Raw genomic sequence first — 106,373 nt, 5'->3', positions numbered from 1 at the left:
CTCGCTCTTTCAGCGGTGGGTGCGTTATAATGTGACAGTCAATCCCACTATTCGTTGGTAAAAGAGTATCCCAAGAGTTGGCGGTGGGTAGTGATGACTAGCTGCCTTTCCTCTCGTCTTACATTGCTAAATTAGGGGCGGCTAGCGCAGAGAGCTCTCGTACAGCTTTGCGCAAAATTCAAAACAAACTTAAAAATTACCAAACATTTTTAAACGATAAAATGCTACACTTATACCACGAGATAGTATTAAATATATAAATACATAGAATATGCCTATTTTGGTAATAAAAAGTTAAAGTATACTGTTTCTTTCAAAGATATGTCAAAACGCAAATTAAATAACTTTTGGTATCGCAAAATCTAACTCCAAAACAAAATGTTTATGAAAGTAATTTGAAACTGTAGAGAAAATGAAATTACTTACGTTTTTTAAGTTCTATCAGTTCAGTTTGATAGACTTAAACTGTAAAGAAAGTAAATGCCTAAAGTTTTATCAGCTTGTAACCGGATTATGATATCTAGGAAAGGGTCTATGTTAGACTGTTTATATCCCCAGAAGCTAATACGGTTTTGTTTCTGTTTAAGCTTCTTGCACAGCTTACAAAATATACAATAAAAGTAAGAAAAACTGCGTGCAATTTCATGGTTTCTAAAACGTGTATAATCTCAATAAAAGAGTATACGCAGCTTCCAACACGTGTAGAGATAGTTATTAAGGCCACGCATGTCTGCAAACATCGTAAAATCTTCTTCTTTTAATCTACTTAGAGAAGGATTGGAATATTGGAACCGACTGGAAACTTTCTCCCGTATTACTAGTATAATGGTAGTAAAAAGATGGTAAATATTATAACACAGAACTTTCTTTTTGCACGCATAAACAAAGGAAATACTTCCGTTCCGCGTAATATTTGCTGTATATATATGCTTTTAAAATATTTCGTCTAAGTATAAAGCAATAAAACCTATTCAGTCTTTTAAGTTCCTCTTCGTCTACTGTAATGCACTTATAGTCAAATATCAACTATAGATAGGCTCTGTATGGTATTCAATTTTATTGAAACTGCGCGTAAGCGTCTACTGTCAGTCTCTGTGTGATAATTGTAAATACTTAGTTCAAGTGTTTGTGCGAGAATAAAATCTGCCCAAAAACAAAAGTGATGTTCAAGCAAAACCTAAAACAGTATGAAATGGAAAATAGTAATATGTGCATGTAATGGAAAACAGTAATATGTGCATGTAATGTAAAACAATAATATGTGCATGTAATGTAAAACAATAATATGTGCATGTAATGGAAAGTATTAAAGCCTGTATGTAATAGAAAACGTGCTATAATGTTACATAAGGATATTAATCAATTTAATTTATTTGTAGTTAATCGCAAAACAACACAATGAACTACCTGTGTTGTGTCCACCACAGATATCTAAACCCAGTTTTAACGTTATAAGTCTTCAGGTTCGACACTGTGCCACGGGGAGGTAAGCATCCTGCTTGAATATTAAATTTTTGATTATAATATATCTCTTATTAGTGTATATTATCGTATTTAGTTATTGTACATTCGCGTATATTTCCATTCTACTGTGTTCAGTCGAGCTGAATTAGTGTAAATTGCCGAGATCAGTTATGCTGAGTTAGCATCTATTATTATGTTACCATATTCAGTCATTTTTAATTAGCGTATATTATCATGCTAGGATGTTCAGTCGTGCTGAATTAGCGTGTTTAGTTCTGCTGTTTTTAATAACTTTAATGACTCGTCTAGCGTTTTGAAAGTAAAATATGTATACTTGCCACTGAACATTTATTCATTATTTAACCCACTGTCTCACTAACATGTACGGCCCGGCATGGCCTAGCGCGTAAGGCGTGCGACTCGTAATCCGAGGGTCGCGGGTTCGCGCCCGCGTCGCGCTAAACATGCTCGCCCTTTCACCCATGTGGAAGCTATAATGTGACGGTCAATCCCACTATTCGTTGGTAAAGAGTAGCCCAAGAGTTGGCGGTGGGTGGTGATGACTAGCTGCCTTCCCTCTAGTCTTACACTGCTAAATTAGGGACGGCTAGCACAGATAGCCCTCGAGTAGCTTTGTGCGAAATTTCCAAAACAAACAAACACTAACATGTTGGCGAGTTTTTGTTGGTTTGTGTTTCATCATTGTTTGTTGCCAATGTATGTTACACACGTGTTTTTAATTTACAATTTTTTACTTTAAATATTCTTAGCTGATAATTTATTAAAGTTATAACAATTTTATTTCTTGTCTACCAGCAAAAATCTCATTTAAATCAAAACTCATAATGCAGATATTCTAATATAAATAATAAAAACATTAATTGTGTTTGAAAATAAATCCTTTGTTGGCCATTTCTCGAGTTTTGTACAACTTATCTAGATTAAAACTTTTTGTGGATAATTTTAAAATAAATGTTTGATAACATACCTTTACGTTTCTTATTTTTTAATTATATATCATTACAATCTTGGTAACAATATCTATTCTCGTTGTTTGTACTAAACAACAATATTAAGTGTACACATAGTTGAAGTCATCTGTGAATTCATATTTGTTTAAAATGGGTCCTAAACTTTTAATTAAATTTTTGCAACGCTTTATCACGCTAAACAAGATTCACAGTAATAAGTTCCACAAATATTATAACAGGGATGCTGTTTTCATATTAATGTTTATAACTACCATTATCATTTCTCATCTCTACACAAGTAATTAATTTAATACTAACAAGTCTGATTACATCTTATTTATTGTATTTTAACATCACTTACTTTCTAGTTGTAGACATGTAAAAAGTTGTGGCAAATTTTCTGAATTGCTTTTAAGACACCATTCTAGTATGTATTAATTTAAATTCCATATTCTTAAGAAAGCTCAATGCAAAAGATAATTTTAATATTATTTTATTTTAAATATTAATGTGAAAGTTAAAGAATAAAATTAATTAGTAATTTTAAATTTATTGTTGATTAACTGAAGTATTAATTGTCAATTCATCCTTCTTAATTTAATCAATTGTAATTTGATCTCAAGACTTCTCTTTCTGGTTTTATAGAGATTGCATTTATAGTAATTTGTTTTTCTGTTAAGTTATTATAAACAATGTTTAAAATATTCAGTTTATTCAATGTTTTTAGAAAACACATTTTAATCTTTTTAAAAAGCATGAGTTTCATTGTGAAGAATTATAATACTTTTTAATTATCAATTTTTATGTTAAACAAATAAGTAAGTTTTGCTTCTACTTTACATCATACTGAATTATTCATCTAACCTAATTTTCCTTAGTTATATTAATAATAAATTAGATAACAGCGATTGGCAGCTCACAACTGACTTTTATTGCTCTTATCTGTGAATTAAAATATATTTAAAATGTGCTGGAATAAAACAATTTTGGAAATTTCATTGGTTGTGCAAAACAATTAATTTATAATATGTGAAAAAAATTAACGTGCATGTTTATCCAGTGTTTCATAGACAAATTATTTTATTAATATTCTGAGTTAATCTTGTTTCTTAATTATTGTGGTTCACGATTTGAAATATTTCCTTCTTTCTTATGCGTGCGTATCTTCTATTTCGTACCCCTATACTTTCTACAATATTTATAATTATGTACAATTTATTTGAAAATTGAAAACGATCCTGATAGAAATATATATATATAAATAAATTAAGTGATATGGGTTTGTTATTGATCTATTGAAATATTAATTCAGTAACTGAATAAAATACTGTTTTTTTAACAAACAAGCTTATAAGAAAAGCTTTTCGGAACGTTGTGCATTTGTAATTGTTTCTTTTACTATCCATTCAAGCCATCTACAAAATTGACTTATCACAAAATAAAAAAGGTTTCCTGCCCTCGATTACAAATTGTTATTTACAACAACTGATCTGTTTTCAGTTCCAGGTTGAGCACGTGAAGAATGATTTATTTTGTATCACTGACACTTGTAATTGTATGTTTTGTGATTAAAATATGCTGTTTCTGAGCCGCATAATCACTTAAAAAAGAAATGCTACTTGATGGCCTTAATGTTATACATTTTAGTTAGCTTTTTATAACAGATAGAAGCCCATTTATAAACACTAAAGTATTTTTCCTGCCTTTATTCAATTAATGCGGTTCACTAAGTTTATTGATTCTATTCATGCGCTTTAATATTGTCATCAGTAATTGTGGTAAATATGGCATTGTTCTGTTTAAGATTTGTATACAAATAAAAGCTAACTAAGGAATAACTTTTATATACAGCTGCAGATATTTTCTATTAATCCCTCTTAGTTTTTCATGTGTTTTGATCCAGAAAACTAAAACTCAGGACTACTTAGCTATATTAAACAAACAAATAAACAAAGAAGTTGTATTATTTTAAAGTCTGAACACAATACCAGCGCACCAAGTGGCTTTAAATTTGTTAGGCCATTTAGATAATTTTTTTTTAAAAAACTTAATAAAAGTTGAAATTATATATAATTGCATATCGATGATATTATAGCATGATAGACTGATATAAAAAAAAAACTTAAATTGCAAGTAATCTTTTAGATTGAAATTTTGAAGTTTTAAGAGATTCAGAAGACATGGTATTAAGAGTAACAGTCAATAAGTTTTATTTAAAACTCTAAATACAACAGCGTATATGAATATTACTTTTAATTCTGGATGGCATGGCCAGGTGATTAAGGCAATCGACTTGTAATCCGAGGGTCGCGGGTTCGAATCCCCGTCGCACCAAACATGCTCGCCCTTTCAGCCATGGGGGTGTTTTAATGTGACTGTCAATCCCACTATTCGTTGTTAAAAGAATAGTGGAATAGTTGGCGGTGGATAGTGATGACTAGCTGCCTTCCCTCTAGTCTTACACTGCTAAATTAGGGACGGCTATCGCAGATAGCCTTCGCGTAGCTTTGTGTGAAATTCATAAACAAACAAACAGCCGTAGTAAGTGGTGCAACAAATGTATCGGAATAAACTATAAATAAGTTAGTGGAGTGCACTCGAAGCTTAGCATGTTTTGGTATTCATGATGTCAGACTCTTGATGGATATGCTTAGTTGCATTACAGGATCTAAGACTGATTATTGTCACTAACAATAATCCTTTGCAGAACGTCCCACATATTTTGTTCATGGGAAGTTATTATGTTTCGTCAATCACATATTTAAATATGTAGTAATAAATACTACAGTGCAAAGTTATTTTGATCTATAGCCAATCACGCATACAAATCATTAAACAGAGTTTTCGTTTTACAAAATACCCCTCGAGGGACTCAGCAGATAGCCCGATGTGGCTTTGCCATAAGGAAACACACACAAAATACTGAAGTATTAGCTAATATATTGCAGTGGTATTTGGTAATTTAAATTATATATATATGTTCGTATACCTTAGATAACTTGTAGTGTATAAGATGACGACAGCCTTTTTAAGAGCTCGTTCACCCTAAATCCCCCCCATCCCTAGTGATAGGCAGAGCACAGTTAGTCTATTGTGTAGCTTTGTGCTTAATTATAAACAAACAAAATTATGTTAACAATCACTTTGTAACCAAACTGAAGATGAAACCCACTTTTACTTTCTAATACTAATTTAACAATTTTATAATCTTAAATGCGTAAAAAATTAACCCATCAATGACTGCACACTTGATACAAAACCGCAGATAAACATTGTTATCCATTTTATTTGAAATCAAAACACCTTTTAATCCTTTTAAAGAGTAAGAGTTCCAATGTCGTATTATTATCATCTACGTGAGTTAAACGGTAACTTACTGTAAGCACTAACGTAGCTTAATATAATCATTGTGAATTATTTGATACAGCTAGTTGATATTCGATCAAAACCATCCATTAATATATAAAAATGTCAGTCGTGTGGCTCATAATATAGTATGAACAAATAAACTTCAAAGTTAATTCTTCACTTTTTTAAAAAAATAATTTTCATAATGTGATATTTTGTACTTAAATCACTTCTGCTTCTGGTGGTCTGATTAGGAACTAACTCAGTTCATGTTAAAAGTTGTTGTTTTTTTCCCTAACAGCAAGTTACACCTATCAATTTGTGAAATCTCTCCGTGATTAGCTGAGTTTAAAATGAAAGATGTTGAAAACACTTCACTTCTATGGAATTTATAATGCCCGTCGAATATTATGTTCTATGCCGTACAAAGATGTTTCAGTGACAACATAACTACGTTTCTGCTCGTGGTAGTTGCTATATAAAACATCGTTAATCTGAGGTAACTTATTCCTAAATACATAACACAACAATAACAACTAAAAAGGAAAGACACATAAGTATTTTGCCATAAAATGATGCACATTTTCTTCTGTAACTGGATATGATCAGAAGGAAGAGGAAAACTATTATATCTGTCAAGTTGATATGCTATGCCTCGTTTAACCTCAATAAATAATGAACTTTTAAAAATAACTTCAGGCATGAACAAAAAATTACAAATTCATAACTGATTGTCGGATATCATAACACACATGTTTGATAAATGGAAAGAGTATATGGAAGATTCCTAAAGAGTAACAAAACTTAAGCTGTCAGAAAGATACGGATGAAAACACAACAGAGAACTCTGACATGAATAACATCTTGAATGATGATATCGAAAGGTCCAAAACTGAATGTTGGTGTGGCAGGTGTAGCATGTCAGGCTTAATTCTTATGTTTGTCAACGAACTGGTTCTGTCAACACTGTTATAAGACATTGGACAGTGTTGAAACCCACAGCAAGACAGATGCCACAGCCAACAACATGAACACGCCAAAATTAGTCAACCAAGTAGAAAACCAAAGAGACGTGTTTTACACGTTTTTCTCATTCAGACCGTTCTGTTCTAAAACAGCTTACGCCTAACTTCATAGTATAGAGAGAAGCTATTTTTTTTTTATCTGTAGTACGTAGAATCAAACTTTCATGTTAACTTAAAGTTTTTCTCTTTCTTGTTAACACAAAGCTGTAAAATGGACTAATTACGTCGTGCATATCTTAGAGATCGATCCTGAATTTTAGCACTATAAGTCGTTATGTTTATCGTCAAGAATAATTTTTCAAATTGTCGTGAAACACGCGCACGTGCACACACACACACTTTGTACGGATTGAATAACTTTAATCGCACAGATAATTACAATGACAAACTAGCGGCACCTATCTGAAAGTTATTAATGTTGTTGTTTGAATTAAGCACAAAGCTCCACAATGGGCTATCTGTGCTCTGCCCACCACGGGTATCGAAACCCGGTTTTTAGCATTGTAAGTCAGCAGACATACCGATGAGCCACTGGGGGACAAGTTATTAATATAATAGATTTAAGAAAACAAGATGTAGAAAATACCCTTATAATGAAACCCAATATTACTCGCTACACCTGTTGTTCTATGCATTGTTTCTAATATCGTCATTGTTTTATAGAATAAGATAATCAGTCGTACTTGAGTTTCTATGAAAGGGTAAAGTTTAAGAGAACGAGTCATGCATTTATCCTATTTAGGAGAAGTGTTTAAAAAACATGTCTGATTTATTATAAATAGTTTATTTGTTCAATTTAAAGTAAAGTAACATTGTGCTGTCTCCTTTATCTACGGTGGGTATCCAGCCCTGGAATTTGGCGATGTAAGTATATAAACTTATAGATGGCCGGATTATTATAAACATATATAACTTTGGAATATACGGCGTTTACGTACTGCCAAAAAAATAAACAAAGAGGTTTTGTTTTTTTTGGAATTTCGCACAAAGCTACTCGAGGGCTATCTGTGCTAGCCGCCCCTAATTTAGCAGTGTAAGACTAGAGGGAAGGCAGCTAGTCATCACCACCCACCGCCAACTCTTGGGATACTCTTTTACCAACGAATAGTGGGATTGACCGTCACATTATACGCTCCCACGGCTGGGAGGGCGAGCATGTTTAGCGCGACGCGGGCGCGAACCCGCGACCCTCGGATTACGAGTCGCACGCCTTACGCGCTTGGCCATGCCAGGCCAAACAAAAATGAAACAGAGGTTTGTTGTTTGTTACTAAGCAAAGCTTCTGAAAGGGCTATCTGTGCTCTGCCCACCACAGGTATCAAAACCCGGTTTTTTAGCCATCTAAGTTCGCAGACATACCACTGTGCTACAAGGGGACAGAGGTTTGTTTGAACCACTCAGTCACCTTGCAATTATCCTTTCGTTTAATTGATTATTTAGACGAATTCGCGTAATACAAATATATGTGTTTGATGAGAAAAAAGTATCGAGTCAAAAATTTTTAAATATTTTAATTACCTTTTTTTACACAATGCGTTTAATGTTAGGTTTAGCTAAGATTAGAATGAATGAGTTTACTGTTAGGCTTAATTTTATATTCTAATAAACAATAGTAGAGAACGAATAAAATTTGTCCTCTGATGGAACAGTAGTAAGGCTACTGACTTACAACACTAAAATCCGGGGTTCGATTCTCCGCTTTGGTTAAAGCAGATAGTCCAATGTGGGTTTTCTCTGAACTAGACAGACGAATAGAACTTTTGGTTTTAACATTCTATTAGCATTCATTTTGCTTTCATTAAAACAGAGATTGGCATGCTTAATTTAAAGTAGTCGAAATGACATACTATCAGTGTTTGAAGACAAAAAATCTGTCGAATAGAACTGTGTTATGAAATAAGGGTTGAAGCAAATATGTAAAACCCATGAACAGACTAAAATGAAACAGGAAGAGCGCCATCTAATTATACACAATTGGTATTTCTTAGTCGAGTTTGTTTTTGAAAAATAAAGTGCACAATAATGTGGATTTAACATCATACCAAAGATCTATGATGAATACACGATATACTCAACACTGAAGAGGAATAAACTTTAGATTTACTGCTGGTCTTCTTTGTGAGAGTTTAAGCAATAGGATTTAGAGCAAGACATATGTAAAATTTAATATTTTCTGTAGATACATAATTCAAAAAGATATTGTTAGTACTAGATGTACTTCTATGGAATGCAACATACTTTTTCGGAGAGTTTGATTAGGTTGAATTTTACAAAACGCTACATGAGACTTATCTGCGCTAGTTGTTTCTATCAGGTAATCCCTTAAGTAATGTTCGATTTAAGGTTCAGAAAAAAAAAAAGGATTTTAAACGTCTTTAATGTTATTTAATCAATAATGTATGTTTCATTATTATTAATTACTTCCTGCCAACGATTCACAAGCTTTAGAATGCCACTTCTACAAAATTCTTGGGGTTTGGAGGAAAAGAACTAACTCATGAGTCTTTCACCAACGAAGATTGGAATTTATTGTCACATAATAACGTCTCTACAGATGAAAATGTGAGTATATCCGATGAGTGGAATTTGAACCCACGACCCGTAAATTATGGGTCCAGCGTTATAGCTAACAGGCCATGCATGGAAAGAATTGAAACACTCGATTGTCAGGTAATACGTTTTCAGAGTTTATTTCTCTAAGGTATCTTATTATACTACAATGGAACTCTTGCTTACATGATACTGGAAAACAAATTGTATTATGAGATGTGCAACCCCAGCTTCGCGAAATTTTTATCCTGCGTGTATGTGTATTAACAATAGGGAGCACAATTTCTCTGTTTCCCGTCAAAGAGAACTTTATTTTTCTCCATTCTCAGGATGCATATAAAACGTCATGAATACTTCACACGCGGATCTAATGCACTCGCTCCATCTATACAAATATAATACTACTGTTTGCTGTATGTCCATGTAAATACTTCGCAGGGTGGAAATGAAACTTCACCAAAAATTGATATGGAGGTTCATTAGGCTCACGGGCAAATACACACAACTTTTCAATTTTGCGTTGTGCGATTTTTATGCGTGTTTTTGCTGGGTTTTTTTACCCCAACTTCGCTCACGTTGATGAATATTCACCAAATTTGGTATGGTAGATGGATCTGTGAGGAGATACATGCAAATTTACGGTTTAATATTTTGTGTTTTACTGTTTTTATGGGAGTTTTGAACTTTTAAAAAATTATATATAAAGGAAACAACTTTTCATGTCCTGAGATAACCTTTCTTAGATTCTTAGAATTTCGCTTGATAAATTGGACAGAGCTACTCACACAATAATTTTAAACAAATAGCCACTTATAAAAACGAAACGTTGTTTGAGCTTTAGACACGATGTTGACATTAAGCTAGTTGTCTTAAACTGGTTTGTATTGCACGTGATATTTAGGTTATTTTTCACATTTTTTTCGATTACCAGTTTCTGAGTCAGAAATAACTAGAAGTATGATTTACGTGCTTGGTCAATATAACTGCAAGTTATAAGACAAACTAACTTATGACAGGGCAAGTACTACCATTCCCACCCCATAATATATCCTAATCTTACATTTTATAGCCAATTGAAATAAATAAGTCTTGTAAAATCAAGCTTAACCAACATAGAAAGAGGAAAGTGCAGTTGAGACAGTCAGATGTTTGCAAATTTCTTTGTGAGTCAATCGAAATTATGACAATTTAAAAACGAATTCGTGGTGTGTTTATAGAATAATTATTGGTAAAAACCAGTTAGACTAACAATTTTTAATATATAGAAAAGCGTTTTGGTAACCCTACGTTGTTTGTTTTTTTATAGATTGTTTAGGAACTAACAACCATTTGCCTACAATCAACCTATTTCCAAAACAACTAGAAATTCTACTAACAAACAGATGGTCTAGCCATGGAATCACCACTCTCTCAAATCCTAGCATTCATGTTCATGAAAGACTTTGAAGAAAGAGCCCTTTCATCCACACCTATAAAACCAAGTTTCTCAGACGTTATGTCGACGAAACCTTCGTTACTTGGCCCCACGGTCATGAAAACTTACCAGCCTTCTTAAAACATTTCAGTTCCGTAGACAAAAGAATCCACTTCACTATGGAAACAGAGGGACAAAACAGTCTATCGTTTCTTGACATATTCATCAGCAAACAAGCAAGACAAATAACCACAACTGTATACAGAAAACCCACCCACACAGACAGATACCTACACTTCCAGTCCTATCATCAACCTCGATAAAACGTGGTATAATCCAATGTCTAAACAAGAGAGCAGAAAATACTTGCGATAAGACATCCATCGAAGCATAATGCTAAAAGATCGTAGAGAGTTTTAAACAGAATGGTTACACCTCCTCCTTCATCAAAAACTCCTTGAAGAAAATCATGACAGAAAGGAAAGATCAGAAAGTCACCACCACTACCACCATTTACCTACCATACCTACAACATTTCAGTGAAAAACTCAAACGCATATCCAAAAAAATTAACATAGAAGTCCGGTGGAAATCCTACAATACCTTAAGGTCAATTCTGGCAAAAAAAAACGGCGACCTACCAAAGAGAATCTCAAAAACGTAATCTATGAAATTCCGTGTTCCTGCAACGACACATACATTGGAGAAACAGAAAGAAAACTCGCGACAAGAATAAAAAAACATGAAGATAGTACAAAACTCATGAAAACACAAAATTCAGCCATTGCAGAGCACGCCACATCAACTGGACACAGAATAAGCTGAGATAAAACTAGAATCATCGATACAAACAAATTCTGGAAGGCAAGAAAAACCAAGGAATCGTTTTATATTAATACTATTAAACCTTCATTAAACAAAGATACTTGCTTAGAGATGAGTAACTTGTATCTGCCATTGCTTGAATCTACAGAAAATCTCGTCTCCAATCAGAAACAGTGATACTCCAACCAATCAAGACACGCTCTCTACAATCCACCAAGACACTACAAGAGACCAACAACATGCTTTTTGGCTCCTGATCAACATACAGTGCGCTTGTACCAAAATTTCAAGTTGCCTATATTCGATATTTATCTAGAACGTTCATTTGTCTATAACTCCCGCTGAAATTCAACATTCTCTGGAAACAACAACCTCCATGAAACTCCATGCAGCTCACATAATTCATTCCAAGACCACAGGATTGCCAACTAACTTTGTTAAAGCATAAACAGGTAGCTGATTTTATACTTAACCATGGATATACCCTACAATATTTTCATTTTAGTGCCGAACATCCCCGACGTCGAGCAACTAATCTCCAAAATGTCAACTCTGTTAATCAGAGTATTCCTCGTCCAGTAAGCTTTTCATCTCCATGTATGCCAATTATCTCTGCTGCAAGCAGCAATACTTTAATTAATGCTAAGAAGAAAGACAAGGATACTCTGAGCAACGTTGACGTTACCCTTCAGCAGCGACCCAAACCAAAGAAGACAGCTTCATGTCAGACTTAACCAACGCTCGTTAAGACTACAGATGTATCAACCACTACAGATATCAACATCACGTTCAGCAAGAATACACAAACAAGATTCACAAGAAGACACCGAAATAGAACGACTCATTGAGACAGATAAAATCGATCACTCAGTCTTGTATCCACGAACTGCCTATCTTTATCCTCCTGGTGCCTTAGATCGATCTTTCAATCAGTCGCAGACTTAACACGTGTTTTATTGTTGTATATTCTTTGACTGTTTTTTTTTTTTTTGTTATAAGCTTTACTAGCCCTGATTTTCTTTTCAGTAACTTCCGGTTACGGTCAGGGTAGATTATTCGGCGCCCTGATCGTGAAAGTGGGTTTTGTCGGGGTACTCCCGTTTACCCCCACAGCAAATTCTGAGGTTTTTGGATATACAGATCCCTCTTCTTTTTTTTTTTTTTTTGTAGAGTCAATATTTAACCTCCTGAGGAGCACCATTGGATCTTTGCTACTCGATTGCATTACAAATTCGTTAACTTTAAATCTTGTCGGTTTAGCTATTAATAATCAATCACTAGCCCAGTTAAATTTTACTTCACAGGTAGGGCGGAGAGAAGGTCTCTTCTGAGCGCCCTGGATTGCTTTGCATCTCTTCTTGAGATGCAAAGTGTTAAATCGAAATACCTGCCACGAATTTTATTTTTTTTTTTGGCTTCTGCTGTTTCGAAAAATCAAGGATGACATGATGTAACACACATTGGTTTTATATAGGTTAAATTACGTAGAAATAAAAATACAAATACGAAGTATCTTTACATAAAATATAAAATGGAAAGAAACTTTCAACGATAAGAATCAAAATTAACTTGACAAAACATTGATTTTTTTTAATGTTAACATCATGTTCATATTTTCGAGCTTATTTTTACAAACCTTCTTAAAAGTAAAGTGGTATAATTTCTCCGGTTTTTAAAATTGTATTTTGTAGAAGTTCATAATTACAAAATTAAGGAAAGCAAAATCAACTGTACTTTTTTCACAAATTTTTAATATGATCATGGTTTCGACTTTATAACCTTAAACTGGGTCGTCGATAGAGTGCTAGAAATTAATGTCATTGGCTGTATTCTAATTGAACTAGGCCGCATATTTATATTTTGTACTGCAAGTTTGATTCAAATAAGCGCAACAGTTGAGAAATTTACAAATGTTTTCGATTTCCTCAATTTCTGTGTTCATTTTATCCTCTTAACAAAGTTCATTCCAGAAACTTAGTGATATGTAATTGGATATAAAAAATAAATAACGTTCAAGCGACACACTTATATAGAAAACTATAAATTGATAATTTGTTCTGAGCAACAGCTTGTATAGGTGATATATATATATTCGTATCTTAAGAAAGACTTTAACGTGTATCTTTAACGCTGTAATTATTAAGCATAGGAACCTTTCATAAGTTAAACAAATGCTCTTATTTTGTTCCACATATGTCAATACAAACTTATTTTCACAGTGAGAAACTTTCAACTCTTTCATATAAACTTACATGAAGTAATAACTTTGTTGATAATACTCTGATACGATAATCTTGTAAAACAGTGGAGAAATCAGTAAAGTACAGTAGGTTTATCATAAACACTGGTAGAATTTTATGTTATTATTTTTATTGATAATCGTTTCATGGAGAAATAAATTGTGAGATGAAGACAAAAAGACGGGTTATCTGTTAAATACAACTTCGTTGTCTCATCCCAGGCTATGAACACTAAAATTCAAGTTAACCGTACGAAATTTAAAAAGCCTAAGCAGTCATTAAAAATCTACGCAGCGACATCTACGATTAAATGTGGTTAATGAAAAAAAAACACAGTTCGTGAATAATAATGTTACTTTGGAATATTGACGTTAAGTGCTGCTAATCTACTAAGGGAGTAGATTTGGTGACAAACAATTCAGCCTTTAACTTAAGAAATCTTGTATATTCGTTAACTATCACAACAAAACGCACGAGGTCATACAAGACTGAGAGACACTGAAAAACGATTGATTAATAAAGAACTTGGTTATAATTGCTCGATTAATAGCGAAAATATAAATCACAATTGAAAACGATGATACAGGAAACCATTACACTTGTAATTAATGGTATTCAAAACCAGATGCACTGAGGTCGAAGGACAAGTTGCTGGAAATAAAACATTTTTCTTTGGTTAATATTAATGTACGAAGAGTGAGATTAATGGTAGATCCTAAGATATCTTATATTTAAGTGATTTTTAATCCTATATAAAATATTCAACATAAGTTTCATGCTTTGAAAATTTTGAGATAGTAAACAAGAAAAGTGATTTTTTCTGCAGAGAATCCTCTGGTGACAAAAGGATGTAACTAAGCATTCTACAAGTTCTTGGGCATTAACCTTCAGCAGCGCTGTTTCATAAAATATTTAGCCTGCGTTCAATCACGTTCAGCGTTGAGGAACATTTATAAACGCCTACTATTCTGTATTTTCTGCAATAAAAGGATGAAAATTAACAATGTTACAATAGATGTTTAGTGTAGCTTTACAAAATATCATGTTAATGTGTGATTGTTGGGTCCATGCGGAGATACAAGTAAACTAGTGGTTTAAAAGTTTGTATTTTGCAACTTTTTTGGGCATTTTGTGTTTTTCACCATTACTTCACCACTTACATAGCTATGAATGGAACTTAACTAAATCTGATATGACGCTTCCTTGGGTTCCAAATTAGGTCAGTTTGGTTCTATTAATAATATCTCACTGGATGTTCATCTAAACAAGCAGAAGGCAAAGAATTTTATTGACACTTTAAAATATACGCGACTGCTAGATTCAGTAGCTATTTAGGGAATATTGTTGTCATAAGAAAACGCTAGGTCTACGTTTTTGTTCTTTAGTGCGTCAGAGCAAATAAAGAGAATTGAAGTCACCAGAAAACTTAAGATGTAAATGTATTCATTTTGGCAATTTAATTTCCTGTTGTTGATTTTACTTATGTAAATGTGATAACTCTTCAACGTTTAATTCCCATACGACTTAATGCTTTCTAAATCAAATAATTTAGCATTGCTCTCTTAAGTACCTGAAAAATATATATACAGCTTTTACGCAAGTTAAACCGTAAAAAATAAAATACGATTATTTGGTGTTTTTTATATCATAAGTGTCCCCCGCTGAGACAACGGTAAGTCTTCGGATTTAAAACACTAAAATCAGGAGTTCGATTCTCATCGGTAGACACAGCAGATAGCCCGATATGACTTTGCTATAAGAAAACATAAACACGTATTTAATAAGCATCAAATTGTGTCGATAAAAGGCTAGGAATTCACGTCACTCGCTTTATTCTGTTTGACCTAAGCTTTATATTAAGAACTATAAGGCTCTTTCAATCATATATAACATGATTAAATGAAACTATAAAGGTTTTCTTAAGTATATTATTTTTCATGGAATTTCATTCTAATCACACAATGATCAGTAATTTCATTCGACATAAATCGTTGTTATGGACTATTTATAGTAAATAAATAATTTACACATTTTTGCTTATGCAATGCCCGGCATGGCCAGGTGGGTTAAGGCGTTCGACTCGTAATCTGAAGGGCGCGGGTTCGAATTCCGGTCGCACCAAACATGCTTGCCCTTTCAGGCGTGAGGCGTTATAATGTGACAGTCAATCCAAATATTCGTTGGTAAAAAAGCAGCTCAAGAGTTGGCGGTGGGTGGTGATGACTAGCTGCCTTTCCTCTTAAATAATGTAAGCCTAATCTTACACTGCTAAATTAGGGACGGCTAGCGCAGATAGCCCTTGAATAGCTTTGTACGAAATTAAAAAAAACACAAACAAAACAAACTTATACAATAAAAAGTGGTTGGATAATTAAATTAAAAGATAAAATGGGACTCAAGAGAATAGATTATAACAATACATTTCTCGCACTTTAATTAATCAACTTTTATGATGTAAAAAAACAACAGAAACTATATAATCTTTGCAACTGGATCGAATGTGGGCTGGGGGTTAGCATGCACAAACTGTAAGTCAACTGATTTAAGCTCGCTTCTTGAGAACTTTGAGACTGTAAAATTGCCATAATAGTTATACAGTTATAGTTGTTTGTTCAGACAAGCGTAGCCTATGAGTTACGGGTTGGTGCTAATCACAAGGTAGTTCCTGAACTTATATGTTCAACACCAGGAGCAGTTATACAACCTTTCTCTGGCTTTTGCTGGAAATTTTTAAACAAGCAAATGTTTACGGACGCAACTTGTAATAACAGGTTCAAATAACTGTTTAAAATTATACTCCAAACTATTCAAGTTAACCGTCTGTCTGATAACCTGGCTGTAAATGAATATCTTGCGTGTAACATAATGTGGGCCTATGGTCAAAAGGTTTGAAACAGATTCTACAACTAGAGTGTTAAAACTGTGCTCTTTAAATGAAATGATTTAAAACTGAACTCTGAGGTAATCAGTTTATTTATATTTAAAAACGTCATTTATATACATACTGATTACTTACTTTGAGCAAGATAACTAATTATATATTTTTATTTTCTATTAACGTTTGATATCAGGTAGAATAATTTGGAGAGTAGTCTTGACACCCGACTGAACTAAACATATAAAACACAAAATTTTGAGTAATTTATTTTAAAACGATTTTGAAAATGCAATTCAAAAAGTCTCGTAATAATCACAGCCGATGTAAAGTAGCAGTGGAAGTCAGCCATCGAAAAGTTATCGCTCATCAGAAATGCACGTAACAGCCTCAAAATGTTCACAAACTCTGCTCATGAAGTTGTGTTCAGACCAAAGTTTTATTTTCAGGTGTCTCAATGTCTATAACGCTCAAATTTTGACTTTGATACCTGTGTTGGAACAGAGCACAGGTAGCCCTTTGTTTTGCTTTGGGCTAAACAACAAACAAACGAACAAAATCAGAGATTTGAAAATTCCCAGAAAGGAATATTTCTTGTACTAAATAGTGTTAGACACAAATCTTTATCAACATGAGGTATCAGAACCATGTAAAAGAATACTCAGTCACGATAAACAAATTATAACCTCTTGTAACGGACAGAAGTTCATGAACACAATGGAAAAGCTCTTTATGTGGTCTGGATAACATAATAAAAGAAGTACTTCTATCTGGAAAATTGACACAAGTCATGTGTATAGAACTGCTAACGATGTATCCAAAAGACCAACTGCAGAAATTGTGTGAGTGGTATGTAGTATGGATTAGATGGCAGATCATAATGATACTCTACAAGGGAAATGTGCACGTTGATAACTCTACCATGTCTCTGCCATTTTCGACGAGACAAACAAGTGAAAGAGATTCATATGTGGCATGTCGCAAAATGTTTTCTAAGAGGTTCATGATCATCATTAAATACATCACCAGGGGGCAAGACAGAGCTCAGGATAGTGGATACAAAAATCAGTGTAAACCAAACTTACTATCAGACCATTGTTCTGGACTCTTTATGCAACACGGAAATATGTGTGGCTTACCAAGATTAGGCTTCTAGTCATATCAACTGTTCAGTTATCACGAATATAAAGCAACTGGAGAATGAATCGACCACTCATGTACTACCATACGGAAACGTACAGATCAAGTTGCCAGACTTGTCACCTTTAGATTTCTGTGTGATCAGACTGTTAAAACGTTCGCTGCGAAACCGTCATCCTGTATATAGATTACGAAATGCAACCATGAATAAATGATATGCTTTGAGTACGGTTATTTTTACAATGAAAAATAAGTTTGGGGCTATTGTCAAGATGCACGATCATCAAAAAGGACATTGCGACATAGACTGTGGTGACGTGGTGAGTTTCCAAAATTGTTTTAACATAACGTACTAAATCATCTGTACAGTGAAACATTAATGCAGTGAATTTATTAGACTTTGAAATATTTCACAAACTAAATTTGTTACATAAGCTTAGTTGTGACTTACAGTAAATACAAAATTTTTAACTTGGAATATAAAGATATGCTAAAGTGGAATAACATTCAACTGTCGGTTTTTCTGTAGTTGACTACATGAATGTTTAATTGATATCTAGTATCCTCATTAAAATAAAGAAAGAAAACGTAACATCAATATAGAAAATATCAAAGTTTAGTTTGGTCCACCAATAATCTTGGTCACGTGCAGCTTCTTTAACGAACAATGAAACTGCACCGTTAGGGGGCTACCTAATTTATATAAATGTCACTGTATACTTGGGCACGTACAATTTACTTTACAAACATCATGATTATGTCGATGGTTTATTGGCTTCGTTAAACTAGTTCTGGGCAGTCTGTGTGCTTAAGATCATTCTAGTCTTTCTCGTTCTTATTTGGTTTGTTATTTTTCTTTGTCTTCCTACACCAAGTCTTATGAACTTCAATCGAACGAGCAAGATATAAAGCAGAGGTGAACAATTAATTGCACTCCATAGCAGTAATTGCAGTTGATATCAAAAACTAACAAGCGAAAGAGCCTTTAAAATAAATACCTTTGAACGCTAATTATTCTATGTAAACAGCTGCTAATATTGTTTATTCATGTTTTGATAAAAGTCGTATAAAAAGGGTTCAATTATATGTTATGTTGTAAAACAAGTGATGTTTGGCCAATATACACAAATTTAAAATATATTTTTCTTGCTTCTCATGATGAATAAATTATGAATTTATTGGAGACTTACCACCAATGAAAAAAATACAATCAACAATAGCAACAAGCTCAAAGTTTGTTTTGTTTTTTTATGATAGTATAGAAATGAAAAATGGTTGTCTTTACTATTTTGTGTTGCCATCACTACCAACGGAAGCTCAGATCAAACCATAGTGCCCTATTTGCTGAGTAGTATACAGGAATATTGTTTTGGTCATAAACTGTGAAACTGTCTGAAACAAGCCTAATCTTATACCTGTTCTTTTTCACAATGTAACATTCCCTTCCGTTAACAGTCCATGTATATATTACCTTTTCACATTTAAACTGACTTACACTTTCCCTTTGCTGGAATTTTTACGAATATTTAATGTTCAAATCAATTTGTCTTCTTGCTTCATCTCCTGGGGCAATTTCCGAAATTGAAATACAGCATATTTTATAGAATAAATTAAATATTAATATTCCATAAAGAACTTCAGTGAAAAAGAAAAAGATACAGATGTGTCTTATAAATATTTTTCTGTATATGTGTGAAAATAAAATTTTAACCTGTGGATAAGTTTATATGACTGCCAAGTGACTTATAATAAATTTAATTGAACTTTGTACTAAAAGTTAATACATACATGTATATACTTTTTCACTTGTGGTCGTATGAAGATGTTCCAGATTCATAGGCTATATGCTGTTTTAACATATATATATATATGTTTATACCGCTCAAGGAAAACAAAACATTTATACCACGAGTCACTGAGTAGTATCACAGAAATTGTATTAACTTTCTCATACTTAAGTTTATAAAAACAACTAGGATGAATGTTACTAGGTAGAGCATCTGCACTAGAATGATGTTTTGTAAGCTCTGTGAAAACAGTTTTCTTATCATCGTGACTATTTTAATATGTAAACTAACAATATTGTTGAATAATAAAGTGATCTTCATAAATATTATATGTCTCTGGATAACCATTTATTGTTGTAAAATTTATTTCTAGTTTATTTCCTCAAAATTTGTTTACCACGTTCAAGAAAATTGTTCATTTTGTTTAAACCACCGCTATGAATCAATATCTGTATAATTTACATCTTCGCCGAATATACCAAAAAAGATGATATTTGAAATATCTTAAATGTAAAATAGGAAAACTTAAGATGAAGATTTTTTTTTTAAATTAGAAAGGGTTTTGTATAATGTACCAACCAGTAATATGAGGGAAAAATAAAGTGTATTTTAAAATCTGAACGTTGAAGTTCGATAAATAGTGATAATACAACGTATGATAATATGCAATTTTCAACTGCAGAGAATATATTAGTTCTAGATCAGATTTTATTTGTAATATGGTTAAAAACGTGTTTCTTATAAGATACGAAATATAATATTTTCAGAAGATAAAGAGAAACAAAACACAAAGAAAACAATGTTTATTTGTTGCTAAGGTTTTGCCACTGACATCTGTGTTCATTGGTTCTTGGCTGTTACAGAACTCTGCAGTTTGATTATCACGAATAAAGTACAGTTTGTTGAAAGTCTCTCTCTGGATGCTAGTGTTCCCCAATTTGATCTTTTTCCCCATTAGCTTCAGGAAATGTATATATTTTATGAATCATAAATGCTTCATTTGAACTCATCTTTATTAACTAACTATTTTGCGTTGGAAATGGTCGTTTCATTAATATCCTAAAAGTGATCAACTTTCGGTAGCAGCATACTATCTCTGAGATCTGAATGTTAAAATGTAATTGTATTAATTCATGATTTACACTTTCAAAATCGTTTAATTAAGTATGATGTAATTATCACATTTATATCAATATAAATATATTACAATATAAATATATTACTATATGAATATATTATAATACATATATATATCACTATATAAATATAAAAAAATTCTTATGAAATTAGAAAGGCTTTACACATGGTTGTTACCTAAATTTATTAAAATTGATCATTCTTCAGTTGCAGCACACTACCTAAATGTGATCATTCTTCAGTTGCAGCACACTACCTAAAGAACTAAACCGTGACAAGTTTCTTAACTCTTACTTTTCTGCGACATTTTTCATAACTTGAAACTGTAAAAGTGGTCTTGCTATTAAATGTTCGAAATCTGATTTTCTTTTGTTTGATTTCCGTTATCCAATGACAATAAATAATCTGAGAAGTTGGATACAACACACACATTTTACTTATCAATAAAATAATATTTTAAACTTAAATGAGCTATAATATCGTCATATTACGATGTTCATGATGTTAGGGAAACATGTAGGTTTAAGGCCATTTACTTCTAAAGAAGAAAGTCCACTTTTCGAAAGTGCTCGAGTTATAGGTGTTTTGTTCATTTCCATCATATTACGACGATCAGTAATGGTGAATGTTAGTATTTTTGGTAGTTCAGCTGGTAAAGCATTAGAATACTAATTACAATATAATTTATGACTGTTTAGGTTCATAGTTCTTTATATAAAGGTTCAACTTATTGATGAATATCACATTCTTTGCGGCTATCTGGACTCCATAGATTGGAAATCATACTGTCTGTGTACATATTTGGCTCAGAGTTTGTTGTTGTGTAATGTGATTACATATTTGGTTCATGGTTTGTTGCTGTGTGACGAGTGTGATTACATATTTGCCTCAGAATTTGTTACTATGTAACGTGATTACGTATTTGGCTCAGAGTTTGTTGTTATGTAACGGGATTACATATTGGGTTCAGAATTTGTTGTTGTCTAACGTGATTACATATTTGGTTCAGGGTTTGTTGCTATGTGACATGTGATTATATATTTGACTCAGGGTTTATTGATGTGTGATTACCTAGTCGGTTTAAGGATAATCGAAGTGAATGGTGACTTCGAGATGTGTGGCTATATACCTTTTTAATCTATTTGATTTACTGATTATGTTTAGTACAGTGATAAGCTGTATATATTGTAATGTTTTACTGGAAAAGATACCGAAGCGGTCATAATGAGGATTATCTTATAATAAAGATCAAAATCCTGGTGGTTCAGTTGATTAAGCATCAAAATGCAATACAGCTTTGTAAAATTGGATCTAAATAACATTAGCTGAATTTAAGACACGTGAAGAAACAGCCAGCTTTTAGTCAATCTCTAACACGTTAGAAAATGTTCGGAGTGAGCAACTCCGTTTGTTGATCAGCCAGTATGGATATTACGATACCACTTACTTACTGAAATAGGTGTGAAAGGCCAAAAAGAAAGTTTGGCGTAGAAATATAAAATACAGGGGTTCAAAGACTTGGAAACCTAACAGAGTGAACGAATATCCAAGAGAGGCGATGGAAGAGAGTCATATCCAGCGAGTAACATACTAAGCGTAAATCTAGATCTACGTGTTATTAATCATAATAACAACAGTAGTTTTTTATACTTGCATTATGAATCACCTCTTGACAGAAATGAGTAAAACGTAAATAAAGTGGATAACCATAATAAAAGAAAGCAAATGTAACACGATCATAACAAAAGATATCCTAGGTATACGTTATGAAATACAACAAAACCAATAACAAACAAATTTTAATTACACAAAGTTTGTAACGTTTTATACAAACTTGAGCATAAAAACAGCAGCAAAAGGAACAACAACAACTCTTCACTAGCTCAGCAACTTAGGGAATAACGAGTAAAAATGATTTTACTAAATAGTAGGATATATGTACTAAAATTATTTTACTGTTGAAACACTGTTTGAGAAGAAATGTATATTCTTGTTGACCCTGTGACCTGCGAAAACAAAATAAAACAAAAAACGCAGATCTAACTAGTTCCCCGTCATGTAAATTGTACCTGTATTAACTCAAAATTAATTCACTCATCGTGAGCCTTCGATAAAATATTCATTTCCAGATCAAATAGAACAACTTAATATTATTTGTAAGTTTGTAAAACGTTTGTATATAAACCATTAATTTGTATTTACCATTTCTAATAACTATTATTATAAATTGTATTATTGTTTGTATACTAAAATATATTTATTTTAAGAAAGAAAATTGTGTGTATCAATTTTGTTGGCAAATATCATAAGTTTGATACATATTGACAGTTAATTAACTTCTAAATTTAAATAACCATTTAACTTAGTTTTAGGCTATTTAAAATTGTAATACGTAACAAGATGCACAATGTTTCTAAGGCAGATAAAGTCTGAACCTAAATTGCTGCGCATTATACCATTACTATTTTTCTCTTTCAATTGTTTTCAATGTTAAGTATCTGCCTGAGATTTAGATCCTTTTCCGAAAGATATTCTGCACAATACATCAAAAGATATTGCAAGTGGATCAATACTACGCATCATAATTGAATTGCGGAAATAATAACAAGTGTTACGGTTAACCCAGCGTGAGAGAAATCTAAACCATAGTGCCTAACTAAAAGATTATTCATACTATTCAACCAGGGAAAAGTCCACACACCATAAATGTTTGTGTGTATCCATCCACCACCCACGGTTCTCTAGCTCGATTATCGTAATTTTTTTATATAGTTACTGAAAATTATCCACCAATGTACATCAGACCCTGAAAAAGTGCACGTTGTTACTTTTCGTAGACTACATTGTCTTGAATTTAAAGAACCGAGTATTTAATTAGCTAAATGAGTTCGTTATTACCTTCGCAAACCTCGATACTTAATTAGCACTTAATGAGATCATTAAGGATTAAATACCAAAGATACAAGGGAATTGAGCATGATATAATAGTATCTTCTGTATAATTTGTGTTTCCTTAACAGATACTCTTAGCTGGTGAGAGTAGAAATGTTAAGTTATTCTTAACCAGATAAAAGACTGTAATATTTCTAATTTCAAACAAAACTATCAGCGAAAGTGATTTTGTAAATCTTATGTTACTGTCCAACTTAATAGTAAAACTCTGATTAAAATATTTTGCTACTCTATCGCATGTCAATATAATTTAGGCTGTAAATGTGTAGCTGTAGTACAATCTTGATATAAAACTATACATCTGTATTACCACTCAAATTAGCAATAAATACAGAGATTATGAACCTGAAGCTTCCACTGAAATAACAATAAACACACAGATTATGAGCCTCAAGCTTCCACTAAAATGACAATAAATACACAGGTTATGAACCTGAAGCTTCCACTAAAATAACAACAGGCACACAGATTATGAGCCTCAAGCTTCCACTAAAATAGCAGTAAACACACAGATTATGAGCCTCAAGCTTCAACTAACGTAACAATAAAAACACAGATTATGAATATTTTAACGTAGCTTATTTTGAAAATAAATTCCTGACAAGTTCTATTTGGAGGTTTTATTAAATTTTGCAACAAAACATTGACAACAAGAATTTGTCTTAGTGTTGGATTATCTTCTGTGTTCAGCACAGGAATCGAATTACGGATTTTAGCAGTGTAAGTCCAGAGACTTATCACCGAGTCACCGGTAAGCTAAAACTCCGGTACCATCTCTATAGTTCTAGATTTAGATTTCTAATGGCCAATGTTTTTCTAATTAGCAATAAATAATTGTTCAATAGATACTGGATGGTTACTACAAACAAGCAGAATGTTTGATGCTTCCACATATCGCAGTAAACTAAGCTTAATTACTATAAAGTTGTAAAAAAACAAACTATAACAAATTAAATGTAAATGTAACCTAACTTTAATTTTTGAATAAATGTAAACTATATGAACTAATACCAAAATTCTTAAATCTCAAGATTTATATACCATTTCTGGACAATTTGATTATCAAGTCATTTTGATAATGTAGAACTCATAGTAATATAGAAGCGATTAAAAAGAGATAAATAGCGTTAAATGTCAAGTAAGAATGGCTTTAAAACACACGTGTTAAGTAGAGTGATTAAGGAGTATATCAATAAAGCTTCCAACACTAACGAAGAAGTATATAATGTACCAAAACAAATTCTTCAAGTCATTTTTAAACCCAACTTCTAGACCCGACATGGCCAGGTGTTTAAGGCACTCGATTCGTAATCCGAGGGTCACGGGTTCGAATCTCTATCGCACTAAACATGCTCGCCTTTTCAGCCGTGGCGGCGTTATAATATGACGGTCAATCCCACTATTTGTTAGTAAAAGAGTGGTTTAAGAGTTGGTGGTGAGTGGTAATGACTTGTCTTACACTGCTAAATTAGGGACGGCTAGCGCAGATAGCCCTTGTGAAGCTTTGCGCGAAATTCAAAATAAACTAATCCCATCTTCCAAATAAGCAACAGTTTTAGGTTTAAAGACAAGATTTGCAAACCAAACCGATCGAAGGTCATCTGCATGTATAAATAATTTGAGTGTTCTAGAGTAAATATAGAGTCAATTACAAGAAGATAGAGTAAAGAAGCGTCGTTATCAGTGACAGTACTGTAGCTATAGAGCGGTTTCAAATTATTGGAACCGCAGAAAATGATCATTTATTACGAACTAAAGAGAACAAAATAGCCATTAGAAATCTGAATCCGTAACTCAATAGTCTATAGCCTAATACTGAAGAACTGTTACTGAGAGTATAATTAAACCATTAATAAATATTTGTTGTATTATCCCCTTAAAGCCAACAGTTATGTCAAGTGGTTCATTCTGTCAATAAAACACAACTGGAACTGTATTAACATCTTCAAACAGGCAGTAAAAAAAAAAGTGTAAAACCTGGTGACGAGAAAACTGGACACATATTTACTGTATTATGTTTATATTGTTGTAAAGATTAGTTTGGCTGGAAACCTCTTGTCCTAAAATGTTTAATAAATCTCCTTTCTTGTTGAATGGGTGTGTTTTCTTATAGTACAGCCACATCGGGGTATCTGCTGAGTCCACCAAAGGTAACCGAACCCCTGATTATAACCCAGTAAATCCGGAGACATACCGCTGTACTAGCGGGGTACCCTTTCTTGTTGAATATAAAGGTGTAAAATAGAATATCTATGCCACAGGAATAGAACCTGGAATTATATCAGTTTAAGGCCTAGTGGTTATCTTTGGACCATTGGGTCGAATTTTCTATTAAATATATCGGCAGTATATTTAGTGCATGATTTCAATGCTAGACTTGCAGTCATAACAGAGCAACAAATTTATCTTATTATGTATTGAAACAGGTACTATATTTTCTTAGCAAAATTTCTTTTTATTATATATTTTTTACCTTCAAGAAGAACTTTGGGTTGAGAGACACGTTATCGGCAATTAACATATTTTAACGGTAAAACATATGAGCATATTAAATAAAATCACTATATAATGCCAATATTTTTATATCAGTCAACTCTCTCCCTGAATAATTATACCCTGATGTTTTTCAGGTCACATTTGCAATTGGAATGGATCGTATATCTATCTATCTGGCAGACTACGTTCAACAAATTAAGATGTGGTTAATTCACTATGAATGCTCCTGACATCTATTGGCAAAAGCGGTGACTATATTTTCTGTAATTTAATTTTATTCATTGAGAAACAAATGGACGATTTGTAACAATTATGATATGTATAGTGATATTACACTTATTTCTCTATTATTACGCACTATGATCCTGGAGCAGTGCATTGCTAGATTAACATCGTTAGATTAAAAATTAACAGCTTATAACAGGTATTGCAGAGGTTGTTATGTTATCTTCAAATACAATATATTTATCTCTATCACTACGATATGATTTGTACGTCTTTCTAGATGAAAATTTGGAAACTTTAGAGCTTGGAATTTATCATTAATTTTAGACAAGAAAGACTTTTTTATTATTTTTTCAGATAAGCATCCAGTAAATATATATTTTCCCAGGTTATACTGTCAGCACCATGAAAGAAATGGCATGAAACAATATTTTCTTATAAAGAGATTTAGAAATATTTTGAATTTCTAAATTTGACTGTTTTATTATACTATAAGTAAACCACTACTGTCTCGCTTAAGTCACAATTTTTATTCTGATCGAAACGTGATAAATATAACAAGACGTTATAAATAGTTTTCTTGGATAAATTTACAATGTAAAAAGTAAGTAAAAATATCAATTTAACTTCTAAAGTTAAAATTCTGCTCTAAAATCAGGCTAAAACAATTAATATTCTCAGACATAAGAAGAATTAGAAATATTTTTAGCAGTATTTATTAGTTATATCGAAAGGATTAATGTGCAATTTAAGAAAACAGAAAAAAAGAATAAAAACAGTTGTCCTAAATATTAACTTTGTAAAGATATATTATTTACAAGATACGAATAATATTACTGTTAATAATAATATTACTGTTATACTGAATATTCCATGTTAAACTTATTTGAAATCTTAATATCTAGCCAAAGATATATTTTCTTTTAAATGTTATTTCCTTAGTGCATAGCCACACAAAGGGTTATTTGCATGAACAATATAACCCTGAATGTTAGCTTGCTATGTCCATAAACTTGCCATTGACCTGTCAAGGGGCTTTCTTATTGATAAGTTGATGTTTAACTAAATTCATTTAGCCGTATTCGTTGCACATTTTTGCTTCAGGTTAAGCCATAATCACTCTTAACACAACTAGAGTTAATCAGAATTCAAGTTAATCTTAATATAAATCTAATGTATTCGGATGTCATGTTAAACTAAAACAAAACAAAACTGTATTCAGTTTAAAATTCAAAATGAAAACTGGGTCGCAGATGAAGCAGAAATAGTGCAAAGTAAACAAAATAAAACTTCTTAGCTCATCTTAATTTCTTTATTACTTAAAACTAAATAAGCTAAGAATTTTATAAAAATAACAACAACAAACCGCAACCCTCAGATTGCAAATTGAGCGCCCTAATGACCAGGCCATGTCAGTCTCCTTCAGTAAATCCATACATTTACCGCTGTCCCACAAGGAAATCTTTTTTTACACTTTCTATTATCTTGATATTTAATTTTGAGAATGAAACGTTTTCATAAAAGAGAAATGTTAAAACTAAAACTTTATTAATTATTATAAATTTTAATAATTATTTGTTTACTCACAACACTTATATATGATTCCTTTAACGTACTTGCCGCCAAGAAAAGATACAGCGAATATGACAAACTTCTTTGACATGTTACTGCTAAAGAATATCTTAATTTGTTAGCTAGAAAAACGCAGTATGATTTCATAAATATAATAATTATTTTGAAAATTCCATAACGGTCTTGTTCAAAATCATTGAAAAATTTCCTCTAATACAACATGATATCATTATGTATATTGATTCGTTTTAATTTTTTCCCACACATGTAATAATCTTGTCAAAATAGACAATATTAACTTTGATCTGACCTCTGACCCAAGATGGCGTCCTCCACTTGGTGAGTCAAATATCCAGGATACCTCATATCCAAGTATTCTTATTTAAATACTAGCTTACCATAACAAAAATAGTTTCTTAAATCTAGATTTCAGTATTATATTTTAATCGTTTAATTAATATCTTATCATAAGTAATGTATTTTGGTTGTTTTTATTACAGAACCTAACTAATAAATATTACGCCATCTGATTCTAGAACAATTCTTGATATATTTAGATATAACACTGACGTAAAATTCATTGAAAATATCTTGCTGGTTTTTTTCTGTTTTAATAACAATAAGCCACAAAAGATCTTCTCATAATGTTGTATGAATTTAGCATAAAGTCAAACAGTCACGAAAAGATGCCATTTTTTAATGTAGTCATTCTTCTTTTATTTTGTTGAATGGCAAGTTAACTTTTGGGTTGCTAATGATCCCCTAACTTTATTTAAAAAACAACACATGAACACACAATGTAATTAACCGGGCTTTCATACGCATTAAAGACAACAGGACCTAAAGTTGACTAGGTTTGCAGCGAAAATAGGAGAATTTAGAACAGCACACTTTTCTGCTGTATTTATATATTTTTAAATATTTATTTTACTTTGTATTAATGAGTTGAGAATGGTATACATTCATACTTGATTTGGTAGTTATTTTAGGAGTTACAGGGGAGTGTTTGTGTTTTCTTATTCTATGTGTTACTCAACAGTTCATCACCTTTAGTCAAATCTAATAACTAATTCAGCATATGTTTTCTCTTTTCCATAGTTACTAAATTATATCTCCACCTCCACACAATCATCTTCATCAATTAACTTCTTTTTGTCCGTATGTTGAATTTGTGAAAGAACGACATCTGAGTTGGTGATATAAATTTAAAATTTGTTAATGTTTTTTAAATCTTTCTTTACATTTTTAATACTAACCAATCACCTTAGATTACTGTGGTTCCTTTAAATATAAATTTATATTACTTCAAGTATAATCAGCTAGGCCCTACCTCTAAATATATGTAAAATAGGGAATTGTTTTTTATACCATCTTATTATCGGCTGTAGTAGCTCTTATATTATGCTTCGTATTTTGAGTGTGATTGATCACCTTCATGAAAGTTGTTTCATAGAAATCGTCATCTTTAAACAACAGTCATAATTCGAAACTTCTTTATTGGCTTTGTTTTGTTCAAATAATTAAGCTAGCCAAAAATATCGTTTTAGATGCAAATCTTTCTACTATCATTTTCAGCCTAAATGAAAGTTTGTTTTTATTCTTTTATTTCGCATATCATTTTTTTCATGTATTTTACAATTAGCTTTTCTAGAACATGCTTCATACATGTTCTACAGTTTGGTATGATTATTTCTCGCTTTGCTTGTTTTCGAATTTCGTGCAAAGCTACACGAGAGCTATTTGCGTTAGCCGTCCCTAATTCACCAATGTAAGACTAGAGGGAAGGAAGCTAGTCATCACCATCTACCGCCAACTCTTGGACTACTCATTACCAACGAAGTCACGTTATAATGTTCCCACGGCTGAAAGGGCGAGTATATTTTGTATGACAGGGATTCGAACCTGTGACCATCAGATTGCGAGACAAGCTCTCTAAGCACCTGATCATGCCGGGCCCCGTTTATTTAGAATAATGTCAAATGTCTGAACATAGCCATAAAAGTTGTTTTTATACTTTTAGCATTAAGTACAATGAGTTTGTGTTATTCAGGACTAGTACGACTTGTACTCAACATAATCATAAGCTACTCATAACCACGGTTAATTATTCATAAAACTTTGTTATTATTTATTTAATATTAACTCATAAGTAGTGCGTGAGAGTTGCATTCACATTTATCTTGTAGCTTTATGCAATATATGGTCATACCTTATACTGCTAAGTTTTTCGAAAGCAATTAGCTTTAACGTCTTTTTAGACTTTAACGTTTATTTTAGACTTTAAACACTTTACAAAGGAAACTTGGGTCTACTGTATGGAGTCAAAAATAACTTATTACCTTTTTTTATGCTGAGTTGTTCTGACAATCTACCAGTAGAAGATAATATAGCTCGGAGTCTAATAAAAATTAATGTTAAATTAGGTTCGTTAATGTAAAATATATAGTTTCTAATGTGTATGAAACAAACCTTTACTTTTCGTTTTGTTATTTTGTTGTGTTTTGTTTTTCAACTTGAATAGAAGTGACATTATCATGAAGTTAGCTAGACTTTGTTTACACATAACCTTTTTAAAACATCAGGTAAATATTTTATTTTTTCTTTGTCTTCTGCTTGGTGTTTTTAACAGTGTTACAAATTATATGCATTAACATACTTCACAACTATACACTCACAACTGGATGAACATTGAAAATATAAGAACATAAGAGCCATGTGTCTAACTGAGCCTACACATTAGCAGAAATATAAACAAAGTTTTACTGGGGGGAAATGAGAGAATATCCTAAAGTTATATTAGAAATGTTTTCAGTGTAAAAGCCCCATTTAATTATAAGAAATGAATTAATAAAATCACCAAAAACGAATAAAAATAATTATGATAAAATTTTGAGAATAGTTCCTAAATAACAGATAGTTTTCTTAGTTACAAACGCACAAAATAAAAAATGATCAAATGTGAAAGAAATCATAATTACAGGACACTGAATCAACTCTTTTCTTGATCACTAATACCCCTCATAGTTCAGCGATAAGTATGGGAGCTTATAAGACTGAAAACAGCATTTCGATACCCGCTGTGGGCAGAGCATAGCTAGCTTATTTTGTAGCTTTGCGTTTAATAGCAAAAGAAAAATCTAATTGAGATATAATTTTAACAACTAAAGAAATTCACTTTAGCTATCTATTCGTCAAATATTTAATGAGGCTTTATTTCAATTAAATATCAAATTTAGTATTATAAATAAAACAATAATTTCAGTGAGACATGTTATAAAAATAATGAATTTATTGACATAGAATGCACATCAAAAGCATGAAGAATACACGATATTTAATTGTCCAAGATCATACTTTAAAGAGACAAATAACATCCTCTGAAGGAAATTGTATTGATGTTGGTTTATTTCACGCATTTGCACACATACAAAAGTTCATTCAGATTTCTTCTCGTAGAAGGTGAAAAATTACACAGGAACCAATTATTTCCAAATAGTTCACTGTAAGCTAGTATCTGTAGAAGAAATACGCATAAAATTCTTGATTTTTTTTCAGTCTATATAATTAAATGGTGCATATTAACAAAATTAAATCTTATATTTAATTATTTATTTAATTCTTAATACAGATTATTTTTCAATGAACAATCCTGACAGTATATTTATTTGTTAAATATATGTAGATTACAAAAACCTCAGCCTTATTACTTTCAATTATCTTTATTCCATTCAAAACACAGAATCGGATAATTTCTAGTCCCATAATGAAAACAATATTATTTTTACTATATTTGCTAAATAAATGAAAAGAAAAATATGGAAGATAAGTATTTTTTGTAAGAAAAAAATATGATAACGTTCCTGTCAGAAATTTACACTTTTTGAAATCCGTATTGTTACAGTCAGCCTACTTAACAACGTGTTTTTTTCTACATTCTCATAATCATGCTAAAAGTAAAATAAAATACTCGAAACAATTTACTAACTAAACACTCAATATTAGATATTGTTTAATAAGAACAAATAATTTTGTTTGATGTCTGTTAACAAATGATGAAATAGTTCCTATATTTTTAGTTTTGATGTAATCATTTACAGTTCTTATCTTCATTTAATTTACCATATCTTTGGAATATTTTCAGATTATTGTTAGTTCATTCAAATTATATTTTCGGAAAAATATAAATATATAATAAACAAGTTGTGTGTTTAAGGTTGTTTGAGCTTGAATAATATCCATTTTCTTATATTTTGAAAATTTAAAACATTACAAGTAAATTATTCCATGTAAAGAAAAAAAATTCCGATAAATTTTTAGCATATTTACAAAGATTTGATCGCAAGAGAATAGTTAACTCAAGTTTTTTTTTCACATTTAAAGCGCTAACATTTTCAAACTATACACAAGGAATATTTTCTAAAACGTATAATATATTTCTTTGAAAATGTTAGAATATAATAACGAAACTTTAATATAAATATCTCACTGGAAAATGAATACAATCAGATAAATATCCCGTTTTGCTTATAAATCATGTGCCTTTCATAATTATAACTATAAACGCTAAAATGACAAGAGAAATTTGTAAAAGTAACATTTAATATTTTCATTCTATGTATTTTTCAGGATGGATATATTTTCACTATTTAAATAAAACATTACAGATCAGTAATAAGGGAATCTGATGCAAGACTCACTTTCGATAAAACAGCCACCCCTGAATATCATGAATTATGATGTGGCCCCTTTCACAAACACACTGGGGGATAAGAAGGATATCAATAGTCAAAGTGTGATGTCAGTTTTTTTGTGTTTGAAAAATGTTGATTTAAAGTCAGCACCTAAAAATTCTTTTGCTTACAAAGTAGCTATTTCAGAAAATATTACTTGTCGAGTTTATAAAAAGATGGGGATTTATGAACAGGCGAATATGCAAAAAGAAACACTTCTAGTAATTTAAAGTATTTTAAATTTGTGGGGAATTTATACCCCACACTTGTACATATGCTCTTCTGCTCCAACCCCATGTTAGGTGTCGGTTTTATCGGATCTTGCAAGCGAATACTGTCCCCCCAGACACAAAAAACTCATGTTTTCAATATCTAAGAATTATATATGCACAATCTTTGTTTTAACTATATATGTATATATTATTTACAATAAACGAGGGCTCATTTTAACACATTTCCTGTTTTCGTAATTTAATTTGTGAGTACAGCGTCCAATGTTAATATGGTCACCATACCCCATTTTTACCAAAGCTATCTTTCTTAAACTCATTTTTTTCTAACCCGCGTAATAAAACAGAGCCAAAAAAACATGAAAGACTAGGACAATACTCTATACGATCGTGGCCACCTGGTGAGTTTGATCTCCGCAACAGATGCATACAATAAATAACTCAATGTGCAGCGTGATTTGAAACAATTTTTAAAGTATTTTTATAAATTTCATTAATAGGAAATATTTCGCTTTGTTTTTATAATAAATTTTAGAAACTAATCAAAGAACAGGGGTAATTCAATAAATGAAAAATATTCCATAAAAATAATTTTATTTTGTTTCATCACCTTAATTTTTAAACTTTAAATGAAATGTGCATTATTGGATTTCGCAACAGATAAATGTTTAAGCCCTATTAATACTATGTTTTCTAGAATGTGTGTTTTTTATATATGCCACAAACAATTCTGATTAAGAATATTATTCCACATGTAATAAGCACATGGTTTTAGAAGTACAAAGAAACATTAATTAAACCTCCAGTAAATCACTACTTATCCTTTTTTAAAGCAAATTTCATTGAAATATTCAATAATACGAAAGAAAACGTATAACAGAAAAAAAACATTCGTTTGTGAAAAGCTAGTGAAAAATGAAGCGTTCCTATGATTGCAATTACAGTTACAATTTGAAAGTGTTTAAAGGATCATTGATTGATTTAACAAGAGTTTATAATTCTAAGAAAAATATTAAGAAAGTATTACAAAAGATATATAATTTAGCAAACTAAAAGATAAAACAAAATGACATATATATGTATGTATATATAACAATTATATTTGAGACTCTAATTTTACGTTCACAGATTCTGTTTAAGCTGGACTTTGGATCAACAATTAATATATTTGTTCATCACCACAAAATCGTAATTTGACAGTCACGATTCCTGCCCAAGATATACTCTAGACCAATACCTATCACACTCAGCATCAGAGAAATCGCATCTTTCATCTCCCGTATCTATTTTCTGTTGACTATTGTCACCAATTCTGCCATCTGAAAACCTGTGCATAAAAGCAACATGAAATAGAATTTTTAAAAATGACACTTAGAAGCGAAACATCATAAATTATTCAATATTATCCCAAATTAGTCACATAAAAATAAAGTAGCCTGTCTAGGATCTAGATTAGATCCTATAGCAACACTGTTAATCTGTTCATAGACCTTATCATTAAATATGAAATGTGAATCGTCGAAAGTTATTATATATAACTCTTCTGTTATATATAAACATAGTTAAAAAGAAAGCTGTCTAATTCTCTATTTAAAATTAAACTTTTGTACCATACTGGATATATGATGACACCTTTCTTGTTTTTAGGTATCCGAATAAAACTAAATTTTACCTTTAACTAGAAAGGTGGCCGAAGGCCGCCTGGAAGAGTCACTTGTTTTAACCACTCACACCACTATAATAGTGCGTTGTCTGTCAGGCAGTCAGTGGACACTAAACAAAGTCACATAAGGGATCCAAAGCGTTGCAGTTATACTATCGTGACGTCAGTAAGCATTTCTTACTCGTTATTGTGTTTTCATTCATCCTCTAAAACAGAACACTTACGAGGACCCTGCACAAATACATCTATTATTATAAATATATATATATTGCAGAACCAAATTCTTCGATCAACATATCGGTTTTCATGTTGAATGTTTTTATTAGAAGGACATGTAATAGATTGTATACTAAATTTTAAAGTTTATTCCTCCAATAAATTGCAACGTAATGCAATTGTTAACCTGTAGAACTTTTATTATGACAGCAACTCATCATTTTTTATATCAGAAGAACATTTTAACCTCAGACAAGTATTAGAAACAATTAATATTCTCTCGTCTAAACCAACTGTAATGTTCACAAGAAATATGATAAAATTTTCAACAAGAAGAAACGTTTAACTATTCCTGTAAGTAAAAATACAGTAAATGTGATTTGTCCATACTTCAATAATAAGCCGTTTGTAGAAAGTAAAAAAACATATTCGACTTTCAAGCAAATTCTTTATACAGATTACTCTTTGTGTTTTCAAACCTCTATTCGCACTTCATAATATTTTATTCTACGAAGGTATTTTTTGAATTAAGAACAAAACAGTGGGTTATCTGTCAAACACGAGTATCGAAACCCGGTTTTTAGGGGTGTGAGTCCACAGACATACCGCTGTACCATTGGGGGGTTTCTACAAAAAAAAAAAAATCCTCATGATGAGAAATTTAAATGTTTCTAACTATATATGTCTTTACTCTACCACCAGGTGTCTCTAATAAAAATGAGTATTTAATTTCACATGAAAATGACATGTCATTGCACAAGTTCAAAATCACTATGATTCTCCAGTTATTAAAGATTTTTGTCATCTTCACTGAGCAAAGCATAGGTAACAAAATGTTTACTGCAATCTAGAAATTGTGCTGTTAGTATGCACGAGTCTTCTCCTATCTACTTTTCATATCTTAAAATGTATTTGAACTTTTCTTCTAACCCCATTGACGTATTTTTGCGATCATGCGTACCTGATACGAGCTATTACACAACCTTGATTTCTTTTATTGGATATTCGCACAAAGCTACACAAGTCGTTCACAATGACATGCTCCGTCAACTCTTGGGATACTCCATTTGAACACTAGGATTTCACTGCCACTCTTGTAACACATCCATGGCTCCAAAGTGTGGAGCACATTTTTTGGTTCTTTTTTTCCCATCAACAGAGAGCGAACCATAAAGTATTTGATCCACATTCTGGAATGTTATACACTAAAATACACCCGCCCCCTGTAAAACAAAGTATTAGCATGTGTGTTCTTTTTTTTTTCCTTATAGCAAAGCCACATCAGGCTATCTACTGAGTTCACCGAGGTTAATCGAACCCCTGATTTTAGCGTTGTAAATCCGAAGACTTACCCCCGTCCTAGGTGGTGGACGAATTATTAGCACTAACCATGCAAGGGCAAATAATTAATACCATGAAATAACAATGAAAAAAATTTTTATTTGAATATTTTATAAATTGTAATTATAAGTACTCAAATTTGGATTTATGGGTTATGGTGGAGGTTATATTACTTATTGCAATGGAACTGTGTAGATGGCTACATTTCCTTCATCAGTAATAAAATTTTAACAGAAAAAGATATTAAAAAAGCACGCGAATAGGAACTCCAGAGGTTGCTACGGTAGCTACAAAATCAGTGCATTTTGTATATTACAAGGAGAAACGGTCCTACATGGTCAGGTGGTTAGGGTGCTCGACTCGTACTCTGACGGTCGCAGGTTCGAATCCCCGTCACACCAAACATGCTCGCCCTTTCAGCCTGTGGAACGTTATAACCTTATAATTTTTTTCTCAGATGAAAAAATTTCAGGTGATTTGATGTTCAAGCTAATTTCCAAAGAATATTTGCCTTCTCTTGTAACAAAGTGCGTTACTTGATCTTCAGCATGTAATGGAATTTTACCTTCATTTTCACTGAGGAATAAAATTTCATTACAAACTATAAAATCCAAAAAAAAGTGTTTATATACTACTATCTATTCGATATATTGCACATAAAATAACAGACCTTTATTTATCTGTTAGATCTGTTTCTTTATTAAAACGTGAATTGCAGAGACAAAATAATGAAATAGCAGCCTAACCTATTTTTTAGCTGGCTACATCCGCTATAAAGAACTACTTTCGCTGAAGTCACTGCCTAAAAATAATAAAGCAGATAAATAAGATAGTTCTTATACATCGATGGAATACCCACAGTTTGATATAGGTGTATAGTCCTTTCTTCATCATTAACACGTGATGTGTATCGGGTTATTATTGGTGAGTAAAGGACTATACACCTTAGACAAACAGATAAGAATTTTTATTTAATCTGGGCACCCCTTAGGAATCGTTTTGACAACACAAACTTCCTGTAAGTACAAAAATCACCTTTCTTTTGCCAAGCATTTTAACTAGCCTGACTATTCCATCAATACCAAGATTTTATTAGTTACCAAAACTGATTTGCATGCAAATCTAAAATAAATTGGAGATGGAGAGAAAAAAAAATAGGTAATTGCTAGATTCAATGCTATCAATTCTTATGGGTCACCATGAAGTCAGACATTAGTGTTTTTTTATCTTTAATAGCTTTTCTGTCATTAAGAAAGTTTATTCTGTATGTATTTAAAATCTGTCAGTTAACATTGGTTTAATATGTAGGAATTCATAGAATAGTCAAAAGAAAGAGAAGAACTGTAATATTAAAATACATGTTCAATGAATGTTCGGAACTATACAGATTCTAGCTCTGCATTCTAAAAGTGCACAAAACTCTTATAGTTTTGTACAAATATATGTCTAAAAATAACACAAAATTAGAATAACTATTACAGGTAGAATTATAGAATCCACCTTCCTAGCTCATTTGAACATGCTAAAGACGGAGTTTATGTAACTCCAAAACATTTATTCAAACTGTTTGTATTATTTTGATGTCGCTTGATCTGATTAATCAACCAGTCAGTTATTTACACTAATTTTATATGGTTTTATATATTATATAATTAGTTTTAATCACTAGGTAACTTTTACTATAAGATCTTTTACGTCACTTGTATAATTTTACTTTTAGGTGCTTCTTTAATTCAACACCCTTTTCTGGTTCTTCTATACCCACCCTTTTGCCGAGCATAGCCTAACAGTTAACATGCTCAAACTGTGAATGCGAGGGTTTATGGTTCGTGGCTCGTTGCCGTAAAAACACACTACATAATTTAGAACCATGGGCGTGTTATTAAAATTTGACGACCAAATCTCACTATTCAGTTAAAGTAGCCCAAGATCTGGCTATGGACGCTGTTGACTGGTTTCCTTCCCTGTTGTCTCTTGGTTCAATATTAAGGAGAGTTATTCATAAACAGCCCTTCGTATAGCTTTGCACAATAATTCTGAAAGAAAGAAAAACATTTTCTGTTTCCTTCTTTACACATTTCAGACACTAATCCCTTCTATTACGTCACGTCCCATCACAGTAACGACGTATCAACTATTATTAACTGTACTAAGTCTAAAACACAAGATGCAGTTAGGTAAGTAAGTCATTCGTGTCCCAAGAAGGTGTGTGTTACTCAAGTGTTTTTGTGTCTCTAACAAACTTAAAAGGGAGTTGTAATATCTCAGATACCTTTGTTTATGAGTACTTGAAAAACTGAAAACTAGCAAAAACAAACAAAGGACATCACATGTGAAAGGAGATGAGATTGAAAAATTTATTCGATTGACGATACGTCATAGGTTTAACACTTTGGTTAATAACCCCCTATTTAAACAGTTGAAAATAGTATAGACACAAATAATCAGTTTTAAGCGATAACTGAACTGTCATGTAATCGCATACACAATACAATCGGACAAAGTAAGTATTCACTTCTTTTGAAGACTTCTCGATAGATGGTGCCTTGGTCGTTTGATTTGATCGTAATATCTTTCTGTTCCAGAGCCAGTAGATACCGGCTCAGGCGGCGTGTAGCTCTCACGAGTTGCCAAATCATTGGTGAAATCAATTCCAACGTCCTTTGAAGAACGAGAAGCGATTCCTACTGTACAATTAGATATAAATAAAATTATTATTGACTATACTTAACTATAAATGAAAATTCAAACTAGCACAACAATAATATTAATAAAATTACCTCGGCATTTCTATTCGATTTACATTTTATAAGAAGCATCAGTATGTTGAAGAAATACCAACAAACTTATTATAAAAGAAATAATCATCAGAATTATTTATTTTTGTTTAATTTCTATACATGGAGTGAGGAATCTGGTTTAGGCGTATGAATACAAAATCCATACTTTTTATAAAAAAACTGTTTACGAAACGACTAATTCAGTTCTATACCATTTGGCAGTGAACAATGACGTCACATATTATTAATATTTTTACTTAATTATTAAGTAACTACTTTATCTACCAGGATTAAGGTATACATGTTGGCCTTTGTTCTTGGCTTTTGAGTGGTCTTGTTCTTCTTTAAAACTTTGGTTTTGAGAAACCTGTAGTGATATAAAAAATAATTTAATAACTCGAAGCCTTAACGTTTTTACGTTGATTTTATTTATAAAAAATATCTTAGTTGCCTTTGTCATAATTGTAAAAATTGTGGAGTATCCAGAGCCATAAAAAAATGGAACTTCAAACTTTTAGAAAACCTATTTTAAAAGAAATAAACTTGGGAAAAACATAATTTCGATTATAAAAACAAAACAAAAACATATATATATATATATGTATGTATTATAACCATAAATCTTTAAGCCATAAACAAAACACATTAACATTAAACAAAATACCGTGCATATTTTTAAAAAGGATCCTAGGGTACAAGTTACAACGTGGGATTATAAAATGTTTCATAGGTTTTGGAGGTAACTGAAGAAGTAGGACCCACATTGCAGTGGCGATACACCATCTATCAGTCTTAACCTCCAATTCGTTAGTCTTACAAAGAAAATTAGAAATTAGGAGAGCGAGATGTGGATACTCAAACCTTCAACGTCTCACACCTATATCACCCTTCACTGCCTGCAGACAGTTGTGGAAATGTGACTTTTCTCCCAAGTTAAAATAAGAATAAGAAAAAGATAAACATAAAAAGATTAAAATAAAAAATGTAATTAAAGTACTATCATTTGGTATATTTGTGTGTTTTTTTAAATTAGTATAACTAATAGGATGAAAATTATTTAGAACAGGACATGCAAGACATCTTTTCCTATTACATTTTATTACATTAGCAGCAATATAATTATCATAACCAGACAGCTAGGCAAAATTATAGTTTCAGTTTAGTATGCCATCTAGTTAAGACTGTTATACTTAACTTCATAAAAGTTTGAACAATGCAATGGAAGGTGCAACAGTCAGCGACCATTCACGTACATTGAATAAATTTTAGTGAAGTTAATTAATTACATCCAAATGAAGCTAAATGAAAAAACAAAATAATGAGGAAAGACTGTGCTAAAAACAGCATACATATATTTGTATGTATGTATATATATTAGCATTTTGTAGCAATTTTTACCAGATCTTGTACATAATCTCTGATCGACTGACTATTCAAATAGAAAATATAAGCAGATTTGTTGGACCACTTCTACTAATACTGTGTAATAAATTACAGTGGTTGACCTTGGAGTGATATTTTAAATATATTATTAAAAAAAAACTAAAAATAAGAAAGAAATTAAGTATATAATGGTAGAGTTTCTATAAGTTTCTATATGTATGTAATTATTTTTTAACAAAATCATCATCAGTGCTTGAAAAGACAGCTAAATGCTATATATATCTGTGTGTGTGTGTATATATATCACGTAACTTCCCAATTATAAGATCTTTAGTGATCAAGGATTTGAAAATACATAAAGAATACTGAATCAAATATGTTTAACCTTCTTGACTTCGAAAATCTACAAGAGGTGTAAGCCAGCAAAGATATAGGAAATTCATATAACTTGAGAAACATTGTGAATTTCAATAAGTGACAGTAAAAGATTTATGTGACGTCATGATTTATGTGAGGCAGTGTCAATTTTTAACTCTTAGATATCACAATAGGAGGCGACAATAAGACATTGTAGACGTGAAAAGGTTTCAGTTAAAACAAGTATAAGTTTCTACCACATTTTCTACAATAAACTTTCTATTTTTCTAAATGATGTAATCAGCAGAAACTGTGTGACGATAAGTATTTTTCTTTGTTTGTTTTGGTTAAAAGTAATATTTTTTGTACAAAATGGAAATAAAGATTACTCCCATCTATAAATCGTTATATTTTATGACAAACCATTTGAGTAAGTTTTTTTGAACTTATCATAAATGGATAATAAGCACTGGCAAAATTCACAATGTTTTCAAGCATAGTCTGAGGGGAATCAATTAATCTTCAGGTTATTGGCATAATTTAACTGAGACGAATTGTCATATAATTTTAGAACAAATTTAACTAGAATCGGAATAACTTCAGAGTTTAAGCACGATTTGAAAAAAATCGAATTTAATTTTAAAAAATGTGTGTATGCATTTTTCGTATAGCAAAGCCACATCGGGTTATCTACTGTGTCTACCGAGGGAAACCAAACCCTTGTTTTGGTGATGTAAATCCGTAGACTTACCGCTGTCCCAGCGGGGGACAATTGTAAGCAAACAAACTTTCATATACATATATCTTCACTGGTATGCTATTTCTAAGCTTCAATTTTTAGTGAGACTTTGAAATATAGAATTTTGGACTATTTCTGCCTGTTATTTTTTTTACTGTTTTTGCTTGTTTCTAGAATGAGACGATGTTATGGGTTCTATACTTTCTTAATGTGTTGTGGTGTGTTAGCAAGAAAATTTAGTAATCCACCATCCCAACAATAAAGAAAAGTGAAAGTCTTAGAAGAAAACACAACAAGAGCAATTTGAAAATAAATTCTGTGAAGCTTACCAGCTTACGTCGAATAGGAATATCGTACGTGTGAAATCCACTTTCAGATGTTAACTGACCCCATGAAAAATTAATACCCCTATCTGTTTGTAAATCATCGGAGTTTACAGAAGTCCCACTAGGGGCGTAGGTATTTGGATAAGGCAGTTGTTCTCGGCTGTGTCGCAGACGAGGGTCCGATTGGGAGTTCCAGGACGGAGTTCCTCCACCTTCCACATCACCTTCTCCAGAATAGACGGATAACCTACTTGTGGCATATGGCGACGGAAAGTAGAGCTGATCACGGCTGTGATGTAAGCGAAGATCTGATTGGTTGCGCTTATCCCAGACTGTCATTGGTACAGCTTCTCCTGTTTCCGTTTTCCCTGGATCAGAATCTCTCATGGCTATGATTTAAATATAACGTTTCTTATACAAGAAGGCGCTAATAAAGACATACAAACGAAAAGAGTTCAGTGTGTGAACTCGCAGTGTGAAAGCCATTAATTTTCAGTATCAAATATTAACATTTGACAAAAATTTACAGGAAATTTTTCGAATGTTTTTCTTCCAATTATCAGCAGTTAAAGCGTAAATATGAAAAAGAAGAAGAGAGAAAAGAGGCAGAGACTTGTATTTCTATTTTTTAACTAATATATTATCAAGCTTAAGTATTAGAAATGTACATATTATACACAAACATATCAATTTATGTTACCTGCATATAATATATTTAATTTCAATGGATATAGATTAATTATCACTGGTACCAAAACATAGAATAGACTCCTAACAAGAATGCCGGGTAACAATACATTATTTTTATATTTAAATACTGTACACTAGCCCCCCGCTAGTACAGCGGTAAGTCTAGGGATTTACAACACTAAAATCAAGCGTTCGATTCCCCTCGGTGGGCTCCGCAGATAGCCTGATGTAGCTTTACTATAAGAAAAACACACACACCCTACACAGTAGATCCGGATTATTACATTAAAATCTATGACGTATTCAAAGTGTATATAATTAAGTGTAAGTAACTAAATACGTGGTTTAGCCAACGGAACTTGTTTCTTAAATATACCTAGAGTTGTCGTCAATATATGTAAATGATGTCATTTATCGGACATATCTAGTTTTCATATCTTCTTATTTGCACAGACAATGTACAACGGTTTTTAAGCTGGAACTTTTGACGACTGTAAAAGTTTTACACGATATTAAATAACACGTCTAGGGTGCAACTGAATCTTCCGTCAAGGACTGCGTCAATGGTTTAATCTGAGAGATCCATGCAACTCCACACTTATTATTGAAATGTGCAAGATATACTTGATCAAACACGATGTATTGAAGGTACTCTTAATGCACTGTTCAAAAAATTGTGGAATAATCAGAGTATTATATGCTATTACTATTGTTACAAAATAATATCAACAACACTCCTGAATTACATTTTATACAAATCAAGTTCCTTGTGATCTAATATCCACATTTTAGGTGTATATGTTTGTTTGTTTGTTTAGAATTAAGCACAAAGCTACACAATGGGCTATCTGTGCTCTGCTCACAACGGGTATTGAAACCCGGTTTTTTAATGATGTGACATACCGCTGTGCGGCTGGGGAGCAGGTGTATATGAAAGTAAAGGAAATGCATCGGGTTCTCAATTAAACGTTTGACTAACAGCAAAATGTTTACAGGGATCCAGATTTGTTGTGAAACAAGCCAGGACCATGATGTTAAAGGCAATTGGTCAGCTAAAAGTTGGTTAAACATAAATCGTTGCAGAATAGTTACATGTCGTTCAGATTGTCACTAGCAAGACGTAAACTTGAATTCAGATCCTCAGTACAATTAGTTTGAGTCTTGGACAGGCGAACTCTTTGTCGACAATCCCAAAAAAAGGTCAAATATTTGGAATATGAGCACAAAGCAACTAATGAACTTTATCGCTCGAACTAAATATAATTCAGAACATAACATGAACTGCTAATAATCATGCAAACAGTCAGAAATCAGGTCATAAGAGTTGGTTTTAATGGTCGACAATCGATGTAATTTCTGTAACCTTTAACGGCAATATATCTCATTTATAATAGTGTCATTTCATACATGCTTATCAAATCATATGGTTGGTTATCTAACTCTTCTCATCCTTTACTTCTTATGTGCAGTGTATATGGCTTATGTCTGAGAAATGTATGATGTGACGTATACAGTATTCTCACTGTACACATTGTTAAATATGTGGAAATTACTTCTATTTACAACATTTTATTGCTACATATATGGCGTAGCTCAACTGAGCTACGAAACTATATAGAATGTTAACTAAAAGTTCGTAACAAACCTGTGAAATACAAATAAAGTCACAAAAGCTGTTTGATAAATATTTGTTTGTTAGATATATTATTTTCAAGATATTTTCTATATTATTACGTTTTGTTTTCTTTCATTGTTAAAAAAAAGAAACGGAAAACTTTTACCTGTTGAGTAGGTACAGTTAGGTGGATTTCCTTGTCGTCGACGGATCAGAATCACACATGCCACAGTGACTACTAACACAAGCACTACTGTTGTGCAAATAACAGGAATTATTATTTTTAATTGGCGATAGAGGTCGTTTGTGTAACTGGATGCTGAGTAATGAGGCGACACCGTTGCTGAAACGAGATAATACAATTTTATTCACGGTCATTTTTATATGCAAAACAAATACCAAGAAAAACTATATAAATTATAATACTATTAATTTTAAAATACGCACAGTCAGAAATTTATATATTAAAAAGTAATTGTTTAAATTCGTTGAAAACCTACAATTACTGCTGTGTAATAGTTGTAATAGTTTTGTTTTGTTTTGAATTTTTGCGCAAAGCTACTCGAGGACTATCTGCGCTAGCCGTCCCTAATTTAGCAGTGTGAGACTAGAGGAAAGGCAGCTAGTCATCACCACCCACCACCAACTACTCTTTTACCAACGAATAGTAGCATTGTCCGTCACATTATAATGCCTTTACAGCTGAAAGGGCGAGCATGTTTGGTGTGATAGGGATTCAAACCCGCGACCCTCGGATTACGAGTCGAACGTCTTAACACACTTGGCCATGTCGGGCCAGCTGTAATAGTAAATAATGGTTTATGCAATGAACGAAAGCTGCATCGGCCTAAATTACTGTTCAATGAATCAAATGTTTCCGTATGTTTCTGTGTGGAGGTGGTAGAGCATATTTACTGGTGCTACAATTGCGAAAATTTCTCACACTATATATAAATACTTTAAGAACTTATTGAGATTATTAATTATTCTAAATCTCTAAGGGTTTGTCACTCCTTTTTCAAATGTCACTTATATTGTTTTCTTCCGCTAAATGAGCACAGACTGCTATAAGATTTTTGTTATTCACCAAAAGAAGTAGAATCAGAACTCACCGCCAGATGAGGTAAGAGTGGCAAAAACGTACTCTGCTTCAGCATTCCCAGCCTCGTTGCTTGATGTTATCAACATAGTGTACCATGTAGCTGGCGATAAATCTGGAATGGTCAAAGACGTCTGCTCTGGTGGAATATTATTGGATAGAAGTATCCATTCTGTACTTTCTAATGGCTTGTACTGAACAGTGAAATACAGTAAGGGACATCCACCATTACGCCAAGCGGAGAGAAGTACAGTTACTGATGTAGCGTTTACTGCCAATAGTCTATGTTTATCAGGGGCTTGGGGAGCTGCGATGAGAAATTATTTTAAAATTAAACCTATAAAATAAACGTTTACATATGAAAAACACTAATAAATATTTTTGAAAAAGAAACACAGAATGAACGTTCAATTGGCTTAGATCGCTCTAGCCAATTAAGTGGAAGTTAAATGTTGAAACTTCGGATTCAACGAAATGGAGATAAGCCAGGCTAAGTTTATTAATAGTTTAAATTATCACACACAACCATTGTAAAAATCATCAGAACATAAGGAGTCTTACCATAAAGTGAAATAAAGTAGAAAAAAACGAGAATTTGATTACTAAAAAAACAACTGGTGTAAGATCGAAATCTTTTGCAAACAGGCTTAAGATGTGCTTATCAATTTATTGAAATGAAATTCGTTATTTCAAACGCAGCCATTTCTCACCTTTATGGGTTGATATGCGAGAGATGGTATTCATTAAACCTTAATTAATGACAATTACACCAACTTTCAAAGGTAATCATAAACTCAAATGTTTTCCTAATCAGATCCATTCTCTGAGCTAAAGATTAAATCTTCGAACAGAAATTGATTTGTGTAATATAATGTCCCTACTCTAAAAGAGTGTAGTGTAAGGATCTAATGTTTCTGAATTAAATTCGCTTTATAGATAAAATTCAATGTCATGTTCAAAAAATGTTTACATCTAGAGATTAGCCGTTAACCCTTTTTTCTTGTTGAAATTTTCGAAATTTTATTCGTTTCTTAAAAGGTCAAGTAGCGTTGATTATCTTCGCCAACGTAGGCGGAAGGAGTTTCGTGATTCGTGATGACGAGAAACCCATTCGAAGTAAAAATGCATCTAAAGTCGGCTGGTATGGGTATTAAAACTTATATTTATAAGGAGAGAACAACGTGTTGACCTTCCTAGGTTATCTTCAGGTTGAGCAAGAAAAAGCTTGAAAGTGACCGTTAACGGACATATGTCTTAGGGACGAGAGTATAAACCCATACCAGCCGTTCTGAGATACATTTTTATTTAAAGTAGAGAACAACGTTTCGGACTTTTTAGGCCATCTTCAGGTTAACAAAAGGAGTTTGTGTTTTTACCCATGTGAGTGTGTTAGCGAACAAAATTTTTTTATAGTGGCCGAATGGATTTAGACGAAAGTTGATATATATTTGGGCTATGACCAAATTAAGAAGTTATTACTTTTTGGATGGTCAAGGCCACAGCAAGATTACTATAGTATATATAAAAAAATCCCTATCTGTTAACATGGCAACTGAATTTTCACATTATTTTTGCTCTATAACTCAGTCAAAAGTTGTTTTAATGAAACTTGGTAGACGTATGAAGAATATTGTTCCACGTTTTTCTGCCAAAACATTGATCAGTGTATGTTAATAATGACGGACCTACGGACATGTTTTCACATTTTTTGAAATCCGAATACGATCAACCTTGCGTGGCAGAAGGCATGCACTGTACTGAATACCCTTCTAGTCGTATACTTTCACTATAGTCAGTCCTGAGCACAGCTTTAAAGACGGTTTTCTTACATTATAAGCGTATCACATGGTATTTCTTCGGAATGTCATGTGGTGTAAGAACTCAATTCTGAAATAAAAGCAAAAGAGTAAAAAATGTTGAATTACGATGTCAGCATGATTATAGTGTTTTCTGAAAGACGTGAGAATGGAAGTTAAATTAAATTCCATTAAACGTTAATGTAGGAGCTTTGTATACGAAAAACTATAACAATAAATACAAACACTTCAGACAACTCTGAGCAGCGGAGGTAATCTGCTCGTTAGTTTTCTACTCGCTAATCTTCTTATCTTTGGTCACCAGCTGTTCAGCCATTGTAGCAACACCGTAAAAGAATTAGCGTTTTAAGACAGTGTTCTAAGGCGTGCGGCAGGCTCAAAAGAAGTTTAGTTAACCTGTCATTAATCACGAAATAGAAAAACACTGTTGCGAGAACCTCAGACATTTATCGTGTTAAACATGCAGTAATTCAGTTTTTAAACAGATATGCCCAACCCGATTAAAGTACCTTAATATACCAGCGCAAAGCGTAAGATATGATTGAAAATAAAGTTAAGATATGCCTTCTGTTGTCATCTTCTCTTTCTGTTGCAAAAGTATAGCCACAAGACAGATATATAACAGTTTCATATCCGTCTCCCCAATATCAAGTAATCAGTGAACGTTTTTACCTACAATGATACAAGATTAAACGAACATTTATCATTTTCATTCAGTCTGAAATTTATTAACAGTCGAGGGGAAATATATACAAATATGTGTAAAGTTCTAAATCTTTCAGATACATTAATTGTAAATAGGCAATTAAAACCGCACTATGGAACAATAATGAACTTTATGCAAATCAAAATATTACAAGGAGACTAAAAAATCAAAAATTATTTTACTATTACTAGTCCTTGTTTTGATCAGCATGTCATAATTATTCATGTCTGTGGCTAACAGCACCTAAATGTCTTGAAAACATTTCATCTACGGGCAGAATGTGAAACTAGCCAGCAACTACAGATTGCTATCTGCAGCCAAGTTGTTATGCTTAATACTTAGATATAAACATATACCGCCCTATATGTTTGCAAGTCTCCCAGTCTCTACCATTTTACTTATAAATGATATTGAATAAAACTAAAAACCGTCACCTTAATCGCCCTTAAGCCCCCATCCAGTTCCTCTCCTTTTCTCTAAAAACTTGTTCAAGTATAATCCGAGTAATGTGAGCCAAGACCATCTATCTGAAGTTGATCTTTCCGCTCCGGTATACTGAGTAAATACCTAAACAAACATACAGTTAGTTACGTATAAGACAAAAACGACTTTGGATAAGTAAGGATCTTACGTTTTCCATAACTAAATTTCCGCAATCGAAAGTTTACTTTTTAAAGTAATTTCATACTTGTTATAGAAAATACGATAATTTATTTCCATACCGATCCTTATAACCATTAGTATATGATTTATTTATGAATAATTGAATATTATTCTCTTCTTTAATCAGAAATAGTCAACTTTGCTTTACTTTCCACAAAATTAGCGTCCAAATAATGTGCGTGAATATTACTACTACTGCTTATTTCTATTATAGATCCTTTCAGATAAATTACGTTTCGATTAAAAGCTCATGATGGATATTAGAGAATTTGTGAAACGAAAAATATGGATATGTAAATTAAGATTTAATAACTGTTTTAAAAATTAATTTTTATAGAATAACAACTACACTGTTGTTGTATGTAATTACATACACATATTTATATATATATATAGTTTTATATTTAAATATGAGGACACATTGATAAAAGTGATTCGAAGAAACTTAAACAAGCGAACAACCGAATCTTATTTTGTCAGTAATTTATGGTTGTATGTAATTAACAAATAGACGATTTTTGATATTTATAAAGACCTTGATATATGAATTATGACAAATAATTATAGAAAAAAGAAACATGAATATAGAATTATTGTTAAATAATGTCGAAATTCTACTGTATGTGTGCTGCAATTATGCAATAGATTGAAGTTAATGCTACGTTCCCAAACATTTGTATTTTCTGGAGAAATGAAAAATGCTGCCTGAAATATTGACTATTTTTGAAAGACGTAACTCGTGTAACGTGACACATTACCGAGCTTTCGACTAATCTTTGTTAGTTGTGTGCTGGGATTTTGTTTGTAATTAAGCACACAGCTATACAATGGGCTATATTTGCTCTGCCCACCACGGGTATTGGAACCCTGTTTTTAACGTTTTACGGCTGCAGACATACCTCTGTGCCAATGGGGGTTGAACAGGTAGAAGTGGCCATATACATGCCAGGTACATTCTTGCCTATACATTTATTCATTAAAAGTAATGTACATTTATATCTTTTATATTTTGTATATTATACACTCCTGGTTCTATTACAGTGGTACCTCGGTTCTCGAACAATTCGGTTTTCGAACATATTGTCTGAGGAAAAAATGTCTCGGTTGTCAAACATAAACTCGGTTCCCGAATCAAGCTGTCGTGGCCCGAACCACCGAAATAACCCGAACGACCTTTCGACCATTTTCGGCCCACGCCAAGCTTGCCCAAAACATTTTACCCGCACCTGTCGCTCAGTCCACACTCTCGCTAAAATCTGCTGTGAACGTTGTTGTTGTTGTTTTTCTAAATATTCTGATTAAATAGGCCACCATGGGGTCAAAGCATGATAATGAAAGCAGCAAACCAAAAAGAAAAGTTGTTAGAGCCACAATAGAGGTGAAAAAAGATCTCATAGCGAAGTATGAGAGTGGTGATCGCGTGTCTGACCTTGCTACACAGTTTGGTATGGCGAAGTCTACAGTCTGCACCATACTGAAAAATAAAGAGGTCAAAGGAGCTGATGTTGCAAAAGGAGTGACAGTGCTTACGAAACAAGGATCACAAACAATGGAAGAGGTAGAAAAACTGTTGTTGATTTGGGTAAATGAAAAACAGTTAGCTGGTGATAGCATTTCTGAGACCATCATTTGTGAGAAAGCAAAGCAGTTGCATGCTGACCTCCTGAAAAACACCCCTGGAACGAGTGTTGATACACGTGATGCCTTTAAGGCTAGTAGGGGGTGGTTTGAAATTTAGGAAGAGAAGTGGCATACATAGTGTGGTGAGACATGGGGAGGGTGTCAGGCAGAAACAAACCTCATTAGACAAGTTTTTAGTGAGAAATAGGTCCAGTGAGTCTCAAGCAGGTTGTAGCAGTGCAAAAAGACAGGAAAGAGAAAGAACTCCAGAAGGAGAGTTACCTGACGTTTTTATGGAAGGTGACTCCCCTTCCAAAGAATAATAACCCTCCTACACTCCACGTTCCTCACCACCTTTCACTTATGCCATCAGCTCTCCTCAGCACAGGTAAAATGCAGTTAAATTTTCATATATTGTTTTTTATTGTGTTTATAGTTTTTGTGGTTGACTTTATGCATGTGAGTATTATCATACAGGTATAAATAAGCAATATTTTTACTTAAAATACTTCATAATGCGTAATTGGAGGTCTGTAACGGATTAATTTAAGTTACAGTATTTCTTATGGGAAAAATTGATTCGGTTTTCGAACAGCCTTCTGGAACGGATTAAATTCGAGAACCGAGGTACCACTGTATTTATAACTCTTGTTCATTAAAAGTAATATAACTGTTATAGATACATCCATGTGATAAAATATTCCTGAATAGGAAAATTTCTATATAGAAAAAGGAGGAAAGGATGTTAAATCAACACTTTTGCATCACTTTATACGAAATAAATAAATAGTTCTAATGTGGTAGAAGGTTTAATGCCCTTTACTTCTCTTTCTAGTAAGAAACATTCCTTTTTTAGGATTTTCTACCGAACTGATGTTTCTATAACTATTTTTTACAATAGTAATTTTTAATACATAACGTTTAATTATTTGCTATTAAATTGAAAAATAATGAATATAAAACTAACATATAAAAACAGTTACATAGTTGTTTATAATGAATATGACATTGCTTTAAAAAGTAAACACTCGATCACAGAATCTGCTTTGTGGAGAATTTAGGGGTCGTCAGTTAAGCAAGATCATCTTTGGCCTATAAGTAATAAACTTTAAAATATTTAAGTATTTGTTCAGCATACCAACACGAAACGACCAACTTGATGCAGCTGTTCTTGTTTCAAGTCACTAGAATTATACTTGAACAAATTTAAAGAGAAAAGCAGAGGAATGGAAGATTAAAGAGCTAATAATGTAGAAAAAAAAAGTGAATTTTGGAAATTGTACAATTAGAATTTTTCACATTATTTATTCATATTTTAATATTAAAACTGCACATTAATTATAACTACATTCACGCAATTGGCTGCTGACTGCGAAAGGTAGTAATTCAGGTTTTAAGCACTCAACACCTAACCCTTAACTGATTTTCTGTAGTTGCTGGCTGGTTTTATATTTTTAATAATGACAACAAAGACTAGTAATGAAAAAATAATTTTTGATTTCGTTTTCAAACTCATGTTTTTATTCTGCATGTCACTTAAACTTTGTTAAGTTACAACAGAATTTAAAGTAAAAGCCTCTGTCTGCCATGGTGCTTATCAACATTGTAACTATTTACACTATTCAGAAAACAAACCTGCATTTGTTATTCACTACATAATTTAAGCATAAATTTGCAATTACGTATTACCATAAATAAACAGTTTTAGAACAATAATAAATTATATAAATTTTATGTTTTTTGCTCAGTCCAAATATCTTTGTTGTGAACTTCGTCATAATAACGATGGCCTACTAAATTTATTCGACTGATATTCACGTACTGTATGTTTTTATTCACCTGGTAAATAACGTATGTTAAGTGTTGTGAGGAATACTTGTGAATTTATGTTGAACTAATCAAAGACATCCCACGCAACATTCTATTTCCTCCTTACATAAATATTTTGAAACAAATATTAACTTTAAATATCACAGTTAATAATCAATACACAATACATTTCTATACCTGAACCGTCAGTCTTAACGGCAATAACTTCACTAGGACGACCTCTACCGGCGCTGTTTTGAGCGTCCATATAGAACTCGTATTTCCTACCGCACCCTAAGTCATGAAACACGTGACGTTGTATATTGCCTGGTAGTTTAATTTGTTTCCATTCGGACATTTCTTCTTTGTGGTATAAACTATATTCTGTGTAAATCAAACAAAGAAAATATACATATGAATTTATCGGTTTCATCAAAAATAAAATTAGAATAGCGTTAAAGCTCATTCTGTAACAGGTATTAGTCTGTATAGGTAATCGAAGTTTCAAAAATCTAACTTACACGAAATAACCGTTCAATGCTACACGTATCTAGTAATTAAAAGATTATTAGTATTATGGGATTATCACATCAGATGGACTAAGGATGGTTAAACTCAATAGGAGCTACAAAACGTATAACTGTAGTGTTCATAAAATCCACTCGTGCCTCTAATTGCACAATCATGTGATAGCTGTCGAAATTTTCTGAAGAGTTTTTTAAATTCATAAACAGGATGACTCGGATAAACAAAAAACACAAAGTTTCATGTTACTGAAATTTTAAACATGAGTTTATAAGAATCAATAATAAAGCTCTCAGTTTACCTAATAATATTAAGATTGTGCACAAAGTGTTTGTTTTATTATAAATAATTTTAGAATGTACGTAGTGCTTTAAGCTTAACGAAATTTTTTGTATATTGTTTGCTCCAAATATTTTCTAATTCTGAGTATGCAATTAATCCGATAATCACCATGTTTCCTGATCTGTTTGTTTGTTTGTTTTTTGAATTTCGCACAAAGCTACTCGAGGGCTATCTCTGCTAGCCGTCCCTAATTTAGCAGTGTAAGACTAGAGGGAAGGCAGCTAGTCATCACCACCCACCGCCAACTACTCTTTTACCAACGAATAGTGGGATTTACCGTCACATTATAACGCCCCCACGGCGAAAAGGGCGAGCATGTTTGGTGTGACCGGGATTCGAATCCGCGACCCTCGGATTACGAGTCGAACGCCTTAACACACTTGGCCATGCCGGGACCTTTTACCATTGAGACAATGAAGAACAACTTTAATAAAGGAAAAAGAGAGCACAATAAATCAGAAAGAAAAGGAATTAAAAATATGCACACACATTTAACCACACTTATATTACTTAAAGATGACTTAGTTTTTCTCTTGTTGAATTTTCTCTTTTCTACCACATTTCAAATATTAACACAGAAGTACGCAATGACGTAATACTATTACCGTCAACTGGATTCTCATTTCTTGGTCTATCCCATGCTAAATGGATAGAAGACGATGTGGTAGACAGAAGTTGAAGAGTAGGTGCAAGTGGTGGATCTGGAAAAATTAATTAATTTAGTTTACTCTTTGCACTCTAAGCAGTTTAAAGTACCTAGGACAGCGAAGCTTATATTAAATAAGCATAATATTATATCATGACAAACATCGAATCTTTTGTCCAAAGAATGAAATGTAAGTCCATTCTATGGAGTTGAAAATAGATGAATTTATTTGTTTTTCCTGCTTTGAAGAGTTTCAAGCAAAAACATAATAATAAAAAATGGCATTTCATACAAAAGGGCAAATATTTTATGTATATTATGTCTAACTTATCGTCTTTCAAGACAATTTACACGTGTTGTTTTTCTAAGGTTTTTCTCTATCTCTACAGTATTGACTATCGCAACAGAAGAAACTATAAGAAAAAATTCGATTGTGTCTATTTTCCTGCTAGTTTTATCAAGTTTGTTCCGAAAGAGCTGCAAAAGAAGAAACATAACAAACAATATTTTTGTACAGAAAAACGAAATAAAAGTTGACTAATAGTGTTCTGTAGAATATTACCTGTTAAAGTGACAATTAATCGAAATATTAACGTATGGTGTCTGTTTATCTTCAACAAATTCACTTATTTTAAGAAGCTAGATGAACAGGAGCAGCAATGCTTCTTAACTAAAAAAAATTATTTGTAACACAAATTCAGTTGTAGTTATACGATCTCTTCTTTGTGACACAAGTTCTGCTAAAGTTACGTAAACTCTTCTTTTTAACAAAATATCAGTTGTAGTTAGTTACACAAGTTCTTCTTTTTTAAACACAAATTCAGCTATAGTTGTATAATCCCTTCCCAATTTCAACACCAATTTATCTGTAGTTACATAATTCCTTCTAAATAAAAAACAGAAATAGTAATTATATTTATTACATACGTTGTAGAAAGATAATAAAAAAAATTCACACTTTAGCGTATGGCTATAGCAGTTAATGTACCTAAAATATGTTTTTAATTTAGTTTTAAAAGATGTAGTATTTAGAATTTTACATATAAAATCAATGAGACGTGAGCTATGAATCACGGTTATGTTAAGGGATACATTACTTATGTAAGGCGTACTCACACCTATATGTAACAAACGTTAAACTGATTCACAGTTATTAACCATTTTTCTGATAAAAGGCATTATTGTAAAGTCCATTTTATATTATATGTCTTCATGACAAAAGTGATTTATGAATTTTGACTATTTTATGATACAAGCACTTTTATAGAAACTGTTGTTCAAACTTATATAAATCAGAGATAAAAGTGATTTATGAATTCTTACCACCTTTATGACATGAAAGCTCTTGCAAACCACGAACGTGTTTGTACTTTTATGTTCCAATAGACATAAAAAAAGGTATACATGTGAAATACCAAAGGCGGTTGTGACAATTTATATAAAGAACGTTGTGATAAAATACACGTGAAAAATGTTACATTATTCTCTACTCCACTTATTTCCTGGAAGCGAAAGTTTCATTATTGATAACGAAAACGTTAGCTCTTTCAACATGAAATACTGAATGATGTATCAGAGATTCGGTAAATAAAACATTCAGTTGGCCAGCAAGTGAATTCTATCATGAGTCTAGCCAATTAAAGAAGACATATTGTAATGCAATGAATTAAAAAGATATAAAAAATTTGTGGTTTCTGGTGTATATCATTTAAGTTCATTGTAATTAAAGAAACACTAATTTACAGATTACATATTTTATTTTATATATCTTATTATCGTCGTATTTGATTAAAACAGTTAATATATTTATATTATTGAGTATTAAAGTCATTCTGAAGATTAAATATAAATCTATTAATATTAAGTGTCCAAGCTAATTGGTTCTGTTTCTTGGTTATCGTAAAAAATTTACTCACCGAACTCAAATGTTTCAACGACGACTGGTTTAGACGTTGGTCCAGCACCTTCTTCATTAAACGCTTGAACAACCACTTCGTATTTTGTACTACTTTCTAGATTTCCAATTTCACATTCATGAGTTTGATGGTTTCGAATTTCTACGGTCTTGAATGGAAGTGTCGGGTCGTCATGTTGCACTCTGTATCCAACGTAGTAACCAACAATGTTGAAACGTTTTTCTTTCTGGTGTGGTTGCTATATCACAAATAAAATTACAAAACTGATCATAAGTAGCATGTATGCGTATTTTCTTATAGCAAAGCCACATCGACGTATCAGACGAGTCTATTGAGGGGAAGCGGACTCCTGATTTTAGCGTTGTAAATTCGTAGACTGTACCAGTGGGAGCCGCATAAATAGTCAGTTAAACTAAAATTGTGTTTATAATGAACTTGTTTCTAAACGTAGCATTTTTTCAGGGGATTGACTCCAGTGTGCAATTGTTTATTTGAAATATTTAAACGAGGAAGTTTCATACGTTGAAGGCAAAATGTACAATTAAGAACAAAAACTATCTCAGATCGTTTCTGTTTTGTGTTTAGATCAATCTTTGTAGCCCTGATTATTTTATTTGAGTGTCGCACAAAATGTCTGATTGCAACATAACAAAATATACATCTACTATGCATGGCTAGGTGGGTTAAGGCATTCGATTTGTAATCGGAGGGTCGCGGGATCGAATCCCGTCGCACCAAACATGCTCACCCTTTCAGCCGTGTGGATGTTATAATGTTACAGTCAATCCTACAATTCGTTGGTAAAAGAGTAGTCCAAGAGTTAGCGGTGGGTGGTGATGAGTAGCTGCCTTCCCTCTAGTCTTACACTACTAAATTAGAGACGGGTAACGCAGATAGCCCTTGAGTAGCTTTACGCAAAATTCAAAACAAACATACAAGCTTACACTAAAGTATGTAGTGTACTTGTGCCAAAATTATTGAAAAATGTTTAATGAACCAGTGTATATAGAGAAATTTGTTAATTTTCCAAAGTTTTAATTCTACGAAACTTTAACCTAAAATCATTTCGACATCAATGACTTCGATAATTTTTTTCTTTAAAATATACATATGCATACATCAAGCCTTATTAATATGTTAAAACAGCCAAAACATATAAACAATCCATATGCTCTAGGACTCTAGGGCCTAGGTTGTCATTATAGATGCCTTCTAGCTTCAGTTAAATAACATACATAAACAACTTTTTTAAGACCGCCTCGAAGAGGACTAAGCTAACTAACTAACTTGTCAGCATATACATCTATTTCCAGTTTTTCCGTCGTCAACGTTTCTGATTGTTTCTAAAGAGCACTGCATAGAGTTGCAAAAACTTGTTGCGAGTTAGAAAAACATATTTTTCATAGAATTGGTTGTGATGTTGCTTTTGATAGTGAGTTAAAATAAACTTAATGTACACGTATTGCTGAGCTTTAAAATATTTCTGATTTATAATGAGAATCAAAAGAACATTAAAAACTTGGAAAAAATTCAAAAGTTTTAATTTCTCCTCCATTGCTGACACTACAAAAATTAATGCTATATGTGGAAGATGAACTTAATCTACAGTTTCTTAAAATATCGAAAACCATTTGTGAGATTCAGTCATTCCTCTTATATCTCTGTCACGCTTGATGACAACCTGTACAACAATAACGCAAATATAAAGCCAAGTTAACCAGTACAAAACACTGTAGACGTTTTATCGGTAAATTTTGCTTCACCGTTTTATATTCTCAATGTAATAACATGAAATTATTAATTGTATTTCATTTTTTTTAATCCATGGGTTAAGTTTTAAATAAATGTATTGTATCAATGCTAACTTTTTCCTGTTTTTCTAGTGTCTGTGTTTTTATTTTTACTTTATGTTCAATATACATTCTATATCAAAAGTAAGAAAGTAGTATTGAAAATCAGTGAAATAATACGTCTCTGTTGGATAAAGAGGGTTCGATTCCCCGTGATGGATACAACAAATAGCGCAGTGTGGCTTTGCGCTAAAGCAAACAAGTGAACACTTAAGTAATATAAATATCATATTTATGATGATGTCTGATAAGAGAATTTGCTGGAGCAGACGAAACAAGTGAAGAAACTATTTGGGCTTACCTATTTAACCCTCGTTTCTTATTACAGCCTATATACTACACCGAGCCATTGGGCAAAAGGTGATGCTTAACTTCGTCTTAGTAGCTAAAAAATTAAGCAAGAAATAAAACAATAATAAATATATTATCTTATTGAGAGTTTAGTACCACACAGAAGATCCTTTCTGTAATTCATTATGCAAGATCTCATATTTGTAGAAGTTTGTTTGTACATATTTTGCATACTTCTAATCTAATCATTATTAAATCAAATGGCATTTACTTATTTGGTACTACATATATATCTGACAATTTAGTTACTCGTTGAATTTCACGTAGAGCTATGTGCATTAACCATTCTCTACTTTAGTGGCGACATGCAAGAGAGAACGCAGCTAATCAGTATACCACCCACCGCCAGTTCTTGGGCTACTATTTGCCAACGAAAACTGGGACTGACTGTCAGATTGTAACGCCTCCATAGCTAAATTGATTCTAGGTTGCAATTAAAGTGCCCTAACTAATACCTGACAGAGGGCTACAATTAGGAATTTTTGTAGTGGATTTGAAATTACTGTTTCTGATAATCTTCTGTAACATACTATTAATTATCGTTTATCTTTTGACAAAAATGTATACACTAATTCTTGTATTTGTCAACCCAGATTTTGTGTTTGATCCATTTGAACATTTACGACTTACTTTCCATGTTACATAAACTGACCGAGATCCTCTGGCAGAAACCGTTACTTCTCGAGGTCTTTCTCCAGGGGCTGAGAAATGTAAAATAAAAATTGTAAGGCATTATTTCTTCAGAAACGTAGAACAGGAAAACAAAGTATCAAGTCACCAACTGAACAAACTTTATGAAACGATTTTAACCTTTTTAGGGTTAAAATGGTGTCGAATTGGGTTATCTATATTTATATTTGTTACTTAAAATTAGTTTCGTTTGCAATAAGCTGTTAATAATTAAAACAAGAAGGAATAATTTAGAGTAGAATGCTAACTTTAATGTAGAATTATTCCATACTATTTTGCTGTAAAATATTTTACTGATCAACAAAACTAAGATATTTTTAGCTAATAGGTATTTTACTTGACAATAAAACTGAATTATATTTTCAACCCCGTTAAACTAGGAAAATAAATTAGGTATTGAATGATCTTGGATAATACATTCATATTCAATATAAAATTTTCAGATTTCATGTCAAAAAGGTGGTCACTTCAGCCCATTTAATACAAGTCTTTTGGAGATGCATGATAAAGAAACGTCGTCTATTATTCCCTTTCAATTGTTTAAGGAATTTTAAGTCATTGTTTGAACACAGATGAGCTACACTGCGCCACCACAAAAGTTTCTTTCTGCATCCATTATCACTGAGAAATAATAAATCGCTTAACTGATTTCCTCAGCATAGTCATTTTTAAAAGAATTTTGAAATTACTATCAAAAATGCTGAATATGATAACATGAATTGAAGTCATTTGATACTCTTCGTATCAGAAGCGAGTCTGTACAATTAAGACCTGTAAAAAAAAGACATTTAAAGAAAGTGCTGTGCTGAGAACCTTAGCGTCGGTTTTAACAAAACAAATGTGTAAAACTACATTTACAGAAAAGGTTGAGCCTCCTAATCTCGATTTTAATATAAAATGTATAAAATCAGATATTAAGAAAAGGCTGAAGTCCTTAATGTTGTTTTAATACAAAATATGCAAAAACCGCTTGCACCTAAATGTATATCTCTTGATATTTGACTATTTACTCTTTTTCTTTTGTTGTGTTTTTCTGCTATCCTTTTATTTCATTTTATTTGAAAAAAGGACTATAGTTCTTAATATCACATTAAATAAATGTTGAAAATTAACTAATACTACAAGATATTCTCTACAGTTCAATTAGTTAAACAAACATTAACCTGCATAAATAAGATATAATCGATTTACGATTATGTAACATAAATGAACACAATAAACACAAACAACAGTAGCACGTTCTATGTGATATAAATAATACTTCTTTTTATAGGCTTAACAACTAACACGCGTAAGTGGTGGAACTGAGGTTTGGAAAAAATATTACTTTTTATTTTCTTTGAGTTACATCTCACATAATTCATTTCTAATTCCAGTATAATATAGTTTATTTAGTATTAGTTTAAAAAATACTAAGACTTTTTTTTCTAATTTCTAGATTAGCGTATTTTTTTATTCCACACAACTACTTCTGATTAAGGATATAAATGCTCGAATGCTAAATGATTAATATAATACTTATTCAGTATGATCTTAGAATAAAATAACAAAATTCGAACGAATAACATTGTGAACCTATTCTTCAGCACAAATATTTCAAGCACATGAACATAATACTTAATAGTCGAGATAATGTTCTTTTATTTATTAAATTTATCTATATTAATTGTTTTCCTCAAGACAGTAGTAAATTATAAATTATTTACGATGAGAAAAGTATTTTTTCCACCGTTACTTACGCTCGTCATCAGTGGTAACCGTTATTACGTCAGTATAATCGCTGGTACCGAGGTTATTATTTGCGCGCATGCGTATTTGATATGCTGATGACGGCAACAAGTCTTGAATGGTGTACTCGGTTCTAAATGCTTCCATTGCTATGACATCACTATCTCCATTCCAAAAACCTACAAAATAGCGAGTGAATGTAAAAAAATGTTAAATATCTTACAATTTAAATATTTACTTAAATTCGGTAAAGTAAGATCACATTAATGATTGCATTTCTGAAAGTTGTATAAGCTAAAATACATCCCATAAGTGAACATAAAGTAATTAATATCAGGACAAAGTAAATAGATCTATAAACTACAGGCTGTATACTGCCGAAGTAAATATAACTTTATCTTACCATCTTCCGACTTGGTTTCCAATAAATACTTTGTTATTGGACTGTTTCCATTAAAAGGTGGGACCCATATTACGGACACGGTGCGGCTGCTCTTATCTTTGACTTTTAAGTCTTTGGGAGGATCTGGTCTTTCTGTAATTTATCATCATTTGTTTTCTCATAGATTTCTTCATAGACTGGTTCAACTTATATTGAATTACACAGGAATTGTGTCTACAAGTGCCGTTATTTCCTATTATATCAAGACTGACATTTCTGTTTACAAGAGCAATGAATGTCACTTCATGTTTTTCAATATCTAATTGTTGTTTATGACTTGACTTCAGTTATTAACAATGTCCTTTAAAATTTTCTAAAATAATTTTTCTAGGTGTATTTATTGAACCTTAAACATTTTATCAAGCACATTGAAAAATAACACCATTTCATTTGCTAAAGATTCCATATCCTGATTACGTTTCAGTGGAAAGAATTAATTGCACTTTATGAGAATTATTTTCATATGCTAATACGGTGTCGTGTCGTTGAAGGTGTCAGCCGTAGCTCTCCTAGCAACATGTTTCGCACGTGTACCTTTGATTCACTACGAATTCTCGACTATTTACATTGCCACACAGCCTTAGAATATTATCGCTGGAGGTTATTATCTCGGCATTTTCTAAAAGATATATTTGTATAAGAAGACTGTTTAACGGAGCAAAGTTAAAGATTATGTCATTCCCACAGAAAGGAGCCTTTGGTGTTCCTCACAAAAGTGGGAGATCTAGCACAGTAGAGCATTTAGAGCCGCAATAAAGCTACACCCCAAGCTAATCAGGGATAACTACAGCATATAAAGAATTATGGTTTTGGTTACGAAAAAAAAGAGCTGATTTATCCAAAATTGCTATAGCAGTGAAGCTGGTCTTATCTATTCGTCCGTTAACAAGATAATGAACTGTGTACTTTTGTTCGTGACTACGTTTCACACAGACTATGTTTTTTATACATCTGATCGAAACAACTAGCAACACTATTGGTTAAGTTCTCTCGTCACTTACACCCTTATTTATTTGGTGCATAGCATTTGTATTTGTGTTTCATATTTATGCCAAATCTGTCCCTAACTTTAAAACATTAACCTCAGGATGAATAGTCAGTAAGCAGCACCTTATCACCTTTAATCTATGCCAAGGGATTTGTCGCCACTCTTATAGTGCACCCAGAGCATAAAGTGCTGGGAATATTTTGTTGGATCGTATGAATCCAAAATTCTGTCATAGAGCCAGCCAATGTTCTTGTATATCAGGGAATCACTTAGTGGAACTATTTTATGAGTTTTAATAAGATATTTACAATACCTTTTTTATGTACTGTAATGTTTAACTGTTCCATCTCACAGACCAAAGAAATATGTTTACACTTTTAAAACCTTTTGCATCAATTTTAGAATTGCTCTAAGAGAGAGAAAAGAAATTTTCCTTGTTGTATCAGCTAAATTATTGTTCTAGATAAAAAGTTTACTTTATTTTTGAAAAGTTCATAAATTTCACTAAATACATTTGCAAGTTGATTATTTATTAAATTATACAGTGTTTTTCGTTGTAGTTTCAAAACTACATGTGTAGTAAATTCAATATAACGCTATCAAAAATCGTTTTATTGTTTTCATGAAAAATAAGCAAAGATAAAGTTTATTCAAGTATAAGTTTTATACAAAATTTCACTTATTCAAAGTTATTATACAAACAAATTACTTGACAAATCATCTGATTTATAAACAGATGGATAGCTGGACGCAGCCTAGTCATTAGTGTGCTCGGACTGTAAAACCCGGGGCCTTAGATTTACTATCACAGTGAAGCTCAAATCCTACAATTGGAGAGTTGTTGGTAATTTTTATTGACTAGCTACTTTCTCTCTAATTGAAATTTAGACACATGCATGAGAAGGCAGTCCTTGTGTAGCTTAGCGAGACAATTTTGGAAACAAATATGATAAATTAGGTTATTTTAAAGAGCACGCGCTTACCTTGAACAACAACTTGAAATCTGGTTTCATCCTTCCCGTAGGCATTCTCCACATCACAAACAAAGAGACCCGACTCTTTGCGGCTAATAGAGATTATTTTAATCATCGAAACTTTACCTTCGGGCTCTATCGTTTCTTTAAAAATGTACCTGTAGAACATGTACAGTCAGTGCAAGAGACAACATTTTCCTTTCTACAGAATATATGTTATTTTTTTATATTATACAAATATAAGAATCTTGCGTTTACTAAAAACAAATCTTGTGTCAAAATTGAAACTTATTTCTGCAGTGTTTGTCAAATATTCTTCATAATTTCTTAAAGAATATCCATCAGGTTTCTTGTGATAAATTAGTTTATTTCGTGTAACATCGATGCTCAGATGTAATAACAATATACAAATACGTGTATGTGTTAAAAGTACATATATAATCAATGTTGTAACAGCGTTACTGGACTATTATTACACTTTATAATTAATTGAAGCGATTGTGTTTATAATTTATCTTCATATTCTAGAAATATGAAATTTTTTAAGGCAATAAATCAGATGTAGAATTTTAAAATAGAATAATGATTAACTGTTGACAAGAATTCTCGTTCGTGCAACTCATTACGTGTTTTGCGATTGTTACTTCGTTCTTATTTTGAAAGTTACCTAAACGAAAATAGATACTATTAACAACTAAAATAGATACTATTAACAACTTCGGTAAATGTTCCTTTTTCAGTGACCATTGCCCTTCACTTATTTGTTTAATTCAAACTTTAATCATCTAATTAGTGAACTAGCATACGTACTGAAACTCTTTATAAAAGCTCATTTGAATGAATCTCTACTACAATGTTCTAAAAGTTAAATTTATGTAGTTATAGGATTAACTTTACGACCATAGCATTCTTATGTAACTATAAAATTTTTTTAAATAACGTTGGGTTAATACTGTATTAGGAATACCATCTTATCTTTGTATGTCTAAACAATATGTTTAAAGGCTATGAAATGAAATACGGTAAATATTTACATTTTGTTGCTGTTCATAAAATTTTCATAGTGCAAAAAAAGCAAAATTTATTAAAATTCTTTTATAAATATTACAAAAAATAAACCAAAATACAAAACGTCGGATAACAAGCCTTACAAAAGCATATAAATCACACGTTCAAAACTTTTATTACCTGTTTTTACAAATGCTTAAAATGTTAATAACTTGGTAGTAAACAGTTAATTAAATCACCTTAAAAAAGGTGATACATACAGATGTCTTAGTATGTTCCATTAATTTGTTCATAACACAATATACTTTTATTATTAAAATACTAGAAATTATTAGCTAAACCATTTAAATCCGATAGCTCTTTCGAGCTGGCTCTTTATAGCTAGCTATAAAAATCATTAATTTATTTCTTCCTACAACCATAAGTACTTCCAGAAACTAAGTGAAAGAGAAATAAGACGTACAATCGTGACCGTATTTAGGATATGTATATATTTGTTTAAAAATATTTCAATTAATTCTCTTTGTCATGGATAATTTTACAGGTGTTTATACTTCAACTGAAAATATGATGCCCGTATGAAGTTGTTTTATTATCCATGTTTTCTGCATAATTGCAGTTTAAACCAATAAACATTGTCTTACGTTGTATTTTTATAACCGCTTCTGAAGCTCGTCACATTAAATAATGCTGTTTTTTTCTCAATTTTTTTATTTAATGTATCCTCCGGTCTTATCAATAAAAAACAAGTTTCTAAGTTTTAATATAAGAATAACTGGAAGATAAATAAGTTATTATGATCAAAAACTGCTCTTTAAACACGAAATATTTCCAGATACGCTGTCGGAAACCTGATGGTTGATAAATGAAAAATTACATTAACGATCGTATGATAATTTTTACGAAAGCTCTTTCTTTTGAAAGAAATCTGTGGTATTTGACGTATTATGCAAAAAGTCGTGATATGTAGTGTTTAAATAACAAACTCTGCAACAATATTTCAAGTCCAACAACCTTTAAATTTCAAAGTTTATGGTACAAAATATGATATTTTGTATTTATTTCTATAAAATTAAAAAAATATGAGCAGTTTTAACACAATAACAACTCTTTCGATTTTATTTAAGAACCTAATGCTGTTACAACTAAGACATTACTACATTAATGCTATACTCGTGAAAACGAAACAATAGTCTGTAGACCCCAGAGAATAGAGAAACGTCGAATTTCAGAAGTATTAGTTCTGAAAGTGCAGATTAAGAAGAAATCTTTTCTTCTTAAAAATTTTACTAACGTATTGTTACCTTGGATTGCTAGTTGGATGAAAGGGAACCTGATCCATCGTCCAAGTGACTTGAATAGGATTTTCTCCACGAGCACGACACTCTAAAGTTATACTGTCTCCTTCCTTCACTGTGTAGACTTTAAATTTTTGCTCCGTGTGTACTGCAACTATAGGAAAGATAGGGGAATACTACTCCACGGAAACATCATGCAATAGATTTAATATTATAGGATCAGATTAGGGTTAACATAACATTATTTACTGACACTTGTTTAAAAATGAATGCACAATTTTAAATAATCCAACACAATGAAACAACTAAATTTATGTTAGATAACTGACAAAAGATATATGGCGAAGAATATTAGTATCAAAAAGAACTGAACATTTAGATCGAATATGTTAGAAATGAGCTGTGAATGTTGAAGAAGCAGTTTATTTGTGCGCATGTTCGTCTCTAATTTTGAACTAATAAGTTAAAATAAAGTAGCTTTTGAATAATATTCACTTCCAACTCTTCAGCTACTCCTGTCTAGGCAAAACGCGTAATTTGACTGTCATTTTTACAGCGCACTAAAACTTGGAACGCGATTCTATGGAAATAGGTAGCGAATCGTAAAGTAAAAAGTCACAGTACGAGCAAGCTAATCACTAGCCCACATCAGTACTAGCAGTGCGATGATAGTCAAAAATAAGCAATTATTTTACTTACATGGGTCCACGCTTTGCACTTTGGGGCTATAGGCATAAGAGTGACTGTCACATTCTGGTCTTCGATTACAGTAGCTCAGAGTTCATAATGGGCGCTATTAATTAACCACCTTCATTTTTAGTGACTAGCGCCTCCAGTGGCACAGCAAAATGTCTGAAGACTACAACGCTAGAATCCGGTTTTGATGTCCGTGGTGGGCAGACCACAGATAACCCATTATGTAGCTTTGTACTTACTTATAAACAACAGCATCTAGTGAACAGCATATAGTCATCGTGTAAAGAACCAGTTTAGCTTAAACTAACTCTTTTAGACTAAAATCAGCAACAGTATTAAAAATATGAAGTTATATGCTGACTTTCGTAATTACGTTTAGATGCTTGATAGGGAGGGATGATTCAAATAATTTACTGCATTTAATCTATGTTTAACTTTGTATTCTTAAACAATGTTTTGTTTTTCAAATACATATCAATTTAAAGTGTATCTATCATTTATAAGATGTGCAATAATTGGAAATTCTCATTTACTATGAATAGAAAGGTCGATTGTAGTACTAAGTCCTGAACCAACACCATTCGTTAGTTGGCACATATAAGAACCGGAATCTTCAGGAGTAACTTCTTGGATTACTAAAGAACCGTTTTCTAAAATCTGTATGTTGGCGTTGCTGATAACCACTCGAAACTCGCCATGATTTCCTGGAAAACAACAATTTGTTTATTCAAAGATCAAAACAAACAGTCCAAAAATATTACAGAAGAAAAGTGAATATTGTCAATGAAAAATACATAAGAGAACAGATGCATATTATTTAACCGATTAAAGATATGGTAGTTGGTAAAAAAATCGTCAACACATAATAAATTGATAAAGACTGTAAGTTACGAATAATAAACGTGATCACTATTGAGATAGAATAATAAAACTTAAATCAGGATAATTTTTTCAGATGTATAACGTTTACAGCACTCATCCATTCCGTTTAAACTTTCAAGCATGATTTCTAACGTTTAGATTTAGCGGCTTTAATATTGTTTATATTTAACACAACTGATTTTCAAGCACAAAGATAACATCACGATAAAGCAAAATCTGAGAAAAGTTTACTTACCTCAGATGACTTGAAGAATAAAAATGTTTTAATGGTTAACTAATAATTGTTAAGGTAACTGTTTTGATGGCTAAATTTCTTCTCGTTATTTCTTGTAATCACACCTACTCAAGCAAATGTAAAATTTATTTGCCTTCACGAGGTTACGTTTTCATTTGATCACTAAAATTTCTAGCTTTCCTATTTTCAAAGTAAGTAAGTAAGTACACGAAAAAAAATCATAACAACAGGTATTTGGTTTGAATTTTGCGCAAAGCTACACGAGGGCTATCTGTACCTAATTTAGCAGTGTAAGACTAGAGGGAAACCAGCTAGTCATCACCACCCACCGCCAACTCGTGGACTACTCTTTTACCAATGAATACTGGGATTAACCGTCACGGTATAACGCTCCCACGGCTGAAAAGGCGAGCATTTTTGGTGTGATGGGGATTCGAACCCACGACCCTCGGATTACTAGTCGAATGCCTTAACCACCTAGCCATGACGGGCCGACTACAACTCTAATATAATGATATATATTTGCTGTAGATACATCTAATATGTAAACTTGTTCTTCGTTTTCAGTTTTTCGTATCTCCTTAACGGAAGTGACTAAAAAAGTTGCTCAGCAATTTAAAAAAAAAATAATTTCAAAACTTTTATGATTTTTCCATTTTTAAAGGTTCAACGACCCTTAACTATTTATAAGCTAGCGAGGGTCTTCAAGAAAAGTAGTTCTGAAAATCGAATTTTTTTCTCAAGAACTCATAGTTGGATGCAATCGCGTCGATCAATTTAAAACTTCTATATACAACATTCTGGATGTCTATTCACGTTAGTTACTTCATTACTATATTCATTTATAAAGTTAAAACTTTACCAGTACTTATGTTGTATTTTTAAAGAAATCTGTGATGATATGTATTTTTGCGCCCCAGTGGTATGTCTGCAGACTTATGCTGCTAGAAACAGGGTTTCGATACTCACAGTGAACAGAGCACAGATAACCCGGCGTGGTCTAATTTTTAAGGCACCCGACTCGAAAACTGAGATTGGCGAGTTCGAATTCTCGTCACACCAAACATGCTCGCCTTTTCAGCTGTGGGGGCATTATAATGTGTGGTCAATCCCACTATTTGTTGATAAAAGAGTAGCCCAAGATTTGGCGGTGGGTGGTGATGACTAGCTACCTTTAGTCTTACACTGCTAAATTAAGGACGGCTAGAGCAGATTGCCCTTGTGTAGCTTTGCGCGATATTCGAAACAAACCAAACAAATGTAGAACAGACCAAAGCACAGATCTCCCTTTGTGGAGGCTTGGCATGGCCAAGCATGTTAAGGCGTGCGACTCGTAATCTGAGGGTCGCGGGTTCGCATCACCGTCGCGCCAAACATGCTTGCCCTTTCAACCGTGGGGGCGTTATAATGTTACTGTCAATCCCACTATTCGTAGCACAGATAGCTCTTGAGTAGCTTTGTGCGAAATTCAAAAAACAAACAAATAAACAAACCCTTTGTGGAGTTTTGTGCTTAAATACAAAACAAACATATTCATTTTTTCTATTTCACTGTAGAAGAAAATAAAACAGGAACTATTAGTGCAGTTTGAAGTGACAAATACACCTAATTAATAATTTCATTGAATTCAAAAAGTTATTTTGTATTTTAAAAGAAATGAAAATGTAGACATTTCTCCTTTAAGTGCTATTTTTACTTTGCTTAAAACGTTAAGACTAACATTAATAATGTTTATAAATCACTTACTAAATTAAAAGAGGTAACAAATATATTAAAATTTATGCACAACAGATAAAGAAATTAAAAGTATAATAGCTTTTCTTTTTATAATAAAAAATAAAGCCAAGTGAATGAAATATCGTCGCTTGCAACAAAACAAAAATATATAAGAAGAAAAAAAGTTAAAAAATACTGAGAAAAAAATTAACTTTTAACACTGGAGTACCTTAATATCCTTGTTTTGATTGGGTTTTATATGAAATGCACTTCTGAGAGTACATTGTAAATGAGCACTCTTTAATCGATGATTTAAATAAGGATGAAAATGGGTGCCAACTCTCTTATATAAACAGTAGAGTTTTACTGGAAAGTTTCCATCAAAGAAGATTAAGATGGTGATGTGCCAGTAGTTACTTTCAAGCTCTACAGGTTTTCTAAAATCCACAAACACAACGCTTTTCTTATTGTTAGTGCTATAACTTTTTCTGGCTTCCTGATATCACTACTGTCACCCATACAAAGCGGCATATAACATCACATGCATAACTCCAAAAAGTTTGTTCAATAACTCAACAACCTCAGGATATCTTCGTAAGTTCTGATATGACAGCTTCGTTTTTCAATGTTACTTCGACAGAAACTCTTAAGCGATTACTTATCGTCAAGAACTAACACGAGTATTAAAGTTGTCATCGAAGTAACTTTCAGTACAACATATTCTCTGAATAAATAAAAAGCCTTACCGCGAGTTTTTCAAACTTCTCTAGTGCTGACGAATATTAAAAAATTCCAGCAAAAAACACTTACACTTACTGAAAAGAAATCAATTTTTACAGATGCTTTATAGACGACAGATGTCATCCAACCACGTAGGTAGAAACACTTAGTTCTATTTTCTGGAGACAAGTCAATTCTATAAGCCAAATAAGTTAATTCACATTGAAAATGGAAAATAACATAATACGTGACGACAAATTCACAACTTCAGTGGATAGAAAAACTAACTCCTACCGACAGATACCTAAACTTTCAGATACACCACCCACTTTCCATAAACGGCAGTGTCATCTAATGACTGAACAATAGAGCTGAAAAATTTTGGTACAAAAAATACATCAGATCAAAGCATTTTCACATTATACAATGTATCAAACAGAATGTCTACCTCTTCAACAATATAGAAAAACAGCACGAAAAAATACAAAATCTGTTACAATAATTATCCTTCTTATACACAAAATATGAGCGAAAAATCAAAAGCAATGCCAGCCAGAAACTTCAAAATTTATACGCTGAAAATTCTACAAAATAAGTGTATCAGTGTTGGTAGAAACAAAATACGACAGACGAAAAGTGCAAAAACATCATTTATGAAATTTCTTGTTCCTGCAAAGAGGAAGACAAGATGGTGGAATAACTAAAGAACACATATACAATACGACACTGATACAAATTGAAGACTATACCATCGCGAAATTCAGTCTTATTTTAACACATTATTTGGTGTATTTAAAATGAAACGCTATATACAATGTTATTGTATTAGAAATATCTATTACTTCACTTCATTTTCGTACATTTTAGGAACTACTGAACTAACACTTTGTGATGGAGTAGTAATGGTACTCACCACCAGGGTACAGCTGATGTATGAAATAGATAACAATATGAACTTTGAAAATACATTAAAATTAAATCTAAAGACTGAGGAAAGTGAAACAACTAAACGTTTTACCGAAAGCTTTCTTCCAGCGGGCAACAGGAGATGGAAATCCTTCGGCCTGGCAGTTGAAAAGTACCTTATGACCAACAACAGAAGCCTGATGAACGGGTTTGTGCTTCCACTTAGGAGGAACTGATCAATGGAAGAACAAAAACAATTGTCAGGGGAATATCTCAAGTCACAGCTTATCCTTCATCTTATACAGTTAGATATCTTACACTTCAATACTGTAAGGATTACTGTGTGTGTGTGTATATCTGCAGACAAACTTGGCGTCATTCTTTCGATTTAATAGAATTTTTCTGAATACTGTCAGTGGTGCATGAAATAATGTCTTTTGTGTGTAATGGTAGAGAACATTTATCTTAAAGAAAAAAAACTGAAATTTCTGAGACAATGATGTGTTTAATAAAAGATGCTCAAATATTAGTTTAATAGAGTTAAAACAAAAGAAACCAATATAATAATTTTCTAGATATATCCAAATAAAAATCTTGATAATATCTATACCAGTTTATTTAAAAACAAACTTATCTAGCTTCATAAAATAACTATGCTTCAAAGTTTCTTATTTAAGGAAAAATAAATTCTTTACTTTAATACCTTTGACGTCAAGGGCTGCTGTGACGTTATGTGATGCAACAGGGTTTGATGCTACACACGAATAGTTTCCTCTATGTTCGTGTCGTACTACTGGGAAGGAGAGTATAGAAGTGTAGTTATTGGCCAAAACGACAGAAGCCTCTAAGTCCAAGGGTAAAGACATTCCGTCTTTTTTCCAGTGTATAGAAATAGGAAGATCCCCGGCTGAAACAACACACATCACAGACGCTCTTTCACCCTCAGATAAGTAACTGGATACCTTCAAAGGTTCAACTACAGGTGGCGCTAAAATAAAATAATAATTGTATTTATACATGGACTAAACCATGATATATTATAACAACTCTATTAACCTAGAAATTCACTAAAGTAGAAGTACTGAATTTTAGTAACACGAAGAAGAAATTTCTCTATATAAAATTATGTTATTTGACCAAGGTTAGATATAGCCCTTTTTATCATTGAGTTAGGTATAGCAGACTTTTTATCATTGAGTTAGGTATAGCAGACTTTTTATCAATGAGTTAGATATAGCAGAGATGTTTATCCTTGAGTTATATATGCCACATAATATAATAACAAAAGAATGTTAAACTTATTTTAATAGTATTTGTTTTGTTTGTTTTTGAACTTCGCGCAAAACTACTCGAGGGCTATCTGCGCTAGCCGTTCCTAATTTAGCAGTGTAAGACTACATAGAAGGCAGCTAGTCATCACCACCCACCGCCAACCCTTGGGCTACTCTTTTACTAACGAATAGTGGAATTGACCGTCACATTATAATGCCTCCACGGCTGGGAGGACGAGCATGTTTGGTGCGACCGGGATTCGAACTCGCGACCCTCGGATTACGAGTCGAACGCCTTAACACGATTGGCCATGCCGGGCCACATTTTAATAGTAACTACTATACTGTATATTTAAAAAATCGATTTGTCGAAAACGTAAACAATTAAACCGTAACCCTGTAAGATTACATAGAGGAATCAATGATTTGTAAAATCACTATCGGAAATTTGTAAGACTTGATTGAATTTAGTTAGTAGGAAAATCGAAATAAGAATCTTTGTCATTTCTTGAAAGTCAAAACATTTATAATCAACTAACTTTGATAAACAATGCATCTTATCTAGTTATCATAAATTATCATAAATAATGTATCTTATCTAGTCATCATAAACAATGTATTTTATCTAGTTATCATAAACAATGTATCTCATCAAATTATCATAAATTATCATAAACAATGTATCTTATCTAATTATCATTCAGTATTTCATCTCATCCCGAGATTTTTAACGAATCGTCCCTTTTCATATCTAATATATTTTGCTAAAATTTTTTGTCGAATTCATTTTACTTTTTAAGAAAGATATACTTGTTTTGGACTCACACAAACAGCCATTACCCTTTATTGCAGCGTATAATTGTCCTTTATATCACATAAACAGTTTTATACCTACTTGCTACGTCTATCCAAAGCTCTTTTTTAGCCTTTCTTCCTTGACCATCTGTAGCAACACAAGAGTACCATCCAAAGTCCTGATGTTCAATATCTTCTAGCATAAAGGTACCATTAGGAAATGGTCGTTGTCTGTGATTGTAAGGAAGCCTCTTCTCACCTGTGAAGAAATAAATTTTATTTACTAAAAAAAATATGTGTTAAAAAAAACTAACTGTTTGTAATAAGAAAGGTCTACCTAAAATATGTAGTACTAAAAGAGAATGGTTTCAATAAAAGTTTTTTTTTTAAATTCTAACGTATGTTTTACGTCTTACAAACGTTTATTTCCTATTAGACCCATAGTGACTTTAGTTGATAGCATGAAATGGAAAACAGGAAAACTGACAGTAATTATTTTGATGGTGTAAATATACATTAAAATATTTTAAATGATTTAAATTTGATGCACGCATGAAGTTTAAAGTTCGAAACATCAAAAATACTAAATTTATGTTAACTCTTATGAAATAATTAGATTTCATTTACTTATAAATAGTTTTGTTTTGAGTTTACTTTCTTATTAAGTATTAACTTATTAGAAGTTACAATTTTCATAGTAAGGAACATTATGTTTTTAGAACAGTGATCGAAACGTCGTACCTGTTTTAAAAACATAATGTTTCTTACTGTAAAAATTGTAACTTCTGATAAAATAATTTCGTTTACTTTGTTTATTTATTAACTTCTTCTGTTTAAACGTAGATGATGTTAATAAATAATACTCATATTTCTTATAAACCAAACGAACAAGTTCATATTTCCCTTCTAATGCCTGCAATACATGCCTATTGTCAAACACAGATGTTGTTAGTTCTTAATATCAATTATTTTTGTTGTTTAGAAGTTAAGCACAAAGCTACACATTAGGTTATCTGTGTTCTGCACACCACGGGATCTAAACCCGGGTTCTAACGTTCTAAGTCCGCGGACATTTAGCTGTGCCACGGGGGGAATAACAATTTTGGTCTTTTTCAATTATTTTAATGGGTTTTAGAAATAAAAAGAGAACACATGATATTAAAAAAAATAATCTCAGCTTATAATAGCTCTACTCTTTTAGTTAGAAGTTTTAATTCCAAATTGTAGCATTATTTTTTTTTAAACGATAAAGAACTATGTTATTTTTGACAACAAAAGTACAAGTTGTGTTATTACCTTTTCCCCAGAAAACTTTTTTCAGAGGAAAACCACTAAAAGGACATTGCACAGTAGCTGACCTCCCAGCCAAAACTGTTATGTTGTCCATTGGTCGAATGTATGGTGGTCCATAAACGTCTAATCTTGCTGAATAAGTAACTCTACCAACTATATTTTCCGCAGTGCACGAATAAATCCCCCCGTCCGAACTGCTTACAGAGCTTATGTTGACGTAACTATTAACTGTGTTCCTGTTGCTGACGTAGTCACCAATTCTGGTCAGATATACTTCCGGTACCATAACTCCATCTCTTGTCCACGTAATTTGTGGAAGTGGAATACCAGAAGCAGAACATTTCATTGAGATAGTTGAACCAGGTTGGACAACAGTGGATTCAAAAGTAAAATGAAATCTAGGGTGTTGTTCTGAAAATAAGTTATGTATGAAAAGTTAATGCCATAAAACATAATAACACACAAAAGTTACGTAGAGGAAATGTCAACGTTTGCTTCTTATCCTTGTAATTTGTTTTGCATAAAGATGATGAAAATCCATAAAAATATAAAACCATACCATGGTTTATGAAAGTTCAGTCTTTCATTACATTAAAGTCACTTCAACATTCGGCAATTTCTCAAACAAAAAATATGATCGACTTTTCTTTCCATTACCTGAACGAAACTTTCAAGAAATAAATCCACTGATTTCCAAGGAGAGCTAACCCTTAGTTTATGTGCAGTACTGATTGAAAATTACTTCTTTAACAAGTTGATCATAAGTCACCAAATATATTTTTTCTATTAGATATTAACGCTGATTTCGGGCTTGTTCATGTTACTGAGATATGCCATATTTAATTTGGTTATATAATATAAGGTTTAGTCAGAGTTATTTAAAAGCTTTGCTTTGTTGCAAAAGAAAGCTTTTACGTAACAATACCCATTGTTATAATAAATTAGCCCGTAATATTTTTATGTCATTATTATTGTTATGTTTACTTTTATTTATACTTGTAGATTTTTAATTATTCTTCTGATCTAAAACTTCCGATCTAGCATTTTACGAAAGTTAGCCCATTTTTCTAAATAATTTATACCAACTACTCAACTCATTACTGGTGGAGAGAACTCTGTTAAGATCGGCCATTAATTATTAAGTTTTAAATTATCTTTATGAGAAAAGTGTTGATCTCACCTCTGAGAACTAGTTCTGCTGTGTCCTGTCTTGAAACTCTGCCTGACGTCACTATGCACTGATACATTCCTTTATCTTCTCGTTGTGCCGAATGGATATTTAAGATTCCTTTATCTAATATCATAATTCTCGTGTTTGCCGATAGGGGATGTCCGTCTTTAAACCAAACTAATGTTTTTGCAGTGTTTGTCGGAGGAGATACGCTGCACCCAAAAGTTATCAAGTCGCCATAATTTGCTGTGAGAACATGTGGGTGTAGATCAACTTTGAAGGGTGCTATAATAATCACAAAGTGTAGTTAACATTGAAAAGGAAAATCTTAATATTTATATTTAAAATTAAATTGCTAGAAAGTTCTGTTCATTGATTACATTAAAATTTATAATATAAATTTACCTTAAATAAATTAACAGTGTCCAATACATTCGAAAAAATAAGTCAAACACATAAGGAGAATATAAACAATAATAACACAAATAATGCATACAATATGTTCAACAAAAGTATGCAGTAAATACAAAAAACAATACATATCACATACAAAACAATTTTCTGTAATGTGCAAGAGGAGTTTTAAGCTGTTCGTAATTAACAAACGTTTGATTAAAAACAGAGGAAGCATTGAAGTGTAAAGATCCCTGTCTTCAAAAGGAAATCCTTCAGTGACGTTTCCAAAAAGATGTAATACTTTTTAAAACGTCACTTTTTGATCTGCTACTATAAATTAAAGAAACTTTAAATTAGTATTTTGTAGGTATACAATTCATTGTTTAATCAGGCTATGATATATGAGTAATGCCTTAGCAAGTAGTTTGAAGTGTGTTAATATTTAATTTGGTCCAAAGCATTGACTGTTTATTCTATCTGAAATTAAAACATACGTATCTCCCAGTTGGGACATCGGTAAGATAAAGATTTACAACGCTCAAATCAGGGGATCAAATCCCCTCGATAGAGACACGAGATAGCCCGATGTGACTTCGCTGTGGAAAACACGCAGAACGTGCGAAAAAAATAAGTTATTTAACTTCTATGTAAAGACGTTATTAAGTGAAATTATGACATTACTGAGCACAATATCTTCCAGTGAAATTTGAATTTTACACAAACATAAATTATATAAATATATATATTTTAATATAAGCTATAGAATTTTTTTTATCCATTTTCGAACACTAACTTTTCGAACTACTAATCTGACATTAGTCCTGGCCCTACTAAATGTTGCATTTAAAAAAAAAAAGTATCTATATCTTCATCTTTTCACTTACCTATCTGCCTATCCACCTATCTATTTGATAGCTCTGAACATACGTAAACGACTTTCACATAAATTATAATAACGCGTGGATTTGATACAAGATTTTACTAATATGATCGATAATACCTTCTTTTCACGAAAACTTCTTTTGCCTAAATGTTGATGTCATTGAATGTCCATGAAATTCCATTTTGTAGCCTAAGAAGTGTCGTCCTTCTGGTTTTTATGATCTTGCATTTTAGCTTTTATAAAGACGCTTTATCCTCTTGGCCGCTTCCATGTATTAAGCATTTGCTCAGCATGGCTCACATCGGTCGTAAAGATGAAAAGCTGGAAGAATGTATTATAGAGCTGGCGCGTGATGGTTCATCGAATAAAGTTCACGTATTACATCACTCTCTCTTGGGAAACGTGATGCTGTAAAATTTGTGAAATAAAACCAGTTTAGTAGGAACCATTACCTATTAGAATGCATTGCTCTCTATTTGAGACCTATACGTTTTCGTGTATCATTTCAAGTTTCATTTTACCATCATTGGAATTTACTAAGGCTCAAAAGAAATGCTAAAACTGAATATTTAAGCAAATATTTTAAATGTTAATTTGAATCCTTTTTGTAACGTACATTTCTTTCACTTTGTGTTAGGCCCAGCATGGCCAGGTGATTAAGGCGCTCGACTTGTAATCTGAGGGTCGGGGATTCCAGTCCCGTCACACCAAACATGTTCGTCCTTTCACCTATAGGGGCGTTATAATGTTACAGTCAATCCCACTATTTGTTGGTAAAAGAATAGCCCAAGAGTTGGCGGTGGGTCGTGATGACTACCTGCCTTCCCTTTTGTGAGCTTGTTACACACTTGTTATTGAATAGGTTATTAGGAAGTATTACTTTATTCCTTGTACTGGTACCGACTCTTTTGTACAAATGTTGAAATTGTTTTGTTGTGTTTTTTTTCCTTCAATCGTACGTTTCACCTGGAAAGTAAGTTCTGAGCAGCGAATCTACGTGAGAGGGCAAAGTACGTTACATTAAAACGATTATGGACCATCACCATATCGTTACAGTCCATATCTGTGAACTGTGCATCTTGAAAATAGCTCTGCAACGTAACTTCTATTTTCAAAAGTGTTTTTTTAATAATCGATCCAGTATACAAGCACGACGATTCCTCAGCATCTGTTTCAACATTCTGATTCCAAAGAAATCTGTAGGTGTTGCGTCTGGAGACTTGACCAGTATATTTTAATTAGTATGGAATAGCATTAGTACTTACTTCAATCTCCAGCTGTTTGTGATGTGCGACAGTTGAAAAAAAGGTATGATTTGAAGCCTTATCTTGGTGAACTCTTACTTTGTTGTCCTTAATTACGGATGAATATCATTCTTACTTATGTTGCATACTGTTGTTTGAGACAAGTGAACGGCTTTACCACGAACTTAGTATTTGTGAATCTTCGTCTTTTATAAGCATTCGCACTTTTCTAAACATAGCTGTGGTACGACTTGTTGCAGGTGTCTTTTTTGGAAAGTCCTTGCCACAAGTTGATTCATATTCATTTGTTTTCCATTGACATTAACTGGAAATTCTAAATTTCTGATCTGAGCAACTTATTGTGATCTGAGAGTATTAATACTTTGCGTCAGAAAGGTTTGTTACATATCCTTCCCAAAGTGGTCAGCTTTCTTTCATGTCACAGTACTCACAAAGTACTAAACAACATCAAAGTATAATTGATACATTCCATTCCACTACGTCTATGTATCGGTTGTGACTGTTAGATGACGTGCTGGTTTACATATCTAAAATCATTTTAATATAATACATCTAGTAATCTTATTTCTAACATAAATATATAGCTTAAGAAAAGACCTTTGTTATAACTATAAATTACTGTTTTTAGACTATCCAAAAGCTCATTAAGTGATAGAATTGAAAACAACGTTTGCCATTGAGACTTTTTATTAAATGCATAGTGTAAACTGAAATCAAATAAAGTAGTTATTCTTCAAAATAAAAATAACAATCAAAAGAAACAATATAAAAATAACGTTCTGAATGTCATGATGAACTTTTAGCAAAGTAAAGCTTAGACATCAGATCAAATTAAAAGATAAATGTTTCATATGTTTGAAGTCTCAAGTACATACTAAAATGATAAATCACGCCTTATAAGAACGATTTGTATATCCTAAACTAGATGAGTATTAAGGCAGATATGAATTATCCTGGTGCCAGTGCTACGAACAACGAGGTTAGTGTGTGTGTATTGCTTATAGTAAAGCCATATTAGGCTCTCTGCTGAGCCCACCAAGGGGAATCGAACCCCAAATTTTAGCGTTGCAAATCCGTAGACTTACCGCTGTACTAGCGTGGGGCGTCAAAGTGGTTAGTAAATATGTTTGTTTCATGGCAAATTCTCGATCTTTTCACAGCGTAATGCTAACTTGTGGGTAAAGACCTACGTCACAGTCCTTACCGAGGTAAGATACTCGAATACCGAAACTGCTAAGCGATGTAAAGAATAAAGTACAAAAGAGTTTAACAAAACTCTTCTTATGGTAGAGGCGAAACTCACAGATCTGAGCTTTTAAATTAACAGCTCGCTCCGAAACTATACAAATCCAGTCCACAATCTAGAACAGTAATTTCTCTAGTAAGTAACAAAAGAGCCCCATTCGGCCAAAAAATACATTATGCAGAAGATAGGCATATATATTGGTACTATTAGCAATATGATAAATAATAATTTGAAATTAACGAAGCTTCATAAACCAGTATAAGTTTCCAGCTACATCTTGAAACAAACACCTGATTTCATGACAAAATTGATTGAAGAAAATGGAGTCACAATAATTATTTTTCACTAAATACCTGTCAAGTTCTTAGACGCATCTTTAATAGACATTTGGGAAGTTAACATTCCTAAGTGTGGTCTTCGAAGTCAACGTTCTTGTACAATAAAGTATGTGTAGAAATTCTATCCTTCAGTGGCCGAAGGTCGACATTGGTGTTATTCGAAAAAGCTAGCATCAATTATAGTTATAATGTGATGTAGAGTAGTGCGTAGTCAATTATAATGTGGTGTAGAGTAGTGCGTAGTCAATTATAATGTTTAATAGAGTATTGTGTGATAAAGAAGGCAACAATGAACCAATATTATTGTTTTTATATGGAGCAATTAACTCTTAGTAGTAACATCAATGACACTAATTATGGAAAAACAGCACATACAATGAACACCTACTTCTAATAAAGATTAAACAGTGAAACATTGTTGGTTAGTAAAAAGTGCTACTTACTTAGCTCAGATCTTGTTTATACTTGAATAATGAGAAAACAGTTGAACTGACTTTAAATAAAGCTCGAAATGGTACTAACTAAATATCAACTTTTTGCAAGTTTGTGGATAAAACTATGTGAATGTAGAAGAACTTGGAAGAACTGTTTTTGTTCTTAAGTCACTTGTACTTCAGACTAATATGAAAGTGATATTTTCTCATCTGATTCGTGCTTATCTTGAGCCTAAACTATTTTCATTTTTAATGAAAATAAACCTCTCATGTAATACAATAGTTGATCCGTGTTTCACGTCAAATAATAGATGTCAGTAAATTTGTGAGACAACATACAGAACACTTACCAGAAACAAAGACGATAGTTTGAGCTTCAACCTTTCCAACACTGTTGTTTGCCACGCATATGTAAGTGCCATTGTCTTCCAGAGAGAGATGTTCTAGGACGAGGAGTTCCGAATGCTGAATAAACCTGTATCCTGAAAAGAGGGGTATCTTGTCTCTTCCGTGTAGCCTATACCATTGATAGTGAGGAACGGGATTTCCCTGTGCTATGCAAGGTAGAGACAAAGATTCACCTTTCTGCCCTTGCACAGCTTGTAAAGAATGAATCAGTCTCGGCGAAATAGGGCTATGGACATCTGCAGGAGAGAACCGAACACACGTATTATCTAAATCAGCTTTGGTTGAAACGAACATATTTGGTATTATAACTCGATGACTTCAACTTTTTTCGCTAAAACTTGTAAATTTTAACAGAAATGCCTAAAAGTAATTAGTTGTACTGTACAACTTAATCGTTACAAAACTTGTTTACTTTTTTCGTTTTTATTTATCTGTTTACCTATTTCTCTGTTTAATTATTGAAGGTTATTCTGTGAATTAAACTTGATTGTAAGCTAGTTTATATCCTTAAATAATTTGTATTTTATTAGAAAAATTTATGTCCTTTATAGCTATCGTAAAAAATATCAAAAAACATGTGAATTATGTTTTCTGTTTCGGAGTAATATACAATATACACGTATATACAAGAAAGTGTTTAGTTTACCTAACGTTGCGAAAACTCATTATAATTAAACAAATGCATTTCTTACTATGCTTTAAACACTTTGAAGCATTTGGTTGCCCCACGGTGCTTCACACTGCTAAAAAATGGGTTTCGATGTTCGTGGTGAGCAGATCACAGATAGACCATTAGTAGTTTTGTTCTTAATTCCAAACAAACAAAACGTTTTGTTATTTAATTCTGAATTTAATAATATTTAATAAATATGATGTTGGTACTATTTCTATTATACAAGATAGATAAATAAAATTACTTTCCCAGTTTTATCGTATTATTGTGATATCATGGCTGATAAAAAACACTACAGTATCGTTGTATTATTATTATGATGTCATGATTAATAAAAAAACACTCCTAACACGACATTTATCCTGAAAACGATCAATCATACAACAATTCAGTGTGCAATGAACTCCTGCAAAAGATAACAGTAAACTAGGCAAGTGAAGTAAAAAACAAAATGCCAGAGCGAAAAAACTAAAACAATGTCCACCAGGAAACGTCATGTTTATAATATTTGTTTCACTTTCTCATTCAAAAATTAATAATACTTCTCAGTTCACTTAATTGTTTTCATAATACAATGCATTTTAAAAAGAGTCCGTATTTGTGCTCTGTCTTTAAGTATCAGTAAGAGAACTAAAACATTTTGAGTTTCTGGGAAGTTTTCGAAATGCAAGGCAGATTTGTCAAATACTAACCCTAAGGTGTTTGTAGAATATTATACACCAGTTTCTGCTTTTTTGACGCAATAAAAGTGTATCAAAATTTACATGAAAGAAGGACTATATACGTGAAAGAAAACGTGTTTGTTATGAACTTTAAACATGATTCCAATTCTAAATATGTGTGTATTTATTTGTGATAACTGTTAGGGACATAATAATGGAGCGATAGTGGCAGTTCTTAATTACAGTTAAAATTATACATTTTCATTACTGTAATCTCAATGTTAGTTGTCATGTTTAAGAGTTGCGTTACAAAACAGTTAAAAAAAACAAATTTATTTTTCGTTTTTCTGTTTTATACTTGCTTATTAAACATTTTCGGTAACAATTATATTTAAAATTTAGTATGGCCTTGAAATAATTTATAACGATATAAGACATAACAGTTGAATTCACTGTGTGGCTGACTGTCAAGTGAGATTCATACACACGTTCAGCTGGATTAGGACGAATAATATTTATTATTGAAGAAGTTTGAATACTGTTTTTTAATTTAACATTTTAAACAGTTTAAAAACTCAAACTGCACCTGTAGGTACGTTTCATATATATAGCTGCAATTTAATTTTAAGTCAATAAACCTTTAATTCTTACTTCAGACTAACAGTAACTACAGCTCTTCATGGTGAAACTAAACACATATTCTTCGTTACATCTAAAGTACTGTGCAAATGTGTTAGGACAAGAGAATATCTTGTCATCCTTTCAATTTTATGGAAAAATTATTCTATGCTATTACAGAATGTAAATTTCAATACCATGGTAATACTTCACTGATCTCTCTTGACAAATGAATTAACCAGAGTAAAAATACTTATCATTCTCTAAAATTCTCATATACTCGTACCAAGGGCATATCGTAAGGGTTCTCCTTGAAATAATATACTAATAAAAATATAGGATCTGGAATAACTGTCATAGTGCCTCATGTAGCGTCTTAACTTCATAGAAAGAAGCTAGTGAAGAGTTAGCATATGCTACTAGTATATATTAGAATAAATAAATTTATTTATAAAATGCTCCTCAGAAACTGTCAAGCATAACATAGATCGTGAAACAGAGACAGGTATATTTGATCATAAAAAAGGAAGAGGCAAAACACCTAAATTTAATTACATCTTTGTTTATACAGCCTTCAGGACAGAAGAAAGACTGCTGCTGATCTCAAGCATGAGATAAACGACCATGTACCAAATGACAGAAAATGTTCCAGGTTTACAGTATGTAGAAAACTCAATGAGAATAGAATATTTGGTCACGTAGCAGTTGGAAAACTTTACTTCTCTCTTCAAATACTGGCAAGGAACTGGAATTAGCTTAAGAGTACAAAAAAGGGACTGTTTACGATTGAAGAGAGTTTTGTGGATGGACGAGTCCAAGTTTGAAATATTTGGTTCAAAACATAAGTTGTGCGTCTGGTGGAAGAAAGGTGAAAGATATTTATTTCAATGTATAGCACCTACCACGAAGCTTTGTGTCATATATTTAGGATATTTGCTGCTGAAATTACAGGAGATATGTGCAAAATAGGATAAATTATGGACAAGTGCAAGTAACATCATGATACACCCACTGATCGCGTATTATTAGTAAAAGGATTTTTACTACCAAGAAGAAAATGACCCCAAACACCATTCCAACCTATAAAGAAGTTACTTAACTAAGAAAAAAGAAGCTGTTAGAGGTATATAGTTATTGCAATGGTCTCCCACAGAGGCTCGATCTTAACCCAGATGAGCAGATCTGGAATTTGACAGACCAAACTTAAAAATCAAAAGCTACTTCCAAAAAACTTTCATGTGAGTGTGTTAGAGACATTTGGAGTAAAATATCAAGGGGAACTTTGATTAGATATGTTGCAAGAATGCCTAAAAGATAATTTGCAGTTATTAAAGCAAAAAAGGGACACAAAATATTAATTGTTTGCTGAACTCAAACACTTCCACTGAGTTTCTATTGTACTAAATATGAAGATTAATAAAATTTGAGTGTTTTACCTGTGATTCACTTTCCATTGTTTTCTGAAAGTAGCCTAAATGTAATTTTTGACTTTATCCTAACAATTTTGCACAGTACTGTATATCTTTAATGATGTACCTTTGTGAAAAAACAACAGAACATATGATAAATAATACACCAGTTCGCTGTACATGTAAACAGTTGAAATACAAACATGAATTAAAATCTCATTACAAGTCATTCTTAAATAGTTTTGTAATTATTGTAACTGTGTTTTTGTTACTTTATTCCAGACATTAAATTCTTCGTATATATATTATATAGTTAAGTAGAAACGTTTTGTTCCATAGTACCAATTCTCTACAGTTGGATACGATTACTTTTCTGAATGTTTATTATTTTTCTCAATGTTTAAGTTCGTAAATAACTACATAAACAAAAATTAAAAACGAGCTTACTTTAGATTATTTTCCTTTTTTTTAATACAAATAATCATTGCTTACGTTGAAATTTACTCTTGACTTTTGTGAGATTTAAACAGACAGCTTCGAATTAGATCTAATAATGCTTCCATACAGTCTTCTTCTGGCATGACAAGAATTTTGATCAAATCGCATATATGCTTATATAGCATCACACATAAGAGTGTCAGAAGATAGTAAATTAGTGTTAGGTATATCTAAGGAAAGGAATTTAATCATAATCATCGCCACTCTGGCAACAAAAGGGCGTCATAAGCTAAGTATTATATAAATAAGTTTTCAAGAAAAACTAGATAAAAATAGTTTATTAAGTTTAATGCTTTAGCATACTTCTATCCAAAAGCTATAGCAATACATTTCAGATATATTTACGCTTAAGACATGGCAACAAATTAATTACTCTATTTCAGTTTTCTACAGGTCATATTTCACGGATATTACTAAACCTAGCGTTTACGAAACTTTTACTATCCAGACCCCCTTTAATAAATATGGCTTCTTGAGCGCCCCCTGAATGAGTAAAAGAATGAGTTAAGTGACGAGTTGTAATACACGAACACACATTAAAATGTTATGTATGCTGTAGTAATTACCTATTATTTTCATTAATAAAAAACATTTTGAAACGACTAATTTTGCATTGTTACACTTTTGACTCTACCTTAATTGTTCGCCTTTAAGTGACAACTTTACACCCCCCTGCCCCTGTAGGTGCGCTTCAAATTTTCAGAGACACTAACTTAACCATTTTAGTATTAACGGGATTTCAGACTAAGTTCACTTCCAAAAGATAAAAGAAATAAGTTAATTCAGGCTTACCAAAATTGCAACCACCGATTTAAATACATATAAGTTCTACCCACACTCACTAACTCTGGCATCCTAAAGTTAATATTGCTTTTGTTATATTTTTTGGTATTCTTTTCTAGCTAAAAGCAATGTAAGGTAGCTTATCTGTTGTTATGGCGGATACATTATCTTTAAGTTTCTGACATGTTTTATTAATATAGGCACACATGTAAAAGAAATATCAGATAATATCGAAGTTCAGTAATCATAGTGTCAGGGTAGCATAGTTTCTTATGGTTTCGTCTAGGAACTAGGTGCACGAGCAAGATCACGAGTTTCAAAAACCTTAAATGTTAACGTTCTATATATATATATATAAATAGAATGAGCTTTCAACTGTAAAATGGTCTCTTTGATTGTACATCCTTAATTGGAGAAACCTACGACTTGCACATTTGCCCTCAGATGATATCTAATTGCTCTTGGACCAGAACCTGTGGTATCATTAAACGTTTAAAACTTATAGCATAATTTATGGCATTCCTGTTCAGCACACACTGAATAAGAAACACATTAATATAAAGCTTATAGTATAAGATATGGCGTTCGTGTTTAGTACACACTAAAAAAAAATCACAATAAAATAAAACTTTTAAAAGTTATAACTAGGGCCAGCTCTTAGATAAGTTCAGCGGATGTGAAGCTCATGAGCCCCCAATAGAAGAGGGTACAAATCCCAGTTAAATGTGGCCATGTTTAGCTCATTTCACTTATCATAAAGTGTATATATATATATATATATAAAACTTCACAAAATTTGGCAGACTTTCAGTAAATATTATAAGTCTTTCACACAAACAAAATCATATTTTAGTCTAGTATTTTTAATAAACTAAAAAGAGACTTATCCTCGAATCTATTGAGTATTTTAACTAGTTTGCATCCAAAGATCAACAATAATGCTTTCAGCTCAAAAATCCCAAATTTCCCCTTTGGAATCTCTAAAACCTCCTAGATAGTTTCAAACTTTATTTTCGGTAAAACTTTGTATTTTATCTGTCATTTTTCTACCCTAACTCTTTACATCGATCAAATTGAACGATGTTGTAACCATAGAAAAAATCGAAATAAATATAAGCTTTAATTTTTGTTCATAGAAGGGATTTAAATTGTGGTACGTCTCTGAAGCAAATGGTTTGCTTGAAAACATTCAGTGTTTTCCTTTTCTTGTCTCATTGTTTTGTATGACTTAAGTATGATGAATAAAATTAATAAATATTTACACAGTAGGAAAGCTTCTTTGGAATCTGTAATATCGTTGTTAAATACTGTCACAATACAAACTGATAAACTGAGACAAACTACGTTTGGTTATGCCCTACAAGTAACAAAGGCAGCTGTTGAAATCGGTGGCAACCCTAATTTTCCACCTGAGAGACTACATAGGAGAGAAACATAGTATGATAAATTTTTGACATTGAATCTCCTTGTGACTCAGAACACCACTTCAGAGTTATATTCTTCAATACGCTAGTTTATGATACGCTGATGCAACTTCAAAAGTGAATCACTTCAAATTCCTTCAGTATCGAATAAAGCAAAACAGCGCCGTTGAAGTTTTAGAGCAAGCAACAAAGTATTTTCAATTTTTATTCAAAGGCATTGCTCATGAAATCATAGAAGTATTAAAAAAATTTCTAAGAAACATTCTGAAAGAAATGAACTATACTGAAATGCAAACCATAGAGTTGTTTAGGTTTTTGCCCAATTGTGGATATAATGAAGTTTTTCCAAACATTGTTGTAGCTGTCCGTTGTTTACACAATTTTGCCAGTTACAGTGGCTAGTGCTAAACACTCTTTCAGTAACTGAAATTAATAATATCATATTTGCGATCAACAATGAGTCAAAACCGTCTCAATTCCTTGTCAATTGAGAAAGAGGAAGCAAGATGCTACTATTTCGGAAACCTCTGTTATATATATGTGTGTATAATTTCATGTACATTAAAAGTGCGGAGGGCACCGTTAAGTCTTCCACTTAGGTTTCCTGTACTCCATGACCAGCTCTGCTTGTAGCATGAATAATGAATTTCCTGCTCAATACATAATAAATAAAAACACACATTCAATAAAACTTTTGAAACTTATAGCGTACGTTGTGGCATTCCTTTTAAGTACACAGTGAATAAAAGCACACATTAAAATAAAAGATATATTATTTATTTGAACTCTTAACCTGTTAGAATTATTCTTCCACTTTTGCTACTAATTTTTGATTCTGAAGTCAGACGATTGTAAACTTGGCAACGATAAACTTTTCTTTCGTCTTTTTCTGTGACATCACGTATCAACAAACCCCCTGTTGGTAGAATAGAGTATTTTCCTCCTAGAATGAAAAAACAGCATTTCTAAACATGTTTGAAATAAGATGATATTGATGTCAGGTGGAAATAAAGTATAGGTTAGTGCAACTAATTGTAATGAATTACCTAATTCTGTTTTTGTGTTTTTTCAATAAATAATAGCATTTTGATCTAACATTCTAAATTGTTTAACACTCCAGAACAGAATAAGATAGTTACAAACATTCAATATATTTCATAATGTTCTGGTACCATTACAAAGACTTTGAAAACCGAATAGATAAAAGTTAATATATCTTACTTTTGTTAAGTTTTATTTGATTTAAGCACGTATTAGCTCTCTTTATGAAATATGCTTAATTTCAGCGAAGCGCAATAGTTAGTTAATACGATAATGTAATAATCCCTTCTTGTTATTTTCTTCACAATAAGCACACTTTTTAAACAACTACAAAAATAAGGTAATGGGTAATTACTGTTAGCTTTTACTCGTATGATTAACGTGGTGCGTCAAATAAGCTTCTTAACCCTTCTAATGTTTTACTTAAATGTATAAGCAGATAGCTACAATAATTTCGTGCACAAAGCGCATCTGAGGAAATATATTATAAGAAAAAACTCTTAGTTTGAAAATTAATATCAGTAATTTCCAGCGTCGTAACTTTGCGTGTAAATGTTTAACGTTGTTGTTTGTTTTATGGTTTCAATTAATAAAACTAAGAAACACATGAAGAGTTGGAAGTTGCAAGTTAATATAAGTAAAACATCGTTCACTGTTACCTTCACCAATAGTAGTACTTCTGGTCAAAACAAAACAGTTTAACTCAACAGCCAATGAAACCGTAATGAATAGCCGCTAATATAAGAGATTTTGTTTGGAACTGAATATTGTCTTTCTGATAAACCTTTTCTATATGAAGTTTTTTCTATTTTTAATAATATATGCTATTTAAAAGATGGTTGTATTTTTTATGCTTGATAACTGAAGGTTTTATAGCATTCAGTGAAGTTAGTATATTGTGTCTGAAAAACAGTTTTCCAGGTGAGCTTGACATATATTCAAAGAAAACATACGTCAATGCCAATAAATCCCGCGATTTAAATTTAAAATTTAAAAAGAATTTATTTTCAATGAATTGAAACATAGCTTTTTTTTTCTGTAAATGAAATCGTGTTCTAGCCAAAATATAATTCGCTGAAATTTGGATAAATAGCCACTATTTACATTTAAATTCTTTGTAAACTACAATGTACCTAGTTATCAGAGACAAAAAAAGAAACGAATATAAAATTATAGTGTTTGCTGAATTTTTCGACATATGGATTAGAAATAATCTAGCAAATCTGAATTTAATATATAGCGATTTATATCATACAAGCTATATGATTTATATCATACAAGCTATATGATTTAAAGGAGTAATATTTGTGAGACATAAAGTTTGGAAAATGAAAAAAGCAGGTACAAGAACACAGTGATCAATGTTACGTTATTTCATTGGACTTCTAATATACTCCACCCAAAAAAGACGTTGAGGCTATTGCATGTTTCTAAATTACATGTTAATAATAATAGTATATGCCTTTACTATTCATACTTAATATTCATCACATCCCAAATACTCGTTATTTATAACCGTCGTTGCATAAATGTGGTTTATGAGCTATGAAAACGTTCTGAGACCGTTTGAAGGCTGATATAAGGATAATTCATTATGATTCCGCCATTACGTAACCTTTGCTAATTTGAAAATTTCATAAAATATGGTTAGCCACAACTTTAATATTTAAAAAATGTTTGACCGTTTTATTAAAAGACTTTAATAATATATTGTGTGGAATGTTTTTTGGTAATAAATACTTGTTAATAAAAATTTTGTTTATTTTTATTCTATTTAAAAAGAAAAATAAATAGGCTCAGTTTTGAAGTTCAACTAATACAAATATATGCAAATACCTCTATGTTTTTGTTCCATGGTATGTGTTAACTTGAATACACCAATTATAACCAAGAAATAAAATAAAATTTTTTTTTTATCCTGTACTATCAGAATAAATTCATGTCACTCTCATATAGGTGGAATTTCCTGTATGAACCTTAAAATGAAATTAATTTTCTTTATATCCCAACTCTGACATTTATCTGATTAGTTTTGTTCAGTGAACTGTCTTATGATATATTTTGATAATTTTCCCTGCTGTATAATGCATGGATTGGCAATGTGTCACAGTTTTTTTTATAAGATGACTGGATGACAGCTACAACTTTAACTTTCATGATCAGAGTCGATTATATACGTAAATATATGTATACAGCTAGGCACTTCATAATTTCACAATAAAAGTAACATTAAACAAGTGAATTGTATTTGCAAAAAAAAAAAAATCTATTATATCTGACCCTGTAACGTCGAGGACGTGATTTCTATACTTTCATCTTGAATCCATGACGTCACTGTCACGATATCTCTCACGTGGGAAGGTACATGGCATTTGAGAACAGCCGAATTTCCTCGAATTACATATTCATTATAGACTTGAACTTCAAAATGTTTGACAATAACTGAAAGTAAGCAAACAAAGTATTTATGGTGAAGGAAAAGCAATCGTTTCTGTTTTATTTAAACCATTTTCTTTGTCTCTTAAAAGTTATGTTGAATCCATAAAGTCATCTATTTTTATAAAATAATTTTAAGTATAATTGTTTAGATTTAGACTACTTTGTATTTTTTATAAGTTACATTTTAAAGACATAAGTACATTCTGGTATTCTAAAATATGTATTTTTAAATTTAGATGATAAATAATGAAACTGTGCAAAAATGCTATATAAAAAGTATTAGTTGAGTGCTTTAATTACAATAAATTATTAACGTATGTAGGACAAGCAAAAACGTTTGACTAGACAGACGAGTGACAAGTAGAAAATATTGATAACAAAAAGTGCTGCAGATGTAAAAAAATTACCCTTGCAATGGAGCAATTCATTGTTGTTCTAGAAATAGGATCCATGTTAACATTCTATAGTTATTCCCCTCTGTCTTATCGGACCTCTTTCTCTGTTATACATGTTAAGGTCTTTATGGTAACTAAAATTTATTGCACTTCGTGCAACAATAGCTTTTATTAGATTAAGATTCTGAACAACATATGAAAAATTCATGTTCCTCTTGTAACATACTAGTACTTAATACATGTGCTGATAATGCTACTTTTAAGCTTATCACTTTTCTATTGATACACACACACGTATGTATATATATGTATTAACTACTGTTAGCACATTATTTAACTGTCTATGCTAAATCTAACCAAGAATACAAGGATTACAATGTTCCTCTTCAAATATAAAAAAATGAAAAAAAATGTATATATAAAGCGACTAAACTTACGTTGCAAAGTTTTACGTATAATGATTGTGTTATCTCCATTATAACAAAATCAGTAGTTTTAAATAATAAAACATTAATAAATGTTTCAGTGGGTTTATTTTATTCTGATTTTTTAAATACTTCTAAATTATTTCGAAGGTTAAAGTTAAAATGTTACTGCATGGACAAAGGTAGTTTCATGGTTGATGAACCCGGTAAGATTAATTTATAAAATGTAGAGATAAATTACTTTCAGTCTCTAGATACTCCGGGAAGGTCTAAACAAGTACACGTTGATGGAAAACTAAACTGTATTTTTACTTCCTTTATCCTGTTCTTACAAGGGTATTATTTTGCTACCAAATCAATTGAATACAACGAAATTTCACGATGGAAAAGACCCGTCTTTCTTAATTAGATGAAGGAAGCAAAGAAAATAAGATCACCATACATAACGTCAAAGTAACAGCTAAAGAAGTACATTAGTTGAGCAGTCTTTCCTCTCCGAAACCTCTGTTGGTTAAAGCTCTTCAAGTTAAGCTGTTATTTTTTGTCTTTAGATAACTAACCTAGTGGTTGATTATACATAGTAAGTCATCAAGTGATCACGTTAGTACATTTTCCCATGTGCTCCTCGTTACCCATAGACTTGTGCACAGACAATCAGAGAAGAAAGTCCCCTGAGGAACTTCAAAAACCCTCTTCATGAGGTCAGTCTAATAGCATGTGATGAAAAGAAAAATAACGGTCAAATTGAACATTGATCTGAAACCTCATCCTACAAAGACATACATCGCTGAGTCAGCTTATACTCACGATATGAGAACCAGGTTACAACACAAAAATTCGTGTCCAGGTTAAACTTTAGGAAAAAAAAATATTTTTCTCGAAATTCACGTCATTATGTTCTTAAAAATAATAAGATAGTTTGTTCTTTTTTGTTTCTCAGACTTGAATATATTGTTTTTTAAATGACAATTTTGTCTTTTTCTTCCTACAACAGCTTTGGTGATATTGAAGACATTTTAACTTATGGGTTAATTACTAATGTTAAGGTAAATTCAGTTATTTATCTAATGTATTCAGACAAGCTGCTTCATATATTTCATATAAGTTCTAAATAATATAAACTGATTGATTTCAATACATATATCAGAAGGTAGAGAGTCCTCTAGTGACATAGCGGCACGTCTGCGGACTCACACCGCTAGAAAATGGGTTTCGATAACCTGGGTGAACAAAACACAGATGGTTCGTTGTGTAGCTTTGTACTTATTTCCGAACAAACACACACAGCGTAGAGGCAAGTAATCGATACATTTTTAGGAAAACGTAATTTATTGATAAAATAAAACACGGACATAATAATAAGAAGCATTTGTTAAATGTTTCTCAATCATCACAATTCCATCATCAACAATACAGAGGTAAAAATTAAACAAACCAAATTTGTAAATACAACAGAATTATATATATGTTTCATGTTAATATGTTTTGTTTATGGCTTAAAAGTTATGGTTATAATATAATTAATCATAGAGTGGGATTTGCTGTTCATAACGCAGTTCTTTCTCATGATTTTGTTTATTTATTTAGCTTCATTTGGATGTAATTAATTTCATTAAAATATACAGCGTATTTTGTTTCATGTTAATGTGTTTGTTTATGGCTTAAAAATTTATGGTTATAATATGAGTAAACAACTCGAGTAAGCAAATAAGAACAGAACACGTGAAACAAAGAAATTCTGTAAGTTTAAATCTGCTTAATAGAGCCTACAAACTTACCTCATCCTACCTAGCTAGCCCTTCACAAAGAAATTACTTCCATACAAAACGTTCTATTTCAAAACTGCTGCCCTATGCTTCTCTTCGATTTCCACGTTCTTAACTTAGTTGTTTGTCAAACTACCTAAGGTACATACTGTACCCAAAATTCCCATATATACCTGCTTACCATATCTAGAAACAAAGCCTCCTTATCATGAAACAGTTTAAAAAATTATTTAACACTTACTATTTCCAAATTCATGTATAAGTTATTATGAAACCGAATTTAAGACTAATAAAAGATTTCCACTACAAAAGATTGTTTGCTGACTGTCCATTGTTCACACATTGTCTACTTATACACGTTTGGAAGCTGTAGGTCATCCCGTATTGGTGAAACCAAACGTCAACTTAAAGTACGAATGTGTGAACACATGCGTGTATCTATGAAAACTGAGAAGAAGGTTAAAAACTCTTTCAACTCCACAATACCGAAACAGGACATCCGATTTCAGTGTCCACTGTAAAATTTTTCTCTGCAGCCAAACTTGATATTGAACTTCTTATAAGAGAAACATAAACCTTTCCTTCCTTCTCTAAATAGGTCCGGCATGGCCAGGTGAATTAAGGCACTCGACTTGTAATCTGAGGGTCGAGATTCGAATCCCCGTCACACCAAACATGTTCGTCCTTTCAGCCGTAGGGGCGTTATAATGTAACGATCAATCCCACTATTTGTTGGTAATAGAGTAACCCAAGAGTTGGCGGTGGGTGGTGATGACTAGCTGCCTTCCCACTAGTCTTACACTGCTAAATTAGGGCCAGCTAGCGCAGATAGCCCTCATGTAACTTTGCGCGAAATTCAAAACAAACCTTCTCTAAATATTACACAGCCTTCACTAGATTTAAACTTACTTTATTTGAACTAATTCGTTTCAGCCGCAAACTCTCGTCTTATATTTGTATATTCAGGTTGTTTACTTATGTATATAATTACATTTAATAAATGCTTCCTATTATCACATTCATGTTTGTTTTATCATTATGTGTATAACTTTTACCAATAACTAACCTAGACCTAATGTTAAATCCGTTCGATAGCATGAACTTGATATAAATCGCTCATTTTATCTAATTTATTTATAAATGATTTTATATCTTTTAAGATAATAATATTAGTAAGTCACATATGGAGTTTTATACACGCTCTTAATAAATTAGTGATTTTTATAAAGTTAGTTACATAAAATATATTGATGTGTCAAATTGTTCAACTGTCTCCAAAATGGTCATACATTCACGTAATTAATTTCTAAAGTGACAGGATCAGACGTGGCTTATGGCTAGCGTGCCAGGCTGCGAATCGGAAGTTCCAAGGTGCGCGTCACTATGCAGCTGATCACACTTCATGCTCTTAGCTGTGGGTTTCTTTATAAGAGAAGCAGTGCACTTAAGTGGTTCGAAGTTGGAGAAAGATCTTCCGGTAGCATATATTGCTGTTTTCACTCGTATCAGTAGTTCATAATTAAAGACAGTTGTACCTACAGTTCCTGGATCTCTCATTCATGTGTCGCGTAAGTTACCATTTAGCTTAAAAATGCCTTATCCAAAGTAAATATTTCGTGTCCTGTAATGTTACTTAAGACAATGTCTTTACATTAATACTAAAAACAAAACAAAAAACTATACAACCAACATGGCATAATACTAGGATATTTAAAATTTGAAGGAACCGTATATAGAGTAATGTTTTCAAAGATAATTAATATGATGCTGGTTCTTATGACCGGAAGCTTATCACAATATTTATTCAAGTGGAACTTATTATTGTCGTGGTTTCATCAGTAACGCCTCTGTAGAACAAAATTCATATCAATTTGTTGTGAGAAGCACAATAGCTTCTATAGGAAAAACTAAGAATGCTGAGAGAAACTAAACGGAGGAGTGATATAAAAGAAACATGGAAAACCTGAGTGTGTGTCTTACAAAATGATCAATTGTTGGAAAAGTAAAAGGAATAATGTTGAACATAGTAACTAATGCTTCATAGTTTCGCATCTCGAAATGTTCTTGTCACATCTTTGTGATGGATGGCACTCAGAGCCAAGTAATGTGGTGTACAAGATCTAAACACGTTAGAAAAGATGAAGTACACACTTTTTATTTTTGTTCATGTTCCAATGTTCCATTGGTTTTATCTGTTTTTGTAATTATTTCTCTCGGCACTTTTGCCATAACTCCCACATAAGCATGCTTCTTGTATGTTATTTCTTTGGAAAATAAAATACGCATCTGATGTAAGGTAACATGGCTAAAAGTTATACACAAAATCGAAAAATGTCTTGAGAGTATGCTCGTCGTCTAATTAGTGACTTAATGTATATAAAAGTAGGAAACTTTACGTTGTAGGATACACCTTTTTCAATTTTTTTAACTTAGTTAGCTCTAAATACACCGGGCTTCCATACCCGTGGTGGGCACAGCACAGATAGCCTGTTGTGTAGTTATGTGCTTATGTGCTTAACTACAAATGAAACGAAGCAAAGGTAAGTCTAAATGCTATATTATCACTAAAATAACCATTCGAACATTTACTTAAAGATCAAACCAAATTTTGAATCCATTTATTGGACACTAGAAAATGTCAGGAGGTGCAGAATGTTTGTTAATAAAAGAATTGGTTTTATTGACAAAGATACAAGCACGTAACGTGATAGAGAGACTTAATGAACATTGTATGTCCTTTGAATAACAGCCCTTTAAAATTCATTGCACAGATGCTTCTAGGCATGTTTTATTATTATTATCAGTTCATTTACTGAATAATGCACTTCATGACAATAAACATACATTGGATGAGATGTTTATAGCTCTTACACTGGTAACATTCATCTCGTGTCATGGTAAGCAAAATAACCTTCTTCATGAGAGTAACACTTAAACGCTTAAATTCACAATTTTCAACTGTCTGAGCGTCAAATTATACCATTTTAATGTTTTAAAATGAAACCTGATTTACAAAAATTATGTTAATACTAACTGTTTCGTACGTTATATAGGTTTCATTTATTTTTAGTTAAAAGACAAATAATTTTGAGTGCCATCACTCCTGGATAAATTCAAAGTTTGTACAACCTTCTTAATGCACATGTTTTCCCAGAAAATATATAGGATAAAGACACTTCAAACCAAAGGTAGAACATTAACGACTACTTCTTCGTCATCCTGAAAGTTCATGGTTTTAGGCTGAGCCTTAAACATTTTTCATACCCCTAGGTAATATCCTTAGTACAACTCCATCAAGCAGTATTATCAATGATGACATTTAAATCATTTGCTAGAATACAAAAAAAGAAGATTAATTGTTATTTTACAAGTGATTTGGTTAGCAAACAAATGCAGAACGAGCAGCAAGTGTCTAGTTCAGCGTGACACTTATGGAGAAAGCCTTGGAGGAATGATATACAAGAGTGTCTAGATGGAATGGACGACGTTTCGAAATGAAGCCTGATTTTATACGAATCACGTTGATACTAGTTTGTTTAATGTTGTGTAGGATTTTATTCGTTTTTAACATTTCACCTACAAGAGGCAGCCCAGCGTCTTTTAGTATTAAGATTAAAATATCTTCGAATAAGTTATTCCATTATCCGACCTGGATCCACAGCTTAGCTTAACCACTACATTTAATCCATCACATTTAAAACACTTCAAACATATTTCGTTACTACATCGTTTCACTTCACATTTATAAGGTAATTTCCCATGTTGACTTTACTACTTGAGGGTCAAGTCACGAGCCTAATACAACGACATGGACCTCCAAAGTAATGCCAAACGTTTTTTTATTATTATTACTAATCAAAACAACCCAAGTCTTTGTTTTTATTTTGACTCACACTTTTTATTCACATAAATATGTAAGACTGGCTCGTGTATCAGGTGTTATATAAATGAAATAAATAGTTTTTAGTGTCATCAGGTCTTCAGGTCCAAAAACATTGTAACTATTTTAACTTGGGCTAGAAGTAAAATTTATTGCAACTAACATGTGAATAAAATAAATTGAAATTAATTGAAGTAAGTAAAATTGTGATTTTTCTTAACAAGATATGTTATATTATTTTCATAAAATCGTAATTTCAACATTATGCATTTGATTGACATTTTTATTCAATGATTGGCATAAATGACAGCTACTTTCATGTAACACATCAAAACATTATCAAAAATAAACGACATTTAAATGACAATGTTTGTGAAAACTCTTACACTAAAACATTTTTGCACCTAAAAGTAACACCTGCAAATATCCTTGAACTAAATGTTTTTCACATAATGATTATTTGCCATTCTAAAATTCTTGGAAACTTTTCCATTAGATACTGTGGAATCGTCAAAATAACAAGCTACATCAATTTAAAGTGAACTAAATTACTGACGTCATAGAGCGAGGAAAATTGCAGCAAATAATATCAGGGAAATTCGACTTAGCTCAGTAGGAAGTTCAATACTAAATTCATTTCACTTGCACATGCCGTGTGGAAATACATATTTGACAGCGCGTGAGAAGTGAAGTGTATATACCATTGATATTCACCAGAGAATGGATTCGTGGTTTAAACACGTACTGAGTATGTGTAAACATAATAGATCTTATGAGGTGTGCCTGCCTTAAATGAAATATATGTGCAAAAGCTGCGACGTAACGAGATATACAAATATATTTCAAACATAAAATACAGTTTGTCAATAAAGGTAAGCACAGGAGATCCATAAGGCAGAGTGTTTTCCGAACAACGTATATCGTAAAGAAGTGAGACGAGAAACAAACAACACACTTTTACTTTGTTTTTTTCATAATACTCCATTAGGCAAATGCACAAATATTTGAAAGAGAAAACACATTTATACTGATTGTATTTTAAACATACCATTTTCTAGCTTTCGGGCCTCGCTTCACTTATACGTTTTTACGTATTATAAACGACTTTCCTACTCGAAATACAAGCAAATAGGAATATCTGTAATAGCTGTGATTTGTAAATGAATTCAAAAGGCAAACTGATATAGTTGTTGTCCATTAAAATTCAAGTGCACATTAAACGTTTTTATACCAACTTCGAAAATGAAAATGTGGGTAAAATAGCAGTCAAAATATTCAAATCGAAAAAAACAAACAAAAACACACACACAAAATTCTGTAATAGATATGTTTATTCCTGGACAGAAATTAAAGTGTGTCAAGCGATCACGTCAATGGTATTGTTTAATTATGCTGAGAACGTTGCACTATTTATCAGAATGTCAGCATCGAATGTTATTCAAAATTACTTAATGTTTTCTTAAACTTTATACCCCCACCTATGTAGTAATAACTGTATACACACTATTTGATAGTGTGTAGAAGCATGTAATATTTAGTCAACTATAATTTCAAACGACGAATTCGCGATGAGAAACAAACTTGCTTAGAAATAACTATTTATTTAGGTTGGTGCAAAAATATGATTTTTTCAAAAAAATTACTTTTACAACATATGAATATTTAATAATTTGCAATTTAGTGACTTACAAAAATGAAATACAGCGTCTCAATACGTCTAGATGTCATTATGATATAATGTAACAAATACGTTTACAGCTTTAAATATTAACCCCTAATGGAACAATGATAATTCCGCAGATCTATAATGCTAGAAACCAGGTTTTGATACCCTTGGTAGGAACAGCACAGATAGGCTATTTTGTAACTTTGTGCTTGATTACAAAAGAAATAAAATAAAATTTTAAAATAATTTCGAAACCACAACTATTGTATAGAGTCGTCATATCATTGTTTCTATGAACAAATATTACAGAAGATAAATATAACAAGGAAGCAGATATAAGATGAAACAACCTAACAAAATTAATCTTATCTAGAGGATTTGAAACTCTCATTCTTTAGAAGTAATTAGACTGAAATACATGGCAGTCCACATAAATATGCAATAAAAATGTTTTAATGAACATAAGGAATTTTGATCGATAAAAGGAAATTTCAAGGCTCTCAAAAATGTTCTTCTTTACTTTTATAAACAAAGAAATATATTATAACTCTACCTATAGATAACTGTGTATACTATATTACCGTTGATTCCAAACTAATTTACAGTCGTTTCAGTTTGAGACCAAAAAGCAATGTACACATATAAAATAAAATTACATTTTACTTTCACCTGTAGACATGTTTAGCGGAACCAAAATTTGGGTAATGATCTATTTAAATGACGACATGTTAGCAAACTGATCTTGTTAAATGTATAAAACGCTAGAGATCTTACCTGCTCTGACCTGGATATCTTTACTGCGAATGATTCCAACAACATTAGTGACCACACACTTGTACTTGGCAGAATGGACATTTGAGCGATAATCATTGGCATGAAAGGGCTTGAATACTAGTGACCCATCAGAGGTAATCTCCTGAAGTTTTCCCTTTCTGACCACATTCCGATTCTCTACCATCCATTGAACAATAGGCGGAGGTTGACCATCAGCACGACAATGAATTACCACACCTGATGTATTAGTAAATTCTACAACGTCAGGATGACCCTCTAGAAACCTGGGACCTCGCGTCATCGTCGACTCAGAAGTGGCCAAACTGTCTGAAGTGGGAATGAATATTAATAATTATATTCTGTAGAACAAGAAGTGTCAAGCAAACAGTAGATTCAGGCTGTGTGATTTTAAGAATTCGACATCTTATAATACAGTGTTATGTTAAAAGTAATGAAAACTTTAAGTTCGTTATTAATGTGTCACAAGATTCAGGGTCAGTATTGTTTGATGTTGAGCGATATAACAATGCCCAGCGGTTACTAAATGAGTATATTACTGTTGCCCCTGTAAACGTGTTTTACTCCTATAAGTAATGAGTTATACAGTAAAACATAGCACTAAATTTGTTATATTTTTAGAGACACGTGGTTTCCACCTGACAACGTAAAATAAAGAACTGAAACTAATCAGTTATAACGTGAAACATAAAACTAAACTTATTATATTTTAAAGACACATGGTTTGCACTTAACAGTGTGAAAATATAGAACTGAAAACACATTATAAATATCAAGGACTAATATGAATTACATCAGCTACAAGAACGTACGTTCTTTATACACTAGCTTTATAAATTTGTATATTGTTCCATGTTTAAGACGTGAATCTTGGCAAATTTCTTGAGATTCAGAGTCAGTATTGTTAATGATGAACAATATTAATTAGTTTACCACACTTCCTAATTGTATATATTAACGTCGACCCTGTAAGCCTGTGTTATATTTTAAAAACTTATTAAACACTTTTATCATATGATTTATTAATAAACTCAATTTGACTGTAAACCTTAACCACATAATGTAATTAGATAAAAGTGATAAAAATTAATACTTTCATCAGTATTTATAGCTCTAAGATGTTCTTGTCTCTTTCTTTTTATTTTCAAGCTAGAAAATTTTATTTCCTATACCGAGTTCTCATTGCTCTATGTATCAATATTACTTTTATTTCATTTGCCAAATCAGAGAATGCATCAAAAACTTTCAGATACTTTAACAACACAAAATAAGACTGAAAAAACATATCACATTTTTGAGACTGTAAATATAAAATATATTTAAACGCTATAACTCGCAGCTACTCCTTCGTATTTAGATGGCATAATGCTTCACACTTTTCACTTTTAAAATTCCTTCTTGACGACAATAAAACATATTGATCAATGAAACAGCTTTTCCCGTCGTAAATGAATAATTTATTTCACCAATAGTTTTATGTAGAGCCAGCAAGAAGAAAAAAATTAAACATTTTCTATTAAATAACTTATACGTTCTCCTTTCTCGAAAAACCAAGTTATTACAAATAAATAAACCTTTATTCTGGCTACGTTGCGATTTTTATTTATTTATTAGAACATTTATGATTTTTAGGAAACCATTGACCCATAATAAAGGACAGGAAAGGTTTTTTGTTGGAGCACGACGTGATTTCAAGAAATTTTCAGTAGTAATCCGAGACAGATAGATAGACAGATGAGTTTATTAATTAGAAAAAATAAAAATGACATAGACAGAAGCAGCAGTGCAATTAATTGGGAAATGTCGTGCGTGTTCAAAACGGTGGTATATACTCGTTTGTGACGAGATTCATTCGAAACACGTCTTTAAAAGACGCACTCCTAGCAATAAAAGGTATACGTGTTCAAGTGTAACTTAGATGTTAATTATAAAGGCTTATTTCTTGTTACGTTAAACAACATAAAATGGAACATGCAATAGCTTCTGGCCGTGCCAATCTTTGCAGATAGCACGATTTAAACAACCATGAAATAACGAATACTGCACAAACTTGCAACATTGGGTTAACGGTTACAACAAAAACAAAACAGCTTTCCATAGAAATTTCTGGAATATCGTGTCCAACTCTTTTATTATCGCATTTAAACTACTCACGCAAATAAAGTTGATAGAAAGTTAGCGAAGCAGAGTGATAAATGAATGAGTAGATAGAGTGACAGTTAATTAGAAAAACAGAGTAAATTGTATATGCATTCATTCTTTTTTAATGGTTTTGAAAAACCAATTCAGGTTTAAGTTCTAAGCATATTAAACAGATTTTGCTTGTCGATTACAGTCATTAAAGTCAAATTAACCAGCCGAAAACTAACGACGAGGCAGAATTTGTTAAAAAACTTCTAGTTCGATTGGAAATATATAATAAAAAAACACTTCAAACGAACGCTAATACTGTAAATACTAACTTACATTAGTGAGAGTTAGTTACTGAATGCCTAATAACATAATCAATATATGAATTATATATAACATAAATAGCATTTGATCGTTTCAGGAAGATATTAACTATTTTCTTTAGCAAAAGCATATTACATTCTTTAAACATAACAAGATCGTATACGTAATAAAACAGATGTCACGTCGCATAACTTTCATTAAGCTCATCTGAATCTTCGTAAACATTATTAAAATGATCATAAAATCTAAAATTCATACGACAATCATCATCTAGTGTCTCATACCCTAACGAGATCAAAATAAAATAAACGAAAGAATGAATATGTAATTAGATAAAAGGATTTAAATTGGTTTGTCTAGAATATTTTTATACCATGAAGTACACCTAGCTTTAGTACACTATAATAATGTATGGGTTAAATATATGATGGAAAGTCTTGTACACGTAGATGAGGTAAATTACAGACGATAAAGCACGCGTTTTTATTCCTTGCAACAAAGACAACAACTATTTGGTTTGCGTATGGAAAGCATCAAATGTAATCCATACACAATGTGCCCGTGGTATCGTTCGTGTTTTTTCGTAAACATTTCATAGTAAAATGTGTTGCCTAAATGTGAATTTTTTAATGACCATAATGATGAAAATATGTAGCGTGACACTTTATAATATAAAGTATATAAAGAATATATATAGAGAATATAAATGTATTGTCTCTGTAATCACTATCGGATTAACATAGGTAAATGGTAAGATAATTTATAAGACAGGTGAATGTACGACGTATTGGGATAAAATGATATTGCACACCGTGAACATTCAAAGTCTCTCACTTACAATATATAGCAAATAAGCAAGACGCCATGGAAGGCCCGGCATGGCCAGGTGGTTAGATTCGAATCTCCGTCTCACCAAACATGTTCGTCCTTTCAACCGTGGGGGCGTTATTATACGACGATCAATACCAATATATTGGTTGGTAAAAGAGTAGCCTAAGAGTTGGCAGTGAGTAGTGATGGCTAGCTACCTTCCCTCTAGTCTTACACTGTTAAATTAGGGACGACTAGCGCAGGTAACCCTCGTGTAGCTTTGTGCAAAATTCAAAAATAAACAAAGGAACAAACAAGATGTCATAGAGATGCTATACCAGTACTACTCTAACTTGAAGTCCATGTCGAATAAACAGAGTAGAGAAAACTTTCAATATATAAAAATTACTATAATTCTTAGTTTCTCCTATGATTATATTCTACACACGCTGACGTACAAGAACGGTTGATCAGTAAATGACACAGTAATACGTACAATAAATATATATCACTATGCAAACAAAAATGTATAGATTAATTAATCATTTCATTATATCGTTAGAGCGAAATAATAGTAAAATGTAAGCTAATATTATCACCTAGCAACAAATGAAATGTCATTCCTTAAAAAAACTGTCAAGATTAACGTAAGGACAATTATTAATACATAAATTGTGGGTTTAGTTCTCAATCAAATGTCTATATTACTTTATTATATTCATTAAGACGTTATTTTATTCTGTGAAACAGCCTTTAAAACGTAGTGTGTAACTGAACGTGAAAATTATATGTGAGAAAAAGTTTAATTTTATTTAAAGATTGGTTAATATTACAGACTTAATTTTTTTTTTTTTACTTTTGGACAGGAAACATATCATATTAAATTATTCTTTATCGACTGGTCCATGTGAATATTACTTAATAATTATAGGAATTACGTATTAATGCATCTTAGTTAAAGGTAAGTTTGTTTCATTAGTGACGGGTGTCTTGAAGTTATCGCATTATTTAAAAAAAAATAGTTACTGGATAGGACTGGGTAGTTTGACTTTCGAACTGTGAATCTGCAGGTTCATAGTTTGTGTTCCATTGCCTCTGAAACTAACTCCACACTTTGCGGGCTTGACTTCGTTATAAGAATGTTAAATGCCACTATTCAATTACAGTAGTTCACACGTTTGGAGATGGTGCTGATGAATATTTGCCTTTTTCCTAGTCTATTGGTTCAAAATTAAAGACAGTTATAGACAAACGGCTATGATCAAGTTTTCCTAACAAATAAATGAAGTTAAGTAAAAGACGTATGAATGTGATAATTACGCAAACAAACAACATTTTTATTGTCAACATAAAACATATGCAGTAAAGGCAAAACAACTTTCTAATTCACAATTATCAGTGATATACTAGTAATTATAATTAATTTTTGATGAAAGCAAACTACCACTAATCCATAATTTATTATATTGTTCTAACTAACTGTATGCAAAATCATAAAACAATATCTTATAATGGTTACTTTTGTTTGTTTGTTACTAAGTACGAAGGTACACAATATACTCTCTGTGATTTACCCACCGTTGATATCTAAACCCGATGTTTATAGTTATAAACCCGGAGAATTGCCACTGAACCATAATGATTAGAATGCATTGGTTGGATAACCTCGCTGTTAGGGTTCATAACACGTCATCAAAACTTTCGTCAAGACCAAGAGCCACTATATTACGGATAATTTATTAAAGTGAAATATTGTTTAAGATCCTACGTTATTTTTGAATTAGCAAAACTCGTATAATAACTTTAAAATCAATTTAAACTACATATATTATATTAAAGTACTCGTTTACAAGCTGCACAAAAATTGTAATATTACTATCTAAATAAAGATAGTGTGTTCAGAAGACATAAATATTTTGTATGCTTCCGAATGCCGCGCTAGAGAACAATGAATAAATATACTGATAGATAGATCGTTAATTATACATTTCACAAACTGTTTTATATATACTGTTATATATAAGTATATAAAAATAAGTATTTTTTTTACCTAAAGACACAAAAAGTAATCCGAATGTAGCCCTTAGAATTTTCAGTATCATGTTCATCGTTCGGCTAGTTCGCATTTTCGATAAACTTAATCTCCCTGTTAACACAAATTTAATGATTACTGTGTTGAGACACCCTAACTCAATATGACGTTCTCGTTACTCGAGGTTTGAATGTTTGCTTCACTTCTGAAGAACGCACCAGGCTCGTGCCTTTTAACGTGCCATAATTCGTGCGCGCGCAAAGGCAAAGATGCTTTACAAATGTAGTACCAATAGTTCTTTTTCTAAGCTAGTTACGTGCATTCTCATAATTTTTCATTATAGTAACATAAACAAGAAGACAATTTATAATAATAACAAAAAAAATTATAAAAAGTGAAAACTACCGATTTTTCACGAATCGGTCGTTTCGTTTTTCTTTTACGCTACATGTATGAAGTGGCAGAGCGTTGATAGAGGTGAGAAAGTTGGATTATGAAAGATTTGAAAAATGTCACTGAGAGACCAGAAATATTTTTCGTTGAGGACTAAAATCTCCAAATGAAATTATTTGTATCAGAATGGTCACAATATTTTTCTCATTTTTCTCTTATCGAGGTTAAGTATTAAGTTATAGCGCATTCTATGTACGTTGAACTTGTTGATTGGTGAGGTATCGATTATTTAAAAAAAATACGTTTAGTACGTAAAGTTTTCGAGTAAAATAACAGAAGAGATGCAAAAATCCTAAAATTATGCAAAAGTGTGTGAGTGGTTTAGAATAATGGGTACTTAAATACTTGAAGTAAGTTAGATTTGTTTGTTTTTAATGTCGCGCAAAGCTACGCAAGGTCTATCCGCGTTTGCCGTGCTACTTTAGCAGTGTAAGACTAGAGGGAAGGCAGCCAGTCATCACCACCCACCGCCAACTCTTGGACTACTGTATTACCAATGAATAGTGGGATTGACCGTAACATTATAATACCCCCGCGGCTGAAAGAGGGAGCATATTTGGTGTGACAGGGATTCGAACCCGCAACCCTCAGATTACGAGCTGAGTGCCTTAATAACCTGGCTATGCATGTCTGAGTAAGGTAGGTGTTGCTACAATTTTGTTTTTACGCTTAACAATAACAATTTTTGTAAAAGTCAACTGATAATGATAACTAAAGCAAAGCAAATAAAGAAAATTAACCGTATTGGATCTAAAAAAAATGTATAATTCACTTTATCCAATGTTTTGCGTACGTTTTACGAAACTAGATATTTTTCTGTATCTGTATGATGTGGGTTACTGGAAGAAAATTTAGACTTTTCTATCAAATCGATTTAATTTGTTAAAATATATGTATATGATACACATAGTAACTCGAGATACGTTGACTGTTCTATTTGTAAATATAGACAAATTAGGAAAATCCATTTGTCAAATTGAGTATAGTTTCGCAATCAAGAACACTAACGTGAAGAAGAAAACATTGATGAGATATGTACTTTCGAACATTTCCTATTTTGTACAGTAAATTATCAATTTCATTTCATAAATTCTAGAAATATATGTTGGATTCTAAACACGAATAAATCATAATTTAAAAAAAATCAAAGATAAACCTTTTAAAATGTTTATATGCATTTAGACTTATTTTTCTTTCTGTAATAATAAGCAATATGAATTATAATTCCTTTAATATTCCCTCCAAGGAAATAAGGGTTATCATAATATACTTACTTAATCTTAATCTTATATTACAGAAAGTACTGACTGTACAGTTTAACTGATTCACTAAATGGCCAAACCATTGCTATAAATGCATAAAATCAAGCATACAACCATGTAATCTTCATAGACAAACATTGGCAGTAGAATGGGTCGTACTGAAGACTCAATGACTTTAAATATGGTACTGTCATACGATGCTACCTTTCCAACAAGTCAGTTCGTCAAAGTTCTGCCCCGGTAGAGCTGCCCCAGTCAGCTGTAAGTGCGGTTATTGTGAAGTGGAAACGTCTAGGAGCAACAACAACTCAGCCACGAAGCGGTAGGCCACACAAGCTCACAGAACGGGACCGCCGAGTGCTGATGTGCATAAAAATCGTCTGTCTACAGTTGCAACACTCACTGCCGAGATCCAAACTGCCTCTGGAAGCAATTTCAGCACAAGAACTATTCGTCAGGAGCTTTATGGAATGGGTTTCTATGACCGAGCAACCGTACACAAGCCCAAGATCACCATGCGCCATGCCAAGCGTCGGCTGCAGTGGTGTAAAGCACACCGCCATTGGACTCTATAGCAGTGGAAACGCGTTCTCTGGAATGACGAATCACGCTTCACTGTCTGATAGTCTAACAAATGAATTTGGGTTTAGCAGATGCCAGGAGAATGCTACCTGCCTGAATACATAGTGTCAACTGTAAAGTTTTGTGAAGGAGGAATAATAGTCTGGGGCTGTTTTCACGGTTTGGGATAGGCTCTTCAGTTCTAATGAAGGGAAATCTTAATGCCACAGCATACAATGGCATTCTAGAGAATTGTATGCTTCCAACAGTTTGTGGAAGGCCCCTTTTTGTTTCAGCATGACATTGCTCCCATGCACAAAGTGAGGTCCATAAAGATATGATTTGCCGAGGTTGGTGTAGAAGAACTTGACTGGCCTACACAGAGCCCTGACTTCAACCCCATCAAACACCTTTGGGATGAATTGGAACGCCGACTGCGAGCCAGGCCTTCTCGCTCAACAACAGTGCCTGACCTCACTAATGCTTTTGTGGCTGAACAGTAGCGAATCCCCGCAGCCATGTTCCAAAATCTAGTGAAAAGTCTTTCTAGAAGAGTGGAGGTTGTTATAGCAGCAAAGAGAGGGGACAAACCCCATATTAATGCCTATGATTTTGAAATGAGATGTTTAACAAGCACATATGGGTGTGAAGCACATAACTAATATCAGATGATCTATTCTCTTATATTTTCCCCGTATTTATATAATTTGTTTATTCAGTTATACACGATAATTGCTCTTGGATCCACAAAGCTAAAAAATAGATAACTATTTGGTTGCCAAGTATATTTTTACGACATCACAAAATTTGGAGAAATTCAGAATTGTTTAATTACTTATTTTCAGTCTAAAGCCTGTAAGTTATAAGATATTTTTTCATTATCCCTAAAAAATTATTCATTGAAACGTAAAGCTCTCCATGTCGATATTTCAATAGATAACATTTCTTCGGACAATGTATTATATATCTATGAAAGCAATAAATAGTTGTTTTCATTTGTAGTCATTCATTTTGTGCTGGTAATTCATTTGTTTATTTTTACTAAACGAAACATTTTGAGCAATAACTGGAGAGGTGAGGACTCAAGTACTTTCCTAACATCCATTGTAAAA

The 106,373-nt window shown here is 32.1% G+C and overlaps 1 protein-coding gene across 3 annotated transcripts; it reads right to left on the bottom strand.

Annotated features, from left to right (window-relative positions):
- Positions 1 to 31,317: 31,317 nt before the first annotated feature.
- LOC143223197 (cell adhesion molecule Dscam1-like) lies at positions 31,318 to 103,178 on the bottom strand. Of its 3 annotated transcripts, XM_076450796.1 has the most exons (26): positions 103,004 to 103,178; positions 97,672 to 97,998; positions 88,607 to 88,768; positions 86,079 to 86,228; positions 79,161 to 79,454; positions 74,258 to 74,533; positions 73,081 to 73,488; positions 71,885 to 72,043; positions 70,422 to 70,706; positions 69,831 to 69,950; positions 65,793 to 65,963; positions 64,570 to 64,717; positions 62,267 to 62,415; positions 60,257 to 60,388; positions 59,865 to 60,032; positions 58,066 to 58,136; positions 55,235 to 55,472; positions 53,278 to 53,373; positions 52,004 to 52,189; positions 45,204 to 45,497; positions 44,258 to 44,434; positions 41,790 to 42,175; positions 39,267 to 39,348; positions 38,717 to 38,888; positions 34,219 to 34,308; positions 31,318 to 31,535 (listed from the first exon to the last, which is right to left on the bottom strand). In XM_076450796.1, exons 1-26 carry the CDS (start codon positions 103,077 to 103,079, stop codon positions 31,529 to 31,531), a joined length of 4,824 nt encoding a protein of 1,607 aa, XP_076306911.1. In that variant the 5' UTR covers positions 103,080 to 103,178; the 3' UTR covers positions 31,318 to 31,528. The 3 variants fall into 3 exon arrangements, with proteins under 3 accessions (XP_076306911.1, XP_076306910.1, XP_076306913.1); XM_076450795.1 differs by lacking the exon at positions 31,318 to 31,535 and having other exon boundaries at positions 34,058 to 34,308; XM_076450798.1 differs by lacking the exons at positions 31,318 to 31,535; positions 34,219 to 34,308; positions 38,717 to 38,888; positions 39,267 to 39,348 and having other exon boundaries at positions 42,102 to 42,213.
- Positions 103,179 to 106,373: the final 3,195 nt, after the last annotated feature.

The sequence above is a fragment of the Tachypleus tridentatus genome, chromosome 8, assembly GCF_004210375.1.
Source record: "Tachypleus tridentatus isolate NWPU-2018 chromosome 8, ASM421037v1, whole genome shotgun sequence".
Taxonomy (NCBI): domain Eukaryota; kingdom Metazoa; phylum Arthropoda; class Merostomata; order Xiphosura; family Limulidae; genus Tachypleus; species Tachypleus tridentatus.
The sequence above is the reverse complement of the archived record's forward strand: the minus strand, read 5'-3'. Positions and strand labels throughout refer to the sequence as shown.

Bases quoted from the DNA above. Each gene is read 5' to 3' on its own strand.
- LOC143223197 (XM_076450795.1), bottom strand. From the start codon at position 103,079: ATGCGAACTAGCCGAACGATGAACATGATACTGAAAATTCTAAGGGCT. The intron at 88,769-97,671 runs GTAAGATCTCTA...GCTTACTTTCAG, and splicing joins AGATATCCAGGTCAGAGCAG to TTATTGTCAAACATTTTGAA. The intron at 58,137-59,864 runs GTAAGTAACGGT...TACATTTCTCAG, and splicing joins GGTTACCACTGATGACGAGC to CCCCTGGAGAAAGACCTCGA.